The following is a 117,229-nucleotide window of genomic DNA, read 5'->3' as shown; positions in this document are numbered from 1 at the left end:
AAAGAACTTGAGATAAAAGATACTACAGACACTGTGAAGTCAGCCTTATATCTTGACTTACACTTAGAAATCGATGGTAAAGGAAAATTATTGACCAAACTTTACGACGAACGTGATGACTTTTCATTCAGAATTGTCAACTTTCCTTTCATCTGTGGCAACATGCCTTCAGCACCTGCGTATGGAGTGTTCATATCACAACTCATACGTTATACCAGAGCTTGCCGAAACTACGCAGACTTTTTGTATCAAGCTAGAACTCTAACGAATAGGCTTCTGGAACAGGATTATGTTGCTACAAGATTGAAGTCATCACTACAGAAGTTTTATGGTCGTCATCATGAACTCGTGGATCGTTATGGTGTATCCATCAGCACAATGGAAACTGATTTATTCAACAGGTCATAGTTTTCCTTTCCTCGTTTTCTACCCCGGACTTGACTTTTTATGAGCAATTCGGCGGGTGTTTCTAGAAAAGCAGAGGACGCTTACCCTACCGGTGCACCTGGTCCATGCTTCCAGTTTTTAGTGGAGTCCGAGTTGCTCATTTGCTTTATTACTTTGTATGTATGATTTTAGTTACTTTATGTTCTTTGTTGTGTATGTCTGTTTTCCAAGTCTGGTCTTTGCCTCTGGATTACATTCTTTTGATTACCGTTATAACCTTGGTTCCCTTGATTACTCTAACAAAAATATATGTTTCCGCTTTTCAAGTACGTTTTATTTCTGGTACAAAAAGCATGGCCACTAGAAAAAACTAAAGATTACTGTGCCGTTTTCCACTTTTCTCTTTTACGCCCACAGTTGTACATAAATTTAACCAAGAGGATGCGATACAATTTCTATTCCTTTGTACGTTGTTTTAAAATAGTAAATGGTAGATTACTTCAATTTTCTTGTAAAAAATTGCCTATATATTATATATCACTACATGTGCTACGATCGGATAGTTATTAGGTGTGGAGGCATACAAAAAGGGCATTCCTGCTCTCTTTTATACTCCTGTGTTTTCTTACAATTTTGTTTAGGCTTACAATTTGAAAATAAAACACACGTATGTTTTTAAGTAGGATACACATTCGAAAATATACAAAATTGGAATATGACGTCATTATTAATTATGCTAATTTAAAGCTTAAAGTATTTAACTTTATAGTCTGCGCTCTCGGGGCCATACATGTTACAATATGTTACAATGGTTTCGGAGAAGTTGTGTGGTTGAAAATAAGTAAACCCTATTCCCTGCCTGTTAATCATAAACAAATGTAACCCAAATATCCAAAGACCACAAATCAAAGTGCAACGTTGCATCACCTCTTGAATATTTCTGAAAGCTTTATCAAATGTATCTAGCGGTACATTTTGTGTTTTGAGTAAAAAACTGTGGGGGTGAACGGCGGAAGAAAATAATGACAGACTGGCATCTTGATCACTATCCGCTTTATAGAAGCTTTACACTTTTGAATTAAGAGAAGCATGCATGCATTTATTGGATTGGCATATTTGGGCTCACATTGACACAATTAGTATGTTAAATCCTATATATCAAGGATGATAGTACGCGTGACAATTATACGATTTCGTTTTTGTTTTGAAAATAATAGGAATTAGGTAAAAATGTCATTTAAACCCATGTTTATATTTAAAAACCAATAAAACAGAAATATTCTTTACAATTATGTAGGTTTTTCGTTAGTATTCAAATTCCTTTCATACTTGATACACTCAATTTAAATGTATCGAAAAACTAACAAAATTGGAGACTTACCTGTGTTCGTAAGCGAAAAGGTAATTACATGCTACTCACAATTACTAAAATGATATACTAATAGGAGATCCAATCATTTTACTGCACCGTGAGCTTCCGGGTCTGGTTAAAGCGAACTTATTCGAAGTTCCGAAATTATTATTTTTTTATTCATAAAAGTTTAAATATCCTTCAGTCAATGAGTTTAATCTTTTATTGACAGTTAAAGTTCCAAAATGTGATGATTGTGAAAACACATTAGGAATCACTTAAAATGAGTATTGGGTTGTTAACATACAATGTTTGAATTTACAGAACTTTAAATTATAAAATGATAAGAAATAAAGTATATGTATATTTGAGTTGTTCATCTTACCTGCTTTAGTATTTAGTTAATTAACTATGCGATCATGTCTTACGTTTTGGTTACACTCTGCACAATTTGCTATTAAGTGAGTTCTGTGGGCATTGTTGCAGGTTAGATGCTTCAGAATTGTCTTGCTCTCAGCAAACCCAAACGGATGTATGTATTATTGAAAAAAGTGGTCCCATAAAAATGAATTCACGTCGTCTTTCTGTGCTTGAGTGATTGTGTATATCATTCATTCTTACGCCATTAAAAGAAGTTCCAACTGAACTCTATAGTGTATTTCAAAAAATTAAAGCAAAACTTTAATTTATGTACCGCTCAATGGAATCTAGCAATGGGTGGCGTATCATATTCACCATTTGGTCTTTTTGCCTCACATTTATTCAATGCATCCAGAAAACAACTGAAAAGCTTTTTATATTTACCTTGAAGAATAAGACCATCAGTGGCGTAGCTACTTTTTGACCGCTTATAAAAGGAAAAGTCCGGGAATAGTTTCCTGCCATTTTCCAAAGTGCATTTCACCTAAATCAGACTTATTAATATCTCAAAAGGGCAAATTTTACAAACATTCTGATGGATTATTTCTGGAGGTTATCAAGTGAAAATACTTGTATAATGCAATAAAATGTCTTTGTTTTTCTTTTCTTCATGTGCAAAATCTTATACACATTTTGCCTGATCCTTTGACAGAGAAGTCCTTACCTTAAAGGGTTAAAGATGTTTGGCAGACAGCAATGAGAATAAAATGATGTCGACTGTAGCATTACAGTACCGATCAAACATGTGCTGCAAACGCGCTTACCATAGTAACTCGTTTATGGAACTCGCTGACTAGGAATCTGTACGTTTGATAAAGCATAAATAACTTAAAAGGTTCTTCTTGGTATGTTTCAACTGGAACCTAAACACAATGATACAGGACGTTCCAATTCGAAAATGTTTGACAAACGCTATGATTTTTACTTTTTAATCGTTAACTCTTCCTTCTGTATTGGCAATATACCAACATCTCTAACCTGTGGAGTATACGTATCAGAGTTGTTCTGTAAGTGTCGTTTATGTGATTTATAAACGTACTTTGTTTGTAAAACGAGGATACAAATTTATTCCTACGACAGAGTAATGTTCCGTTTTTGATCCTACTTCGGTCATCATCACATTTTGATTGATGAATATGAATTTTTATACCGGATTAGCAACCATCAGGACTTGACGCCTATGTTAGTGCAATACGGTTAGGTGTTATATGAAAATGTGGTCTCATTTTGTGGAAATAAAGCTGTTTTGAGGCAGTCCGCACAGAAATTCAAGTGTTTTTACATCAAGAAGTGCATATTTTTGAAATCCTTGGTATATGGAGGTTCAAGCATTTATAAAAAAACAAATAGTGAGTATTGTCATAAACTCCAGTAGCTATGGTAACATACTGGGAAATAATATTACTGAATTTTAGTAAAAATCAAGGGTGCCTTTCCAAAACTAACAGCCAAATACTATGTTTTATAATATCAGGCACTTAGACACTACCACAGGATGAAAGCATGCATGGAGTAGGTGGAAAAAGGATAAAAATTATAAGACCCGTTTCGATTCATTCTCTCGCAATTTTATGTTTACCATTACAGATATTACATCTGTCTATGTATAAATGCTTAACTACATGTAAACAATATATCCACCAAATTTCAACTTTTAATTCTAAGTTTTACAAAATTTGACGGGGGTAGAGTGCAAATTTAAGAAGAAGGGGACTTTTAAGTTGTGTATGTCTTGTGATTTTTTGAAAGCTATATTTGTATGAATTAAAACAATTGGACATAGGAAATTTATTCTAGAGCCAATCTGATACTTGGTCTACTCACCCATATTGAGTATAATTCTGCCTTGTGTTCAACTACATGCATTCATATATTGCAAAAACACATTACGAGACAGATTTTTTTCAAACTCTGGGCACTGAAAACAGTATTTATTTGATGTTTTTATCTCATCATTGGTTTTCATACCCAAAAAATATCATACGAGGTTGAAAGTGTAGAAAATCAATGACTGAAACGTTCCGGATACCATTCTTCATTTAAATTACATCTGTTTACCATTACATATATTACATCTGTCTATGAATAAATGCTTAACTACATTTAAGCAATATATCCAACAAATTTCAACTTTTAATTTGAAGTTTTACAAAATTTGACGGGGGTAACTTGGTGTGCGAAACAGTGTTCCTTAATGTAACTTATGGTGCACCCTATAGAATTTTACCCACTTTCAATGGGTAACACTGACGGACCAGGTCATCCTAACCCTTCCGAAACACCTGGTGGCACCTCAGGATTGTGGGAGATCGCATTTTACTATATTGTCTATATCAAGTATGTAGATCTTAATCGTTTTCGTTTTTGATATTTTCCCGGTATTATAGATAATATACCACTCATGATGTATTTGATTTCTTATCATCTTACACACATGAAACTTTGGAATAAATGGTGTACTTAAGCAATGTTTTAAGGGACATTTTGGCACTAGATTATTGTCTGGTTGTTTTACTTATTGATACTGAAATACGATCTTTTTTCTTGTGAATTAAATGATAATGGTTTTTTTGCATATTCTGAAATGCAGATGTTTTTAAAAGCTTGGTTCAGGGAAATGGTTTTAGGTTCCGTTGTTTACTAACAGAAGACTAGGTTCATTGTATAAACCATAATGCACCAGGAGACTGCACTTCTTTAACGTTCTCAATTATTTCATGTAGAATACGAAGGTTTTCTCTATTTTAGTATACATTTAGTGATACGGGTGTTACAAAGTACAATTATGTGCATAAGATCCAATACTAAACGTAGAAGATCAAAATTTTCCATTCCATACACCCGTCCATCAATTGTTTGTCGTTTAGCTAATGTGAACTATAAATAACATTTTAAATATTAAACCAGTTGCAGTTAAAATGCATCCTTCAGGTGCCGACGTTGACAGAAGAAAACAAAATAAATTTTAGTTCTTTTGTGTTTTAGTTTATGTTCTTCCCAGTTGCTTTTTGTATTTTCCGGCTTTTGTCGCAAATGTTGCTTGATTGACAGTTTGGTATAACCAATTTTTTCTTTTATACGATCGAATCTAGAGACTGCATTTAAAAAAAATAAGATGCTTTATGTCGAGGTTGGTAGCCGTGTCGTTTTATATAAGACTTCGTGTAATTATTCAATTGAATTTTGATGCAATTCTGCATCTTACAAATAGGCTATGAAAAATGGAGAGGTTGACTTACAAACGGAAAAATTGATTGATTTAAAATCCTTTATATTTAGAATGTACTTTATTTTTAGATAAGTTACGATACCTAGAACTACTACAAAATTTCGCAGAACATCATTAATGATCCATACTTCAACGACGTTATAACTTCCTTGTTTTGTTATATTTCTGATCATTTTTATTGCTCAGTGATAAATAAATATCGATTGCTTTATTTTAAAATAATCAATGTTAATTTAGAATACTATACTGAAGACGCGACTACATAAATGATATCACTATTACGACATGCTTGTAAAGAGATTTAACTGACTGCGTTATAGTTAATTAGATAAATGAAAAAGATTTTACCTTTAATCAAATCTTGGATTTTTGCATATATCCTCTGTTACAGCAAATATAAACATATTTTTTTAAAGATAACACCATAAATGAAATGTAACAGAATCATGTACTACTAACATCTCAATACGTGTATATTTTGTGTAAATACAGTTCTCAATGGAGACTTACCAGTTTTGACGTATCACACGTATCTATCTCTATCAACATAAACATATTGCGTTTGTTCAAATAATTACACATAATTATTGCCTATTTTCTACCACAATTATTAAGAGAAAGTTCATGCAAAAAGCAGAAAGTTGGTGACACGTGACAAATTTTGTTTGCCAAAACATTTGATCGTTTGATAACAGGATGCTTACCCTACCGGTGCATCTGGTCCATGCTCCCAGTTGTTAGTGGAGTTCGAGTTGCTCATTTGTTTTGGTTTTTTTTTACTTTGTATGTATTGTTTTAGTTACTTTATGTTCTGTGTTGTGTGTCTTGTTTTCCATGTATGGTCTTTGTCCCTGGATTGCATTTTTTTTGTATTTCCGATAGAATATTGGTCCCCTTGATTACTCTTCAGTATCACAATATCCTTTCTCAAAGTCGAATGTTAGTTTTTGATTACCTGCAATGGGTTAAAATATTTAAATTACATAAAAAGCATTGACATTTATTGAAAAAGGGCGATAACTCTTTATTTTGTAAATAATTTATTTGCTTGTTAGGAAACTTTAGTCCTTTTTGAGCCACCCCTGCAGATTTAAAAAATCTTAATACTATTACACATTCATGCGATATAATTAGTACATGGGAACAACAAATTGAGTGGGATAAGGTTTTCCCTGTGCTACCAATATCATGCGATCTGTCTGGTTATTTTACATGGACATCCCCTTAATTGCTTATATAAATTCATTGGTTTGTCAATAAACTTTTATTCTTTGTTATACATTACCTGTATTTAGATGCAGTAGTTAGATAATTTTCTGAATGTTTTCTGTATTTAGAAATTTTGAAAATTTATTTACGTTTTTCTATTTCCTTTCGCCTTTTTTGCACTTTATTTATTTGATCAATATAATGCGAGTGAAACTTCAGTGTATGAACGTAATGGACATTGTTTTAGACTTGGAAACTATGGTGTTTCTAGAAAAGCAGAGGACGCTTACCCTACCGGTGCACCTGGTCCATGCTCACAGTTTTTAGTGGAGTCCGAGTTGCCCATTTACTTTTGTTACTTTGTATGTATGATTTTAGTTACTTTATGTTCTTTGTTGTGTATGTCTGTTTTCCATGTCTGGTCTTTGTCCCTGGACTACATTCTTTTGATTACCGCTATAACCTTGGTTCCCTTGATTACTCTTTTACCTTCACGTACTTTGAAAACAACAAAACAAACTTTTAATAACTTTTTTGTAATTGATATGATAGAGTCTAAATGCAAAACCCACCCATTTAATATCACCTTTCGTTATTGCTATTTCTGCAAATCAAGTGATGTATTGTTGACTGATTAATACATTCCCAACAGGAAAAATAAATACATACATTAGTAAGATTATCAAATGAATTTTCTTATTCTAAGAGATTAACAAAAACAATATATAATAAAAGACTTTTAAAACTTCACTTTATAGAAAAATGAATAGATATGGTGAAACGCAAATATGCACCAGAGTATAATCTAAATCCAAAATAGTTAATACTTTCAATGATCACCAAAAGCCCCTCAACAGGAGAAAACACATCTCTGAAAACAAAAACTGACAAAACAAGAGAAAAAATTCCAGGTACAGTTCTGAAACGTAAATATCGTAAGAAGGTGTTTAAGGAATATCACTATATAGGAATGGAACTTAGCGATAGGAAAACCGACATCATCTCTTTTATCACAAAAGAGAAGGGTCAATAAAGGCTCCTGTTGACCTAAAATACAACTTAAAACTAACCACAAAGTATTAAAATTATAAATTTTGAGACTCTAATGCAAGAATTATTAACAATACTTTTTGTTTCCTCATTTATCGTGGTAAATGAAGAAAGAAAACGATTTTTAATTATTCTTGCATTAAAAGGACAAAAGAAATATAAAGTTGATTTTTTGGTGTTGATAAAGTTTTCTGGATGTTTATGTTAAATGGCGTATAATTGTGGCATAACAGTGACGATATAACAATGAACTAATGCCACAGAAACTTTGTTTTCCAAAAATAATATACATTAATGTTACTATGTTATTTACAATATCTATGTTATTGCAACAAAGTTGATCTTTGCGAGTTATTTTCAAACCCTAATGCCCGTCAATCGTTTAGAACAGAGGTTGCCTTTTTCTAATGTAATATCTAAATCGAGAAATGCCTTACGAGTACTGTTTTTGTTCGACTTAGATAACCTAACTTAATTTTGGAAGATATTTTTAATTTTAACTTTTCTTTTTTTTTTTTTTTTTATTCTTATATCCTTCATCCGAAAGCAAGGCCGAACACTTTCAGGGCTAGTGATATGAAAAATAAAGCTGCATTATTTCAAGGCTATGTTTAGTTTTCAAATCAGAGTGCATCAATTTTAGCGAGTTACTTTATTCCGATTGGGAAGTCCAAAGTTCTCTTTATATTGAAATGCTACATAGTTGTGTTAAGGAAGGTGATACATACTAAAAGTTATGTTTGTCATATATTAAAAGAGACATTATAATCTCAAGACATGACCGAAACGTGAAAACAAGAAACACAGACAATCCACAACAGAGTACACATCAGAGAAAACACAATTACATATAAAAACTAAAAATACAAACACAAAAGGAAAACACAAGAAACTAAAGTACATAAGAAAGTAAACCTCATGCGGCATCCGTTACATTGTAAATGAGTACGAATCCGGTAAGGATCGAGTTCGGTGGGTTACTCAAGACATTTGAATATAGAAACTTCGTATTGGTCAATCATGTTGTGATAACGATCGATCATTAAATGCTCTTTTAGCGATGATATGCTGTAATCGCCCCCACCTTAAGAGCTAGAAATTGAATTGTCCTTCCCATAGAAGATAGTTTTAGAAAAATCAGGAAGTTGTTCGATGGGACAAGTTTACCTCTTATAATGAAAATGATGATTTTTTTTCTTGAAATAAAATGATTAACAGAAAATGATCTTATTACCCGTATTTAAGACATTTGTTACAAATTTAATTCTTTATTTTATCTAAGATGAAGTAATTTATTCGCAAAGAAATCTTAAAAATTCGACACACACCCTCCATCGATGCTACTGATTAAACTAGAGTTATTTAAGATTCTGGCGTTTTTTTATTGGGTGCCTTACTATTTAGGGTGATAGGATAAAAAAAAACTAAAGTATGAATAAAAGCCGAGTTATCTTTCTTTAAACCTATGAACATAGTAATTGAAAAGTAAAATTAATCTTATTAAAATGTATTAAAAACTACTTCCTTTTTGTAATTGCCGGCGTGTAAGTCATATTCTAATCATTTGCGTGCATGGAAAGTTTTTATTTAAATATTATAATTGATGTTATTTAGTGATAAAAGCACAAAATCAGCATCACGTTTAATAGGGAGCTTATTGGACCGAATCTAATGGCATCAAACTGTTTTAAAATAATGTCATTATTTTTTGGATTTGGAAAATAAAAATAAAAACATTATACATTCGTACGATATGTATATTGATGTGCATCTCTTATCAATGTACAAATACAAACATTAGTTTGAAATCCTACCGATTTCATAAAACAGCTTCCATGCATAATCAATTCCTTATACAAAGCATGTGTCAAATGTGTAGTAATTTTGTCAGTTAATGTTAACCATGGAGACAAAGATAACATGAAAACAAAGAAAAAATAGTTTTTTATTGTTGTTGTTGTTCTTTCTTTTTTTTTGCACAGTGAGATTGCATTTATGATGCCTAACGGGATTTTACATCATAGCAAACGTTGTTGAATATTAGTTATACCCCCGCATGAAAAGTGGGAGTATATAGTATATGTTGTCCGTCCATCATTTCGTTCCAGATATTTCCGTCACAGATTTATTGGCTTCTACTGGAGGAAATGATAAGATGACTTGTACTGTGACTCCCCTTTCCAGCTTTCCAGGTTATCTACTTCTTGGTTTTACGGTATAAGAAGTTTTTCATCGCAGAAATCTCCGCACCCATTAGAAGGAATGATTCGATTTTTGATGTTTGGTTTAATCATGATTACTTGTACCGTGTCTCTCCTTTTTAGCTTACTATGTCATCTACTTCCTGTTTTTCGAGCGAATTAGAATTTTTACATGTGCGGTATTGGGAACGTTTCCGTCACAGATTGATAGATTTTCGGTTTATGACTTAAGCGTAATGACTACTACCGTGTCTCCTTTATTCAGCTTTCTAGGTAATTTACTCATGTTTTCTGAACGATTTGGAATTATAAGGGATATAGTTATGATATTGTTTTCAAAACGTTTAGGATAGTATTTTGTTTTATTAACATTGATTCGTTAACAGGATGTTTACACAGAATTAAAACATTTCATTCAAAAGCAGTTTTGGCATGACATGGATTGTGTCTTTATTGTATGACTTACTAGTATGATGTACACTGGCTTTCAACCCCACACGGGTAGAACTGGGATTGATTTTACATACGATTGGGACATTACTTTCGGTAGGTTTAAACTAGTCTGAAGCCTGCATGCCAGTTAAGTGCTAATAGTCCTTAGTTTGTATGAATATCTTCCAAATATACAAAAGATGATGTTTTCAAAATGCTCGAAAATATTTGTCCAGTTTCATGGACACGTTTGTTCAACAAACAGTCGGCATTCTAATGGGAACATATTGTGCTCTAGTTGCTGACCTATTCGTCACTCTTATGAGACTGACTTTATAGCTGTTATGATTCATAAGAAGAACCAAACGTTAAGCTAGATCCTTTAATATTAGTTTCCGCTATATAGATGACGTATTATCATAAAACAATCTTAGTTTCCGTGACTTGATACATCGCATCTACTACAAAGAACTTGGGATAAAGGGTACTATAGGTACTGTAAAGTCATCTTCATATATTGACCTACACTTAGAGATCGATGGTAAAGAAAAAAACTATTGACCAAACTTTACGACAAACGTGATGATATTTTATTCCGCATTGTCGACTTTCCTTTCATGTGTGGCAACATTTCTTCAGTGTGTGGTGTTTCCATATCACAGCTCATACGTTATGCCAGTGTTTGCAGTAACAACGCAGACGGTTTGTATCGCACTAGACTTCTTACCATTTGTCATTTTGGAACAGGGTTATGTTGCTACAAGATGAAATTAATCAGTACAGAAATTTTATGGTCGTCATCATGAAATCGTGGATCGTTACGGTGTATCAATCTGCACCATGAAAACTGATTTGTTCAACGTGTCATAGTTTTCCGTCCCTTTTTCTCTACCCTGGACTTGAATTTTAATGAGCGACTCGGCGGCTGCTCCTAGAAAAGCAGAGGAAGCTTACCCTACCGGCACACCAGCTCCCAGTTTTTAGTGGAGTTGGAGTTGCTCATATACTTTTGTTACTTTATATGTTTTATTTTTATTATTGTATGGTATGTATGTTTTCCATGTATGTTCGTTGTCCCTCACTTACTTTCTTCTGACTTCCGCTGTAATTTTTGTTCCCTTGATTACTCTTGTACAATGGTGTAATCTATATTCAGTTTCCTTATTTCCGTTGTAACAAGGGACTCAGACCTTTTTAAATTGATTTCTAGGTGTATGTGTGTTTAATTGTGTAATATAGTTTCCATAGGTGTCATATTTTAAAGGGGTGGCTTGTAATCACGCCAAAGTACTTTAACATCGCCGCAATTTTAGTCTGTCCCAAGTCAGGAATATCTGGCTTTGTTTTGTTTCGTTATCACCTTTAGTTTATTTTTGTATTACTTGAGTATATACTAGTTTTTATAGTTATCATAAGAATTTTGGCGGAAGCAACTTCACTTTCTCGTGTTTCATTATACAGTCAAAATGATCAAATCAATATAATTATTGATTTACTTAATATGAGTGACAATGATGAATAGTTCTTATGTAAATAGTGCGACTCGTTTTAGATCATCGTGACATTTTAATGACACGGTTAAATCGCAAAGAATATCAAAAGCCATCCTGGAAGATAGTACAACGTTGTCTGATATCCGCCAGGATTCTAGCATCCTCAAAGCCTGTCGAATAAGACCTTCTTCAGTTAAAAGTATCCGACTTATATCATAGTTGTTGAACCCAAGACATATAGCAACATCTTTCCAAGATCTGGCAATGATATATGAGATTTTTTCCAAGTTCGTGTCAGTAAGCGTACCTAAAACAATATATTACTTATTTCATTGTTTTCATCATGTTGAACGATGGATAGATTGTTGATAAATGTTTTACAACTGCAATTTTACATCAATGTTTTGAGCATTATATTCAAAATGGAAAAATTTGTTCTTGTCCGCGACATCTTTCTAAAATTCATTTGATTTCCCTTATATACAATTTCATAATTAAGTTTTAGATATTTGCATGTACAGATGACCATTTCTAGCTTCATATATCTAGACTAGTCCTGTTTGTACTCGAACAGAAGCATGTATTGCAAAAAAATGATTGTTATACTCTGTATTTTTCAAATTCTTTCCGTATTCAGAATCAGGTAAAAATACAAACCATCATTTTCTATATACTGCTCTATAAATGTTTTTGTTTTGGTTTCCTTGCTTTCTTCTGGTAGCGACTTTAAAATTGTCTCTACCTGCAAAATGGATAGCCAGTAGACCAATATACCTATTAACTTTTTCAGAACAACATAAAACAATAAAAAGTAATTTGTAAGTTTTCTACTGCGGCTATGCCGAGTTATAGAACATTGAAATCTTAGCGTGTCTGCGAGAGCTCCAAGTCTTGCATTTCTTACGGTATTTTATTCTGTATCTCACCTTTATTTTTTTTTTGTTAGTACGCTAATTCAGGACGCCCTGCCTTCCAAAATCTTGTATTATTTTATATACGTAATAATGCATTATTCCTGTCCCTTGATCACTCTCATATTATAACGTCACAAATGTCTTGTATTTTATCTCATTAGTAGATGAGCTAAGAAAGTTTCACATGCTAAACATATGAATCCTCTTGTATTTATAGATAAAGAAATCCTGGTAAATTGCGTTTGTGTTTACCTTTGCGTTTCATTGTGTTTGTCATTATACCTTGTCTATATCGCAGTTAGCATAATGAGATGACCATCTCAATATAAAGGCTTCACATCTTTTTCGTTCGGACTCTGGCATTTCGAATTCATCAATGTCTTTTATAATCTTTCTTAAAGTTGGCGTATCATCGTTCACCAATTTTCCGGCAAATATTTTCCAATATCTAGAGTTTATGTTATCGATTGTCTGTTTCCACGCTATATGCTTGGCCAGAATTCTAACTTATTAAATAATAAAAATGTAACACACATACTAGTGAGGAACGAATGGATGAACTGTTTTATTTCTTTTTCTTGTATTTGATCAAAACTTTTATTTGATTTGTAAACATAAAAAATATTTTATCGATTAGATCGAATAATAGTCAGTGTGAAAATGGTCGTCAAAAACTTCCATATGCACAGCTTGACAATTGTGCCTGTGGGCCTATGAGCAACATCTAACTTAATAGTATGATGTATTAGAAGGGTTAACGTGAAATGACCATGAGAAATATTACAATTCGTTTAATAACATTTTGCATTGAAACAACAATTGATATTTAGTGTGCCGCTGAACTTAGCATATGTAATATGTGAAAAAACGAAATAATTGCAACATACCTGGATCAAACTCAGTATGGACGAAATCTTTTACATTTTTTTCTAATTCCTGTAAAGTATTCAATTCTTGGTATAATTTCAGTTAACGGAGTTAATTCAAATTACTTACACTTTCTTTTGATAGACAATAAGTCATTAATCAGAGTCAGTTTGAACAGATCTAGGAAACAAGAAATTGAAAAGAAATAAGTAAATTCTCGATAAGCAGACCAAATGAAAAACAAATGTATATGATAATACTAGAGATGGTATGGTATTGTGCAGCTTAATTAGAACATTATCCTTATTTTAAAGTTATACACATCGATTTCGACACAAGTTCGTGATTGCATATTCTTGTTTGTTTCCCGAAATACGTGATTTAACGCTCCCCAAAAAGGTTCATATCGATTACAATATATGCAACAGACTGTCGAAGATATGTGGCTTTTTGTGGGATGTTCAAGTTTTCACAAATACACAATTAAACCAGACCATACTTGTATATGACAAAAGTCATCAATTTAAATGTTTCACGGCCAACATCATGAACGTGTTTATAGCTATAGGATGGTTGTCGTCCCATTGAAAGAAGATTTATTCATAGTGTCGTACTCTTCCGATTTTCGTTTTAACATTTACTTGACATCATAAAAGCAACTCGACTGTAGGTGTCTCGAAAGCAGAGTTTGTTTACACTACCGCTCATCTGATTTATACTACCAGGTTTAATTGGAGCCCGGGTTGCTGAAGACTTTCAATTTCGTGTATCATTTATGAAATTGAGTTGTTCATAATATCGTGTTTTCTCGGTTTTATTTTTTCCTGGATATGGATACCCTTTTCCTCGTTCTAATCATAGTTTTCTTTATTTTTAAGATCAATACCATTACAATTTAAAACGTTTTACCTCAAATTGAACGCGCACTCGTATTATGGAGATTTGTCTGAATTAGAATTTATGATAAACTCCGAATTCAAAAGCGACTCTCACAAAACAATAGAATAGCCAGTAGAAACTCACTCTGTCTTTCATTCTGTTAAAATACAATATGAGAGGACGAATGACAAAAATTGTTTAAATAGGCGAAAGTGAAATGTATTTTTTTTTATTTTCACGAAGTTCCGACAAGTGAAAATACAATTTATTTATATTCATAATGACTATCGCAGATACCTTAGGAAAATGTATTTCGACTTTGCCTTTCCTTTCTTCACAAAATTTGTTGGCTGCTACCTTGTAGACAAGTTTGCCATGATGAGTACCGTCTCCTCGCTGATCATTGGTGTCTACAATATCTATCTTCCCGGAAAACTTTAATGGTTCAATGTTAGAGAAGAATTTTATTTTTAACGGGAAAAGTTTGTACTTAGGCATTTGTATATTTTCTTCAAAACGTACTTCTATTTCTTCTCCATCAATAACACCGAATTCTTCACTTGGAGGAGGTCCGATCGAGAACCCTCTTTCATTTAGATCAGACATTTTAGCCCCTATTTCTACATTCTTAGTACACAGTATAATTGTGTCGTGAATATTATCCACATGCTGACGACATAGGATTCTAACTTTGGTCAAAAAGGTGAATCTTTCCAGTAGTCTTGAAGCGTTATCAATTTCTTCACGAGTTAAGTCAGCTTTAGATCCAACACATATTATTCTAAATAACAACATATCCGTTATAGCAACAGACTTACATTGAATCTAGTTATCAAATGGGATTTTATGTATGTGGTAAATGTAGTAATTCATCGGCAAAAAAATTCACCTAAGCAACTTAGTTTTATTTATTATATGATATCGCTTTAGTAATCGAGGAAGGCTTAGATTGACCGTTTATCTGTTCCATTTTTTTGTGTCTGTGAATGACAACTTTCCGTACAGTGAAGTGCCACTCATTAAAATAAGTTCAACATATGACTTATATATGAATCAAACATGAATGACATGTAATAATCATATGCATTAAATATGATGCTCATATGTTATCAAATAAATATTTACATAAAACACTTATGAGGACATATGTTCACAGTTATATTTATGGCATATGATGTCCAATTTCTTTTTCAATTGAACCGAGTAACAATAATCATCTTGTGATGTACATTTGGAATTGCAGTGGTTACTTATTTGTCGATCTGTTCTGTAAATTTTGTCTATAAAATGTTTTTTTTAAGATACGAACTGAAAATGTTTAAGACTGTTTAACGGAAAAGTCGATTTTACGTTGGACCAACACGTGCACGAATACATGTAGTTCAGTCCCTTCATTATTGAATAATTATTTTACTTGGCTATAATAGTTCAAAATTATTGCACTCGATGTCTTTTTACAAGAAACAAAATTGATCGACTCTGTACGCATGTATATATTTAAGTTAACCTAGTCAAAATAAATGCAACACTTACTTGTAGGAGTTATGTCCTTTTGCAAGCGTAAGTAATCTGGACTTGGGATTTCGTGGTTTAGACTCAAAAAGTAATGTATTCCACTTTTCGTCATCCAATTTTACTAAAACATATAACTTCCCGTCTCTTATTGGATAATCTGTATAACATATTTCATTTTTTTAACTCATATCATTTCTATTTCAGGATGGCGAAGGAAAAATATGTGAATTCAATCTTTTTCTACAGCTCTTATGATTTCTACAGTATAATGAAAGACATTTCTTGTAAACTTCAGATATATATTTAGAATGACATGTTTTTTGCAAACACAGTTTTAAAATGAAACAAACTCTCGATCTATTTACTAAAAATTATTTTGGAAATTCAAAGGTTTCTTATTATCCCCAGTACAATTTTCAGTCAATATACCCATTGGTTGTGTAAAGTGACCAAGTAGTTATATCCATTTAATTTTCAACAGAAACAGAAACCATGTGTTTGGTCTATTTGTTTGTTTGTTTGTTTGTTGGGGTTTAACGTCCGAGCAGCAATATTTCAGCTATATTTAAACGATGAACAAGAAACCTTTGACAAAATGAACATGAAATGAAATGATGAAATGAAAAAGGGGTGGGACACAAGGACAATGGGGTCTATTTGTAAAATGTCATGTAATTATACTATTTCATTGGCAATTTTCCACCATGGTCTTGACTATATGTTAAGCAAAAACTAGCTAAAAGGGGAACTGTTTCTTTTTGTAATATGACTATGGAGATTTGAAGTAATTGTTTTGCAATAATGTAAACGGGAAACTTTTTTGTTTATTCTTTTATCTTTATCGATAAAAAAACAATAGTTCATACGATGATAAAGTATGTCCGCAAACCATTTCTGAAGCTTAAAAGAGTAATCAAGGGAAACAAGATTCTAGTGGAATTCAAAAAAATATAATCCAGGTACAAAGACCAGGCATTGAAAACGGACAAACACATCAAAAAAACATAAAATAATCAAACTAATATATACAAAGTAACAGAAGTAAATGAGCAACTCGGATTCCACTGACAAATGGGAGCATGGACCAGGTGCACCGGTAGGATATGCGTCCCCTGCTTTTCTAGAAACACCCACCGAGTTGCTCATAAAAAGTAAAATCCGGGGCAGACGACAAAGGAAAGGAAACCTATGACACGTTGAACAAATCAGTTTTCATGGTGCAGATGGATACACCGTAATGATCCATGAGTTCATGATGACCATAAAACTTAAGTAGTGATGACTTCAATCTTAATGACTAGCAACATAACACTCTTCCAAAAGCTTAATTGTAAGAAGTCTTGAGCGATACAAAAAGTCTCTGCGTAGTTAAGGTAAGCTTTGGCATAACGTATGAGTTGTGAAATGAAAATCTATACGCAGGTGTTAAAGGGATGTTGCCATAGCTGAAAGGAAAGTTGACAATACGGAATAATCAAAAATATTCTTAATTACAGGTTTGCAAAAGATAGTCCGTAACGTTCTATTTGCATTTTTTTCTATTTTGCTGGCATTGATAGATGTAGTGTAGTTTGGGAAGTCAATTAAAGAAAGGTAACTACGACAAGCATTACATAACATTAAAGTACTACTAAACATGAAAAAAAAACTTCATTTGGAGTGGCTCGCCAAAATACGGACATTTAAGTATAATCGGGGTCTCGTGTGTATGTGGGGGGGATAGCTTAAGCATCTCCAGAATATAATCCTTACCAACGCCATCTATTTTGTCATTCTCTCGTTCTCTGGAGAATCTGCATCCCATTTCTTTTTTAACTTCAGACAACATATTGATTACTTTATTTTGATTGGACTTTTGTAGACTTAGAACAAAAGCATCGTATTGTAGATCAGTGCAGGTTAAAAGATCTTGAAGAAACTCTCTGTTCGTGTCCCCTTTTGAATGATGATTCTGTTGTTATAAAGATATTTAAATACGAATTTAAAAAAAAGAAAAACAAAGTAGTGCAACAGCAGTAAAACAGCATTTAAAGGAAACAAAACATGTTAACAGGATGAAAACAAGAACAATATTTTTTTATCAAATTTTTAATGTCATCTTTAATTTCAATTTAATTTTGTCAAATATAGATGCTTATTTGTCTTTTACTTTTTTATGTTTGTGTTGCTGCTCTGAGCTTCTTAAAATTGTTGCCTTTATATTATTCCAAATATTTATTTTATCTCACTTACATGTATTTCTTTGTAGCTTTCCTACAACAAAATACCTGTATTGTAGAAGAATTGTTTTCTTCGTCCTCTTTAGGATTCTCCATATTATCAACCAACCACCTATAACATCTACGTATGGTCTCTTGGTTGGCTGTCAATTTTTCATACACATCGAAGTCAACTTCGTGTAGGGAAAAATCATTAATTAATTAATCATCAAATCACTGAAATCACTCAATTAAATAGATCGAAAACCCAGAGTTTTATAAATCAATGAAAATTTTGAAATTTGTGTCTCGTATAAACGACTATTCCTTTCAATTAACAACCTGATAATCAAAACAAGTATTTAAATAGGTACGTCTGTGAATGGTGATATCGGTCTTACTCAAGTCATTTCAAATATATATATATTTTTAAATATCTTTGTTAAGTTTTCGACACAATTAAGTACAGTATTTTTTTTCAAGACGTAATTAAACAAAAAGCTGTAATCGAGTACAGACAAAAATAATCACTTAATGACACCTACCAAACCATCCAATATTATATAAGTTTACTTCTATTTCAGATTTAGTTGTATTTTCACAATTTATTTCGAGGCACGACCCTAAAACTTTGAGATTCTTTAACACTTCGAAATTCCTTTGTGCATCTTTCATATTTGTACGACACCAAGACATCACCTAAAAATGACAACAAAATTTGTGATGTCTTTATTAAAAAGATATGTTATATTTTTTTCCTTTATCGATAGATACCTTGCTGATGAAAAAACAACCAAAAATGAACATTTTTAAAATAGAAGTCTCAAATGATAATTATTTAACTATTATTATGTTCTGATTTCAAATCATCGTTAATTTCTTACCAGAGTTGTAATGAAGTTTGCAGTCGGGAGATTTTCAGGTATTTGAAAGCAAAGTTCATTTTGCATGCAACCGTTTATATTATGGACATCTTTGATACGCTTCAGATCGATTATATTTATGATCATTCTGAACATACACAGCTCGATAAAAGTATATCACGCTTGAATCTAATTTTATCTCGCATCAGTTCTTATTTAGTTTTTTTATATTTCCGAAAGATAACTGCAATTGTTTAACTTTGCTACTCCTGTATACAAATTTACTTTTGTGGTCATTCTCGTAGTCTGTGAGAAAGTGTTGTCTGGGATAGTTATCTTGATGTTTCTGTCCCATTCAAGCTCAAATGTTCGCCCTGTCATGTCCAAAATCACCTCTTGTCTCCTATGTGTTGCCACTGCCATACATTGAATACATTCTAAATTTTCCACGGGAATAATAGTTCCGACATATGTCGTCTCCTGAGGAACAAATGTATACATGGTACAAGATAATATTAAAATTAAATTAATATAAATATCGCTTGTGTAAAATTATTTTGTAATGACAGTGCTAAAAGATTTAAATCTTATAGCTAGAATTGTTATTGGAAAGTGAGTTTGCACCAAAAAACTATTCCATAAAAAAAAATAATAACTTTTTAAAAAATACCGCAAAAATTGATTTTACATTGTTGAAATTTTAATGTGTATTGCACTAACATCGAAATCTGAGGTAACTATGTTAGGGGCCGGATCTCCTGTTTCCCATCTATCTTCTTTATATTTGTATTTCACAATTGGTATTAATGTAGGATTGTGTTGTACTACTGGTATGTAAACAAGCATGGGCAACTGTAAGAAAAAGAGAAAATGTTCAAGACATTATTTAAAGTATAATATCCTGAAGTAGCAAGTTTATACACTAATAATATTAAGAACTAGTTAATCTAATTTTTCGTAATATACATTACTCAACCCTTTGACCATAAATCATGTACACTACATAATGCTCAGAATATACAAAAAACTGAAACTTTGTTCTGAATGCTACACATAATACTATACCTCAAACTGAATCTTTTGTTCTTTGTTTACTGGCTTTATACTTATCAATCCTGACAGGGCTTGTTCATCAGGAAATTGAAGGCAACTCTGTAAGTGGTGGTACGAATCGGTGCATTCACAGAGTATATCTGTCTTGTCAACATTTCCAGGGCTAACTTTTAATATACAACAAATCCTCTGCCTGAATCTACTCGGACCTTTTATTTCGTACCTTCAGAGTTTAAACAAGAGATATGGTAAAGCAAAACTGGGTCACATAAACATAAATAAAAACAGTTTCATTTTCAACGTATCCATTGTACACCAAAATAACAGCTACAAACTTGAATGGCGAACACGATAATAAAGATATACACTCAAAAGGCAAAGAGAAAAACAATAACAAAAAAAAGATAAAATTAAAAAACAATTGATTGCTAGATTAATTCATAAATTGATTGTTGTTTAACGTCCTATGGTAGATAAGTAAAACTGGCAATAAAAAACAGATCCTGCTTTGTATTAGACCGACATGTTAAATCTGTTTTATATGAAAAGCCCGTAGAAAGACACACACGTAAATCTGAGCCAACATGCTGTCTCGTGGTTGACAGAGAAGCAGTGACTTCCAATTTTAAGTCTTTGGTCGCAATATACAATTTACATAACTGAAATATAAACATGTAAAGACCCTAAAGATAAAATTGGAACCAAAACTACTCGCATGTTAGTTTGACTTACACAAACTTAGGCCAGTCCTGATGATTGCTGTATTCTGTTTTTGATTTGAAATTACTAATGGAAGTTACTCCCTTATCTTCATTAGTAGAGGCTGACTCCTTGCCACTTTCTCGATTCCTTTCAAGTTTTTTCTCCTCAATGTGTTCTAATGTTTTACTCCAATGTAAGAGATGTTTTTCTAAGTTATCTATATCTTCCTCATTGTACAATATCTGGGCCTCACATTTAAGCAAAGAATCTTGAGTAACCAACATGAGCTCCTTCAGTTCATGATTTTGTTTGTTAAGCAGTTGCATGCTTCTATAGTGGTGCAACTTTTTCACTGCCAATTTATTTCTATAACAAAGTGGTCAAATGTTATTCAACTCAAAAACACATTTTATGGTATTTCTATAGTTTTATAGCTTCGGAATTGCAATAGAAATACCATTTTTTATGCATTGTACTAATTAAAGACAGTCGTTAGAAGGCGAAGAAGAAAATTCATAGTATTTTCAATATTTTTTGTCAAGTTGTCATATAGATGCAAGTAAAGTATTAAAAAAAATGTTAAATTTTGCATGAGAACTTTTTTCTCTACTACAACTTCAGTACCTCGCTTCTTTATTATCGATCAAGTCATTAGCATCTTCACATAATTCTGAAAACAAAATGTAAATATGTGAACTTACCGTGTTGATAGAAAGATGTAAATAATTCATCTATGAAAAAGCTAATTGTTTTGACAAAAAAGTGTCGAAAAATTGTGTCATTATTGTATAAGTTCAACATTTTTTAATGAAATATATTTGGAAAATATGTATAGTTTTGTAGTTGGTTTTGTTTGCTATTTCATTTACAATCTTAAACTTAAGATTAATTTGTATGTATTTTCAAATATTTTATATGTTGTTGGCTCATAGTTTATAGATTAAATGACTACCATTGTTGATCTTGAACTTTTTCATCGCCGATTTCAAATTTTCAGCTATTTCCTCGTCAAACTCGTTTATAACGTCCCGTATTTCATCTAGTTTGTCTGTGACATCGATAACATAATCTCCCACCATTTTAATGTCGTTGTGGACCTCTTTAAGTATCTGTAGTATGGTTGGTATCGGGCCATTATTTTGCTCAAGGAAGGACGGAGCTTCTAATGTCAAAAGAGACTGTAGATGATTGTCTAGAAGTTCTAGTGATTTTAAATCTGACAAGTCTTCCTGTAAGAAATAAAACATTTTAATACATATCTTTGTTTTCTTTATCATTTTTCAAAAATGATAGGTAAGCATGTTAAAATTTCAGAGTTTGTACATGCGTTTGTTTTGCAGTTGAATAACAAAAACAGGGTAGATGTATGAAGTTTAAGTGATTGTTTGATATACATGTGTATTTGAACCGTTAACTTCTCAATTCGCTGTTTCAATTTTTTTATACTTATAGACATCTAGTTGCAAAATTTATACAGTAATATTGTCATAATAATTTGATATGCTTACAGAGGATCCTTATTTTGATAGACCTTACCTTGCATGTAATGAGAATCGAGGACATCATTATCATTCACATGACAGTCATTTTCAAAGTACAAAAAGTCTTATGTATAAAACTTACGTTTTTCTCGACCATCTTTCATTTGGTGACAAAGTGTTGCAGTGTTATTTAACATTGTTTTATCGATCATAATTTGTATTGTTTAAGGTTCAACGCTTTATTAATCTGGTAATTGGTTGAATACTTTAAATGTCCGATACACACCTGTATATAATACGTCTTTATTCGGTTTAAATAATGATATGAATTTGTCCTTCAATTTGTTAAACGTATACATTGTTTCCCAAGAGGACAATTAAACAAATAAAATGCGTGAGAGTTGTCTTATTTTTTTACTGAATTTAAAAATCCATGTAATTGAATTAGAATCATATTGTCAATTAACCAGCTTTAACTAAAATTTAAAGATATGCATCATTCTTCTGGTTGTACAATGTAATTCGTCAGTACGAAATTCTACTAACGTTAGTATGACAATAACTCACTGTGCAGTTGCCAAACTTTATTTGCTCTAAATTCGTGCCAAAAAAAGAAAAGGATTTGTTCATTATGTCGACTGCGTCCGATTAACTAAATGATAAAGATCCAGTATGATTTAATTCAGGGCGTGTAATCACAGGGGTTTTCAATATCCTTTTCGTGTAAAATATTTTTTTATAAACAATGCTTCTTTTGTTGATTTTGTACGACTTATTCTTTATCGATTTTAAATTACACTGCATATGGTATTTGTTATAATTTTAACAACATACTTTTTTGTTCAACAATATTATTTATCCATTCGCTTTCATTATACACGATTGTATATACCAGTCTAGTGAATAAAAGAATGGAAATGGACATTAATGACTTTATGGGACAATACAAAAATTTACAAATTGAGGCAATTTGTGATTGTCCTCTTTTGAGTAACTTAAAATGTTGTGTTGAAGACACTCTCGCTAAAACTGAACAATTTCAGTCAGACCTAAATATTTCCTCGGAAAACTTAGACGAAATTTGCAGTGAATTTAAACATAAATACCTTGCAGAAAAGGTAAAGGTTGGAAAAGGTAAGGATGTTGTAACTAATAGTTAATGTTCGTCTAAAAAGACAGGTTTTTGCACCAGTAAATTAATTACAGATATGTTTTTTTCGTTGCATGAAATATGGTTAATGTTCTTTAGTAAAGTTAATAGAAGTAAATAAGTAGAAAACAGTAAATTATTAAAAATACCGTTTTACCTAATAAAATATCTATTTCAGATGGAAATAACAACAAACAGTCACTAAGTGAGGAAATGTAAGTATGATAACTCCCTTTTTTCTTTAATGCTTATAAGCAAGGATTTATTTTTATAGTTTGTTTTTAATTTCAATATCCAGTTTTTTTTTATAATTTTTTTCTGCATTATAATGCTTTCACTGAAATTGACCTATTTTATGACATTTACATATGTATACATAATGCAAGTTATTATTTGTATGTTGGTAGATATAAAGTAAATGTATCATTGTTTTTTACTCATATTTTTAACGGTTTGGTACGTCATATGTCGTGAAAACCCTTTGAATAAAGAATACAGTTATAATTACTTTAATTCGCAATCTTCGTATTAACCTCTGAAAATAATCGTCTACTCTTTTTTCGTTTCAAAGGAGTTGTAAAAAGGTGTATACGTCCAACTAATTTGAAATATGTGTTATTATGAAATTTTGACTTTCTTATCATTTTCATTATCTTTTCAGTATTTTGTGTGTACATATTTTGATCCAGTCTAAATCACGTCTATCACATCATGTTATACTTTAGCGCAATCTTTATTTAGCATGTCAAAATGGAAAACTCACAAGGGGATTGCCTCCCTTCCTACACCAATCACTAATTTTAGATTTGCAGTAGCTTTATTTTCACGCATAACGGGTGTTTTTTGACGGTAACTATGCATGTTTTCCTTTTCGGTGTAGAGTTGAAAATGTGATATCTTTTGAGAAATCAATCTAGAGTTGAAAAATTTCCATTAGTACTGCAAACGTTTTCTCAATTTATAGAGAATTTCATGCCATCCCTCTATAAATGATGCAAGCATTGTTGGTGTTTATAATTGGGAAAGGTATGTAATGGTATGAATGTTAAGAACACACAGAATTCCAATTTGGTCCTCTAACCTTAGATTTTTGTAAATACCGTCCTTTTTTTTAATCGGGCCCATGTGTCAAGTACCAGTAGAGACAAGAGCCGATTCTTGTCCATGCTCTCTTTTCATGGTGACTTAAATGTTCTGCAGTTTGGTGATTTCTTAATTTTGTTTTAATGCACTCAAAATAAACATATTTTGTTTGTACTAAATTATAAGGCTTGTATTTTCAAACAAGAATTCCAAAAATTGTTGCAAAAGTGTCGACGACCTTAAACAACCTGTTACATGTGAGGGAGCAGATAGACCAAACAAGAAATGTTTTAGACGAAATCAAATGCAGACTAAACGATACAATCAACCACTTGGCAACCTCTCGATCAAATCATGGACAAAGTAGTACACTAGACAGCCTCCCTTGTGAAATTGATGATCAAAATGAAGCAATAGACAATTCAAGTGGGTCAACAGTTGGTTGGAAAGAACGACCTCTAATTCTGTATGTCTTATTCTGATACTTAACTATTTCATAAAATAAGAAATTCCCTTACCAAAGAGTAATCAAGGGAACCAATGTTATAGCGGTAATCAAAAGAATGTAATCCAGGGACAAAGACCAGACATGGAAAATAGACATACACAACAAAGAACATGAAGTAATTAAAATCATACATACAAAGTAACAAAACTAGTCATCATATATGATTAAAAGATTTACATACTATTCAGCTCCAGATCTCTCAGATCCATTAATAATTCTTTACCTCAGTTTTTAAAATTGTTTGAGTTTTGCGTTGCATTTTAAGTGTTTGTCAAATTTTGTAAACACTTATATTTGTATTTGAAATATTGTTGTAGATATAAGAACCCTAAGATGAATCGGTTTAACCAAACTATCTGTTGTGTATTACTGACTGAGATTTTAGACATTTGTCATGAAGATTTGATAGTACATGCTTCAGACACAGATTATGATTTAGCCTCTTGTCTGGAATCAAATGAAGAACAAATTCTGTCCTGTGTGGTAACAGTGGAGTCAAAAAATGATACATTATTGTATCTTAAGGTTTCAACTCTAATAATTTCACTATAGTGTTAGGTTTTACCTAAGAACATCACGAATTCATATCTCTATATTCAGGTATATGAACATCTATTGAAATAAACAGTAATTACAAATGGTGACAATAAAAAACTTACTTTATAATGATTTAATGGTGCCCGTTTCGTTCCTGTACAGACAAAAAAATCATATCAACAAATAACGAGTCATTTTACATTTTGAAATTATTTTTAGAAGTACATTTCAGAATGCACCATAAAACCCAGGCGATTGTTTATGCTTTCAATTATACTAATATACTGTATACATTATCGTGGTTGTTATCAATATTTAATTGTGACATCATTACACTGACACTTTTTATCAATAAAGGGACCAGTTCACCTGTACCTTCCAGTTTTGCCAGACATTCGGTGTAACTTGGTCCCAAAAATTAAGATTATGTCGCACAATACCTCATGGGACCATAAAGATACTGTACAGGACCTCATACTTCCCGGACAAAAGGTACTCGCCAATAAATGTAATGCTTATTTAACATATAGAGTCAAATTTCAAAATAAACATTTTAAACCAAAAAACTTCCGTTTTGATTTAAAACTACTAATATGAAAATACAAAATTCAAAGGTTCATGGTATTGATGATCACGAAAGTCTGAAATTACGCTTCGAATATGTACTGTGAAAGTATTATTGTTTGTGGAGTACCAAAATTCGTGGTTTTCATGGGTAGGCCAAACGATGAAAATTGGCTCCCAACGAAAAGGAGATTTCCATTGAAGTATAACCACGAATTCAAGAATCCACGAAAATTGGAATCCACGAATAAAAGACTGTCTTCGATTGCTTCGACTTATGACTGAAATTCTATGATTTCTGACAAATTCTTCAAACGTGTTTTCTTATATGATTTTGCAGGACGTGATATTACGTGGCTGTGAAGTTCGCGCCAATCATACTCAAAGGTTAACGTGTGTTGCAATAGCTGTACCACCAATCGAGAATGTTCAGCTTGATCATGCTGGAGGAGACGTCACACTCCGTAATAACAATAACATACAGTTATTATTTCCTGCGTACACGTTTCAGCAACCAACACAAGTTCAAGTCAAGGTGACATATTTCATTGCTTAGAACGTACTGTTTGTTTGAAAGCAGAGAAAAAGATGGATAATCTTTTGAATTTATTTGTTTTCTGAACAACAAATTTGTTTTTATTATCATTGTTTTCACCATATCAACTAAAGGAAACACAGGGAATATGCATTTTGTTGTTTTTGTTTTTGTTTTTTTGTTTTTGTTTTTTGTTTTTTTATTTTGTTCTGATACATACGATTAACAAATTATGATATTTTTTTCTAATTCTCGTCCGGCCAATAACAATACTCTAGGAAGCTTGGGATAAACTGGTAGTCTCAGAGTTGTAATGACGTGTGATAATAAAAAAAATCTTCATGGTTTTCTATGTAATTTGTATTTATAGAAGACTTATTTAATGTTGAAATAAAATTTCGTCCGCAGACTAAAACCTTGCCACCAAATGAAGTAAAGGGTGCGACTTGCAAATATCTAGAACTGGAAAATGTCAAGCGGGCAAGCACATTGGTCACAATTGAGTGTTCTGATACAACCAGTGAAGATTTTCAGGTCATTCTACATGATGTAAGCAATGCAGGTAATGGATTAGTTTTGGAAAACGGTTGAAAATAAAGACTGTAAAAAATCGAAAAATATTTGCTCTTGTCTGCATTTTAATAACTTATTACTGGCAACAATTCTATACATGATTTGGATATGCAGTTCTACATGTAAATTTTTCAAAATATCTAATGCTTATATAAATTACAGAAAACCATAGAAATGGTACAACATGTGATGTAAGTTTACTTCAGGAATACAAGGAATGGCTGGTCAATAACTTGAACATAGATTCCATTTCTAAACAGCTCTCAAATGTGTTTGCGGAAAGTTTTATATATAGATTTAAGGTTTGTAGACCCTTTATTAAAACAACAATTAGTCGATCGGTCATATTCGACAAATACAACTTATTTTGATAATCAGTTCACACGATAGCAAATTGTTTCATTTTTATATTCTTTATTTCCCCGGCTTTTTTACCACTAATGAAGTGCAATCATTTAAAAGTGATTGAGTACTATAACTAGAACGTTTTATACGTGTTTTCTCAAATGCCCGAGAAAATCAGCATTTCTGTTTGCAAATGTGCTTTAAATCACATACAGTTTAAAACTTTGTTGGTGCATAGACTACAACAAACAAGATTTAATCACTTTAATCCATTTATTTGCGTAAAAGTAATTTTTTTTTTCGCCGTCTTTAGGAAGAAGACAATGTTGAAACAAAGATTCGGTTGTTGCTAAGTGAGTTTGAGTCATGTTCCGACACGGCAGTTGACAAGTTCATTAATCTTCTTAACAGTACTGGTCAGACTGAAGCAAGTGTCAAAGTCGCCAGTATTATAAACTTTTTGTCAGAAAACAGCAGTGATTTTGATCCAGGTATATTCTATCAAACTATTAAACTAACAACTCTATTCCAATAAATGGTTTAGTTAATAGGGACGGAGAGTCAGCGAAATCATACATATGTAGATGCTCTGAAACATGAATGGGTTAAAATCGTTTTGTCGGGAGTGACTTATTTCGGAAATTACATCAGTTGTTAGAAGTAATTGTTTGAACTCTTAACGCAGATGCTAATCGTGTCATACATTTACAAGAAATATTGCATTTTCCGTTGGTGGAGACATCAGCGATGTAACAACACCTTGGCATTATTTATGAACAAAGTCAAAGTTGTTTGAGTTCGGTTGAGAAGGTCCGCCATCCAAAGGCAAAAACTAATTTTTTAGTAGCACAAATGACCGAGACAGGCGTCCATGACATCATTTGTATGTAGGGGATCTGAAGCATGAATGGTTCAATTTTTTTCTATCAGAAGTGGTCCACGTATTTGATTCGGACGTGACCTTTTGATTTTTAACGCAGGTGCAGAGTGGAGATTGTGTGTATGTGTGTGTGTGTGTTTTTTTTTTTTTTTTTTTTTTCTTTCTTTCTTTCTTTCTTTTAGGAGAAGTCTCGCATATTCCCGTTGGTCAAGACTTTTACTACTATTTTAAATGTTATAGGCAAAGCTTCAAATCATGTTATGTTATGCATTCGAACATAACACCAATAGTTGACAGAAATAGTGTTTACATATGTGATATTGGTTAAATTGTTTGTTATAAACATTCTAGATTTTGAACAACCTATTGGAACTGTCAAAATAGTGTCCAAGACAAACAATCACTCATGGAGAGTTACTCCTGTAGTTACAAGTGACGACAGAAGTCATACTGTAGAACTGGAAAGAGGGCATTCGTCTTACAGGTGCGTCCGAGTTTATTTAGCGTTAGTGGGCAGTCTAAATGTCAAAATTGATCTTCCTTAAACCTTTGTTTTTTATTTCACATACGCATTTTCGTGTTTTCATGATTTTATGTGTAAAGTTAAGTCCTTGAACTATTTCTTCTATTCAGCCGAATAATATTATATTGTCCGAGTTTTCATTTTTTCTTTAAATAGTTTGACACATTTTCTACTCCTTCCGGAAAATACTGGAGTCGTTGCACCAAACACAAATAAAGTACATATATATAAACAATATTTTCTACAATGACAGTGAACGTAAAAACAAAAAGTAGATATACAAAAGAAGAAAAAAAACGTTAATATCGAGCAGTAAATTGACGTCTCGATTGTCAATTGCTTGTTCAGAAATATTCTCTATTTAGCTGTAGTTACCTTTGACACAGCATGACAGACAAATCTATATGCCTATGTTAAACCCTTTCGTTAGTCTCCTAGGATTGGTTGTTCGGGATGAAATGTTGGATGTTGATGTATGCAAGGCCGCTGCTGTTATAGAGGACGTAGCATGTTTGACATATGTGTCACTTGTTGTTAGGCAAAACAAATATAATCCGGACAAAGTTGCTATCCATTGCGTTAAATCGTCAAAAAACGAGTCCTGTTTGTCTCAACTCTGCAAACAGGGGTATACTATTACCCCAACTAGACCGTTTCTTGAGTTTGGCTTGGTAGATGGGGAAGAGATTGAAATCAGCTTCAATGAATTTTGTCTGGAAGGTTTTGAAAGAAAGCCATTCTCAATGACATTCTACTCTGCCTTAGACACAGCTAAGTACCGTGGAAGATTGTGTGTTGTACATCCTGACAGGCATTTCAATTCTGATAGATACTGTAGCCAAATGACATACCGTGTGGTTTCCCCGAAAATTTCATTGCAAAGAACTGGTACACTAACTCTGTATTTGCCAAAGGTATTATTGCAGTGCCATAATCTCTATAGTAGACATAGAATAATTAACCATATATCGAATCAGTCTAGTTTATTAAAACAATCTTTTTGTACAAAAGTACGTGTAAATATTTATCAAAAATGTTTCATCGCATTTCCTTGTCTCTTGATTCCTAAATAAAGATTATCTCAGCAAAATTATCATGATAAATTTTACCTTTTTGTACATGTATTGATGAATTTCTATTGATATACCTGTAGCCAACAGATGAACAAATTGGTTACTTCAGCTACACGCTAGATTTTACAGGTATAGTGAAGCTTATGGCATGAAGTTTGCAGGCAAAAGTATTTGTATACCAATGTTGGGAAATGAATCATGTAGCTAAGCACATTTCATTAATTTGAAATTTAAGTACTTTCTGTGTAAGATTCAGGCAATGTGTGGCACACCATTTTCCCCAATTTAGTCATATTTCTCTAAATAATATTCAGTATATCTAGAAAACAACCGAAAAGCTATTTAAATTTATCCTGACGCATCTGTGACATTTTGAAACAGGTGTTCTTGTTTCTCCAACCTCAAACAATGCCTGATTCTTAATAGAGAAGAACGTAAGTCACTTCTGTTTGACAGAGTATGAGAAATAAACTATAGCTCCGACTGGACTGTGATATCACACAATACCAAGGCCGTAATAGTCTACTTTTCGTTCATTTTTTTTTTTTTTTTGATGAAGTATGAGAAGTGAAAAAACTTCATACATACTAGGTGTTATTTGTTCGGTTTTTTTTTTTTTTTTTTTTTTGCTTCGTAGATTTCATTTTCATGTACATTTGTATTCGTGGAATTTTTTTTCTGTACTTTTATATAGAACAAAGCATGGCTTTAGTTTGAAATGAAATGTATGTGACTGGTACATGTAAAATAGATAATTACATGTAAATCATTGACACATCACTTGTCGGACAATGAGTATAGAAATATCAATGGCGGATCTAATGGGAATTTTTAAGGTTCTGAAAAGTTGCGAATGACAACACTACCACCCCAACCATTTTGTTAGAAAATTTTGTAGAATCGTATATTTTTTTACCGAAATGGAATGTATAGCCTGGAAATCCCATTTCACAATCTCTGGGTCCAACGCTGAACATTCATATTATTTTCTGCAATTTAGTTACAGCAATGGCAAAGTATCTGGCGTTGAAGTTAATCCCCGAAAATGTCAACTCAACACGTTGGATTAAATGTGCAAAGAATTTAACAACTGACACGATTTATCATTCAATAATTAAACACATTAGTATAGACCTATACAGACCGAGTGAGAGACAAAGGTGTGAAGCATTCTTAGTGTATTGGGCTAACCATTATGTCTACCCTCACGAAAACAAGGTATGTTCTAGTTAACTGGAAAAAAAACAGGGTACACAGCAAGAGCGATACTAATAATTCGAAGCTTTCGACAAAAGACGACTCCCCGCAATTTAAAGCCAAACGAAAACACACGTAATCACTAATCATAAAAAAGAGTTATTGGTGTTATTTGCCCATGCAGTAATATTATAAAGTAGTTATTTTAATGTCAAGCTAGGTTGTAATATTATAAGCAATGGAATATTATCAGCAAATAAATAATTTGTAGCTTGAAAGGATGACTGACGTTTTTGGGCCAGGTGAATCTAAATACAAAGCTGACGCACAGTCGTTCATTCGCCCATTCTTAGTATCAGGTAATGATTTTAGAAGTTAAATGTACATGTATACAAAAGGGGAAAACAAATAAAAATACTTAAAGATTATACAATTCTGGTAGCCAGTGATTTCATTTCTGAAAAGGACGCATTGAGCAGTCATGTGTTTGAAAGGCTATTTTTCTAATGTATGCTTGATTTAAACGGCAAATGATTATATCATATATCATAATATTTAAGATAACAACTTGTATGGATAAACACTTTTTTATTATATGATTAATTATCATCCAAACAGAAATTTTCTGCCTATCTTTGACAGCACATGACTGACAAGTCTATCAAATTTTAAATCATTAACTTTTCCATTGCAGGAACCTTGTCAAATGAAAGGTTAAGACAACTGGCTAAGTCAGTATCAGATAAATGGGAGTTGATGGCAAAAAAACTTGGACTTAGTCAATCTGCCATCAATGAGATCAAACACACTGACGATAACCAAATACGACAATGTCTAAAAATGCTCGATGTATGGCGACTGAGTGATTCGGCTATTTCGAAGGGAACAGACATTGTCAAACATCTACACGAGTGTGCAAAGGCTGCGAAATGTAGCTCTTCTGTCCTGAAAGAGCTTGTGGGGTTCTAAATCAAACTATAAAATCAAACGCCGCATCCTGATTACAACTACTGTTAATAACGGGATTATATTTATTCATCAATCTCAATATGGAATATAGGTACGATGGAGAGGGGAGAAAAGAAAAGATAACTCGCTAATCGATGCTTGCATGTACCATCTAGAAACAATATTCGTGATGTTTTTTTTTATTTCATGCGAGTGCAAAGCTATTGAATTATTTTTTCTGTTTGTTTGTTTGGTTTTCTTTGTTTATTTATTTTATATATTTATTTATTATTTTTGCTTATTGTAGATGAAACCTGGCAGATAAGCAATATTAACTTCATATTCCTTTATGAATAAAATTTTGGTTGTATACATTTTGTGTGGCTCTTAGAAAATGTAATGCATCGATCGAAATTTATTCTTAAGATATAAAAATCACATAAAAGTGTCTAGAAATTAAAATTAAGAGCAACAAGGGTTAAAGCAAATCTAGATACAATTATGTAAAACATTTCGGACGATACTCTGCGTAACACCAGCAAGCTCTTGATTATAAAACTTATAAAGCATATAAATTGTGAGGTGGATACTCAATGAGTGAGAACATAAGGGGCATTACCAAAGATAAATGAATTGACAATACGGAATGTGCAGTCATCTCGCTTGAAAGTAAAGCAAGACATGAGACAGTCATTAATTTCAAGCACATTTTGAAAATGTCAAAACTTTCTCATCATAATTTAGACAGGCAACTCAACAAACGTTTCTTAATTAGATGCTTACCCTATCAAACAAATCTCTTTGAGATCTGAGTTGTTTAAAAATTCATTGACTTTAACAAATATACTTTGAAAAAAATACCAGTGTGTAATTTTTGTTTCCGTACGTTTTTGGTCATTGAATAGCAACAGAGTGAGAAAGCTGAACGAGCTGCGTTTTTTGAGTTTTTTATGTTCTTTGTTGTGTTTGTCTGGTCTTTGTCCCTGGATTACATTCTTTTGATTTCCGCTAGAATCTTGGTTCCCTTGATTACGCTTTCAAATGAAATTAATTTGTCCAAGTTGAGAAATATTTTTAAAAACAATATGGACAAAAACGGAAAAATAAAATTTCAAGTTAAAAAATATAATTTCTGCTGAAAGAAGAGACTGAATTGTTTGTTGAATATTTAATGTCTGACTATGAAAACAATTGGATGGTTCAAACACGTTAACCAAATTAAACAATTATGTATTTATGGATAAAAAAAATATTGAAGTTTTTTTTTTAACTTTTAATTTTTTATTCATTAAGATACATATATACATAACAGACAGTTTAAACTACATGATGAACATCACATGTTGTTTACTTAAACCGCATCATTCTGTACATACAAACAACCAGCTTAATAATGAGATATATGTTTTATCCTATTGGGTTTATTAAATATACAGTAAATTAGGTGGGAAAAAACGAATAATTTGATCTGAAAAAAAAATTTTCACACGTTTGTTTTTCCGCAGCTATCATTTTTTCAATATTATACATATACTTTATTTTTTCTAACATTCCTTGCACATTTAATGGTTTATTATAACACTTCATACTGTAAATATAATGTTTCATCCAAAGAATAATATTATTTTGTGGATCACCTTTACAACATTGTTTAATATTACCAAACAAAACTATGATTTTAGTGAATGCTATGCTTATACCATTATGAAGGAGCCATTGATCAATTTCTTCAATAAAATCCTGTACGTGTTCACATTCCCAAAACAAATGTTCAATAGTTTCTATTCCTGAATTACAGAAAGAACAAAATGGAGAGGAGGCATTGTCAACTATATTGATAAATTTGTTGGTTGTCAAAATCCTCTGATTAATTCTGTACTGGAGCCAATGCAGTTTTGTGTTTTGTGTAACGACAAATGGAAGTTTATTAAAAACTTTCCAATTCTCAGTATCTACATTTAAAATTGTGCTCCACTTGGTGTTCCCTGTAGACGTACAATCATTTCTATTTAAAATACAATACATATCTCTTGAGCCCTTCCGACTCTTTAATATAGTTTTCACATGTGATGGAATGAAAGGAGATGATAGTTTGTAGCTTTCCTTTGTAAACTGCTTACTTATCTTTGATGTCAGAGACATAATACTATTGTATTTCATTATATTCAAATTTACATCAAAAATATTTTGTAATTCGTCGTGTTTCAAAAAAGAACCATCTTCTCCAACCAAATCATTAACATAACGAATATCTCCACCAAGCCAATTCTTATATAGAATTGGTCGTTGTCCAACTTTAAACAAATTATTCATCCAAAGAGGACTGGCTAAAAAATATTCCCATTTTTTATCTTTCTCTCTCTCCATTACCATTTCCCATGACAACAGAACATCTCGCCAAAAATCATTTTTAATATTTTCTCTTAAATGAGATATATATGCTGATCCACTGGTGAATAATTTTTCTTTGTCTACCTGTGATAAGAAAATATTTTGCCAATTTCCTTCATTTCTAAAAAGTCTCCTCATCCATGTACATTTCATGGCTTGAATAAAAGCATTTACATTGATCATCTTAAGGCCTCCTTCTTCATAGCATTTTTGTAATACATCTTTCTTAACTTTATGAACAGGTGAATTCCACACAAATGTATAAAAAATGTCGTTTATATTTTTCACCATATCATCCCTTGGGTTTGGAAGTGACATCATAAAATGATTCAAAATTGGTAACAAAAGTGTTTTAACAACTGTTATTCTACCAATTACTGTGATATTTCGTTTTGACCACTGGTTTATCATACTTTTGATCTTTTTGATACTTTCATCATAATTTTGTTTTATCATCTTATCCAGGTCGACCTCAAAATTAACACCTAATAATTTGAAAGATGTTAACTCCCCAAGAAAATTTTTTTCTCTCTACATAAAACCTCCTTAGAATACTTTTTGCTCCCAATCCAAACAACTTGAGTTTTTGAAAAGTTGATATTAAGTCCCGAAATCTGGCCAAACCAATCAAGTTCATGTAATGCCTGGTTCAAGGAATCTTCCGAACCATCTAAAAGTAAAGATGTATCGTCTGCAAATTGGGACAATTTATGTTCAACCTGGATGGCTTTGATTCCCTTTATATCATTGTTCGTTTTAATTTTCACACTCAAAATTTCAGCACATTAAGATAAATAAGTAAGGTGACAAGGGGTCCCCTTGTCTACAGCCCCGTTCCATTAAGAAAAACTCTGAAAGATTCCCATCCTGAATAACAGCGGAGTTTATGTTATTGTATAAAACTTCTGTCCATTTTATAATAGAATCCCAAAAGTTAAAGAACTTTAAAACATTTTTAAAAAATCTCCATGAAATGGAATCAAAAGCCTTTTCAAAATCGATTAATAATAAAAGGCCAGGTATATTATTTTCTTCACCATATTGCATAATGTCATAAATAAGTCCAATATTCTCCCCAATATATCTTCCACTGATAAATCCAGTCTGATCAGTATGTATAAGATTACTCAAAACAGTCTTAAATCTCATAGCTAAAGCACCAGAACAAATCTTATATACTGTGTTCCATAAAGATATGGGTCTCCAATTCTTTAAAAAATGTCTTGGTTTATTTCCCTTAGGTAGACAGGTAATAATGCCCTGTTTTTGTGTGACAGATAATTCTCCCTTTTGGTACCCTGCATTTAATGATCTAACAACAAAATATTTTAAATCCTTCCAAAAAAACTTAAAGAAGTCAGTAGAAAACCCATCAGAACCTGGCGTTTTATTATTTTTCATACGTTTTAATGCCAGACCAGCTTCATTAACAGTAATAATACCTTCTAAACTGTCTTTTTGATCATTTGTTAACTTTGTAAAATTTACACCATCTAAACCTTGATTAATTTCATCATATACATCAACATTGTCATTGTCTTTTTTCTTATAAAGTGTTTCATAAAATTCCTTAACCTGGTTTAAAATCTCTTTCTGATCTGTAACTACCTCCCCATTATCTTTTTCAACTTTAGGAATGATTTTACTCGTAAAGTTCTTAGATTCTAGACCACAACTTGTTGGCTTTTCCCCTTCCTCTATCCATTGTACTCTAGATCTAACCATTTTACCCTGCAATCTCTCCTTTCTGATATTCTCTAATTCTTGCTTTTTTTGTTCTAATTGCTGTATTGAACCATTATCTAAATTTTCTTCTATATATCTTACTTATTCCTTAAGTTTTTCCTCATTTTTGTTTTTTTCTCTCTTTTTAAAACTTGAATATGAGATGGATTTTCCACGTATTTCCATCAATAAAGTTTCAGAAAGAGTTGATCATTTATAATGAATTCAATTGACTCATTATCAATATCTTGTATACTCTCATGATTATAAACTGGAAGACAATATTGTTTCTTTACATCAAGTATCTTCTGATGTACAATTTTGATATATTCCTCATCATAAAGTAATGAGTTACTGAACTTCCATAACCCTTTCCCTCTAACAAATGGACAGATCTCCAATTCTAGTAATATCTTAGAGTGGTCTGAACGATAACTTGGTTCAACACAGCAATTTTTTAAAAATGATAACATACCCTCTGATATCAGAAAAAAATCAAGCCTTGCTTGTTTTAGAGGGTTTTTCTTCCGCCAAGTAAATCTTTTTAATTTTGGAAAAAGCTCTCTGAATGGATCCACCAGAGATCCATCCTCTATTATTTGCAGTAATTTATCTCTAGCATTGGGGTTGTTTATATGTAGATAATTACTATAATCTAGATCTGGAGACAAAACCAGGATATAATCCCCACATATTACATAATATTCATTCTCAAAGTCATCAATAACAGGCATAATCTGGCCATAAAACGCAGGGCAGTCATTACTAGGACCATATATAGTAACTAATGTAAAACGTATCTTATCAACCATAACATCTAAAGCTAAATAATTTCCATTTTCATCTTTTTTTCCCTTTGTAATTTTGAATTCAAAATTATTATTAAATAGTATAGCAACTCCTCTAGAGTTAGTAGTGAAAGATGCAAAGAAACAGTCAAAACCCCAAAGTGATCTAATATTGTTCTCTTGTTCAAATGCAAAATGAGTGTCTTGAAGGCAATATATGTTATACTTTTCTGATTTCAGAAAATTGAAAACATCCGTCCTCTTGGACAGGTCACCTAATCCTTGACAATTGACTGAAAGTATTTTTAAAGACCCCATGATTGTTGGGATACATAATAAATCATTTTAAAATTTTGACAACATAGACACAAAATAAACCATGTCTTAGGAATGCATAAAACATAAACACAGTAATGTACATGTATATTCAGTATTCTAATGAACTGCTGTTTCAACAAAGTCACCAAGAGAACAGCTAAACAACCACAATGTTTTTTTGCCAGATATAAGAAATATACATTAGAAATAATAAGTTGAGAAAAAAGGTTAAAAGCAATATAAAGGAAGTCTGGAAACATTCAATTTCAATTATGATGTCACATATTTGCAATATATATGCATTGAACTCAAATATTGAAAAGGTAAAATTCTACTGGGTTCTAATGATTCACACTTAGTGAAGATATACAGACAAATCTTCAGTAATAAAACCAATACAAACTTATGTCTGTGTAGACACTGGAGCAAACTGGTAAAAAAGCCAATGCGTATAGTTAAGCCAACAGAAAAGTTTGTTTGTTGGGGTTTAACGCCCGAGCAGCAATATTTCAGCTATATTCAGGCGATTGCCAACAGATAAGTGAATGTTAAAATGAAGTTATAATGACATAAAGACCTGTGTGTGTGTTTTTTTTTCAAATCATTTGCAAACAATTATAAATATATCAATTTTGAAACACAAAATATCATATTTCCCATCAAGAAAATTCAACAATTTACAGGAAAGTGTTATTTCAAAACCAAAAAATGGAATATACACTACATATCCACAGTAAATATAACAAAATAACCTTACTTCCACTTGCTATATAGGAATATGTTCAAAGAAAATAAAAGAGTACACAACTGTTATATATTCAACATAAAGCTTGGCATTCCCTTGCTGTTTTAACACAAATGAATGACGTTATCTTTGACCTAGAGCTGGAAAATCAGCGTACTTCTACATTTTCTTGCTAAAGCAATATTGAATGATCTTTTGAAAAATGAGCCTGTAATCTTGACATTAATTTCCAATCTTCAAAATTGATTCTGTTTTTCTAAGAACTGAACATAAACATAGTTTAACCAAAATCCAAAATAAGAGCATTGGTTCTAGTGTTTACATAGATATTGTGAATGGGCAAAAGTTATATTGAAACCAGTATAACAATTCTTGAATTTTTGCTAACTCCACCTGTGAAAGAGTAATAACCTAATAAATAAAGAGCTTCGCGTAGCACAGCATGATATGACTGCAGTAGTCAAACCCTGAACAGTTAAGGCAAGTGGACACAATATTAGCTTTTGATACACTTAAGCATAGGGACTTATAGTTCATTATGGACACAACAGGTTTGGACACAATAACTAGTAGCACAAATGTATTTGAAACTGGAGCAAAAATATAGAAATGGAGAGTTGAGGGATTGGTCCTTTTGACCCCTTATAACTCAAAACGGTAAGAGAAATATGAAATCTGATTGAAAAATAGGGGGGGGAATTTTCATAAGGAATCCAACAAAAAAAATCTGTTATTGGACCAAAAATAAAAAAGTTTATCTTTTTGGGCATGGCCCAATTTTATACCCCTTTAAGAATGACATCTAAGTAATAAAAAATGGGTCAACAATAAGCTTTTCTATCAATTCTAATGATAACAAACATAAGAGGTAAATCAGACAATGTTTCAGAACCAATGGACAAAGGTAGAAAACAAATTTTGAGGTTGACATATGTCTCCTTAAAAGGAGGAAAAGTCATAATTGCTTAGATCCATAAGTTCAACTCAATTCATGTATTCATAATTTATTCTTTAAAAAATAACAAAAAGCACAAGGTAAATACGATGAAATGACAATAATTCATATAAATGTTAACATAAAATTTATAAAGAATTCAAGAATTTTAACAACCAAAAACTCAATTAAATTACAATCAGTCATAAAAGAATAACAATACACTGTAGAAAACAAGACAACTAAGTCCTCAAACTGGGTGTGTTACAAATATCCTTACGGTTATGCAATCAACAGAGTAATGTTTTAACAGGAAATAAAAGCTATATACTTTATTTATACATGTAAAACTACTAGATATCATTTGAGTTGCACAAAAACAATAGCTTACAAGGTAATGAACCTGTAATATAGTTTGGTCAGTAGTATTGGGGAATTAAAGACCTTTTATTTATCAATGTAGATATGTCATTGTTTTATTGCATGTCAGTGTTAACTAATTATTACATGGTATAAAATTCAAAATTCTAATGAAACCTTTGCAGAATGTCATTAGGCCTCTTAAAATTAATCTGAAGATCCCCCATCTTTGCCGGCTATGAAAGCATATTGCTTCCAAATTTTAATACTTTCTTTTTTGTTTTAAATAAATTATGTGAAAACCAAATTGTGCATATAAAATACTGAATTGATTAAATATTCAATCTTTGTATGGTTATTAAAAAAAACTTCTAAGATTGGAGTTTTCTAAAAAAAAATTTTTTTGTAAAGGAATAAAATCAATCTTTTTCCTCCCCTCCCCATTTTTTAAATTTTTTTTTGAAAAACATAAAAATCTATCAAATAACTTAATTCCACGAGGTGTTTATGTTGTCTAAAATATCATGAATATCCCTCTTAATGCAACACAAGAATCTACAAATATAATAAAGATGAAAAAAATTGATTTTAAATTATGCATAATAATTATGCATCATTTTATAGTGGTAGAAAATCATACAAAGTCAAGTCTGGACAGAAAACTTGAAAAATACTTCTAGTACAAACAATCATATAAAAATGCTTAAACCATATACAGCTTGAATGATCTAGTTAAATGTAAATGGTTTGGATATAAAACTTTACACGATGACAATTGAATTCATATATTGTAAAATAAAAACATTATCACATTCAATGCATCATATCACAGAAATGCTTGTCTTTCAATTCACAGTCCTTTTCCTTGACAAAGTAGTCTCCAAACTTGAAGCAGTTGAGTTGAACTGTGAAAATAGATGTCAACACAATGACGATGAAACACAGCAGTATTTCTGGTCTAAAGATGACCTAGGACTTCAAGTGTGTTCGATTGGCCATTATTTTCTGGTTGGAAACACTTGAACTAAATGAAGTACTTGTAGTGACAACTCTATGGCCTTATGGGAAATCAATCTACCATGATTTCCTCACCGGGCAGGTGGTATGGCAGTTTCATACATATCAGCCACCAGTGACTGAGCTGGGATGAAATATTTCTGAGCAGATTTAAGAGTTATGAGTATTGGTTCCTGGAACCTTGTATCATACATGTCCACCTCCGATGGGAATGGGTTTATATACACTGGCTTCATTGGCAAGTTTATACTGGGAGCAAATCCAGTTAGGGAACCAGGCAATGGTTGATTTCCACGGGTAGTTGTTGTGGGATAGCGATAATCTGAAGGTAGAAATAGCATGATGAATGTTAGAATATCAAGGTTAAAACAGACAATGGTTGTTAATGGTTATACTGGACTGTATTCAGGCAAAATATTTTCAAATAAATTTTGTGGTTTTCACATGAAATTAAGTTCTTTCATGTACCAAATCTCTATTTCAAATGAGAAATATTAAGCATGGAACAAGTTTTGCCTTTCATTTATCTTCCAGAAAACATTTCATATAAACAGCTTATTCTAAGATTGCTTTACTTTGAAAATCTTACCTATATGTAGGTTAGTTTCTCTGTGTGGTCTACACTGACTAGTATGTGTCTCTCCAAGTCTAACCAGGGCGGGCTTACTGTAAGAATAATTTCAGTAAATGATAAAATTAATATAAAAATGTGTCTTAAAATCAAATAATTGTGCAGTAATAAATGTAAAATCAAGATTATAGACAAATGTATTATATAAAATAATGAAAAAGACATTTGTTACAATCATTTCCAAAAAAAAAGAAGAGAAAGAATATTTTAGTACTGTAGTTGATAAAGAGGTAATCCATAAAATGTCTGTTTATGGTTTAGACAGCTGCACTCTAAAAAAATAAGTATTCCTATTATAAAAACTTACTGAGGTAACTTAGGTAGCACCAACACTGTATTTTTAGCCTGAACAACATTTTCCTGTGCCCCTGGTTGCCTCTTTCCCCCCTTTTTGAGCCCCTCTATGGCTTTCTCTGTCATCATCTCTACGAAGTAGTTAATACAATCTATATAGGTGGCACTATCAACAACAGACTGGTCTGGTGGCTGGTCAATGGTTACTGAAAATAAACATGTCAAATATATTCATCCTCTTACAAAATACAAAACAAATCATTTAAAAAACAGAAATCATGTTTTATCTAAAGTTATCACTGCTATAGTTATCCTCATTTTGTTTGTAAATACATGTATTTTGAACCTGTGAGAAATGGACTAGCCTTGACGTTACAAAATATCAAGCTTCTCAATTTACAAAGTTTATACACTAATGAGCTTTAAAAAAATGGGAACAAAATATCAATAATATTATTCTGATTCAATTTCCTTTTGAGCATTTTGGTCCCCACAATGAATACTTATAGGTATAGACCAATAATAACAATCACTTACATGTAATACTCCTTGATTCTGTATCCATACTGCTCTGTAAATAAAATATATTTGGTGAATTAAGTGCATTTATCTACACATAAAATGTGTGTGTTTTATTTGCATTTAACAGAATGGGAGCTTAATGTAATCAATGAACAGACAAGTTCTATATGTTACCATGCCCTCATGGATAGTAATAGAGTATCTATCTGCATTATGACAACTGACTTGTTCACCATGTCATATAGTTTTCCTCTTTCATCATCCCAAGATTTGTCATTTTATGAGCACTTCTATATGTTTTTCAAGAAAGGTACAGAACATTTACCCTACCAGCACACCTGGTTCATGCTTCAAGTTTCTAGTGGAGTCTGTACAACTCATTTACTTTTGTTTCTTTATACATGTTATTTTGGTTATTTCATGTTCTTGGTTGTGCCTGTCTATTTTCTATGTTTAATAGTTATCCCTAGATTATATTCTTTTAATTATCGATCAGCATTTTACATCAATGTCATGTAAGCATCAAAGTAACTTAGATTGATTTCATTCTGTGTCAAATGAAATCTTGATAGCCTTTGGTGAAATTGAATATGATACAAACACACCACTGACTTCATGAGTTATGTCCCTTACTCTAGGTCTACCTCCTTAAGTACAAAATAATACAAACAGGCAATTCATCTAAATCAACATTCCAATATAAGATGAAACAGATGAACTGACCTTTCTGAGAATTCCTTTAGATCCCTTACTGAAGGAGCCCCTACTCAGTTTTCCATGTACATTCTGTCCTTTCTTCATCCTCTCTATTGTATCTTCTAAGTGGAGCTTGTAAGATGTCATCCACCTGATGAAAAAAAAATGGAATGAAATGCTAGGTTCCAGTCAACCTAAAATGAGTTTTAATTTATCAAGGTCAAGGTCATTCAGTGATGGATTTAATTTGGCTTCCTATTTCGATAGTATAGGTTATGAGTAATTAATTTTTGGATTTAGATCTTCCTATATATATATTAGATGCTGATGCTGCTGATAAGAGGTTACTCCTTGAAACTTGTGTACAGCATATAAAAATTTTCAATATATATGATTGGTATTTTCTCAAAAGGTGGGATAAAATGCCAGGATCAAGCCAGCTTAAAATAAGTTTTAACTGACAAAAGTAAAAGTCAGTCATATATTAAAGGCCTCCCTTTCTTTGTTTTGTAATTTATTTGAAAACTTTAAAAGGTGGCCACTTATCACTTCTTTAATATTCACATTAACGATTAACTTAGCCACATCACAACATATCATTTTACATTTATATTAAGGTAAATATTTTTTAGAGTTAAACCTAAATTTTTATTTTTTTTTTAAAGCAAAACAAATACATGTACAGCTTGATTATTAAGAATTCACTAAAATAAATTGAAACTGAAAATTCTTTGGAAAAAAATGACAATTTTTAGAATAGTGGGACTTCATTAATATAATTGAAGTTTTAACATGGTTAAAATAAAGTTCTCTGACCTATCCAGCCATGAGTGAACCATCTTCCTGAGATCAGCTTTCCTATCTGCCTCTTCAACATTCCAGATATCCCAAGAGTCCAACTCTTTCACAAAGTATTTCTGAGGATCCTGTAAACCACATGAGTTTAGCATGTCTATGGTAATTGTCCTGAAATCAAATAACACATAAAGGAAGGACATTCTTCAAATAAAAAATTAGATTTTTAAAAACCCCACTTTGCAAGTGGGGGTAAATAATGATAGGGATGTCTTATTATGTCCATATTTATATTACGCACAGAGGTATCACTCCTCCTACACCACTGAATATAACTTATTTGTTCAATATTTTGTGAAATTTCAATTCAGTTTTAGCTATATACTGACTCAATTCTGTATTTCCTCTAGTCTGGGAAGAACTTCACCTTCTATTGTTTATTGTTAATGCTATTGTCAAACAATTTTCAAGCAATCAAAATGTTAGAAGTGTGAAATGGGACATAGCTCCTAAAATAGAAATACTGTTGAATTGCTTCTGCAACTTGTAAAGATAACTTTTTCACTCACTTTTCTCAAATGCTACCTTTTTTTATTTTAGAGTTACATAATATGATGACTAACTGACCTGACTTCCTTGTCTCCATCTAAGAACTGAACCATCATCTCTGTGATGAAATCCTTATCTTTGATCCCCAGCTTACTCAAGGCTTGTATAGCTGCAACAATAAATGCCTTCTGTTCCTCTACCAGGCATGTAGGAGGATCTTTGGGACTGTTTAGTACAGATATTAAGGTCTTACTAACTGTGTGGGCTGTACCATCAGAGATATTTTCCTGGGTGTATAGCAAAGATATAGAGTCTGTGATCTTTGTTTTAAATAAAAACTCTGCAACTCTCAATAATCTGCTTATCATAGTGATGAAGTTATCAGCATTCCAAGGTTTGGGAAAGGTCTGAAAGCACAAACAGCCATTATGAAATAATCAATAATTTTACAGAAACTTCAAATACACTGTAGTGCATAAACTTGATATGCTACATGCAAGTTTGAAATCGATATGTAAAATAATTTAAGACAGATCAACAGACATCATTATTACGCACTAATACACAAAGCTCAGAGCCCGAGCTTGTTTTGCTGTAAATAAGAAATGAAAATGATGGAAAAAGGTCATTTATTCAAAAATCATATAATGCAGAGATAATTCTGCATATAAAAATATCTATTAAGTAATATCAAATTACAACAAAAATAAAACATATCAAATGAATAAATGACAGATTAGCAAAGGCGGGAAAAAACATTCTGCCACAAATCCACTCTTACAAATGAATGAACACATTCGTGGTAAGAGTGGATCCCCATCCAAGGACTCTGGCTGTGTGTATTGAGTAATAAATTTAAAACTAAGAAAAAATATCAAGTATGACAACTCATTATACTCAAAATAATAAAATAATTTTTTTTTTTTTCATTGAAGCTGATGAATAAAGCAAAGACCAATAAATTTTCATAATAAAATTCAGATGATTGAAATCAATATGGGTAAACCACAAAGTTATTATTTTTTCATTGCAACTGATTGATAAATGAAAGATCAGTCAATTCAAGATAAGAAATTTAATTTATTTTTTTAAATCAAAGCTTAATTACCTGATCTTGATATAATACTATATTACATACATTTTCATTGAAGTTAGGATAGTACTTGTCAAACCAGTCAGTGCCCTGAAACTGAGTAACATAATTTGGTAGCGGTGTTTCTGGTCTTGGGGGTGTAGGTGTTCTAGCTTTGGGTGGTGGAGCCACTGGTTTGACCAAAGTAGTTGGTGACTTCTCCCGAGATGGTGGTTTAGGTGGAGGCAAGTCTAACTTAGTAAGTGGTTTAAGTGGTTTGACTTCTTTCCTAACTGGGGGTTTGGTCACAGGTTTGGGCTCTTTAGGTGGTGTGGGTACTTTGTCCTTCACCATTGACTGCTCTCTAGATTTAATGGTCTCAGCCAATTCTGTAGGTGACCTTGGAGTCAAGGTGACTGTAGAAGCATCATCATCATCATCCTGTTAAATATGATAACATATCTCTTAATTATAAAGCATTTAAGTTACAAAGGTTTATTGAACAAAAAATATGAATGAATTGGTTACAAAAAAAAATCAGGAAAAAAGAAATTTATTTTGTTACAATCAGAAAATTAGGCTTGAAAAAAGAATGACATGTTTTCAAGTAACCATATGAATACTTGTAACAACTTTTTACTTATTTTGAACTAACAATTAATCCATAAAAGTGTTACATTACCTTAGGTTTAGGTGGTTGTGACATGATCTCTTTAAACTTGGACATAAGTCCAGTGCCTTGACGAGTCACAGATGGTGATGCCAATTCTTTGTCTTTATCAAATTCATGGATAGTGTCCTCCTTACTGAACTTGACCTCTCGTTTAGCAGGAGACTGGGGTGACTTCAGGCTCTCCTCAGATTTTATGCTCTCTTTTTCTCCCCAGTCATCAATAACAAATTCCAGATCATGATCTCCTTTCTCTTCCTCTTCTGGCTTTGCTTCTTCAACTGGCTCCTGGTTAAACAAATATATTGTCAATGAGTGCAAAACATTTACAAAAAATATGAGTTTCATTATCCAATTATGGTATTCCCAATGAAATAAAAGAAAAATAAACATAAAAAGTTTATTAGATCATTTGCAAAACAGTGTTCTCTCCCTAATATCTTGGCATGACAACAACAGAAATCACTCGGACTTTTTAGTTCACTTTATAACTTTAATTTTAACTGACTTTGTCATACCTTTTACTAAACCTTAATGTATTTATTTTTACAATATAACGATTTGCCACCAATATTAAAGGAATATTCATTGTAAATCACTAAGAAACGTACAACATGTATTCTTAAATTTGCTCTTTTACGTGATGTGAATAAAAAAGAATGATTATTTAATGAATATATTTTAACAAAGACTTTATATTGTGTGACTTATCAAATGCACTTAGCACAAATATTTAAACAAATTTTTAATCTAGGAAGTTGAACGGCTAAGACCCTAAAGATAATAATATAATCAAACCAACCTCCTCTTCTTCTGGTTCAGGAGGAACCAGTTTACCATTCTCAAATGATGGCAGTTTCCATGTATCTTTGGGAGGAGGTGGTGGCGGTGGGGGCCATAATATCTTGGTCAACACAGAATTAGGCACCATGCCACTCTTTGTAGCACTCTCATAGGCTGCCTTCAGTGGCTCTGGTGTGGAGTCTGATTTCTGGAATGTACTAGCTCTAGACAAGGGAGGGAAGAACCCTGATGGTTCCCTCTCTGGCTTCCATTGATCCTCTCCTACAACAAAAGTAATAAAGTTTAGCTAGAATATTTCACCAAATGAAATGGAAAGGTCAAAATAAAACTTTCACATCCTAAAAATTTTGTTAGAAGTGTTTAAATTCATTTGTGAAACTGAAATCTTACCATCATCAAAGTATATCTACACATACTATAGTTTATGTGCTGATCAACAAACTGATATATTATTATACTAAGGAATTCACATGACTGGGCATTTTAATGGAAATCTAAGAATGAGAATGATACTTGTAAAAACTTTACTTGAAAAAAAATAACGCAAAAGCATTCACATTTTTGTTGAAAATGTACATCCACCAGTATATAGTGACCATACTTTCAATAAATTCAAACTAAAAAAATAGATTGTAAAATTACTGACAATGTCACTTGCATTTTTTTTAAGTTACAATTTGCAACTTTACATAACTGCCATCAAGTATCTGCAGTAATAGAAACAGAAACAAAGCAGTGCAAGAGATGTGAAGTATCAGGCTGATATATTGGTAATATATAGTCTCTTAAGACTAGGGATGAAAGATGACAAAATTTATAAGATGAAGAGTAATTATATACAGTATTGCATACAATTTCTAAGCAGATGCAGATCCAAAGAAAGGCGGCCCTGTCAATACTCCCTTAAATTAGGAAAAAATTATTCTTTTACCTGAATTTTTAATTTTTCAAAAAATCAACCCCCTTAATTGTTCTTGCCTTGCTTGCCTCAGCCTTTAATTCTTTTAATGCCACCCCTAACCTGAAATCATGCATCCACCCCTGCTAAACAACATTTATTGAAAGTACTAGAACCCTGCTATACCAGAAGATACAGAAAAGAAGAAAAAGAAAATCTATCTTTTACTAATCTTAATTACTGTTTACACATCTTCTATTCTCATCCATGTTAAAGAAAACTTTATCAATTATCTGAGTGCTGCCTAATTAAAGCAAAATGTTAACAAACCAATCGAGTAACGCAGAAAAACATATCCACATTTTTTGTCTTTTTTTTTCAATTTTTAATTGGAAATGATAATACAATGAGATAATTATAAAGTACCATATCTTGATCTATAAGAGAGCAATCATTTGATTTTTAGGGAAGTTAAGATCAAATTAGAAATAAATAGGAAGAACTATACAATATATGGTTAAAGAAAGATCAAGGATAAACAGTTTGGTAAATTTAGCACAGGCTAGAGTAGAAAAATATAAAGTCAGGCCAGAAATTATACTAAAAAAAAAAAAACAGGACACAAAATTTGATCCTAGCAACACCCTCCCCCCCCCAAGAAATCAAATGGTTGCTCCCTATAATAGGGAATAATCAATTAAACTTGAAGATCTAAACATGGATGAAAGTAGTCTATAGAATGGGGAAAGATTACAGTTAACACCTGATCTGGTAAAAGCAACATAGATGATTTGTTAACTCTTGATACAGATTCTAAACATATATTTGCTACCCTAAAGTGCCAATTACTTACTCCGAAGTTTTGCAGCTAAATAATTAATAGGCAAGTGTAAAAAAAACATTGAAAGGCAATTCATTTAAGTGGCAATATTCATGAAAATCAAACAGGAGGTGATTCATGCATGTCAAAAACCAACCAAAGCACCCTTATTTATAATTCAGAAATGGTTACAGACCAAATAACCAGTTTTAATGTGTCATCAGGTTGTTTGCACTTTTGACAAAAAAATTATAAAACTGTATAAAAACTGGATTTAAACAACAGTTACTGTTCTTGATTTCGTTCATTTAAGTGAGAGATGAATACATGTATGTTTTTAAAAATACTGATCTGTATATAAAAAGGGCTATAGTCCTGTAAATATGTAGGAAATAAAGACCAATAAACAATGTTTGTTTTTCTGCACCTTGAATCACCTCTACCATTGGCACAGTTTTAGTTTTATATGGATTGGCAAGTCATAAATCTATTATTATGGAAACATACTATTGTGCCCTTCATTTCACAATACAAAAAATTTTCATCAAATACTTAGCAGTATTATTCAAAAGTTTCATTTCTATTCATAAAATCATGGAAAAGTTCTTAATAATGCAGAAAGAAAAGGTAGTAATAAATGAGTAATAAGTATAAATATTCATACTTTCATTAGACATACCAAATAGATAAATATCTGAATAATTTTCAAATTGTAAATTTTACCTTCATCAGCTTCGCCCCTACTCAAATGTTCACTAACAGTATCTCCAGGGAATAGATCATCCTTGGGAATCTATGAAGAGATTGAAGACTTGTAGTTACGGAATTTAATTCAAGACCAGACCGAACGATTTGAAATTAAATAGTGGGCAGTCTGAGTTGGAAAAAGAATTATCTTTTTTGTTTGATATGTAAGCACAAAATCAAATAGTTCACTCTGCTCTAGGATAAAACTTATTTTCAGTGTCATATTGTAACTTTGTTATGGCTTTTAAATTTCCTATTACTTATTAAGATATGTCCATACACTATTGAGATGACAATATAAACATTACAATCTGTTCAGACAATGAAATAAAATATTGTGAATAATAATTCTAGATAGAAATTACAAAAAAAGAAGTTAAAACTTTAAAGAACTTTCTGTTGAGGGCAATCGTTTGAAAGAAGATTTCAGTTTAAAATTCCAAAATGGTAATAACCGTAATGATATATGTAAAAGTGTAATTTCTGAATGGAAAAAATGAAATTTAAACTTACAGTTAGTCTAGGTTTATCATAGAACATTTTCATATAACCCGTAAAGGCACGGTCTTGTTCCTCCTGGCTCATCACTCGCGGTTTCTTTGGCATGTAAGTGCCTTCCTTCATCTTCTGGAGCTCATCATCCCGCTTTCTCAAAACAGCAAATGCTGCCTCTTTCACTCTCTTGTCCTTAGTGACCTCCTCTTCCTCCTCAGGAGTCAGTTTGTCCTCAAAATGATCATATCTGTAAAAATCATGCTTGTTATATTTCTTAATTTCATTACTGACAAAGTAAATGAATACATCTACCATAATATAATCACTTTTGACTGGATAAATTATGAGTTTTGCAAGATGCCAAACTGCCAACTAAAAAAGTAAATATGATTTCCTATTTATAATGAAAAATTCTTCAAAAGTCAAGTATTTTTTCTAATACGTAAAGTCTATTAGTTCCAATAAAATTGTTATCTGTATTCAGTTTTTTTGTTGTTTTGTTGAGAACTCAGAATGATCTACCAGTATAAGATATTATACACATACTGCCTGCAGTTGAGGAACCAACCGAAGGAAGGGAAGTCAGAAAATGTGTTATATTATACTGAATATTTTCAGTTGGAGCAGGTGGTATTGAGGGAAGTCTGGTATTAATGAAGGAAGGGTGGTATGTCATAATAATTCATCATTGTTAACCAATGAAAATTGTAGAAATTCATATGAAGTATAATATAAAAAAAATCTCACTTGAATGAGGAATGGGACTTTTTGAGTCTAGTAAAGTCTCTCTTGGACAGATTTCTGACTCTGCTATCATCATAGGGAAGGGGTTCTTCCTTCTTTGGCACAGCAAATCTCATTGATACCATCTTTAATCTGTATCCTTTCGGTAAATCTACAGTAAAAATACAAGTTTCATCAGGATTGTTTTTCAGTTCTAAATTACTTTATAACACCTTGTTTGTAAAATTAAAATTGACTTTCAGTTGTAAAAATAGTTTCATATATGGGTAACTCTCAATTCCAACTACATGCATATCTTCCTAAAACATGCACCAACTTCTATTTTAGAGATTATTGTGAATATTAAGAGTAAAAATCTGAATGAATTGACTGATGTTTCTTTGATGTAATATGTTGTACAAGTGGCTGTCCATATCCCTTAAAACCTGACTGTGTTGATGTGATATGTTGTACAGGTGGCTGTCAATGCCCCTTATAACCTGACAGTGTTGATGTGGTATGTTGTACAGGTGGCTGCCCATGCCCCTTATAATCTGACAGTGTTGATGTGGTATGTTGTACAGGTAGCTATCCATGCCCCTTATAACCTGACAGTGTTGATGTGGTATGTTGTACAGGTGGCTGCCCATGCCCCTTATAACCTGACAGTGTTGATGTGGCATGTTGTACAGGTGGCTGTCCATATCCCTTATAACCTTATAGTGTTGATGTGGAACGGTATACAAGTGGCTGTCCATGCCCCTTATAACCTGACAGTGTTGATGTGGTATGTTGTACAGATAGCTGTCCATGCCCCTTATAACCTGACAGTGTTGATGTGGTATGTTGTACAGGTGGTTGTCTATGCCCCATATAACCTTACAGAGTTAATGTGGAATGGTGTACAGTTTTTGCCTATTTTCACTATAAACTTACAGTTTTGACAAGGTACAGTGTACAGATGATGGCAGATCCAGGGGGAGGGTGCATGGGATTGGCACCAACCTTTTCATAGAAAAATTTGTCATTTTCATGTGTAAAATTGAAAAAAATGGCAAATAATGTACTAACACCCCCCATTTCTGAGGAACCCTGGCTGGCACACCTCCTTTTCAAAGTGTCTGGATCCACCCCCTAACGCCCAGTGTAAACACTCTTGATGTTGTTGCCTATGCCCACTATAAACTTCCAGTTTTGAGGTGGCATGATGAATAGTGGGTTGCCAATGCCCACTACAATTCTAATAGTTTTGATGTGACATGGTGTACAGGTGGTGGCCTATGCCCATTGTAAACTTACAGTTTTGATGAGGTATGGTGTACAAATGGTTGCCTATGCCAACCAATAGATCACCTTTCTCACTACAGAACCCAAGACTGTATGGCATGGTCTTTAACTTCAGTAATCTGTAAAATGAGAGAAATTATATTAACCGTATAAATGAGCAAGGGATTCACACACAAAATTGATATCTTCAAATATATTCTGCATTTATATGTTAAGGTATCACTGTTTTGGGAAAAGGTTAGCTGTAATGGAATGGCCATTTTTATTACAAACTTAAATTTTTAGTAAGAAAGCTGCATCAATAAAATATAATTAGTATATTTACCTAATGAGCTGATTTTCATCATTCCAGATGCGTACTGTGCCATCTAAACCACTAGAAGCATATAATTTGAGCCTGGGACAGCTGGTCACACCGGTGATGGAATCATTGTGGTCATCATCAGGAGTATGATCATACCGATCTGTAAACCATGAAAAAGTGTGTTACATAACTATTTTCATGAATTTACATGTAGAAACTATACTTGAATATAACTTAAACATATCATTCTATGTCTTTATTTTGGTTATTATTTGTTACAGTGACATTTAAAACACCACAAACTACCCATATATACTGTATTATTGCAAATTTGATAATAAGTTCAAAATTAACATATAATACATAAAAAATCTGTTAGTAAAATGAGAGAGATTGACTGTCAAACTATTTTTGAGGTAATGCAATTGAAAGAATATTTTAAGAATGAAGTTGTAATTTTTCTTTTCTCTATCATTTCCTACAAAACTACCAATATCTGAAATGAAGATACCATTAAAATTCTAAGAGTGTGTGATAAACATTCCTTCTCTGTCTCCATGCCCAATGTATTCATTAGTAACATATTAGTAGATTGACAATCATTTCAGCGTTAGATTACAAAATGTACATCTGAAGCAGAATACCAACTTCCAATATTGCTTATTTCACACAATATACAATTCAAACCAAAGTTACATGAAATCAAGTTAAGTGAGCATTATGAAATGTTTTAAATGAAGACTTGACTGATGTAACCTCCTGATTCTACTGAGAGAATGGGAAAAAGCTGGTAAATGACTGTATTCAACTTTAAAGAATCAATTTAAATCATGATTTAACAGATGTAATCTCCTGATTCAACTGTGAGTATGAGAGGAGAATGATATATGACTGTCCATGATTTTTTTTTGATTGATTTAAATGATGATTTTACTGATGTAATCTCCCGATTGTACTGAGGGTATGGAGGGGAAATGATAAATGACTGTCTATGATTTTTTTTGATCGATTTAAATGATGATTTTACTGATGTAATCTCCCGATTGTACTGAGGGTATGGAAGGGAAATGATAAATGACTGTCTATGATTTTTTTTTTTTAAATCTAACATCCTAACATAAACATCACATATACAACAATCAAAAACAGCTTTTTTTTCTAATCTGACTGCTTTTTTTTTCATTGATACCTTTCAAATTACATGCATCATGTACTGTACTTTTATTCGTGGGTACCAATTTTCATGGTATAAGGAAAAACTATCAGTACTTAAGATTCTTGAATTCATGCATTTGCCAACTCTAACATACAAATGAATTGGAAATTTCCTTTTCGTTGGGAACCAAATTTTGTGGTTAACCAAACCCACGAAAATTAGTACCCCACAAACAATAATACTTTCAACTTTTCATAGGCACTTTGCTGGATCAATTTTGACTTTTAATTACCAGACTTTATACTATTTTTCATTTGCATTTTCACAACAACTACTTTGAAAATCTAGCTAGTCACCAATTTAAAGAGTATACAAACTTGATTGCAACAGTCATTTGAAGTTGTCTTAATGAACCGGAGAGAGGACTGAGACTGGGAATGGACAACAGATAAATATATCTCTCAGTTTACTTGTGACTAAATTAGCCAATAAGGAGCTCTGGGGAGGGGTTTTCTACATATTTTCTCGGGATAGTATATATTTCAAAAGAAATGAAAACTTCTAACAACCATTACAATTTCTCTCATTATAAAGGAGTTTACAAGCTACTAGAGTTAATAATCTTTTGATTTATACATTAATTTCTTCGAATTAAAAGCACATTATAAATTGTTAAGCTAAAGAATAAAAATGGTTGTTAGAGGTCAAGAATGATCTATGAGAGTCACAATATACCATGCTGTGTTATAACACAACAATAACCTAGACCAGTATACTTACTTTCCTCCTTCTCAGACATAAGAGTTTCTATTTATAGAGTAAAACATAAATCTTTAGAATAGTAGATCATCATATCAATCACTCCTTCTTATCAGCTTCAATTTCAAATATCCAATGTTAAGATCACTATTCTACTGGTATTAATATATATATTGGTTTTACAGAGAATTTTTTTTTACATGAAACACAGATGGACATTCCCTATTCAACAATACATTCTTTTTAAATTCTATTTCATTGATTAATAATCTTTGCATTGCTTGAAATGATGGATTCTTATTTGATATACAGCATACATAATGTAGCAGACTTAATTATTAAGTAGCACCTTAAAATATAAGAAGCATTAAAATATGAACCTGGAGTAGGTATTCCTAAATAAGAAAAGCTGATAAGTTTGAACAGTTGAAAACACAATAACACAGTTATAACCCATTAGTTAGTGTACTTATAGAAGTTGAAATACATCTACAAGGCAAAATGACAGAAAGTTATCATTTGACTACATATAAAAACTAGGAAAATGTTAAATATTCAAATGAGAAAAAGCAAATAAAAGACAATTTCATTAACCATTCTTTCATTGAAAATTCTATCTACAGTAAACCTAAAGACAATGATAGCAACTTATATGTAAAATTATAATGTATAAATTCAAAAGATATTATTAAAAGATAAGAGTAAATAAATTCTATATATATAGTGTCTACAGAACAAGAACACAGTACCGAAAACTTGATAAAAAAAAATATGGAGCAAATATTCACAGGACACAAACTGAGAACAACTGAAAATTTATTAATTTAAAAACAAATTTCTTTGTAAATGCAATATTGAAAACTAAAAAAAAAAAAATTATGGAAGATCTCATGAGAAATACATTGCAAAGTATTCAGAAAACAATTGAAAACTCAGAAATGTCCAATGAACATCTGTTTAAAGAAGGTATGGTAAAGTGCAGACAAAAATAACCTGTTTGATCTTTGGGCATGTTAAAAACTGAAAATTCAACAAAAACAACCATTATATGTAAGTGTAAATCATGTCTTCACATACATTGAATGTCCTTTATAGGTGAGACACAAACCAAAAAAAGTATTCAAGAACAGATTTATTTAAAGATTTTGGATTTAGTTTCAATAAAAATACTTTAAGATAATTAATGCATGTGGAGTACAAACTTTTTCGGTTTTGTGGTGCAGTCAAACCACAGATTCAAATTTCCAACCAAATTTAAATCTAAGATAAAAAGTGAAAACTTTTAAATGGTTTATTGAAATTTATTAATTTTAGAATTTTCAAAATAACAATACGTTGACAGTCCATAAAAATTGATACCCACAAATTGAAGTCAGTTCACAATCATTCAATCAAACATCACAATTACGTGTCGATTGATTATGTGATACTTCAGTTAAGATATCTACATTCAATGTATGTTAATTGTGGTTCTGTATAAAAAAAATTTTTCGATTAAAAAAAAAATGTAACAGTGAAGGTATGAAGTGGTCAAACATCGATACAACTGGAACAAAAATAACAGTATCAGTAACTGTTATATGACTTGAATGTGAAGAAGCTTGTTGATTAAAACAGTATACCACCAATCAATAAAAAGACAGAGAATAAATGAACTTCTATTTGCCAATTACAGATCTACCTTCCAATAGCATGATTTGTTTCCCATTGAAACAGGTAAATTGAAAAAAAAAACCATAATTTATATTCTATAATATTTCAGTCTGAGGGCGACAGCATAATTTTTTAAAACAAAGTGACAACATACAGATCTGATAAATTATAACCAGGGCTGTTATATAAAATAAATTATATTTTGCAAAATAAAAAAAAAACTAATTAGTCTTAACAAAGGTCCCTACTATAAAGAAAAAGAAAACTTTGTAAATGGGAAATAAATCCTTAACACCTCAAGAAGAAAATAGTTTCTTTAAGTAAAAAATTGTATTCCATGAGTTTAAGATCTTGTTCAAAATGTGGTTCTACTGTTTTACTTCAACAAGCATTCCAAATCAGCAAAACAAACTTGTGGAAAGTTGAATCTAACAAATTGAATATTAACAAAGAAATTAAGGAATGATCAAATAAAGTTTTGTCCTTTAATCTTTCATAAAAAAATGGCTGAACAACATTGTACAACTCTTATTATACAAATATGAGCAGTCCAAATTCATCTTATTTGTCAAAAGAATATTTAAAAAAATAAAGTCCATCCTTATAAAAAAATATCACTAAGAGAAGAGTAGCAATATTACTGTAAACATACTAATTTTCACTATTTTCATGGAGGACAGGATAAAAAAATATTACCAGCGAAATTAATTTTTAACAATATATAACGCCAAACCTTTTTAGAAATCATGAAAATTGATGCCTGCAAATATGTTCGCTCAACAGACTCCATGAATATTAGCAACTGCGAAAATTAGCTTGTTTACAGTATATGTAAGTGGTGACAATTTATCAAAAGATTAAATATTCAACACATGTACCATACATCAGTAGGTGTGTTCCCCAACACAAAATTATTTTCAAGGGAAACCTAGAGATTTTTGTCAAAAATTAATGTTTTATCTAATTTGTTAGTATTAAAGATACAAACATTATAAAAAGATAATTAAAATTTCTACTGATAAAATTAATTTTCTGAAAGTGATTCAACTTTCCATGTCTGGTGAAATTAATAGAACATAAGTTTTTTCATGTGCTGGAACAAAATCATCTCCCTTGTTGACTTACTATTGATAACATCAGCAGTATCTTTTATATCAGCTTTTCCTTGCTGACCAGCTAAAGTAATATCACAACAAGTCAGCTAAACACTTACATTATGTGTATTTGTCCCTTTAATAAAGTGCTGAGATAATATATTACAGCTCTAAAATGGTATAAACTTCCCAATTCATACCATCACATATTCCCCATAGAATCCCAATTCTCAATCCCCAGTATACCATAAAATGGAAGTGTACCCCCGCACACTCACTATGTAACATATGTAAAAAATCAGCAACTTATTAAAGTTGTATCACTGCTTAACTTCTTATATAGAGTCTATAATAATTCTATACACATCTACACATATCTGAGTACAGCATAGCACTACATAAACATATCCTGTTCCAACTAACTCAGCTTTCCAGCAAGATTACATATCCCTATATCTTAGATGCACAAGTAACTGATAAATCATGTTAATCCTTCTTAATTAAAATTTTTGCCAGGGGCTTATGATAAAAAACACATCAATCTAAAAAGCATCATATTTGGCTTATATAATACTACTTTCTTCAAAGGCACTTTCTAAATAGAAATTTGATTGACAATGACAAACTTACTTCTATCCTTTAGGTTATAGACCACAATACAGTATGTAGCAGTTGTCTGTTGTTGTAAGGCTACACATAGATTAGTTTTTAACATTGTCATCCTTATTGGAGTCTGAGCACAGAACAGTGGCTCCATCAGGGGAGCTAAGGCTTCCTCAGCAAAGGGATATAACCTCCATACCTTGATAAAATTATCTGTAAGTATAAAAGCAAATGTGACAGCCTAAAGTAACCAATCCAAAAAAATTTATTCCACAAAAACCAGTCAATCAACTTTATCTAAAGCAATTAATAAATAGTATTTACAGTTTGTCAAAGTTTGTAACTTGCTCACAAAAAAACCTGTGATCAAGTTTATCTGGGTCCTATTAAAGAAGGCACTAATCAAAATGTGTCAGAAAAATAGTTTAGTTGCAATGCTTGAAATGATTATCATGATTATTAACATGTAACTGAATCATTAAAAAAAGCAACTGAATAAACAAATAAAGTATTTGAAATAATGAATTCTCCTAAACCAATGTCTATCAGGATGCATCACATGCAAAAACATTTAAGGAAAAGGCATAAAGTTAATAACCATAGACTTACCATAACCTGCTGATATAACCAAATCTTGTTTGGAATTAGCTATCATACTGAGTACACCTTTAGATCCATGAGCCTAATTAACAAAGAACACTTTTAATGGACAATCAATGTACATTAGGAAATTATCAGTGTTACAGGCTAATTATCAATGTATCATATTTATGACGATGTTATGTTTCAAGTCAATAGTACTTACAGGGTACAATATATTATGCTGATACTGCATGTCAATTTTAAATAATTTGTAAGAAGGACTGCAAAGTTTTAGCTTAAGTAATTGTATTGGACAGACATATACACACATATATGAACACACTTAGAGTAAATGCCCTCACACTTCATAAAAAAAACTGAAACAAAAGTCAGAATTAAAGATTTGATTTCATGTAGAAAAGTCTTCTAATTCTTCAATGCTTACATCAATTTTGAAAGTAACTTTTCCAGTCAACCAATCAAAAACACAAATACTTCCATCTCTCCTTCCTCCTAAGAGTAAAGTTTTGTTGTGGTTTTTCTTAGTTCGTTTTTTCTCTTGTTCCTCTTCATCGTCCTGTTCTTCATCATCATCCTCTGTATTTATGGCTTTTGTTGCTAGACCTCTTTTAAAAGCCGTCCAGGCATCTCCTCCGAAGTCAGGACAATACTCATAAACCAGTAAATAATTACATATTTCTGGAAGGAATTTACAATCTACATGTGTTATATTTTCTTGAGTGGTATCTGTTAAATTTTTTCAGTATCAAGTAAAAGGATTTCTCTGAATGTACCTATGATAATTTGTCTTTTTTGTTAAAGGTTTCAACTACCAGTAGTATTGCAGAGATTAATACAATATTCCATAACCCATGCTTTTCAAATTTAACTTTTAAATAAATCAAAAAACTAAAAATATGAATAAATAAGTTGGAAAGCCAAACCTGGCTCTGGTGCCACAAAACTGAAAAAAAAATACTTATGTATGAAAATATTCCAAGGTAATTCAAAGTCTTAAGGTTAAATGATCTAATGAACCATCAAGAACATTCTCAGTCTTCAGTATTTTTTAATCTTATGACACTGGTAATGGATATATTTACTTACCCTTGGGATTATCACATTTCCATGTGTTAATGATCCTACAAGGGTTGACATTAGTTTTACATTTGATGATATCCCCATTGTTTGTAGCAACAAACATGTCATCTGGAAAAAAAACACTGTATTATAAAAAAAGGGCTGTAATTTAATATGATTTGTAACAAACTTTCTGATTGGTTAGTTCTCTTTGCGCAAACCGAGTTACTTTGTATAACTTGCTTTGGTACTGTGACATCATTAATGTCAACTGGTCTGCATTCTGTGATTCAAGTAATCCCATACAAAATAAAGTTTTGATAATGAACAAACTCTTAATATTTAGATTTGAATCCATAAGAAACAAAAATATAAGGAATGTTTCCAATTTTTTAACAGGTTATACAAAATAACATGGATTTGTGATTTATAAGTGTAAACTGCTGCAAACCATGTTATTTGGTATAACCTGTTCAAAAATTAGAAAAAATTCCTTAAAAGCATAAGATATTCATAAAAACATCATCCAAAATAATATAAAAAAAATAATACAAAAATATATTATCTTTATAAGTATGTTGGTTAGACTTTTTAAAGTACACTGCATTAGCTTTGACAGATATTTCATCTCCTAATAGTAATCCCACATTTTCTCAGTTTCAAGTATCATCTCAAGTGTTTTAAATGAGGTCTTTATCTCTAATCAAATAGGAGAGTTTTTCAGGAACTACATGTATTCTATGTACCATGTTCAATAGCATAAGCAGCATCAATGACCCCAAGCTTGGAATCCAACAATAAGGTAGTTATAACATCTCCAGTAGGTGGCGACACTATCCTAATACTACAATCATGACTGATGACAACAGAACGTACTGGATAGAATGGGTGGCTAGTATGTTTTATAAGCAGTACTCTTTGACTGAAATTACAATAAACTGTGTACAATACATACTGATTAAATGTCCTGTTTGGTTAGCACAATGGCATGATGTACATGTGAACTCATTTTCACAATGACAACAAACTGCCAATACTTTTAACAAGTTAGCATATTTATAATTGTATACAAAAGCAAAACATCTACATACAGCTGACTTTTTTTAACAAGCATGAACTCAAAATCCTATCAAAATAATTTGCAACAACATTTGGTAATACTCCATTCAGTTCATGCAGTAGCCTTAATCATAATAGGACAATTAATTGGAAGGAGTGAATAACTATAATATGATCACAAGTGCCGAAGAACGCAAATATTTAACGAGTGTGCATAACTTGTTCCGCACATGAGTTAAATCTTCCTACGTTCTTGGCATGAGTGATCATAATTTGGTTAGTCATGATAACCAATTGATTATCCTATTTATTATATAGATTTCCTCCATTATTCGTTGCTATTTTCAACATAAATTTCAAATTTTGTGAACAGTGAATTGATTTCAAAGTCCAAGAATGAAATTACCAAATTTATTTCAATGTGAATTATCGAAATTTATTTCACTGGGAACATTCGATAAAACACTGCTATCTATATAATAATATAAATTCTCCTGGAGTACTTATTTCATGTATTTTCACAAGGGAAAAAGTTGTGCGAATCCAAAAGCATTTATATGTAATATAAAAACTAAATAATTTTTAATAATCTTTAAACTTATACATTTAACAGAATTAGATACATGTACTGTTTATTAGGAATGAATGTAACTCACCCTATAGCAGTATGTATATTGTATAAATGTTGAATTTTCCACATATCAACATGGTTCCCTGACCAAGTTATAAACTTCTCATAGTGTAACTCTGTAGCCAAACCATCAGGTGTCTCATCAACTTTGGCTCTGTAAACAATACAAATCAAACTCTATATTCACTGTACAACTATGTCAACAAACACAGTATTTTTGCAGCTGAGACAGCAAGCTTGGTTAAGTTGATTTGTGAAACTCAAATCTGTCATCACTCTTTATTAAAAGTTGATTTGAGGTAATAATGTTATTGGAAATAGCTGCAGTTATTCAGTTTCAGCACAGTACTCAGTGATAGAAAGAATCAGCCAGAAATATCAAAGGAATATAATACTAAACCATCATATTGCCACAGAAGGCTAGAGGTTGATTAAACCATTAGGTCACTTACAAGCAGTGTATGTACTATGTTTGTGTACCCTTAATTAAGTAATTTCATGACAAAATTATATTTTAAATCATAAAACATATTGAATTTGAATTCATACTTTCAAACATTATGCTAGTACCACATAGGTATACTGACATCTTATATCAACAATCCTTTCCCAATGACAAACTTTTGTTGAAATATTTTATGCATTCATGAAAGTAGAGAAAGAAAAATGGTAAAAAGGATATTATTTAGAAGTGTTTACCTATCCATTTCATCACAAGAGTCAAGATTCCATACTCTGATGGTTTTATCCATACTGGTCGACATTATAGCAGGACCTTCTGGGTATACAGCCAATGAAGTTACAGAGTTAGTGTGACCAACAAATACCATCTGTAGATACCATTCCTTACTGTCCCATACTTTTACTGAAATATACATGCTAAACATATTAGGTGTGTAAAGATCATATTTTGCTGAATACAAATGTGAGAAGTAAATCTCGCTTTTTCAGTAAAAATTTAATTTACGGTTTCACCATACAAACAGTACCCTAAAAAGTAATCTACTTCATTTACATAAAAGGTATGCACACTAACATAACTGATTTTGAATTTTACTTTATATTCCGTTATTGAAGTCACTGCTTAGAAGCAAATTATCCTGCTTTTCTGGAAAAAGAGCTCTGTTTTACTGGAATAGCTCTAAGTTTTGCTGGGGCTGTGATAGTTTAAACTTTAGTTTATCCTTTTCATGGCACTGTTTGATATTTTTTTCTTTTGAACTGTGAGAAAGTCATTAAGAACTTACTGGACCCATCAATAGCACCAGTTACAAGATATTTCAATGGATTAAAGTATGTTAAGGCTGTTATCTCTCTCTCATGCAGGTTCAATCTGTGATCAATCTCCTTACCCTCAAATACATTGAATATCTGTAAAAAAAAATGAGTATAGTATCATAATGAAACAAAGGTGTGTTTACACTTGTTGAACACCTTACGGTGACCTCTGAAGGGGTTCACTGTTTTGGATTTAAGATATACGCTGGTACATTTGTCATATTTTAACATATCCATTTTTTTTTTCAAATTCTACCACATCATAAATTGTTTCATTAGAGAGACTGATGCATACCACATTTAATACTACTATGGAACATCACCAGTCAAACATCCAAGCTTGATCTTCGACTTGTGACATTTAAAAAAATAGTGTGCTACTTTTTAAAACTACCAAGTTATATAAGGTTATATATCAGTAAACATTCGATTGATAGTTGTTGATTTTAGTTTGATCAGACTGATGGTACAGAATACTGACATTCAGTAGGGTTGTTGTTCATGACTTTGTAATTTTATGCTGTTCTGATGTGTAAATAATGTTCATGTACTTCATAATTTTATGCTGTTCTGGAGTGTAAATAATCTGTATCACAAAGAGGACTTCATTAAAATATGAATTCACTTGTTTCTATTCCATTTTGCTACATTACAAATAAACTACGTCAACACTCAATTCAGTAGAATTTCTATATTTTTGTCATAGATTTGTTTGCAAAGGAATAAGAATTTGTGACTATATAAAAATCAGATTATAATTATAAAATGTTTATGTTGCTATTGAATCTTCCCATTTTTTTATTTTCAAAATCTCTCCATTAAATTTTTCTTATACTCACAACAACACTGTTGACAAATGAGAGATAACATTTCTGTGTTCTACTAGCAGTCTCCTCCAGTACCAGATGTTTGAATGGAATATATCTTCTTGTTTCCTTGTCTTCTTTAAATCTAGTCTTACTCATCTTCCTTGGAATCAAATGTCTAGCACCATATCTAAATGCCCAGCTCTTATAGGATAAAGTAGAGAATATTTAGTGACCCGTTTTACTATTTTGAGACTGCAATATTATAAACACATTGAATTTGTTTAAAAAAAAGTGTTATCATTTTTAATCATGATCAATGTCTGAGAAACCTGTAGCCTCATTTACTTGTACTGTATAACTGCTATAGTTTAAGGGGTTGTAAGAATTAATCAACTGTGTTGCATATTTGTTTTATTTTCATTTCCATTGTAATAAATCAACAATAATTCTTGTCTAATTTACAGCCATAATTGCAACTCAAACTACTTACCACACAGTATCCCTGACTAAAGGTGATTATCTCCCCTGTATTGTTGTTATACATTGCTAAGTCAATCTTTGATGGAACTCTGGCTTGAGATATAATTTCGAACTCATCATTCATCAACTGAAAAAAAAAGTTTAATTTTTATACATTGTATTAAAACCTGAGTGAGTCTTACAATGTGTGGGCCTGAATTGAAACAAATTTTTCTGTCTGGCACCTGGTTTCAGAGAAAAAATACGTTTCAAACAGTATTTATTTATTTTATTTATTATTTTGTTGTTGCAATGGCTTTTAGTAGCAACCAATTTTCAATATCACTTTAGGTTAAGTAAATCTATTTTGAGGATTAGAACCTTTTAGAGCTTTAGGTTTTAGAGATGTTTATTCATTCTGACAGACTAGATTCCATTTTTAAGGAAAGGGATTTATTATTTTGCTATACTTAGGTTTTCTGTTTTCTCTAAGGGAAATTAGTCTTTGAGAGCATAACACTATATAACAGGAAAGAAAATTTCTCATTTTAACATCTACCAACAGCCATTCATATTTATGTGATAGGAAAACAAATTACCAGTACACATGTACCAAATTCAAGTTATGGATAAAATTTTTATGTTTTAATAGTTTATACTATGCTATATTTAAGACAAACATAGTCATGTCACTTTACATCCCATAAACTTACAAATAATTCATCTTCTCCCTTTTTCCATCCAACAAACTGCTTTGTTTGAGAGCAATACATTATATTGTCCATTGGCTCCTCTGGTGCAAATAAATTCTTATCTGTCTTACGACGACCATCTTCCAAAAACAGCTCAACTACTTTACCATCTGTTGTCAAATATTCCTAAAAATGTAAAAACACAAAAACAATGATGTTTTGGACAAATATTTTTTTTTTATAATTTCTGAGAATCAAATTCTTATGATGTTATTTACAAGTTTTTAAAATTATAAAATCAACAATACATGTCATGCCTTAAAAAGAACTTGATTTGACATTATTTGGTTTCACAACAAAGAACCACTTAATGATTACAATTAATTACCTTCCTATCTTTCATAAATAGAACACATTTTAATTTTGTTTTGTGATTAATTTTTCTCTGATGGTGGATTCCATGGGATATGTTTACTTCCTTGATGTCTGACTCTACAGCAGCTTGAGTTGCCTTACGGATTGTATTGCGCAATAGTTTCCAATTATTCAGAGCCTTCTTTTTCTCCTCCTGTTGGGCCCTTTCTCTGAGCCTCAGTATGTTTTTACTCCAGTTTTCCTCATTACTGCCTTCTTGTGCCAAATTATTCAAAAACTGAGTCAAAGAGGACATTTTGTTCAGCTTTTACAGTTACCTGAAAATTAAATAAAAATGAAACCTAATCATCACTTTGATACACAGATAATTATCATTCAAAATTAAAATAAAGAATAATATTCATTAAAGTTGACATTACTGATTACCAGTACACTTCAGTGACTTTAATAACTGTTCCATAAACAAAATAGACATTACAAAGTGTTTAATACAGTATAAGGCAAATGTTTACTACACTTGTATAAGAGAAATTAAATATTACAATGATATTGAAAAATTAATCTGTAAATAATTACTATCAGAAACTTTTGATGTTTCAAACCTCAAAATAAAAGTAGACAGTGCATTTTGAATACTGTTATCTGTTACTTTTTGATATCTATGTCTTCCAGATATTTGGTAATGATAAGCAGGTAAATTTGTATTTATTTAGGCCATACTAAAACAATCTTAGATTCTCATCTCTGCCCAATGCATTTTTAAAGCTACCTAGATTTTTTTTTAATTTTCAAAATGCATTTGAAAAATAATCACTAACTCAAATTTTCTGTGTCTTGTGCACACCCAATTAATAATAATATCATTATTTAGTATCTTCTAGTGTGTAAATTTATCATAGTTTTTTGCTGCTACATGTACTCCTTTGAAAATAGTTCCAAATATATAAGCATACATAGATGATAACAACAATGCTATTTTTGTTGGTATAAGTGACAATTACTGTAGGAAAAATAAAAAATAAAATGTGCCCCCCTTTGCAAACCATTTTCAGGGAAGTTGAATGAGAATCTAGGAATTTTTTTCATTATGGCCTTATTGCTTGTTATGCATCAGTTCATTAGACTGTTTAAGTACTAGTCAAGTTTTCACTTTTACTTGGTAAAGTTGTCAAAATATTAGTGAACTACTATGCTCCAACAGGTAAGTTAATGGTTGAGGAATCCAAAATGGTAAAATAAAAATTATGGATGGGATTTACAATGGCTCTAAAAGAAAAGTTCTGCAAGATGGCAAAAAAAGCAGTCTTTAGTGTATGAACTTTCTCTAACTCCCATAATGTTATGACATTACAATGGAACATGTGAAATTTCAAACCAAGATTTGATCAGACTTAACAGCTCTATGACATTGGAACTGGAGTTATGATCAATTAAATATATAATATTTGGGAGCATTTCAGTTTTCACCAATCCCATACACTCCTGTAATGACACGTAGTTGTTTTATGAAGTTGGGTCTGCTAAATGTACGTCCTAAAATAGTACCAATATCCCATTTGCACCTTTATTCTGGAGCTTAAAAATAGCATCATGGCACCACCATTTTCGTATACTTTGTATACATAAATGCAATTGAGAACCAAACCAGTCCAGGAAACATTCATTAGCTTTGCTGATTAAATACAAATTGACCTACAGCTTTTTCCAAGATAGGGCTGGCCAAACAGTCAATAGTATGATTGGGCTCAAATGTTTATGAAAATGACGTAACCAATTTTATCTTATGAATGCCCGACGATTAGGAGTGTCAGAATTTGTAACATCAATTTTGCCACACTCGTCACAAAAATTGATGGCTGAAATGAAGACAAATCTAGAACTAAAAGCCAGATTTGTATGTCCTTAAACTCAATCTAAAGCATCACTCAACAAGTATTTCTTGCTGGCAATTGATTCTAACCAACCAATTTTTTGTCTTCTCCTGAGAGACAAGTTAAAGTAAAAAAATTCAGCCTAAACACCTACGTCACTACTGACAACACAAATTTTATTTTTTCCACTCTCCACAGTGGAGATATTATGAGAGGAGTCACAGAGTCTCCAATTTCCACATTAGAATCACCATTTAAAAAAACTGTCTGTAGTTTACTACTTCTGTCATTATACCAATGTATATATAATGGTTCTAGCAGTTTAAACACTTTTTGCAGTTATGGACAGAAAAAATATTGAAAAGTAATGAAATGGAGCAATTTTATGCTATTTTTAGTTTGGTGGAGGCACAGTGGATGACATAAGTGACTCCACTATGAAGAGTGGAGAAAATAAAATTTTGGTTGACAGTAGCGTAACAGAGTGCTGATATTTTGCTCTTAAAATGAGCTACTATACAATGATTTTTCATGCAGGAATAAAATTTGGGTATACAGATTGGCAAGTATTGCTTCTGTCTTTCAAATGGCAAGATCTACTCTCTTACCAGTTGTGAAAATTACAGAGTGGTGACTAGTCACACTAAATACTAGTAGCGCCACCGACCAGGCCATACTTGACTGAGAATTGTGTGTATATATAAAAGATTCTTTTCATTTCAAATTCTACTTTGCTATTTAGTTTTAATCTATTCAAATAAGTATATCGAAACCAACTTCCAATTTGTGTTCTCGAGACTAGTCTCTTGACAAGTCTTGTGCTCGAGATTGACGAGAAAGAAGCTTTAATTTTTTTATACTGATTGACTTTTTACAGAACAAATACAGACAACACTTATTGCGTAGTCAAATGATTTAAATAATTGTCGTATAATGTTTGACACCAATAAGCAGGCTTACAGTGCTTAATTTCACATTTCCAAAATTTATAAAAAATATTGTTGTTTATCCGCCATCTTTTATCACCAAGGACAAAGTCTCGTGAAGTAACGAATTATGCGAGACGCAATTAAAAGTGAAGGACAGAAGAAAAACTAGTTGCAACAATAGACAACACCGGTCGTATTAAGTGTAAGTGTTAGTAAGAATCAGGCAAAGTGGGAAAAAAATCAGAAACATGCCCGCCAAAACCCACCGATCTAACAGTGTAATATCACTCAAGAATACTTCCTCTATCTGAAAAGACCATTATTTGATCTCTGCTTCATTGGCTTAGCGCAGAAATTGTTCAAGATACTCTGGGGAAAATGAGATTTTTGACATTGTTATCTGTCATTTGAATGTTCATTTTCAGTGTATTTCAGTGTTTTCCTTGACTCTGATGGTGCAAATAGTTAAATTACACTATCAAAATGATGGGGTTTTTCCATACCATGATTAATCTACTGCCTGATTCTTACTGGGACTGACACTTAAGTAGCACTCAAGCTAAGAATCATGCAAAATGTGATACATGGTTGGAAAGCCTACATTTTTTTTATTTTTGATATTTTATTTAAAATGCTTAAGTAAACAGAAAATACTATTTGCTTTTCACAGAAACCGTGTTCTTAGTCGGGAGATAAAAATGGTAAAGAATGCACTGTAGAATTCAAAATTAAAATAGCTCTGTAAATGACACGAATATTCAATAGAAATTTTTGGGTTTTCGATGTTGAATATCTCCTAAGAACAGACAGATTGGAATGAATGATTATGCGTTTCATCATATAGACCTATAAGTAAAGCAGGTCGTAGTCGAACCAGCCACTAGGGTTCTAGATCCTGAAATTACAACAATACAAAAATAAAGTAATTTCAGTATCACAAATTATATAAGTAAGTATAACAATTTGCTGTCAAACTTTCATTAATAGAATGCAGTTCACAATCTAGATATGTAATTAGAAAACGATGACAATGAAAGTACTCAAGATAAAAAAAATAAATCTAGCAGTCATACTAGATAATAGCTATAAATAAATAGACAAATTTCTTCACATTTGAATGAATGACAATCACATATTTTATCAAAATACTACGCTTAATAATTCTCATATAAAACTTAACGACAACAAAAAATAAAAATATGCAGTTTTTTTTTAGGGCGTATCACATATTACAGAATTTGAACAATTCTTACAAAGACTGACACTTAAAGTTTACTTTTTTTTATTCCACTAGAAGTCGGTCGTTCAAATCAGGGACTTTATTTTAATATATCCCCTGTTCAAATATATTTAAGAAAATGAGCATCCCTACTTTGTCTTAGTCCGTATATCCTCTGATCCTGCAACCCAAATCTTATTATCTAAATATATCAAAGTACTCATGTACTGAATCAATTATATCGATTGTTTGAATATTTTCGTCATATTCCAAAAAGGAATAAGATGAAAAGAACAAACCGCGGGATCGACTTCGAACGTATCTAAACACATGCTTCTTATAAAAATTAAACAATAAACTCTTTGATTTTAATTCCCCACGATTCTGATTACGCCGAATTACCTATTAAACATAAGTTTAAAATATCACACAAAATTCACGTTGCATCCAGTGCATCAGTTTGCGCGTTGTATTCAGGTTCATTTTCGGTAAAAAATTGTTTTCAACCTAGCTGTCAGGCTTTAGTCCGTTTGAATCGACTTTTTTTTCTTCAGATAGATATAAAATATCAATGCCTTCTGTGGCTTTATAATAGGAAAGGAGCTTTTTTTTGGCATAGCGGTTTAATGTCAAGAAAGGCTCCATTTTTTTCTTAATTCTGCTGTTCCGAAAAGCATGTAACTGTGACGGTTAGGATGGTTTGCGTGTCGTGTCAGAATTCTACACAAATCTATAAATAAAAGATCTTTTATTTATACATTTGTGTAGAATTCTGTAGAAAAATAGCAAATAATAGACTGGAACCTCTTTTTTAACGGAATCTATGTCTACTTTTTGTAAATATTTGGTTCAAACACCGCATAAAATGAGAAGACAAGCCCTTACGATTGGTACTCAGCATACATCTTCATATATTAATCATGATTTTTCTCTCTATGAAATTGTATAATCTCGTAGGTTTTCCCTTCCTAGGTAAACACCAAATGGATTTTTTTTGTACGTGTAACATTTGTACACATTCAACTTGAATATTGGAGGTAAAACACCGGTTTTGTCATGTAAATAGATAGAAATGAATAATTGTCACTGATAAAAGGTTATTGGTAAACTTATTTTAATTAATTGGATTTGTGTTAATTCAAACCAAATTAATCTGCAAACTAAGTTTAGAGTTAAAGTTGTTTATTGGTTTTGTTTATTGACGTAAATAACAAGGAATCAAACTTAACAGCAAGCAAAACTAGCTCTTAAATGTACAGAAATTCGTCTATATTTTCATATTGCATGAGAAAACGCTATATCCATTTTATTTAAAAGGGAATCTACTCAATGTATAAAATTCGCTCGCACTTAAGGCAAATGCCTTCCTATTATTCTTGAAATAATTATAATAAAGGGGACCTAAGTGTTTACATTTAAACTAAAACGGGGTATGTCAATGGTACTTTTTTCATGTGGTGGTGTAAGATAGTTTCAGATGCTATCAGACATTATAAATCTTAAGGCTCTGGCGTCAATTTCACAAAAAGTCGTAAATTATTGACGTCACAATGCTATTTAAGGTTGTGATGTCATTACTTACGATCAAATTTACACTTACGACTTTGTGAAATCGACGCCTGGCGACTGCTTTGATAAAAAGAGGACTCCCAATCCGATATGTAATATCCAAATGAAAAAGGAAAGTTGCAGGGTCAGAAGAAATTCGGACTCTGCTTTGTCTTTGAGTTACCTTCAGAATTAAATTGAAGCGCCCTAATTAGGCAACGACAATCCTCAAGGGGGTTGTTGGGGGATAAGATTTTTTTACGCACAAGAAGTAATACTTGGAAAATTTATTTTTTCTTCAAAAAGACCCCCTCAAGGCTAATAAAATGGTCGGTGTCTTCGGTAAGTAGGATTTTCGGTTTTTTCACCTTTTTTACCTCTAGTATATGTAAACTGACATCATTTTTTTTTAGAAATTAGTCAGTAATATGAGGCAGATATAATGACTGAGTGATAAGCCTTAAAGTTTGTGGAAAGTGTATTGAAAGATATTTAGTGCTTTTCGAATGAAAAGGTGCGGGTTGTTGTTTAAACAAGGGTAATCACAAAATTACCGATCAATAATCCTATCCATAATCAAGTGAAGTCCAAAATAAATCTGGCAAAATAGATTTTACACCATCGGAGCAGCTGGCACCGCAATGGTCCTGACTTGTTACGAGCATTTCAAACGAAATGGTGGGTTAAATCTAGGTTTTACAGCGCACTAGTCCTCCCTTTTCTACTGCGGACAATATACCAGTGGTGATTTTTAAAGCAGCATTTGTATACTATTGCGTCAGTAATCGGTAAATCAGCGGTACAATCAGTACTCATTATTTTAGAAGAAACTGAGTATTTTTCAACCAAGGACTGATATCTAAAAGAAAATTTGGTAAAACACCTTTTGAGACGCATTTCTTCATACCCGATTCGATTCATGAGTCTGTTACGTAGATATTTATGGTGTTCAAGGAAAGAGTAATTAGTACTTATAAGTAAAATTTATGATAAAACTCATCTCTTTTATCATAAATCTTAGTGCTGAGATAACCACTGTTGTCAAAATCGAGATGTTTATCCCAAAAAAATGTAGAACGGTGCCTTCGCCGACCACCGCGCTAAAAATGCTGAAAAAAAAACTTTTTCGGACAAATTTCGCACGTTTTATTTAGAAAATGTGGTTGCAGAATAAACAATAATACATGAACATTGCCGAAAATATCAATATATTATTTGTACTCGTTTCGAAACAGTCAGACCCTCGCAATCTGACTGTTCCAAAGCTCGTCAAACAAATTTGGTATTTTTCGACTATACAATATATTGTATATACATTTTATACATGTATATGCTCTAAATTTTGAACAAAATGTATATAAGTTATTCTTAAAGTTAACAAGCTTATTTTCAAAAGTAAAGAGTTCATTAATGTCTGATTTTCATGTATTGCATCTCTTCACTAATTTTGTCCTTTATCTCAAGTTCTTTTGGGTAGATGCGATGTATCAAATCCCCGAAATTAGGATTGTTTAAAGATAACACGTCATCTATATAGCGGAAACTGGGATTGAAGGATCTAGCTAAACAATATTCTTTCTTTCTGATCAGATCAGCTATAAAGTCAGCCTCATAAGAGTGAAGGAATAGGTCAGCTAGTAAAGGGGCACAATTTGTTCTCATTGGAATGCCGACCGTTTGTTGAAAAACACGTCCACCACACTGGACAAATATGTTGTCGATTAAAAATTCCAGCATTTTTTAAACATCTTCCTCTGTATATTTGGAAGATGATTTGGAATTATTTCTTACAAAGTATGAGGAATCTCTACCAACAACTATATATTTGTATCTAGGTGTACCATCTTTTTGGAAAAACAACGATGTATAAAAATATGTTCCATTCCAAGATATGAATCACGGATATATTAATGTAGTAGATATTGTTTCATTCATTTAATTTACTTTGTACATTTTAGCGCCTGGGGCAGGCCCCCTGACTGACTGCCTTCTGCACACAAAACGGTTCAATTTTGTTTCTCACCAAAATACATGTAGAGAAAAATAACACGTAAAGTTACTCAGTGACACCCCCACTGTTAAATGTAACGTATAATACATAACATTTTGTATAGAAATTGTTTATCAAACATCAGCATATAGTTGTCAAAATTACAGCTGACAAGTAACGCACAACAAAGGACATTGACTGCATTCTATTATATCATATTGTGAAAAAATAAACCTGAACCCCAGCTTCTTTCCGTTGTTATTGAACGTTGTAAGAAATTATAGACGGTAAGTAAAATAAATACACTTTAGTTCCTACGTAGTAATTTATTATTTTTAAGCATGCAGTTAAGTTTTTCGGTACTATTGGTTAACACTGTGCGATTGTACAAAAAACTCCTATTGTGTGTCTTTAATTGTCTTCATACAAGTGTCTGTGCATTTAATAATGTAATTGTAAAAAAAAAGAATACTTTGAATTTTGAACGAAAGTGTTATCTCAAAATTCGTAATTTGAAAACTTTTTATTTGCCCCAAGTTTACATGTACCTGTGATAAATCTTTGGAGATAATGATTTCAAATATTTCATAAATTACTGGTATATGAAAATAAAAAGTAAGTTAAGAATATTTCTGAAAAGCCAGAAAGATTAATCTTCACTTGACAAGATAGATCTTGTGTTACGGTGGTGATATATCAGCAAATGGCTGATATAATTTGGTTTAGCTTCTCTTGCATCGGAAGATGCCAGTGATAGTTTTGCATAGATGATGCCAAGTAACCGTGCAGATGAGCAGTTTTCAGATTACGTTTGACAACATAGTTCTAGCTTTGATTACGCTGTCAGTTTTGACAGAAGTTCGCCGAACAAATAACGGACCCGAGGCATTGCATGCTCATTACAACGAGTAAATGAGTCCCATTTTGGCACAAGAGAAGATGGCCTATCGCGGATTGAGGGCTCTACTTTGATAGTCCGGAGTCCCATGTTGGTACAAGAGATCGTCCATCGCGGATTGAGGGCTCTACTTTGATAGTCCGGAGTCCCATGTTGGCACAAGAGAAGATCGCCCATCGCGGATTGAAGGCTCTACTTTGATAGTCCAACAATCAACGGCACAAGAGAAGATCGCCCACCGCGGATTGAGGGCTCTACTTTGATAGTCCGGAGTCCCATGTTGGCACAAGAGATCGTCCATCGCGGATTGAGGGCTCTACTTTGATAGTCCGGAGTCCCATGTTGGCACAAGAGAAGATCGCCCATCGCGGATTGAGGGCTCTACTTTGATAGTCCGGAGTCCCATGTTGGCACAAGAGAAGATCGTCCATCGCGGACTGAGGGCTCTACTTTGATAGTCCAACAAACAACAAAATAAGGGATGTGTGGTTTACTGTTTTTTTTTAAGTTAACAATTTTAGGTCAAACGTAATTTAATGTCGTATAAATCGTTTAAGATTTCTCAGGTGACTTTCTGTCATTTTGGACATGTGACGCGACAAACCATGCACTAGGGTACTCCTACAACGTAAGAGGTTGGAATTCCGCTTCTCCATACCCCATAACCTAGGATGGCACCAAGTAAGAAAATAGCTTGCCAGACAACCTTTAGCTTTGCTGGAGTAGCACTAGGAAAGCATGCACAAAAGCTCTAAATTTTTTATTTGTATGTATTGTCAATTCGCTAATTGCAAATCTTCAAAATATAAATAAGGAAATCACACGCTAATAAGTTATAATTGTCAAAATTTCAAAGTTGCAAATCAAACAAGGTACAAATTAAGATTTTATACAGTAACAATTGATATTGGCAAAGACGTTGGGTATGATAAATCCACTCATCCTAGCATTATGAAAATAGAAAGTCACCGAATATCATATTATTTACAATTTAAAAAAAACATCAGCAGAAAAGGTTGATAAAATTGTAAGCGACATTAATATTTAAAAACAACAGGAGCAGATGGTTCATGCCGAAGTAACTTTGTAAATGTTATAGTGCCACAAGTTACAACTTTAATAAATTAATTTGTTGTTTCTGGCACAGACAGATTAAAGCAGGAACTTGTTACATTATAAAAAAAATGGCCTTTTAGGTGTAAGTTTTTGTAAGCTGCTTTTATATGTTTATTTTGTCTTGCCATCACTGTTTTTTATTTGTATACACTAGTAAGCCAATAATTTACTGAAACCGCCAAAATGCTGTGAACATACACTGAATTTTCTGAACAAAAATATGTTCAATGTTATTTAGTGATGCAGTGCCAATTCAGTGCATTTTACTCAAATGGTGTTCAGTGTCTTCAGTAATTATATAAAAGCGTTCGGTATGTTCTGTAGTCCATTTGAAAGTCAGTTCAGTGTGTTTAGTAGCCGTTCAGTAACTTTCAGTGAATGAAAATTACTTGTGTTAAGTAGCAAACAAGAGTTTGTTGATTATGTTTCAGTATACATAAATATTAATTTAATTATCTTCCTTTGACCTCCAATATAATATGCATGCATGAAAATAAGGAGCCGTATGATAAAAATCACCTTGCAGTATTAAAAATTCTTCATGTGTTTTATTTTATCTTATTATTATTATTATCATATTTTATTTATTTTTTCCTTTTGTTTTTGTTTTTTGTTTTGTTTTGTTTTTTTTGGGGGGGGGTGTCAAAAGCCGTGTGATTTTTATTTGACATGTATTCGCGGGACCATGTTATGAAATACAGACAGATGCACACATTCTACAATGAAAAGAGAATAGGAAATTCGAGAAGTCATCTTATTTTCGCGTATCCTGAACCATTTTTGAAGAAAAATGGTCTTGCAATGAAGGTTTTCTTACAGGTCTTTTCGAATCTGCTAAATTATTTCAGGATCGGATCATGACACTCTGAAAAGGAGTATTGCCAGTCGAGGTTCCTCAGGAAAATGGGGGCAAGGACATATTATTTGACATGTATATCAGCTTTACACATGAAAATGACAAATTTTCCTATAAAAGGTGGTGCTAATCACCTGCACCCCGGTCTAGATCCGCCACTGATTTCTACCGAATACATCGAAACAATTCTTGGTTCGTACAATCAAAATTCGCCAATTTTCACTTAAGACACGTGTACGTAAGCGAGGTCCTGTCATTTCTTTTTTTTTTGTTGGCAATTTTTGTTTTACTTTCAATAACATAAAATATATATTCATATTGCACAATATGAAGTCCTACATGTACACCAGCCTGTCAATCGCAAACCGACACATGTATCACAGATCCTCGAACCGCGAGAAAAATAAAAGAAGCTGCCTACGCTATATATAATTCCTTTAGATTAATTTCTACGGCAAAGTAAGTCCGAACCATGAAGTGTTGGTATTTCATGGACATCAAAACAGACAGAAAGTAAAGTGTACGTAATAGGAAGAGGGCGTTTTCTTTTTTGCACCAAAAAGGAGGCCGTTTGCGCCACAACTCTTTTGCGCCAGTTTTCTTTTCAATTTCGCAGTTAAATTGCGTCAATAAATTAATGAGCCTTTTGCACCACAATACAAGTAAATTTATATTTGATATTGTTTCATTAGATGCGTGGTGTGGTTATTGTATGTTATTCACCATTTTTTTAAAGATATATTCATAATTTGTTGTTCATCTCTTTGGCAAGTATAATTATAAAATATGAGAAATATAAGACTTTTATTTTAGCTAAATAATGGAAATATGGACCCTCCTCCTTTTTCTGGGCTTGGGACGGGCAGCTTTCCCTGGCGGAGTTAATGTTCAAAAAAGTTATTTTAATAAAACATGCAGATATCTTTAATCTTCTTATCTTTAATTTATTTCATTTCAACTCATTTTCTTTATTTTATGATCGTTTTCTTTTAGATTTTTACCTTACTGATATTTAATTTTCTTATTTGTATTTGGCGCAAAAGGACGATGCCCTAGGTACATGTATATTTTTGCGGGGAGCCCTGATTTACTATTCAAAATAATTAGCTGACATCAGGGTTATTGCACAAACATACATATGCATGTTGTTATATTGCTACGTCCGCTTTATTTTTTAATCAATATCAAAACAAATCCTTTATATACATATGTACGGAGGCCGAAAGGGGACACAAAAACAATGGATTTTTTTTTAATTCGAGATCACGATAAAACAGTACCGTTATCCTGAGATCTCGATAAAAAAATAAATCGTTATCTCGATAAAACGAATCTGTTATATCGAGATTTCGAAAAGTTAGTTTATGACGTTTGAATTCCATTGGTCACAATTAAAATCATTTTAATTCATAGGACGACGCTAATGAGGAGGCGGGTCCTGATTTTGAACTCGTCTGCGTCGAACTAATACACTTTAGCAAGGGGTGGTAAGGATAAAAAGAAATCGGTGGTTAAAATGGTCAAAGTCCAAAGAGTCGGTGGTCCACTTCCGATTATGGGTGCCCAGATGTGTCTTGGAATAGCATCAAGAACGTAGGACGATGGAATCGTAAATAAAATAGATAAAATAGGTGTATCTAGTTGTATAGTACAACTACACTCGTGAAAAGAAAAAGAGACTCCGTCCTTACAAAAGGAGGATTTGGGGAGTACAAAAACCGTTAGCGACAGCATAACAAACATATTTACTATCAGAGCCTCATAACACGGGTCAAAGTTTGAGTGCAAGTAACTTGAAAACATACGATAGCAGGAAAAAGTTCATTCTTCTTATAAAGAACCCATCATACAATACTTAAACAAAACAGGGGCGAAGGAAACAAACGAATGAAAATATGGAGAGAAAAATAAAATTTCGCATACAGTTAAATGGTTTACCCCCATAACTGGTCAAATCTAGTACACGCGACATGTAAACATTGAAAGTATGAAAAAGAAACCGATTTATCCGATAGATTCTCATAACACGTTCAAAGCAAGTTTGGGTGTACTCGACATGCAAATATCGAAAATACTATAGCAGTAAAAAAGTTCAATCTCCTTATAATAACAAAAGACAAACATTAAGCGACCATATAAGTCTCAAACTTTAACGAAAAAGGGCGTAGAAAACAAACGACAAATAAAATATGGAGAGAAATTTAAAACTCGACAATGGTTTACCCAATAGACCCCCATAACATCACGTCAAGTACACGCGACATGTAAACATTGGAAGTATGAAAAAGGAATCGGTTTACCCGATAGAGCCCCATAAAAATAAAAAGGTAGAATCCATCTGTTATAGGTGATGAATAAGTCGACTCTGAAAATCTAATTATAACAAAAATGAAAGGCAATACATCATTCAAAAGCTATTAACGTTCCAATGTACAGCGTGTAAACCTTACGATAGTCGTCAGTATAATCTTCAGACGTTAGTCAAAATAGAAACTTTAATTATTCAAACTAAATACAAAAAATATTAAAACAATGATAAAAATTTATTTCTTAGTGGTAAACATTGCACAACACGTCCTTACACCTGTAATGTATTCACAAAGTAGAATAAAAACGGTTATAAATCAATACATGGGCTGTTGAAATCACCAGTAAAATAAAAAGTTTCTAACATCTCTCTAATGCGTGAGACATCTATTCAAATTACACAATCAATTGAACATCGCAAGGTGAAAATCAAATCAAAATTTAAAATCTATTCAAAGTGCCCTTTCAATTAGACATTATTACACAAAGACAATGAAATTACAATTGATTTACAAAAATAATTAAATACAAATTAACGATAATGAAAATGTAAAAATAAAAACAAGCAATATAAACAAAGAAAGATAACTCTTGTAATAATACACCCCTTTTTATACTTACCTGTTTAAAGTATACTATATAATGACACTAATACTTAATGAGGATACCTATGGAGGTCGTTTCCTCCCTCTCAGTCTTTAAGACCCTCCCTTCCTAGATCAGTGTGTCCCCATGTTCCCCTTATTGGTTCCCCATTTAAGTCCACTTCCGGTCCCCCTCCCTCTGCCGGTCACTTCCGGTCCACGGCCGACGGATGTTCCGAATAAAGGGGGGCTCGCTGAAAAGCCATAGAGGGACCTCCCTTATATTTCTCAGTGCTATTCACAGGCACTTGGAACACGGATGGTTCTCGAGAACCAATAATTCCGAGTAAGGTAATAGTACTGGGTCGACTTTTTATTGGATGGTGGAATTAAGCATTTCTTTGTTGTATTTTCAATTAATGGAACCAGGCGAGATTGTTAACCACAGAAAAGATTATTTATATGTGTGGCTCGTTTAACCGGGTATAATATTCCTATTTTTTTATGAAATGGGTGTGTAGTAATACTAACAGGATATAGGATAATTGTAGAGATAGGAATGCAAGAAATCAGTATTTGTTGATTTAACCCAAACACATTTTGCACTTTGTTCTGATTGGCGATGCTTTCTTTCGTTTATATATGGATAGTTCGGAAGAAACCGGGAGACATGTTATACTGTGGTAGAATTTGCGGCTTTTTTTAAATTGATATATTATTAGTATATTTTGGCTAAAACCATAGCGTAAAAGGGATAATGGTACACCCTCCACATATACTACAGTACCACCACAGTTCATAAAATCATCTTGTCTTTACAGATTGATTTAAAACTCTTTCTCAGTATTCAAGCTTTACTGGTTTTAAGCCCTATTTCTGACTTTTTGTTGTAGGAATCAATCGCGGCAATCCAATATTATATACAAGTACACATAGTAATTGAATCTTGCTTAGTCTTAGTTTATCTTATTATGAGCTAAAATTGCCAATGAACAGAAAGCTTTAATACAGTTATTTTTTTTTTCAAATGAACATAAAGATGTTACTTCTACTTTTTGCTCAAAGCTAAGTAAATTATGTTTTCGTCCTACTTAATACTACAAAACATTTTAATTTTTCCGATTTTATGACTTTTTGACTTGTGACTTTTCATCCTATGGAGTAAAATTAAATATTGTTACTTTTTGCAGTCCTGTGACGATTAAAATTGTTCTGCGTCTTTCTATCCGTTTATCGAAATGAGATTTACGTACACACAGTGACATTAAAGTTCGCTTTGACTATTATTCAGTCTAACAAAATTGAAGCAAATAGGAAATTACCATGTCTCCAATATTTTTCGAATAGCTAAAATTAGTTGAACGAAAACAGGATGAATGATAGTGCTCGGTTTGTCTACAGCAACACTATTGATTGAAGCTTTTTGGGAATTAAAAAAAATAGAGTAGAAAGTAAACTGCCTGGCAGTATTAAAAGCTTTAATTATACTATTGTGTTTGTTTCGAATTAAATGAACATTATATGAAAGAGTATATTTGATATTATACTAAGCACATATTTGTGAAACAAACATGCAGAAATATTGAAAGTAATGCACATACATTATTGAAGTCAAACAAAAAGCTCAACTTTCATTGTAATACACGTATTAATCCATCATACAAAATGGTACTCATGGGATATAGATTCATCAGTAACTTTTTTGTTGTCAAGAGAAAAGGTGCAAAGTGCACGAGGGATAAAGACATCATATTTGCGGTATTCACCACATCTTTCCAACTAAATTGGAATCTGAAGTTGCTCAAATTCTGTGATAATTGAAGATTTTTATAACGGTTTTGTTATAGATCTTTGAGCTACATAGAAGTTGTTCACGGCAAGAAATTGCTACTTTGTTTAAATAGAAAATGTCCTAGAGAAATGAGCTCACTTATTATAAAAACGTTCGAATGCACAATTTCAATAAATTTGGAAGCCTCCAGTCCGTGGATTTTATTTCTATTTCATACATCCTCTACTCGAAAATTAAAATCTAGGACCCATTGCAACTAAATTGTAGTTATATAGTTAATGTTTGGTATTTCTTGTTAGATTGTTAATCATGGGGGATTTTCTAAAATATGTTTGTTTTGAGCTGCAATAATTATATATACTGTACATTTACATATAAAATCATCTAATATAAATTGTAAGTGATTTCCAGTCAAATTCGTAAGCGTATTTCGTACTTTCAAGAAATACTGATTGAAGTGTAGAATGGGAAGACAATGGGTAGACAAAAACGTACACGGCCATGATTATCAGAAGCATTTGACAGCGAGCAAAATCACAAAAGAACAACCAATACATATACACATAAACAAACAGTATAGATATGCATAGCATTACAAATATTATAATTTCTTGTAAATGACTTTAAGTTTTCGATTGGTTTATTCGACTTCACTTGAATACATGTGCATTTTGATAAATTTAAAATCTTCATTGACTGGGTGCCCCATTACTTTGATTTTGTTGTTTTGCCAACCATCATGCCCAACATGGTATATGTATTCATGACATTTACATGTAATATCCAATATCTCTAGTTACCAATGCATAATACTGTACTTGTAATACGGATAATTTATATTAATTTGAATAGGGGCTTTATGATATCAATTTATATATCCTTAATATACACTCCCTGATTTGACTCAAACAATGTTTATTTTTCACACAAAAAAACTTGGCACAAAGTAAAAAAATAGAATTATTAAATTTATCTAAAGTGTCATGTTAAATGACATTGCGTCAATGCAGACGCGTAACTACATGCACCAATACGAAAGTACGCCCACGCGTCCGCATTATATTTCAAAAAAAAAAAGAAGAGAGAAAGAAGAGAGAAAAATAAAGAAACGAATGTAAGAAAGAAATAAAAAAGATATAACAACATGTTGCAATTGCATACAGGCTCGTATACAAGAAATAATTTCTCAAGCAACATATGTTCATTGTCGAGCACATTCTTGATTAAATTTAGCAAAGGTTTAAGCATGCAAAGATGTTCTTGTCTGAATATGATGGACATTGTACAACAAATATGTTTTTCGTTTAAAACTATACAGTTAATCGAGTTCATGCAATAAAAAATGAACTTAAGATTGAGTTTACAAAGACGAAATGGAGAGGAGGACGAAACTTCAAATTAAGCTTGTGCAAGACCAAATGGACAAGCAATACAAATTTATACGTTGTATACATTCTTCTGGAAATGCTAAAGAATTAATGTAATGAACAGACGTATTATTGAGAAATGTTGCTTCATTATACGTGTATCCCTTTAATACTGCCGTGGAAATTAAAGTACTTTGGACATCCAACTTAAACCTACTATGGTCAAAAACATGCCATGAAATAGAAAATATTTTATCCTTTGAAGTGATAAACATGATCAATCTGTAGACGACTTAACGCGAGAAATGAGACGATGGAAAATAAGACCGTGCAGGAGCTTGAAACTTTATATCCATCTATTGTCATATTATACATTATTTGCCAAGCCCGTATCAACAGTTACGGATGAACGATCGTTTAAACAGTGTTGCATATATTAGAGAAGTCAAGAATTATCTTAGGTCTTCATGATTTCTGAGCGTCTGACTTGTTGCATTCGTACAGAGAATTATATAAATTCCACCTCGAGGAGCGTTTTTTGTTTGTTTTTGCTGCTAACAGGAAAATGGACCTGATATAAACTAGATACTCTTAAGAGGTTGGAGCTATATCAAAATGGGTCCAATATAATTGTAGTTTCTTCCTATGGTCCTGAATGTGTGTGCATTGTTGTTCTGATAAACATACTTTATATTTTTACTTCATTTTATGACAGCAAAATCAAAATTGTGAAATTACATCATGAAAAAGGTAATTTTGGCAGTTTATTTCAAAATGGACACAATAGTATTGTAATACTGTAGCTATTCTATTATACACATGTGCTGAAACCTTAACTCCTCCAAACCCTTCCACCTCAATGTCATTTTCATATATGTCTTGCGTATACTTAAAGTGCAATATATATATATAAAGTGGTGGAAAAAATATGGAGGTTACTATTTTCCCCAAAAATCAACGGAAATAAATGGATGCTCTAAGAAGTTTTTTTATATTAAAATTCCGATGTATGTTCATTCAAGGTAATCTTTGACAAAAAAAAAACAAAACAAAACAAAAAACTTTTGTTTACTTGTTAGACACTAATTCAATTGTCTTTTCAAAAAACCTCAGGCTGTCACCGTGAAATTATTGAAACACCGAAATCTTGAAGGTTTGATGTCATAACGTCTATACAGTCAGTTACGTAGATCGGTATAATATGGAAACGCATATGGTACTCCCCTTGTAAGGATACTTTGTGGCAAATAAGTCAGAATAATAAGTTCTGTTGTGTACGGAAGCGTACAGGTATCATTTTTTGTTGTTATAAAAGTCGACATTTCATATCAAAATTATGGCAAAATACCGATTATACCTCGATATAAAAATAAATTGTCAATAAAACAATCGTTTAATATAAAATGTTGATTTTTAAATATCGACAAAAATTATCAACAATAAGATATTGACTTACATATATCAATATAATTTTAACATACGACAAGAAAACTTGAAAATGACGAATTATATCACAGGATGTTGATATATTTAAATCGTTTAATTGAAATATATAACAACAAAAAATGATACCTTTACGCTTCCGTAGTTGTGCGTTATAAGTTGGAATCAAGTTATCATGTTGAAGATAGCATGTCGGAATGATGTAGAAAAAAATGAATTACAATGTCGACTTGCTAATATTAATGCAATGACATATTAGTAAGATGTCGACATGTTGAATTCAACTTGTTTATTGATGATATCAACATATAACGTCAAATTGTTCATCTTGTGATATATCATCATGTTGAAATCAAGATGTCGGAATAATATAGCAAAAATTGAATTTACAATGTCTACTTGCTCATATAAATGTAATGACATAAAAACAAGATGTCGACATGTTGATTTCAACATGACAATTTATCATCATATATATACAAGTTGAAATAATAAATAAACAAGTTGAATTCAACATGTCGACATCTTACTAACATGTCATTACATTATTATTAGCAAGTCGGTATTGTAATTACTTTTTTTCTACATCATTCCGACATGTTATCTTTTACATAGCGATTCGATTCCAGCTTATAACACACAATACAACTTATCATTCTGACTTACTTGCCACAAAGTATCCTTACAAGGGGTGTACCATATGCGTTTCCATATCTTGGAACAATGTAAGACATATATAAACTATAAAACTCTACATACTTTGGGCATTTATACGCTAAGGGTTGTTTTTTGACTTTTTTACCAGGTTATGCAAAATAATGGCAACTTTGGGACAGTTAACGCTGCATTTAATGAACAAGCGCAAACTGTCTCAAAGTTGGTTATGCGGACAAAAATTTAAATCAATCCTTATCATTTAATTTCTAATCGATTAAAGTCATGATTAAGAGTTGTCATTTTATCGAAGTGTTATACTTATTTTTGACTTTAAACATAAAGAAAACTGTCGAAAAGGCTTTGGGTAGAACTAGCTCACTCTGTAAATGAGAGAGAAGAGAATCCGGTGTATATTTTATTGCAAACCAGAAGTGATGAAACTGGCTGCAACACCCTTTTTATATATCGAATTATCTCCGTCTCTGCATCCCGTTTATAATCTACTAACTGATAATCTTATTCCTTAATCGACGTCTTCACAAATCTTTTTGAGTTGCTTAACGGATCTAGATATTAAGTATTATCCTGTTTTGACTACTTTTCAATTCTAATCCTTAGAAGATATAATCTTTAAGTGAACTTTGATTTATACAACTGATTTCATAAAATTAACAAAATGTTTAACATGAAATATTCCCAAATATGAAATATGCAAAAATATATCATCACAGAAGTTTGGAATTATTTTCACTGACGTCACAGTACAAGGTTAGTTTATAGTTAACCTAGCCCAGATGAGAAATATAAACAATCAAATAAAATCATTTCTATTCGAATTACGGCGTGAATTTCCTAATACTCCAAAAGCCACATCGCTGAAACCACCAACGGCTACCTATATTTTTATTCTATCTTCTTTTGCATTTGTATTTCACCATGTTCTATGCACATACAAATTTTAAGAAAAAAATGTCGGATAAGTTATTTACGTAAGAAAAAAAAGACGAAATCATTTCATTCAGATTGTGAGTTCTAGACATAAAATTTAATGGGGGGGGGGGGGCCGCTACCAAAACGTTAATTGTGCTTCATGGGTATGGGGTCGGACCTCTACCCTCATACATCTTAACCCTTAGAGCCATAGGAGGCATTTCGCAGCCGTCCAGACATCCTGTCGAAATATGTGGATCCAATTCAATGATCCCAGCTGTGCACAAATGATGAGTATTAGTTAAACAAAGAAGCTTCTCTGAAATATTATTAACATCGAGGACTGTATAATACTGAAAATGTAAAGTTACTGCTAAACGCCGCAAAAGTGTTAAAGTCGAGGGACTTTTTTCTGATGCAGATCCCAAAAAATACCCTTGGAATTTATTCACTATTTATTGATATCAATAAACAAATATGTGTTACCATGCAAATAAATATTTATCATCATTTTGATAAATAGTTCATTTTGTTGATATATATCAATTATTTATTAACATGTACCATTCATTATCGTGTTGATCATTCATTTATTGGTATCAGTTTATAATCAGAAAAATAATTATGGCCCAAAAAAGAAATATATATGCAAGGAGTTAAATATATATATAAATTCTTGACATATGCAAGACAAAAAATTATAAAAAAGTATTACACTTCATTGTGCAAGATGAACGTGTAATTTTGGGAACCAAGATTATAGCGGAAATCAAAAGAATGCAATTTAGGGATAAAAATCAGACACGGGAAACAGAAATACACAACAAATAAAGAAAGGAACGCTTCAGTTAACTGTCATTTTGTGGTACTTTGTTGAACCTTCTGAATTAAGTTTAACGGTAGACAACTCTTTTTGTGAAATGGGAGGCTTCAAGTTTCAGACGATCGAAAGAAAATCTTTTTTTACAATGCCTAATGCTGTTTGGTCTCGCAAAAGAAAAGAACATATAAGCGAGGTCATTATGAGTGATAGAACCACGCCAATGTCAATAGTGACAAGATCTGTTTTTTTTTTACAATGTTATTATTGGCCTTGTAAAATGCATTCATATCATCGACATATGCTGTTCACTATTCTAAATTAGTGTTGTAATATGGGGTAGGCATTGCCTAAATCAGCGAGTACCTTGAGCTTTACCGTACATGTACCGTCTGTGCAAGACTTGTAAAAATAGTAAAGGAGATTACAAAGAGGGGTTGACCCTCATGAAAATTTCCCATCGCTCTCTAAATGGTTGATAACTTTATAGCACTTCACAATACTTTTTATTTTTTAGCCAAGGGCTTCTCTAGCAACATCCATTTCAGTTTTGGGCAGTCAGATTAATCTGTACGGATACCAGAAATAATACAGTTCTCCACGATTGGTGGGAATATTTTACACATCATGTGACGTAAACAAAATTCAGACAACAGCTGCAAATTCCAAACTAGAAAATGATTGCCTTTCCTATCTTAGAAAAGCTTTACTTTGAATTTGATAATATAATCAGAGTTATATTTTTTTCCAAAAGGGGGGGGGGAGGGTTAGGTTCTTGACAACAGCGATAGTGGAACAGTGGAGACACACATACATCCACATGTTTTCTTAACTTTTTTAAAAACATCATATTCACTTCTTTTAATAAGTAAAAGAAAAATAGAGAAAGACTTGAAAACTATATGAAAAGATTAATTGATTTTTACTGAAACGTAATCTTAACCTTAGTATTTTTATTTGTTTGGTTTAAGGAAGTGATGAATTTTCTCTGTAAGGACAGTCATTATTTGTTACTTCCGGGACATGACTTTTTTTTGTAAGTATATTGGGGAACCTGAGGCGAAATTTAGATAGTACATGTAATAACCGTAGAGCTCACACTGCTTTGCAGTGCTTGCTAATATTTGTTGATTTGCATCTCTTTAAGTGCTAGAATCTTTAAGAATTGGGCAAAATTGAAAAATAGTGAATCTTGCTCAGAAAAAGACACTATGTTGACAATGTTGGCACATAGTTTTTGAGAAGCAGGGAGCGTTATTTAAAGTGCCTTGCAAAAGTGAGTTAATGATTAGGAAGAGTGAATTATCTCCCTTTGATGGACATTTTACATTATTTATTGCTCCAATTACTGACACTTACATTTTGTACCAAAGACATGAATGACATTTCTGCATTTCAGGTAACATTTTGAATAAGATATGGAAAGATTTGTGTGATTTTTTCCATTATGGTTCACCCATTGTCAAATTCTTACAGAGAATAGCACTGAAGTGTCAATTTGTTTTGCAAATTAACAAACAACATAATTAACAATGAACAATTATAGGGGAGTATGATTTTAGCCTTTGCTTATGAGCTATATGTTCATAATATGCGGAAGGCATTTGCCATAAGTGCGAGCGAAGCATTTAGTAGGTTCCCTTTTAAATTAAGTAGATTTAATTTCATTTACCGCTTTTGCTAAATCTGATTTAGGATAAAATCATTTGTTGGAGCCAGCAAAAGATATTCCAAACATTTGTAATTTTATAGGTCAAACAGGTCCAAGATTGGCAAAGAATGCCACAATGGGATGTAGGTTTTTTGTAAAATCCAATTGTTCGTATTTGAAATATTTTGTTAAGCTGGTGTTTTGATTACATTTCAAGCTTCAATAGATAGCAATGGAGCAATTATAGGGGAGTATGATTTTAGCCTTTGCTTATGAGCTATATGTTCATAATATGCGGAAGGCATTTGCCATAAGTGCGAGCGAAGCATTTAGTAGGTTCCCTTTTAAATTAAGTAGATTTAATTTCATTTACCGCTTTTGCTAAATCTGATTTAGGATAAAATCATTTGTTGGAGCCAGCAAAAGATATTCCAAACATTTGTAATTTTATAGGTCAAACAGGTCCAAGATTGGCAAAGAATGCCACAATGGGATGTAGGTTTTTTGTAAAATCCAATTGTTCGTATTTGAAATATTTTGTTAAGCTGGTGTTTTGATTACATTTCAAGCTTCAATAGATAGCAATGGAGCGTTTTGAGTAAGTTTCTCATGTAGTCAATATGAATAACAGTTTTAGACGAATTTCTATACATCTAAGAGGGAACTTTGCTCGTTTATTAACTGAACATGGGCAATGCATGGAACAGCAGGAATATGCCAGACTAAATCCTGTGACACATGCTGTACATCTGTGCTTTAAGATTAAAAAATCATTCATGCTTCAGAGTATTTTCATATACATGATATATTGGACTTAGCTCACGCTCAATCCCTTATTATCCCAATTTACTAAATTTTATGACTTCAAATTTTGTATCTTTTGAAAGTATTTAAAAATGAACCTCATATACAACTTGGTTATTCAAATTCATTTCATACATGCATGAACGACGGAAAATAGCTGTTCAATCCTTATAATTCTATCCGACACTCAAAGTTACCCCCTGAGAGCCTCAGTCGGTTATATTTACATACTGTGTATATGTTTACGCTTCAATACACACACATTCCTTTGCACACGTATGGGAGCGCGGACGAATATTTACACATAATAGGCTGCACAACAACAGTGAAGGCGGTATGGACAAAATGATAGTTGGCATTGAAAATACGAGATCAAAACAATTCAACAGGAATAAAATTTTTAAGGAATTACAACAAGGAAGAAGGAAAATTACAATAAGGTGTTTTCAAGGGTTCAGTCAAGACTCAGTTATAAGTTTCCCAGAGCTGAAAATTACTCTCTGTAAACAAACTTGACCGGTAAAATCAATGTGCATGTAATAAACTATTCTATTCTTATGGCTATATTGTGCCGATCAGTTCGTTGCCACACTCTTTCGAACTACGTGGTCGCCATATTGGTTTCAAGTTTACTGGCGTTCATGCATGTATGAACGATCTGGTGAAGTTTATGCATGTATGAACTTTCTGGCAACGACGTTCTTGACCAATCAAAAACGGCCATAAGCATGAAGACTCTCATGATTAGAATTATTAATGAATATTCATCCAAAAAATCATGTGTTAAAAAAGTTATATTTGTAGTTTAAGGAAAAAAAATGTATTATCTTAATCTGAAAAGATACAAAATTGATGATGATTTAAAGTTGATTCCCCATACATAATGTACCTCTGTATGGATTTTTTACCAACCAAATTATTGTTAACTGATGACTTCACAAAAAATTAAGAGTATAAACGAATGCCATGACATGCAAAATATTGGCTTTACAAATTAACCCCTTCAAGCTATTTATTTACATTTAATTAGATTGGCAGAAAGTGTAATATGAATGCTATTAGGTGTAGTGTATGTAGCATGCAATGCGTATTTTGTTATGTCTGTATTTGTACTACCTTACAAAATTTATACAATATTAGAGTACTGAACTATACAGCCTGTATGTGTATGAGGCCTAGGGATGGGGGCAGTATGTAAGTTCATTTACTTTTGTTTCTTTGTTGTATGTTTTTTTTTTTTATTTATTGCATGTTCTTTGTTGTGTGTGTATGTTTTCCGTGAATTGCATTCTTTTGATTTCTAGAATCTTGGTTCCATTGATCACTCCTTCAAACTTTACACAATTGTTATATAATGGTGTAAGGAACTGTTTACTTTTTGGAGTAAATTTGACTTTTAGTTTTGGAGTTATGAGATTTTTTCATACTTTTTTGTTGGATTTTTTTTTCACAGGTTTCACTGTAACTTGAGAAGAAATAATCATGGCATAATGGGGCAGCTGTTAATTAATATATTTGATAATAAAATTCATGGCTGTAATGGTCTGTTTTTTTTACTATAAATAGTGATTTCTCTTTCACAATTCCTTTTTCTACAGTGTTTGAATAATATTTACATTAATCTCGGATGGCAAATGATGTTTACATTTTATTCAAAATATGAATTACATGGAAATGACGAATGTGTTAATGGGTTAAAAGGACAAACAGGATTAGTAGCAGTGTAAATTTCTTTCATTTATTGTTCATGATTTCACTTTACCAAAATGGTAATGTATTCATCATTAATTTACAAATAGTGTTGCATATTTAAAATAGGAATGGCAAAATTTATAGAATTTAATACTCAAGTGCTCTGTCATGATACTTGTGAGTACTTGAATACTTGGATAAAACTTACATTTGGAAAAAAGTATTGATTTCATTGGTATAGAGTATTCTTGTACCTTTTTAAGTACCTCTCCATCTAAGAATCAGGCAAAATGTATATAAGATGTGGCATATGAAGGGAAAAAAACGCAGAGATTTTATTGCATTAACCAATTAATTATACCTGACAACCACCAGAAATAACAATCAAAGTGTTTGTACAATTTGCCTTTTTAAGATATTGATAGGTCAAATTCAGTTGAAATGCATTATGGAAAAATGGCGGTAAAATTTTCCTGCATTCTTTCCTTATATTAAAAGTAAAAAAATATCTATGTCACAGATGCTTCAGGATAAACTTAAATTGCTTTTCGGTTGTTTTCTAGATGTACAGAATATATTTTAGGCAAAAGTGATTAAATTTGGGAAAATGATGTGCCACCAATTGCCTAATTCTTACACAGAATGGTACTTAATAGCCAAATTGAAATATGATGACTATGCTTGATATCTTAACAGAAGACATGCAAGTTATTAAAGAACTCAACCGAAATACCTACAAAATATAACTTGCTTGGTCCTTGGCATGTGTAACTCTTATCCTTTTGTTTGTGTTAATTAGACAATGAACCACTGCATGTCCGTCTTTTCTAATCATTGTCTTTCACATTATTAGGGCCCACTACAGAAAGTGGTGGTTGTCCTATAGTGATCTCTCTGTCCAACCATCTGTCCATTACAAACTTGTGTTGGGGCTGTAACCTTTTTTGTCTTTTTGTAGGCTTTCGATATTTGGCATGTGGGTAGCTCACCTGAAGTTGATGTGTCGCCTCCCATAGATAGTGGCCTATGACCTTGAATTTGACCCCAAGGTCCAATTCCTGTTCTTTCTGTGACAAATTCATGTCTGGGCTTCAACTTTTTTTTTCTTAAGATGATGGCTTTTCATATTATGCATGTTGGTAGGTTACCTTAAGATGATGTGTCACATACTATGGTTGGTGAACTTTGACCTTAAACTTTGACTTCTAGGTTAAAACTAATGATTTTTGCGCAACTGTTTGTGTCTTAATTGTAATGAGTTTTGCATGATTTATTTAATTTGTTAAGCATGGCTGATGTACAGAATATTTACCTCAGCAGCGCCCACAAAGGTGGATTCGATCAGTGGTGGATCCAGACTTTTAGGTCAGTGGGGGGGGGCGCAAAATAATTCTTGACAGGATCACGAGTGAGGATCACAAAATGAGTGTTTTTCATGATTTAACAAACACAATTATTCAACAATTTGTTTCTAAGGGCGGAGGGGGGTGGACCCCCTGGGCCCTCCCTTGGATCTACCACCGTCAATCTCAATGATATATAATTATTTGTGTCTTAATGTACTAAATGAGAAACATTTAAAAAATCAACAAGTTGATAGAGTTCCAATTTATAGACAATTTGTATCATCTGTTCCTTTGGAATGACAATTATTTTGATATACTACTTGCAAATAAAATATTGGAATTACATTACATGTACTTAATGATATTTGATCATAAATGAGAGAACTTTGGAAGTACATTTCATGCCAACCATATTGATGAATAACCAAAATGTAAGTTTTCAGCTAATGAATAAATGAAAGTATTGATCAATGTACAATTAAAACAGATACTCTGATCAGTTGTGTAAGCTGTATTTATGATGTTTATAGATATCGATTAGTGTAACGACGGACACATTGCAAAGGGGAGTGCACAAAGATGTTAAGTCACCAATGAGTAACTGAATACTTACATTGTACTCAATTACAAAGTCTTCCAAGCTAGTACTTGAGTATTTGAATACTTATTACAATTCCTTGTTTAAAGCAAATTTTTTTCCCCTGAAAATTTGAAATTTTAGCAACTCTTCTTAATATAATTGTCAGATTAACAAAACATGATTAAATAAATGAACATTTTCAGTCTGAGAAAAAACCCAGATGGAATTGTGAATGTGACACTGCTGAAGATGATATAATGGAGTTGAAAGAAGATGACGAGCAAGCTAAACTTGATGATAAATCCACCTCAACAGATAATGACTACGAACGAGAAACATGGAGTTGCAAAGCTGACTTCCTTCTTTCCATAGTTGGTTATTCAGTCGGTGTGTCTAACATCCTTAGATTTCCTTATCTGTGTGTTCGTAATGGAGGAGGTAAAACAATAAAAAAGTAGAAACATAAAGAAAAAGATGTGATAATATGTGTAATTAAAAAAATAAAACTCCAAATTAGCTTGAGTTTAATAGTCTTTTTTTCATATTTATGGAATGCAAACCATTTTAGCAAGAGACATAACCCTCCAACAGTTGGCAGTCTCAGTTTAGGAAGGGAGAACAGCATACATTTTTCCTGGAAACTTTAATAAATGTTTTCATGAAATGGTAAATACCGAAATGGTTTGAAATCGGTTATTTTTTAAGCATCCAGGTACTTTTGGCAGTTCCAATAAATCAAATATTTGAATTTGAAGTCTCCTGCTGTTTATTTCTCCAGTGGGACAGTAAACCAGTCTGTCAAGTTGGAAAGTTACTTCCTTTGCTTAAAATAAAAAAAAAGAGAAGTCAAAAGAAATGAAAAAAAAAATTTTTATAGTATCTTTTATGTTTCTTTCTCTTAAGTAGTGTATGAGTCTTTAACTATTTTTCTTAACAGTATTTGGTGCTATCATGATATGTAAAAAGGATTGGAAATCCAGGAGCAACAAACATACATGTATTAACAAATAGACATGATCAAGCATGAATATAATGTATTGAAATATTTTTACTTTCTGATACAGATTATAAAGAAAAAAATATTTTCTGTTAAAATTATTTTCAGGTGCTTTTTTGATACCGTTTTTCTTCTTTATCATCTTTTGTGGACTGCCATTATTTTATTTGGAGCTTTGCCTAGGACAGTTTTCTGGAGTTAGTTCTCTCTTTGTTTGGAAGTTGTGTCCACTATTCAAAGGTATGTTAACTGTTTAATGTACATATATGCTATTACACACTAGTACATGAACATGGAGTATTTGGTTTTGATCAACTCAGCCAAGGGGAGAAAAGAAAACAATAAGAGTTATATTGAATGAGAGCCTGTGTAGAGGACCCTTAAGAGCTGATAGGGGTTTCACAAAAGTGTAAAGTATATTATAAGTTTTGACATTACAGTGCACTATCCCATTGTTTTGTCAGAACTTACAATCAATATTACACTTTGTGCTGTAGTCCACAACTGTAGTGTACCATACATATATACTATTAGCAATTTAATCTTTTTTCAAAAGTATCAAATTTTGGTGTTGATACCCCAGTTCTATTGTTATGTATGCTTTGACATCAGGTTTTGTTGGTTGAAACAGATTTAGAGTTGTAACCAAAACAGGAACCATTTTACATGTATTTACACAGTAAGCTCCTTGGTTCAATGTCCATGATTTAGAAAAACAGGACCATTTTTAAGATTAATTCCTAGATCCAAAACTGTTGTTTTTTTTATTTGGTCTAATGGCTACTCCACTCCACCCACCCATCTGTCACCCTCTGTAGGGGTACCTACTTTTTATGCCCCCAAAACGATAAGTTGGGGGGCATATTGTTTTACCCCTGTCTGTCTGTCCGTAATTCCGTCCATCTATAATTCTGTCCGTCTGTAATTCTGTCCGTCTGTAATTCCGTCCGTAATTCTGTCTGTCCTGTAAGTTTTCCGCACTTTTTTGGAAAATCGTTGAAGATATTGAACTGATTTTTTGTATGTGAGTCTTTCATTATTAGTTACAGATCGAGTTAAACTTTTGTTTCAAAATTATGGGCCCTGGACTTAAAAAATCCCATGGAAATAACAGTTTTCCGCATTTTTTTGTAAACCCTTGAAGATATTGAACTGCTTTTTGGCATGTGAGTCTGTCATGATTAGTTACAAATCGAGTGTAAGTTTCATTCTTCTACGCTGAGTTTTACCCAAAAAATGGGCCCTGCACTTTAAAAATTGTATTGAAATAATAGTTTTTCGCTTTTTTTTTTTTTGTAAATGCTTTAAGATATTTGACTGGTGTTTGGTATGTGAGTCTGTCATGATTAGTTACAGATTGAGTTTAAGTTTCGTTCAGCTATGCTGAGTTTTACTCAAAACCACATACAGGGGCATCATTTGTGTCTCACAGACACAATAACACATCTGACAAAGTGCTTTTTACAATTATGAGTTATGATATAGCTGCATGAAGGTAAATGCGGGGGCATCACTTTATCTAGTTTGTAATCTGTTACTCAAAAAGAATAAAATTAATATCATTCTGACTTTGCACAGTGATTATATACACATTGAAGGTTTACATTTCCTATTATGGAGAAATTTGATTTATTCTTTCCTCAATATTTATGTTTATCTTAGCCATTTTTTCGTAGGGACATATATAAATATGAAAATTTGATACCCACATTGTAGTTCTTTAATTTGCTTACTATTTTTTATACATATTGAAGGCACGTATGTGTGGGAAGAGTAATGACGGTAATGCAAGTCCAGACATGTATTGGTCTTGTATTGTTCATTTACAGTGATAAATCTTATAATCTTTTCACTACAATGTAAGAAGCTATATTGAAGGGGTACCTAACATCTTCTCTAAAATTAACATGGCTTGTTTAAATTTCTTGAAATTTTATCAAGTGTTTTACTTTGATAAAAGAAGTAAAATATATAATTTCAAGAAATTTTAACCACATGTTTCAATGAACATGTAGCTTCATCAACAAAACTTATGATTACTAAGATGCTTTGAGTTTGATATCTGAATGTCACAAAATAAAACGTTTTGCTGATTTTTACAGAGTTATTTTCCTTAGTTGCTGTGTACCCCTTATATACAGTTGATGATAGCTTTCAACATTTCCATAACGGTTCATGATTTCAAAATGTAAGAATAGAATTATTTCAGTACATGATGAAACATCTCAATTTATAGCTTTTACATGTATCTTTCATTACCATTTTATAATTGTTTTTTGGTTTTTTTTTGTTTTTGTTTTTTTTTGTAGAATTACAATGTCTTTGTTATTGCTAGCTTCATTACATGTACCTATTTATTAAATGAATGACTAATATTTTCACAAATCTGTAGATTTGTGAAAATATTATTTATTTCTATCCATGTAGAGAATTTGTGTTTAAATTTAATGAATGACTTTCATATTTTTTTCTGTCTACGAAGAAATAACCTTAATCCATGGTGCACGCTAATTAACCTGCATATAATCAAGTGTGAACCACAGGCATTGAAGTTATTTCAAATAGAAAAAAATAACAGTCACTCCCTAAAATTTATTTTTGTATCAAAATTTTTAAAACCATTAAATCATTAAATCAGACTGAAGTCTTCAAAGTCACTAATTTAAATATTTTCTGCCACTGATTTTTGTTTCCTTTCAACATCCGGAATAGCACAATTGTGATATGTTCTAAAATTGGATGACTTACGCTGGGATCTTGGTTCCCTTGATATGATTGCATACTCTTTCGTAACCATGAGGACACGAATGTTTTCAATCGAAACAACTGGTCACCTGGAACCAGATTAAATAACTAGCAATGGCTATGTACAGATATTGGGGTCCTGATAATGTATATGACTTATGTAGTCAATTGTAAAGAGCCCCTGTGTATAAATTAGAGACTGGGTAATATTACATAAATTCAATGCTAACTGATCATTTCATCTGTAATCATTAATGTAATATTCCCATTTTCATACAAGCAAAAAAAAACACACATAGACATGTGTATGATATTTTTTAAATACATGTAGATACATTTTAGTAACCTTTGGGTTGCTTATTGACCAGGGAACCAGATTAGGAACTAGATTTAACAACTGGCAATGAATATTCATTGATATAGGGGCCCTGCTAATGTATATGACCTATATAGTCTTGTAGCAAGCCACTGTGTCTGAATGGGAAACTGGGTAATGTTCAGTGCTAACCAATCATTTTATGTAAACTTCCCATTCTCATACAAGCAAGAAACATGTAGAACACACCTACTGTATGATATTTAAGAGGTACATTTTTAACTCGTATGAAGCTAGAACTATGACGCTATGGGGGTAAACATCGCACATGTTTTTCATAGCCAGGATTTTATAAGCAGCAAATGTGGAGTACAAATATATAATCATGCAAATCATATGTGAATATAAAGTACTGAAATTATGAGTGGAAGAAATCGCTAACACTGTTAGCGACTTAAAAAGTTGATTACGTCACAATCACAATAAAAAATGTGGTCTATGAGATGATGGACACAATTTCTTTTGGGTAATAAATATGACTTACCTTCTTCGGCTTGAAGAGCTCTACAAAGTCAAAGTTGTCAGTCAACTCTTTGTTAGAATTACTGGCCCTGAAAGGCCAACATCTTGAAAACTATAATAGATAGAAAAAAAGCTTTCAATTGATGAAATGATCCTTATGATAAGGCCTACGATAGATTTTGATGGGGTCAAAACTGTCGGATGACTCATTGTTAGAGTTATTGCCCTTGAAAGGCAAAAAATTACGTTTTTGCAGTTTTCAGTTTATACTTTGAAAACTATAATAGATAGGAAAAAAACTTTCAATTGATGAAATGATCCTTATAATAAGGCCTACAGAAGATTCCATTTGGGACAAAATTGTACGATGACTCCTTGTTTGAGTCATTGCCCTTGACAGGCAAAAAATTAAGTCTTTTGCAGTATCTTAGCCAATATCTTAAAAACTATAACAAATGTAAATAGAAAAAAAAACTTTTTGGTGATGAGATTATTCTTATGATAAGGCCTACCAAAGGCTTCATTGGGTCAAAGTTATCAGACCACTCATTGATAGAGTTATTGCCCTTAAAAGATAAAATATTAATCAGGTGAGCGATTCAGGCTCTTGGGAGTCTCTCGGTTTAAATTTGTGTTCCTTTTTTTTTTTTTTTTTTTTTAATTTTATTTGTTTTTCATAGCCAGGATTTTATAAATAACCCACCATCACCATCTCACCAAGGTGTAGTGGGGTGTCCTGAAGGTTTACTAATTGTTCTAAATATTGAGTATTGAATACATTGTTTTACAATACTAAAGAAATATTTCAATATACCATAGAAAAATGAAAAAAGAAAACAAAATCAAACTGCTTTCACCCACACTTTCACACAAGTCTCTCGCATTCTCTGTGGATTTGATAATTAAGCTTTTTTTTTATTACACAAATTATTTTTACAACAACACACAAATACAATGTAATAAAATTTACGGAAACATTTGTCTAAAAGGGGTCCATCTCCTTTCAAAAAGTAACATCTGATTATTCTTCAATGCAATACATTCTTCTAAATCATGTAATCATGAATAAAGTTTCTCCTGTAGCTTACATTTATAAATATAATTTTTGACAATAATAATGATATAATTAAGAAAAGGAGTCTCAGAGAGATTACCCCAAATTACATCGATTTGTCCTATTGAAAATGTGTGAAATGTTTTTTGATGTACTATTCTACAATTTTCCAAAAACATTGAATAATTTTACAATAAAAAAAATAAATGTTCAGTTGTTTCTTCTTCCAAACAACAGAAGGTACATAACTTTGTATCCTTTAATCATACTAAATATAAATAATTATTAGTTGGTAGAATTTGATGAAGTATTTTATACTGAAAGGTTTTTAGATATGTCTGATTGCATGTCTTTTTCAAAAGATAAACATATTTCGAACAGTCTGGAATATCACATCCAACTTCTTCCATTTTTCAAATTTCTCAGTAGTTGCATAAAATACTTCATCTTTAAACTTCTCATACACCAATTTAGGTTTCCTTATTGCTAATAAAGATTTAAGAAAATCTTTCACTAGGAAAATTTCTAAATTAACATATTACCATACCAGATCTAATGATATCTTGTATAAATTGAGGAATTCTAGATATGACACTATAGTATTTAATAAAATTATTACTAACAATCTTATTTCTAATTCTATTAAATGAACAGAAATATTTTGTTCTTGGATCAATCATACAAATATTGAGTTCCACAATTTTTCCATCTGATATAATAAGGAAAGTCTTCACATGGTACAAAATTTAAGATATCTAATGATAAAGTATTATTTACACAAATCTTGATAACAGGTTTTGCTAATGCTAAAGCATATAAGACATCTCTCCAGAAAGGATTTGTTAATTTAATACCAATTTCATTCATTTTTTCAATTTGGAGTTTAAAGACTAGTTCACCTCTGTGATCAAGTAAATTTTTCAATTAAATAGTTTGCCAATGGCCTCCAAGATTGTTAAAAAATCTTTGTACCCAACCAATTTTCAAATATGTGACAAATGATTGTAAATGGATCATATTAAGCCCACCTTGATCAAAATCCCCAATCAATATGTTTCACAGAATTTTGTCAACTTTTCCATTCCAAATAAACTTGTACAACATCAAATTCAGCTCAGTTTGGCAGGGATGTGAATAGGCAAATAAGTTTTGAAATTGCCAATGTTTTCACAACAGTAATTTTACTCATTAGAGTCAACTTCCTATGCTACCAACTTTTCAATATTTTGGCAACATTCCTGATTTTCTTTGAAAAATTGATGTCTAGTGGCTAAATCCAAGGAAAAGTCCAGGCCAAGCACTCTAAAATTTGAATGTGACCATTTTAAGTCAAAATTGTGGCACAAAAAAAAACTTTTTACCTCCAATGATAAATATATAAGTGATAGTGGATCTCCCTGTTAAGACTGAAAAAAATTGACATGTGACCATTGTTGATCACACAGCTTTTTACTATAGAGTACAGGATCTCAAACCATTTACAAAAGGATGTACCAAAATTAAAATTATTCAATGCTTTGATTAAAAAATTCCATTCTATAGAGTCGAAAGCTTTTTTCAAATCTACTACATGTACAAGTAATAGACCAGATTTATTGTGTTCCTAAGATAAATGTATGTACTGTAATGTTTCCTTTTGAGGACTCCCTGGCAATGAAAACAAATGTGTACTCAATTTTTTGATAGCAAAATTGTTTATTTTTTTACTATTTATTTTGTTATATTAATTCATTTCTACTCATAAGGAGGTTGAGGTTACCAACTGTACACAGGAAAAATTACAACATATGCTTTTCATATGATTAAAAACACCTGAAAAACATTTTTGTTTGGCATATGTTTTCCATAGTTTTAGGACCACCATCAAAAACATGTTTATGATAATTTTGCTTTAATTCATTAAACACATTTTGTAATTATACATGTTTTCATAGGACTTTGAACATGTACAGGTATATGTCTATGGAAATCATATGCTTTTATGTGTTTTGATATGCACAAAAACAAATATTTTCATATGTCCTAAACATATGGTCAGGAAATGTAGTTCATACAATAATTTATCAATTTGTCTGCCCCACGCAGGTCCGGGTGTCAAAAGAATAGGCCTGCAGCAGTGCTAAGCTTGTCGTAAAAGGCGACAAAATAGTGCTCAGTAACCTAGCTGGGGGGCTAGGCGCTCTGCCCACAGAGCACCTGGAATGTGTACCCCAGGTGGTGGAATGGGGTACCCCCGGTGTCTTGCATGCTGGGGTTGTCAGGCTATAATACGGAAAACCTGACCGCAATCCTTAGTGGTGCATCGTGTTGGGAAAGATGCCACGTTCCTAGCATGTTAAAGAACCCTACTGTGGTATTCAATAGGAGTAGGAACCCATCCCTCCCTTTTTTAGTGGCAATCTAAATTTGTCGACCCTATTGTCCTTGTGTCCTATCCCATTTTTCATTTCATTGTCATCATTTCATGTTCATTTTATCATCCCAATACATGTTCATCGCCTGAATATAGCTGAAATATTGCTGCTCGGGCGTTAAACTCCAACAATCAATCAATTTGTCTGTTTCAGGACTTGGGTACCTGATGGTAACAGTGTCTGCCCTGATGAGCTGGTATTATATTACCATGTTGGTTTGGATCATTTATTATTTCTATAACTCCTTCAAAGACCCACTGCCTTGGTCTTTATGTGATCAACACTGGAATAAAGCTGGCTGTATATATAGCAGACAGTCTGTTAACACTACAGTAAGTTAGGACATTTTTTTTCGTATAATTGTTAGGATTTGTTTTTCTGATTAATTTTCTTTTATTCAAGATTTTCATCCTGAAGGTATTTATTTATTGTACATGTGTATTCTGATTTTGCTATCTTTCAATTTTTTGTCATCATTACATCATGTCAAACATACATTCCTATTTGTATGTACATGTACTAGGATGCTTTCTTGTCATTAGCCAATCTAATAGACTAAAACAATTCTACTGATAAAATAACCAATTAAAACAATAGTGTGGTCTGCACATATTGGAATTTTAACTTTTATAATTTCTCATATGATTGCAGTAAATTATAAGATTAAAAAGCATGATTTTACTTAATGTGCAAAACTGTTTCAGTGTTTACCTTTTGTTTGTGAAAATTTGACAGAAGAGGTAAAAATAGAATGTTGTGCCAAGTTCATACATATAATGCTTCTCTGAATGTAATGGCTGGAATATGAAACAATTTATATATTTCATAGATATTTACTTACAAGTATTGTGATTACTTTTTCTCAGGAAGTTTTGTTCATTTATTATTACTTACAGGAGTTAGTTAATCTTTAGAAAGATTTTATGTAAATTGTTTTGTAGTTCCTGAACTGCAGTGATGTTTTTATGGGACACGGATACATTCCTGACAACAGTACGCATCAGTGTAATGTCTCAGGTGTTGACCTGCAAACTGCTCCAAAACAGTTCTGGCAGTAAGTTGTAGAATGATCAAAGCAAATCACTCTTGGACTTGTTCAAAAGAAAGAAAACAATAGGCTGCTTTTTTATACTGACATGCTTTTTAGATGGAAAGAGTTTTGCCTAGAAAACTTGCTGCATTTAACGAGTGAAGTATAAAGCAGATTCTAAACTTATATCATTATTCTTGACCATTTGACTAGTTGCTTGGCTTCTAAAATACCAGTATTATGTTCTCGCAAGACTGAGTCCAAGTTGCTCATTTGCTTTTGTTACTTTGTATGTATGATTTTAGTTACTTTATGTTCTTTGTTGTGTATGTCTGTTTTCCATGTCTGGTCCTTGTCCCTGGATTACATTCTTTTGATTACCGCTATAACCTTGGTTCCCTTGATTACTCTTTTGCACAAGTCCCTTTTGAAGACCTGGAATTATTTCATAGGCCTTCTACCAACTACATATACTTATAGTCAGAGAAAGAACAGACAGTTTTTCCTGTATTGTCATTGTAGACTTCTATAGATAATTTGTGACACCTTCAATATTCCTGTAAACATCATTTATGATGATTGGTTGTCATGATGATATTACTATAAAACTACTTTTATTTTATTTTCTCTTTTTAAATATTTTTGCCTATGTTTTGCATCTGCCTGTAACCTTGTCATAATGGTCCTTGTCAGAAATTGCTGGGAATGGAATAATTTCAATTTTGTTATGTTTTTTATAGGAATAATGTTTTACACATATCTACTGGAATAGAAGAATCAGGTTCTGTACAACTCCATCTGGTGGTGTGTTTATTTCTTGCTTGGATACTAGTATTTCTTTGTTTAATGAAGGGTGTTAAATCTGTTGGAAAGGTATGTTTGTTGTGTAAACAAATTTTGTTTGAACAGTTTAAAAACATAGAAAACATAGATGTAGAAAAAATTAGGTTTTATTTACTCTTAGTATCAATTAATAAATTAATTTGAGATAAATACTGTAATCTGATTGGTTAAAATAATTTTGTTATATCTCAATGGATAAAAAAATATTGACACGCCCCTATTCAGTTAAATTCAGTGCTACTTTTCTCATGTTTAAAGATATAAACATGTTTTAAAATTAATTTATAAGAATTGACAATGATAAAAATTTTGTCACTTCGCGCAATAAACAATATGCACATGGAAAATTTGTTATTTTTCAATAGACAAAATTTTTATTATTGGCAATCCTTAAATGTTTACAGATTGACATACATATATGATATTAATGATTAAATTTAAACTGCAATCATTCTATTTGAGCAACCAAAATACAATGATGGTATATCTGTTGACGGCCAGTTACAGTATACAACACTTTGGCTCCACTAATTTCCTACCCTTGCATGAACCACCTGTTTATCGTAGCTTCACTATCTGAGTCACTTGTAGATAAGTATTGTCATAAACATGTGGTATAAAAACTAACCTTGAGAGAAAAAAAAAATGATTGGGACTGCAGTAGAAAGATAATAACAGTTTTATGAACTAGAAATAAAAACATTGTATGAATTCTGCTCAAGTTAGTAAAATTATTTTCCATTTCTTCTGTATTATACACCAGGGAGTGTATATTAATATAAAGTACCTGTATACATGTATTATAGTGTAAGGTTTTCCATATATGCTGTTATTAGTTCAATACGGCTAGACCCGAACCAATAATTCAGCCTAAATGGAAAACTTTGCACAATTATGTTTTTATTGACTAGCCAGTCTAATGTCATATTGCCTAGTCCAATAGTCCAATATGGATTTCAGAAAAGACAATATGGGGATCAAAATGTTTGTTTTAAAGTGATGTTGCAGTGCAAAATAAAGGACTATCTGGCTTTATTCACTATTTATAGCTATTTCCCATTCATTGTTAAAGACAATTGCAACTTTGATTAGGGAAGTCTCGAAATTTATCATTATTTGCTCCCATAAATCCAGATGACAAAGAAAAAGCTAATATTGGACTGTTCAGACCTGGCCAATACAAATATTGTAGTAAATCTATCTGTTATGTATTAGGTCTTAAGGTTAAAAACATTGATACATGTGATTATCCTTTCAGGTTGTGTATTTGACAACACTGCTTCTGTACATTTTACTAATTATTCTTTCAGGTTATGTATTTGACGACACTGCTTCTGTACATTTTACTAATTATTCTTTCAGTTGTGTAGATGACGGCGCTGCTTCTGTACATTTTACTAATTATTCTTTCAGGTTGTGTATTTGATGCCACTGCTTCCATACGTTTTATTAATTATTCTTTCAGGTTGTATATTTGACGGCACTGCTTCCATACATTTTACTAACTATTATTTTTGTCCGGGGTTTGATGATGCCAGGATCCATGGATGGAATTATTTTCTACTTAAAACCCGACTTCAGTAGGCTGTTAGAAGTACAGGTTTGTACAATTTTTTTTTTTGTAATGTGAACAAAACAAGACTTTTAAGTTGTGAAAATACAGGGAAAAATAAAATGGAAAAAGATGCATTGAGCTAGCTAAATCTTCATGTTATCAGTTGATCTTGCTGTGTTTTTGTTTTTGCTATATTAAACCTTTTGTACATCTTATATTTTAAGAATTTACCCCCATAAAAATCTAAATGTAAAAGAATACATGTCAAATGAGTATTCAAACCTTCAGGGATGTGATTTTTCGAGGAATTTGCAGATTTCTGCTTTTACAAATCTCTATTTTACCATTACATTTTTTTCATTTTACAGTTAATTTACTGTCCCCAGACCTGTTTCTAAGTCAGAATTTACTGTTATTGTTCTTTTTTACAGTATGTTTACTTCTTATTTCGGCAGTTTAGACATTTTTGGGTGCCTTCGGAAAACCACATCTGTTTTCCATTTTGCCAATTTTAACTTCCCTTTTGTTCCTTATATCTCATCCCAGTACCTTATATGTTCAACAAATGTACAGTGTTAAGATATCTATATTTTAGGTATGGTTAGAAGCAGGACTTCAGGTTTTCTATTCCCTAGGCCCTGCATGGGGTGGCTTAATCACCATGTCCAGTTATAACAAGTTTGACAACAATTGTTTGAGGTACTATGCTTTATGATTAAGTAGTATCACAGATCAATATATGAATCTGCTATTCAATTATTTCATAAAAAACTTAAAATATTTTCTATCTCTCATTGTAAAATGTTGTCAAACTATTTTAAGATTGTTCTTGTAACGAGAATGGAAATGGTGAATATGTCAAGAGACAACAATCCTACCAGGATGAAAAATGTCAGCTCAAGGCCACCCATAGGTCAATGATCAATGAGGAAATTCTCACACCACAGGGCAGGCTGTAACTGGCTTCAAAACACAGGTTCAGTAAAATATTCTATATACTCCAGCAACATAAAGTGAACTGAAAGTGAAAATGAAACAATACATACAGTGGCCAGAAATTCCTGACCAGGGACAGGTGCAAGAAATGTGGCGGGTTTAAGTACTTTTGGGTGATCACAATCCTCCCTCTTTTAAATCTGGCCACTGTGGAATAAATATTGCTCAATTAAATACACCGAAAATCTCCAAACAAAGGACTACTAGCTGTTCAATGACATACATCCTAGACAAATACAAGTACTTACTGGTATGCATTATTTAGTATTTAGTTAATATTTGAAAGCTTGGTTTATTTTACAGGGATGCCTTACTTGGAACACTGGCTGACTCTGTGACTAGTTTCTATGGAGGTTTTGTGATATTTGCCATACTTGGTGCTATGGCATATGAAGCTAAACTGCCGATAACAGAAGTGGCTACATCAGGTATATAAAAAAATATTGAATGGATATGAGGTTCTATGCTTACTTTAACCCAGGGAGGTGCTATATGTGTTTGTAGCAACAGTGAGGTATAATGTATGTCTACTTACAGGGTTTTATTTACCATTTGATTATCATCGATATATTCGCCTTGTTTGTAAGACAAGCAACAATTTTTAGAAGTATTAAGAAGTGTGTTTTTCTTCATAATTGACCTGTTATATGTCCCCAGTATGTAAAAATGGCCCTTGGAAGACTGTTATAGGCCTCTGCATTGCCTTGGACCATTACAGTCTTCCTTGGACATATAACTGGTCCATTATGGAACAACACATCTATTAATTCTATGATAATAAAAACTTGGCATCTATGAATTTTTTAGTTCCCATGCTAGTCAGTGCATTCTCATTGATATCTGGATAATAACTTGACTAAAAGTGATATGGATCATTGTATTGTGATGTGTCATGCATTAATTTTACCAGACCTATTTATTTGTATGTTTTAGCCATATTTTTACTCTGAAGTCATGTGACTTCTGTCTTAAAACCATCTGATGTCAGTCAAAAGGACTTCCGGTTGATAACCCCATTAAAAGTACTTCCACCGCAAAAGAGATCCGGCAGAAGAAATTAAAATGTATCAAATTGATTATTTCATATAAATACATTGCCCGTTTTTACAGTATATGATTGAAATTATATTTTACATGATTGATTGTCAAAGAAAAATTCAAATACATATATAGAAGTTTGATCTATATTTTATTAATGCCTTTGATATCCATAAATGGATTCCACGTGATTGGCAACGATTAAAACTAAAAATAAGTTGTCAAGATTACACATTGAGGAACAAAATAAAAATGAAATGAAACAAAAGAAAACAAGTAATTTCTTTAAAAAAGTTAGACGATGCAGTAAAATTTTATTCTTCAAACTTCTAACTTTCTGCATTTCTTTCAAGAAAATAACACATGGAACGCAATTTCAAATTTTCAATACAGATTTTTCGAAAACGTCGCTTAGTTTTCAGTATTTGGATCAGAATTCTGATCGGGTGACTTGCGTTTTGATAGAAGAGCATCCTTAAGGTCAAATGCAAAGCTTTACCAACTGTGTCAGAAAAAAAGAAAAAGAAAACAAAATTTAAATTGAAATTTTGAATCATCAGTATTGTTTGGATGTGTAGTTCTAGTAGTGGTGAAAGCGCTGACCCCGTTGTAAATAATTAATCTTTTTGGAAATACAGAAAAAGCAAATTACTATCAGCATATTATAAGTTTTTAAAATACCTATAAATATCTCACGACTTCCGAGGTTCAATGCCTTCAGCGGTTTGATGTGTTTTTTTATTATGAATCTTAAATGCAATTTACACTCTACTGATTGTGAAACTCTTCATAGAGTTAATGTTAAAACACAAAGTTCAGGATTTTACAGGTCATTTCTATAGAATACAGTGAAAAATACAGATTGTCATCAAGTAGTATAAACAGATTTGTTATAAGGGTTGTAGCTGGAGCCACTTTGATTCTTGTTACCAGTAAATTCTTGTACTGTATTTAATTGGAATCAAAATTCAGATTTATATCAAGCTTGAAGGGTATTTCCATACTTGCTCCAACTTTTCAGGATTCCATTCTGTAGTCATATCTAACTCAAAGATATATGAAGTTTGAATGGTATGTCCATACTTGCCCCATCTTTTAAGGATTCGACTTATAGCCATATCAAGCTGCACCCAGAGAAGCATTTTATTTGTTTATGATGAGTGAAAACCTCACATATGTCATTAGTTGTTAGCAATGTGGTTCGATGTTGAAGAGTATGTACATGTAAATAATATTTTTTTTAAAAAGAATCTGATGACAAAATGACTTAAAAAGGTCTAATGTAAACTGAAGTTGATAGGTCAAAAGGTAATGGAAAAATGTTTAGTGTTTCAGAAAACAGATTTGTTTAATATAATGTATAAACATGTACAAAAAAAACATAAACATAGAAAAATTATTCTGAAATGAAATGAAGATAATTTCAAGAATATTTCCCTGTATTCAATGTAATATGACATGTTTTCTTATAATCTAGGTCCAGGACTAGGATTAGTAGCCTATCCAGAAGCTATAAATAAACTACCAATGCCACAAGTCTGGGCTGTAATCTTTTTTCTGATGTTACTCTTCCTTGGAATAGACAGTCAGGTAATTAACCTATATTGCCAAGAACTTAGTAACAGTTAATATTGGTACAGATTTTCACAAAACTTGATCTCACCATAATTGAGCCTTAAAAAAGCAATTTTTTACAACATTTCACATGGATTCTGTAGGGAGTTTTCAATATTTTGGTTTATAGAATATCTTGTAAATTTGTATAAAGAACACTTAACTAACATTCTTTCATTTTTAAAAAAGAAAATTTGAGTTCACTGAACTCCATTTCTTGGTATAAAAAAACTAAAATTCCTATTCCATTTCTTAGAACTTTTTCCACTTTTTCGTTATATCAAACCACAGTTACCATTTTAATATGCATCTGATGAATAAGCCTACTTTCTGAGTGTTTAAACCTGTAATGTACAGGAATGAAATTTCTGTTTTGTGCCATAATATTTGAAGATTCATTGAGCTCCTATGTTATTTTAAGATATTTTTTAATAATTGAGAACAAATCTAAGGTATTCTTGTTACTTTTTTGTGTTTGGTTGCTTTTAATATAACAGAGGTTTTGTGTGTTTTATCAAGTTTAAAAAAGTTTACAGTAAAATGTGATATTTTTAATGTGTTAACAAAATATTGTTTTTAGTTTACTAAAAAAATTTTCACATTTTTAGAACAGAAAAAGACAAATCAGAAGAATTTAATTTGGTTTGTTAGCAAGTCTTATTCATTTATGTGCGAGTTTTGTTCATCTATTTCAGTTTGGTACATTTGAGACTGTGTGTAGTGGATTAGTAGATGCCTTCCCACATAAGTTAGGAAAGAGAAGGATGTTACTGACTGCCTGTATATCATGTCTTCTCTTCTTGTTAGGACTACCTTTCACAACAAATGTAAGGAAGTGTAGAATACAGACTCCAATTCAGATGATATTGCATGCATTTATTAATGGGATTCTGTCTTTTTTACCTAATGTCTAATTACAGGGATGATTTTTTTCCACTTTTTAGCAGAATTCCGCTATTTATAATCTGGATTTTACTGTTACGATTCTTTTTGTACTGTATATTAACTTCCAATTTTGCCAATTTCCACTTCGTTTGTATACCTCTTAAAATCACCCCTGTAATTATCACTTTGCCATGTGGTGAATTATTTTGCCATTTCTTATTTTGGCAGATATAAGTGGTACACTTAGAACTTAAGCCCAGATCGAATATTTTACCAAATTTATTTTGGTAATTTTGACACACTGCTGAAATATGGCAAAATTAGCACTGTGCAAAAATTACCTGCTTTACTGTTTCTTTGCGTAAGTACTGTTCATGAGGTTGACTTTTTTCAATTGTTTTTTAATTGAAACAGTATACAACAGACCTCTTCATCAATGATCTATAGAAAAATAAATAGTTTCCTGTCTCAAACTCTTACTGGTATTGCTATGCTCTTCATTATAGGGTGGTATGTACCTGTACCAGATTGTTGATTGGTATGCAGCTTCCTTATGTGTAATGTTAACATCATTTTTGGAATGTATTATTATAGGATGGATTTATGGTTAGTAGAAGTTCTCATTCAGTTTCCTATTATACTGGTACTCTTGTTTTCTGAATTTAAAATCTTCTGTTTCAAGTTTAATTGATGAAACCAAGATTTGAGGAAAATACCCATGAGACAACAATGTAAGCCACTGAGTTAGGATCAGGATAAAACAAAATAGAACATTATAGTCTTCAACATGTAGAACTCAATGTTGTCAGCTTCATTTGTCTTCATTATAAAAGTTAAAATTGTTAAAAAAAACCTCTCAACTGTTTGACAATATCTTGTTACAAACAAGATAAAATTAAACAGTATACTGTATTTATTTTTTGCATAATGTTTTGTTTTGGCAATCTCAGGGTACTCTGATATTTATATGTATATCACTCAAATTTTAAACAGTGCGGGTATATATTTTTAGTTGTTTAAAGGGTAACAACATTGTCCACTTTTTTGTTAGAAAACATAAATATTGTATACTATCATATTACAAAAAGTTTGAATTTCTGAATGTAGGTGCAGATAGGTTTAGTAGAGATATCCAGTTAATGCATGGTAGAGGTGCTCCATTAATCTTCAGACTTTGTTGGTGCATTATAACTCCTTCTATCATGCTGGTAAGTTTAGAGGCTGGTACAGTGCCTAGGAAGCAATAGTTAATTTTGGTGAAATAACCATTGAAAAGTGTATTGCCCAAAAAGGGGATTCTTATAAAGAGTAATATGCTAGCAATGCTTGAAAATATGGTAAAGATGAGATGGCAAATTGGTGCTTCTTAAATACGTTCTTTTTTAATGTGGCCTGACTTACATGCACAAGTGGAAATAATGAAAATTTTTGTTTGTCGCACGATTGAAACATGGCATCAGCACAGCATGAATACTGCTTATAAGTCAACTTCATTTTAAGGAAAAAGATCTTTCGATGAGATTTAATTGAAGGCATTAATCATATTACTATGTTTTACCAGAGACACTTATAATAAGTCTTTAAAATAAACACAACCCAGTTTCTCCCAATGACTTGAACAGCAACTTTTGCATTTTTATTCATTTGTTTAAATGAACACTTTAAAGTTTTACATTTTTTTGTCTGTTTAAAGTAGATAAAGCCTATTAAATTATTTTCTGTCATCTTGCAAAATCATACAAGCATATATATTTTCAATTAACAACCGACCATCATATGTTTTACTAGAACAGCCCTAACACTCAATTATCTCAAATTCAAGTATGATGACCTATGTTTTTTATATTATAATTCTTAAGTATTTTCATTCAAGGTCATTTTTAAGAAACACTAGGAAGATCTACCAGAAATATTAGGTGTAATCTACATTAACTTTTTATGTTCAAATATTTTGTTCTATTTTAGATAGCTTTTATTATGACATTAATCCAATATAAGCCACCAACATATGAAGGGTATGAGTATCCAGCTTTTGCCAGGGCATTAGGGCTCTTATTGGCTGTTATTCCATTAATTCCACTACCTGTCCTAATGGTTATACAGTTAGTTAATACCCAAGGATCATTTATTGAAGTAAGTAATGTAAACTTTGAAAATAATTATTCTCCCACTTTGAAGAAGATTACCCTCGTCCATCTGTCCTTCACACTTTTGTAAGTATAATTTTAATGTGTAATTATTTATCTCAGTCACTTTATATTTTGACACAAGTTTTACATACAATGTAAGTGTGCCATATCATGGGATTTGATATCAGACTGAAGCATCAACATGTTTGACTACTTAGTTGTGCGAGAACATCACTAGTTGGCATTGGCTTACAGATTTCTTGTTGTTTGAATGTTAATATCCTGTCGGAACAGATATTGTAGAGATATTATCTGTTCTCACCTGCGTCACCAACAATGACAGCAGGTCTGGTAGCCACTCCACTAAGTTAGTCCGTTTATTAGCCCATGCATCTGTCCGTCATGCTTAGGGGAACTTATATTGTGTAATCTTTAACTCAAAAGGTATTGAACCAATATTATTCAAACTTAGCATAGTGATTATATACATATAGAACATGTGCACATTACACTGCAGTTTTTTTTTAATTTGCGTAGTGTTGATATACATATTGAAGTTACTGACTAAAATATATATAAAGGTGACACTGGTCAAGACATGTATTGGTCTTGTTCTATAGTCTTCCTTAATTCCTTATTAAAATCATAAATACAATTTATTTTCAAAGTAAAAAAAGAAACAAATATTTACTTTGTAATGGGTAGCAAACCATTTTATTTCCTGTCTAAAATAAACCCCTTGTTGACTTAACATTAAGTTCAGTTTAGACAGGTATTCACCAAGGTTCAACATGCATTAAAACTTTTATATGGAGATTTTTTAAATGTTTGCCTTAGACAGGTTTTCAGATTTTTCGGGGTTGGGTTTACCGGTATATGGTTTTTCAGATTTTTCGGGTTGTGCTTAGACAGGTTTTTAGATTTTTCAGGATTAGGATTTAGACAGGCTTTCTGATTTTCCAGCTCATTTACTTTTGTTACTTTGTATGTATTGTTTTAGTTACTTTGTGTTCTTTGTTGTGTTTGTCTGTTTTCAATGTCTGGTCTTTAACCCTTTTGATTTCCGCTAGAATCTTGGTTCCTTTGATTACTCTTCCAGGATTAGGTTAAGACTGATTTTCTGATTTTTCAGGGTTGGGTTTAGACAGATTTTCTGTTTCAGGGTTATGTTAAGACAGGTTTTCAGATTTTTTTAGGGTTGGTTTAGACAGGTATTTAAATTTCAGGGTTGGGTTTAGACAGGTTTTCAGATTTTTCAGGGTTGGTTTTAGACAGCTTTTCAGATTTTTCAGGGTTGGATTTAGGCAGCTTTTCAGATTATTCAGGATTGGGTTTAGGCAGCTTTTCAGATTATTCAGGGTTGGGTTTAGACAGGTGTTCAGATTTTTTTAGGGTTTGGTTTAGACAGGTTTTTAAATTTCAGGGTTTGGTTTAGACAGGTTTTCAGATTTTTCAGGGTTGGGTTTAGACAGATTTTCTGTTTCAGGGTTATGTTAAGACTGGTTTTCAGATTTTGTTTAGGGTTTGATTTAGACAGGTTTTTAAATTTCAGAGTTGGTTTTAGACAGGTTTTCAGATTTTCAGGGTTGGTTTTAGACAGGTTTTTAAATTTCAGAGTTGGTTTTAGACAGGTTTTCAGATTTTTCAGGGTTGGTTTTAGACAGCTTTTCATATTTTTCAGGGTTGGATTTAGGCAGCTTTTCAGATTATTCAGGGTTGGGTTAATACAGGTGTTCAGATTATTCAGGGTTAGGTTTAGACAGGTGTTCAGATTATTCAGGGTTGGGTTGAGAAAGGTTTTCAGATTATACAGAGTTGGGTTTAAACAGGTTTTCAGATTATATACAGGGTTGAGTTTAGACAGGTTTTCAGATTATATACAGGGTTGGGTTTAGACAGGTTTTCAGATTATACGGTTAGGTTTAGACAGGTTTTCAGATTATACAGAATTGGGTTTAGACAGGTTTTCAGTTTATACAGTTGGGTTTAGACAGGTTTTCAGATTATACAGGGTTAGATCTGGTCTTTGTCCCTGGATAACATTCTTTTGATTTCCACTAGAATCTTGGTTCCCTTGATTACTCTTCCAGGATTAGGTTATGACTGGGTTCTGATTTTTCAGGGTTGGGTTTAGACATATTTTCAGATTTTTCAGGGTTGGGTTTAGACAGGATTTCTGATTTTTCAGGGTTAGGTTTAGACAGGTGTTCAGATTATACAGAATTGGGTTTAGACAGGTTTTCAGATTATACAGGGTTGGGTTTAGACATGTTTTCTGATTTTTCAGGGTTAGGTTTAGACAGATTTTCAGGTTTTTCAGGGTTGGGTTTAGGGTTGGGTTTAGACAGGTTTTCAGATTTTTCAGGGTTGGGTTTAGACAGGTTTTCTGATTTTTCAGGTTTAGGTTTAGACAGGTTTTGTGATTTTTCAGGGTTGGGTTTAAACAGGTTTTTAAATTTCAGGGTTAGTTTTAGACATGTTTTCTGATATTTCAGGGTTGGGTTTAGACAGGTTTTCAGATTTCATGGTTGGGTTTAGACAGGTTTCACTGTATGTTAATTTTTTTATTAGATTGTTATTGATTTAATTACTATAAACTTGATTTGATATTTCAGAGAATAAAAACATTGCTTGAGCCGTCAAAAGATTGGGGGCCCCATCCAAATCATCTACGAGAGAACTATCAACATTTATATTACAGGAAGTCCACTTTGCTTTCATTACGTACAAATCTTCTAGGATCTCCAACACACAAGTTATGATTATATGACATAATCCATATATCTTATAATGTGTATAAGTAGATAAATTGTTATTGCTAGATCTTGCTTCAATTGTCAAGGGAGCAATCATTTCACTTATAATGTGGTATCAAAATCAGAATAATTTACAACGATAAGGTATAGATTTTGTCATTCAAATAAATAGCTAAATGATTGCTCCCTCCTGTAGACTTGGAACTGAATATCTGTTTATTACATTGATTTCTTTTTAATTTTCTTGATCTTCCTAAGATCTTGTCTCTGGGAAATATAAATGGTATATGAGGATAACTTAAGGAGGTAGACCTGGGGTAAGGGACATAACTCTTAAAATTCATTCAAACATTGGTATTCAACATTTTACATCAATCCTATGTAAGCATCTAATTAACTTGGATTCATTTTATTCTGCTTCAAACAAAAGCTTGAGAGGCTTTGGTGAAATTGTGTATAATACAAACATATCACTGATTTCATGAGTTATGTCCCTTGCCCTAGGACTACCTCCTTAAAATAATCCATTTTTCACCATTACTTAGAAAATTAAATTCTTAACTTTGCTTAAGCTTGTTATTATTGTCTTGGTTTGGTATACATGTATTTCATTTGTTTTGTTTTGCTTATGTTTTTATTTTATTTTGTGAAAAGAAATTATTTTTGTTGTTGTCTTATTTGCTTTTTATATTTTTCATTGATTTTATTAAAAATAAGTCTACATTTTACCGGTAAGCATTTTTATTAACTTAAGTTGATCTTTACAGAAAGCATAATAAAATCAATTTAAATTATCATACATGTGATTTGACAATCAAATACAAATGTAGAACATTATTTTCATGATAAGTAAAAAAATGTGTGAAAACCAAGAGAGTATGGTATGACACTTTCCGTACCCCACCACACAAAGATGTAATGTATAATGTGATATCCTCTGAATGGTTGGGTGTCTGTCCATCTATCTGTCCTTCCCCTGATGGTTTCTTGATGATAACTTAAAAACATATCAATGAATTTTAAGAAACTTTGCACAAATTTTTAGTTCTTGGTAGAGATTCCTCATTCTTCGTAAGAAATAATTCCAAATCATCCTCCAAATATACAGAGGAAGATGTTTACAAAATGCTGGAATTTTTAATCAACAACATATTTATCCAGTGTGGTGGACATGTTTTTCAACAAACAGTTGGCATTCCAATGGGAACAAATTGTGCTCCTTTACTTGCTGACCTATTCCTTCACTCTTATGAGGCTGACTTTATAGCTGATCTGATCAGAAAGAAAGAATATTGTTTGGCTAGATCCTTCAATCTCAGTTTCCGCTATATAGATGACGTATTATCTTTAAACAATCCTAATTTCGAGGATTTGATACATCCCATCTACCCAAAAGAACTTGAGATAAAGGATACTACAGACACTGTGAAGTCAGCCTCATATCTTGACCTACACTTAGAAATCGATGATAAAGGAAAACTATTGACCAAACTTTACGACAAACGTGATGACTTTTCATTCAGAATTGTCAACTTTCCTTTCATCTGTGGCAACATCCCTTTGGCTCCTGTGTATGGAGTGTTCATATCACAACTCATACGTTATGCCAGAGCTTGCCGAAACTATGCAGACTTTTTGTATCGCGCTAGAACTCTAACAAATAGGCTTCTGGAACAGGGTTATGTTGCTTCAAGATTGAAGTCATCACTACAGAAGTTTTATGGTCTTCATCATGAACTCGTGGATCGTTATGGTGTATTCATCAGCACCATGAAAACTGATTTATTCAACAGGTCATAGTTATCCTTTCCTTGTTTGTCTACCCCGGACTTGACTTTTTATGAGCAAGTCGGCGGGTGTTTCTAGAAAAGCAGAGGACGCTTACCCTACCGGTGCACCTGGTCCATGCTCCCAGTTTTTAGTGGAGTCAAAGTTGCTCATTTACTTTTGTTACTTTGTATGTATGATTTTAGTTACTTTATGTTCTTTGTTGTGTATGTCTGTTTTCCATGTCTGGTCTTTGTCCCTGGATTACATTCTTTTGATTACCGCTATAACCTTGGTTCCCTTGATTACTCTTTAGTACCATAAAATATGGGTTATGTTTAATGTTCAGCAAAATCTGAAATGTAGTTTTTGAGTTTTTAACATTTTTTCTCTGTTACTTGGCAGTTCCATTTATGTCCAATTTTTAGTTGGGGTAACAGAATGTTTTTGCCCTTACCTTTAAATGACAAAGGCATTTATTTAGACTGCCATCAATATGTTCATGTATATTCATAAATCTTTTGATCAGCTGAAACATGTAACTATTAATGAAATTGTTCTCTCATTTGGTAACCAGTTTCAGCATTATGATTTGTAAAAGCTCCATTGCATATTTAATAGTTCCTATTTACCCAATTTTAAAAATGTTGAAGATTGTGGGGACATCTATTGCCTATTGACACTTAATGCTGTGAAGATCTACTCAATATTTATGTTGAGTTTTATTTTGTGAAGCTGTGTTCTAGTTAAGAAATGTACCTTGAGTTTATTTATTGAAACCTTACTTGTAAAACCACATTTCATTGGTTTGAGGTCAAAATGACAGTGCATGGATCTTTTTCCACAGTTTAATTTTACCAAAATCTAATTAAGTCAGAAGTTTTTGTTTTGAAAAATCTGTAATTTGTAAACAAAAATTATTAATTAATATTATGTTTTATTGACTTCATTAGATTTTGTTAGCATTGCTTTTGGACTTTTTCAATTTTAACTTAGCTTATTCATTTTCCTAAGTTAATATTTTTCCAGTTATTTCAGTATATGGCCACTTTGTTTTTCTTGCTTCTTTTTCTGTGCAATAGAAGCATATAATTCCACCTTTTTTAATTTTAAATGTAATAATACAAAGACTAGTCACAATTTATTACTAGCTTGATAATTATAGGCTGACTGAATATTAATGACTGTGTTGGAATCTTGAAAATTTTTGTTTGAAAATCATGCAGACTTTGTCGTGTGATTCCAAGAAATGAGTTGCTAAGATGTATTTATTTTCTTTGATAACTGTGAAAAACAATTTCTGAGATGAACTTTAACATTTGGTTTGTTTTCCTTTCTGTTGAAAGGTTGATTTTACTGATTATTACTAATACTTGTATAGAGAAATTTGACTGATACATGTATAGAGAAAGTTTTTCTTGTACTTCTTTAATGTATCTATTATTTTAGACCAAAATATGATTTCAATTTTTATACCAACTTGAAACGTTTGTGGTAAAATGAGATCATTTCTGGACAATAACTTGAAAATAAGTGTCTTTCAATATTGTACCACAGGTGCCACATTACAGCATGAAGGCTTTAATTGGTTTTTGGGGTTGTGACATGAAACATTTGGGAATGAGAAACCAAAAGCAGTAACAAGAATTTTCATGATACCTAGACAATAACTTGAATAATTGTGAATTTATCTCTTTGAAATTGTACCACAAAATGCCATACCATTGATTTTTTTCGGAATGTGACCTGAACTCTTTAGCCATTAGGGTAGAAAAAGGGGCAGAAACAAGCATTTCCTTGATGTTCTGACAATAATTTGAGTAAAAGTGAATGGATCTCTTTAAATTATACCATGAAGTGTTAAACTTTAAAAGGAAGGACTTGAACAGTGTAGGAATGAAGGTTCAAAATGGAATGAAAAGCAAGCATTTTCCCATGTTTTGGGGAAGAACCAGTCCTATCTTACCCTGTATTTTGATTTTTATATTTTGGATTTAGTGTTCAAACCTGTAACTGTAGTTTGGGTTAATTATATTTAAAAAAAATTGCATATTGAATGTTGTGTTTATAATTGCAGAAACTATTCAGGGTGAATACTGGGTCATATCAAGCTGGGCCCTGCAAAGCATTTTATTGAAATACATTTTGTATAGAAACATTACAGCTTCCCTGAAGGAACTACAACCCTATTGTGTTTTTATATGTCTCACTAAATAAACTCAATGAGTACCTCAGAGATTTTCAGCAATATATGTTATTATTAATACACACTTCATGTAATTTGTTTGTTTATTTGTTTTATTGTTGGGGTTTAACGCCTGAGCAGCAATATTTCAGCTATATTTAGGCGTAGAACATGAAGTAGATGATAAAATGATGATGAAATGAAAAATGGAATGGGACACAAGGATAACGGGGTCGACAAACTTTGATTGCCACTGGAAATAGGGAGAGGTGGGTAAGGTCAGGGAATGTAGCCTCCAGTGGCGGAGAATACCACAGTAGGGTTTTTTAACATGCGAGGAACGTGGCGTCTTTCCCAACACGGTGCACCACTTTGGTTTGTGGTCAGCTTTTCCGTATTATAGCCTGACAACCCCAGCATGTAACACGCCAGAGGTACCCCATTCCACCACCTTGGGCATACAACCCAGTTGCTCTGTGGGCAGAGCGCCCTAGCCCCTGGCTAGGGATATGAGCACTGTTTAGTCGCCTTTTACGACAAGCTTAGCGCTGCTGCTGGCCTATTCTGTTGACACCAGGACTTGCACGGGGCTCATGTAATTTGTAACTCCCACTTAAGTTTTTAAAGGACTTGGACCAACTTTCCAGATATTTTGTTCAAAGAAAAGTATTTACGAGTTAATGCTATAATTAGGCCATTTGATAATGCCACAAATGCATTAGTACTTTTATGTATGTGTATATGTTTTTATTTTTATATGAGCTATTTATGATATATTTGGTAGTGTACCCATCTCTGTAAATGTAGTTTAATATATTTTTTTGCTATAAATTAAGATAAAATCCTGTAATTTGATTGAATAAAATTTTTATTATCCATGAATTGATTTCATGGGAAATGCAGAGATTCAGACTTAGTATTTTATTATAATTTTGTTGTTGTTTTTTTGTTTGATTGACAAATTGATGCATTTTTGCTACTTTTTTTATAGGAAGTGATGATATATTTTTTATACCCCTACTTTGCAGGGTGTATGTAGTGATCATAGTGTCCGTCTGTCTGTAAATCTGTTTCTGTTTTTTTGTATTTTGATTATAAGTATGCTGGGATGGAAAGCAAGGGTTTCTTTAAGTGTGCTGGAATGGAAGGCGAGGGTAAAAAAATAACTAAAATAATACATACAAAGTAACAAAAGTGAACAAGCAACTTGGACGCCACTAAAAACTGGGACATGGACCAGGTTCACTGGTAGGGTAAGCATCCTCTGCTTTTCTAGAAACACCCACCGAGTTGCTCATAGTTTATCCCCCATAACAGTTGTGTCCAATATGAATCATGTGTCCAGGTAAGTCCTCAAATGTAGAGGGTTCAACTTGCAGGGGGGTATTAGTCCCATTAGGAGTATGTCAAAATTTATTTAAGGTTTTGAATATTTACATGTAAAGTTAAGGTGTACATTCATGAGTATTATTGTGAAAAAGGATATCAATGTTTGTATTTTTATTTACCAACCTCAGGGTATCATGATCACACATATTTTCTGTATTTTGTTTTATATGTTGCTTCCACAAACTGAATAAAAAAATAAGTTCAAGTTTTTTGTTTTGCATTCAAATCTTTTAAATCTGAAATAAAGGTTCTGAGTTGTATTTATTAATGTTAAGAGCTTGCAATTGTAAGCAAGCAAAACTCCTTCTAAACTGTTCAAAGTATTTTTAACTAAACTTTGTATGAAAGATGTGAAGATGTACAATATGAAGATGATGACTGTATCTCTGGAGTTTACATACTGCAGGGTTACAGCAGAAGTGTGAAGCTACCACTTATGAGCCTGCCTGCAGAATGTTAATATTAAGTATCATATACATGTACCAAAATGAGATGCAACAACTCCCAAATTTGAATTCATTAATATGTCAACCAGGAAACTTTAAGAACAGTCACAACACTTAAACACCTGCAAAGTCAAAACAAGAAAGTTTCAATGTCTGTTGTTGTCACATCTGTT

General features: G+C 32.0%; 4 protein-coding genes across 10 annotated transcripts; 2 read left to right on the top strand and 2 right to left on the bottom strand.

Moving 5' to 3' along the window:
* Positions 1-11,754: 11,754 nt before the first annotated feature.
* On the bottom strand, positions 11,755-22,511 carry LOC148616403 (uncharacterized). 3 transcript variants are annotated; one of them, XM_088583411.1, is made up of 16 exons: positions 22,387-22,511; positions 21,716-21,992; positions 21,388-21,433; positions 20,794-21,129; positions 20,074-20,284; positions 19,729-19,860; positions 19,294-19,488; positions 18,691-18,844; positions 18,215-18,339; positions 17,700-17,898; positions 15,966-16,104; positions 14,730-15,213; positions 13,574-13,622; positions 12,969-13,192; positions 12,430-12,514; positions 11,755-12,079 (listed from the first exon to the last, which is right to left on the bottom strand). In XM_088583411.1, the coding sequence occupies exons 1-16, from the start codon at positions 22,399-22,401 to the stop codon at positions 11,805-11,807; spliced, it is 2,946 nt and encodes a 981-aa protein (XP_088439537.1). In that variant the 5' UTR covers positions 22,402-22,511; the 3' UTR covers positions 11,755-11,804. The 3 variants fall into 3 exon arrangements, 2 of the variants coding, with proteins under 2 accessions (XP_088439537.1, XP_088439539.1); XR_015922188.1 differs by having other exon boundaries at positions 12,029-12,079; positions 12,939-13,192; XM_088583413.1 differs by lacking the exons at positions 11,755-12,079; positions 12,430-12,514 and having other exon boundaries at positions 13,023-13,188.
* A 549-nt stretch (positions 22,512-23,060) lies between these two features.
* LOC148616402 (uncharacterized) lies at positions 23,061-32,532 on the top strand. Its single transcript, XM_088583410.1, has 15 exons — positions 23,061-23,378; positions 23,573-23,609; positions 24,683-24,943; positions 25,303-25,510; positions 25,880-26,014; positions 26,427-26,621; positions 27,030-27,183; positions 27,357-27,496; positions 27,853-28,030; positions 28,771-28,903; positions 29,373-29,856; positions 30,096-30,144; positions 31,016-31,233; positions 31,484-31,571; positions 31,907-32,532. Exons 1-15 carry the CDS (start codon positions 23,156-23,158, stop codon positions 32,179-32,181), a joined length of 2,778 nt encoding a protein of 925 aa, XP_088439536.1. The 5' UTR covers positions 23,061-23,155; the 3' UTR covers positions 32,182-32,532.
* A 6,583-nt stretch (positions 32,533-39,115) lies between these two features.
* On the bottom strand, positions 39,116-66,883 carry LOC148616401 (uncharacterized). The gene is made up of 31 exons (XM_088585072.1): positions 66,807-66,883; positions 63,989-64,292; positions 63,622-63,786; positions 62,940-63,056; positions 62,480-62,650; positions 61,610-61,733; positions 61,062-61,227; positions 60,388-60,516; positions 59,419-59,594; positions 58,700-58,801; positions 58,038-58,291; positions 57,620-57,692; positions 57,038-57,223; positions 56,439-56,489; positions 53,682-53,708; positions 51,767-51,905; positions 51,454-51,560; positions 50,179-50,326; positions 49,450-49,678; positions 48,913-48,982; positions 48,223-48,237; positions 46,470-46,732; positions 45,680-45,955; positions 45,064-45,438; positions 44,004-44,332; positions 43,398-43,547; positions 42,609-42,732; positions 41,901-41,934; positions 41,377-41,569; positions 41,028-41,104; positions 39,116-40,760 (listed from the first exon to the last, which is right to left on the bottom strand). Exons 2-31 carry the CDS (start codon positions 64,268-64,270, stop codon positions 40,510-40,512), a joined length of 4,803 nt encoding a protein of 1,600 aa, XP_088441198.1. The 5' UTR covers positions 64,271-64,292; positions 66,807-66,883; the 3' UTR covers positions 39,116-40,509.
* A 4,834-nt stretch (positions 66,884-71,717) lies between these two features.
* LOC148616400 (sodium- and chloride-dependent glycine transporter 1-like) lies at positions 71,718-116,815 on the top strand. 5 transcript variants are annotated; one of them, XM_088583407.1, is made up of 16 exons: positions 84,389-84,498; positions 85,274-85,338; positions 90,579-90,813; positions 91,481-91,612; positions 98,577-98,755; positions 99,365-99,477; positions 100,194-100,326; positions 101,762-101,896; positions 102,447-102,550; positions 103,151-103,275; positions 105,363-105,475; positions 106,195-106,326; positions 106,891-106,990; positions 107,492-107,592; positions 108,350-108,517; positions 111,129-116,815. In XM_088583407.1, the coding sequence occupies exons 3-16, from the start codon at positions 90,633-90,635 to the stop codon at positions 111,273-111,275; spliced, it is 1,863 nt and encodes a 620-aa protein (XP_088439533.1). In that variant the 5' UTR covers positions 84,389-84,498; positions 85,274-85,338; positions 90,579-90,632; the 3' UTR covers positions 111,276-116,815. The 5 variants fall into 5 exon arrangements, with proteins under 5 accessions (XP_088439532.1, XP_088439531.1, XP_088439533.1 ...); XM_088583406.1 differs by lacking the exons at positions 84,389-84,498; positions 85,274-85,338 and adding an exon at positions 71,718-71,819; XM_088583405.1 differs by lacking the exon at positions 85,274-85,338 and having other exon boundaries at positions 84,384-84,498.
* The last annotated feature ends 414 nt before the right edge of the window (positions 116,816-117,229 follow it).

This window comes from Perna viridis, chromosome 5 (assembly GCF_037379345.1).
Source record: "Perna viridis isolate PV_CMFRI_1.1 ecotype Kerala chromosome 5, ASM3737934v1, whole genome shotgun sequence".
NCBI lineage: Eukaryota > Metazoa > Mollusca > Bivalvia > Mytilida > Mytilidae > Perna > Perna viridis.
This window is presented reverse-complemented; position numbering and strand designations above follow the sequence as displayed.

What these genes read in the sequence shown, in the direction of transcription:
- LOC148616403 (XM_088583411.1), bottom strand. An exon ending in TAGTTACCTCAGATTTCGAT is followed by an intron (nt 19,489 to 19,728) that starts GTTAGTGCAATA and finishes TTTGTTCCTCAG; the next exon opens with GAGACGACATATGTCGGAAC. An exon ending in ATATAATATTGGATGGTTTG is followed by an intron (nt 18,340 to 18,690) that starts GTAGGTGTCATT and finishes CCCTACACGAAG; the next exon opens with TTGACTTCGATGTGTATGAA.
- LOC148616402 (XM_088583410.1), top strand. Translation starts at nt 23,156, where the DNA reads ATGGAAATGGACATTAATGACTTTATGGGACAATACAAAAATTTACAA. An exon ending in AAAGGTAAAGGTTGGAAAAG is followed by an intron (nt 23,379 to 23,572) that starts GTAAGGATGTTG and finishes TATCTATTTCAG; the next exon opens with ATGGAAATAACAACAAACAG. An exon ending in AAAGAACGACCTCTAATTCT is followed by an intron (nt 24,944 to 25,302) that starts GTATGTCTTATT and finishes ATATTGTTGTAG; the next exon opens with ATATAAGAACCCTAAGATGA.
- LOC148616401 (XM_088585072.1), bottom strand. Translation starts at nt 64,270, where the DNA reads ATGTCCTCTTTGACTCAGTTTTTGAATAATTTGGCACAAGAAGGCAGT. An exon ending in AGGGAGAAGATGAATTATTT is followed by an intron (nt 63,057 to 63,621) that starts GTAAGTTTATGG and finishes TTTTTTTTTCAG; the next exon opens with TTGATGAATGATGAGTTCGA. An exon ending in AGAAACTAACCTACATATAG is followed by an intron (nt 40,761 to 41,027) that starts GTAAGATTTTCA and finishes TTCTACCTTCAG; the next exon opens with ATTATCGCTATCCCACAACA.
- LOC148616400 (XM_088583405.1), top strand. Translation starts at nt 84,403, where the DNA reads ATGGGAGGCTTCAAGTTTCAGACGATCGAAAGAAAATCTTTTTTTACA. An exon ending in GACAGTCTGTTAACACTACA is followed by an intron (nt 98,756 to 99,364) that starts GTAAGTTAGGAC and finishes ATTGTTTTGTAG; the next exon opens with TTCCTGAACTGCAGTGATGT. An exon ending in GACTACCTTTCACAACAAAT is followed by an intron (nt 106,327 to 106,890) that starts GTAAGGAAGTGT and finishes TCTTCATTATAG; the next exon opens with GGTGGTATGTACCTGTACCA.